At 40.5% G+C, this 107,535-nt stretch overlaps 4 protein-coding genes across 12 annotated transcripts; 3 read left to right on the forward strand and 1 right to left on the reverse strand.

Moving 5' to 3' along the window:
* The first annotated feature begins 1,359 nt into the window (after nt 1-1,359).
* LOC119721304 (40S ribosomal protein S2) lies at nt 1,360-4,670 on the forward strand. Its single transcript, XM_038191316.1, has 5 exons — nt 1,360-1,620; nt 1,769-1,876; nt 2,253-2,426; nt 2,642-2,801; nt 3,269-4,670. The coding sequence occupies exons 1-5, from the start codon at nt 1,396-1,398 to the stop codon at nt 3,430-3,432; spliced, it is 831 nt and encodes a 276-aa protein (XP_038047244.1). The 5' UTR covers nt 1,360-1,395; the 3' UTR covers nt 3,433-4,670.
* A 797-nt stretch (nt 4,671-5,467) lies between these two features.
* Nucleotides 5,468-39,057, forward strand: LOC119721303 (protein HID1-like). 3 transcript variants are annotated; one of them, XM_038191313.1, is made up of 20 exons: nt 5,468-5,821; nt 8,554-8,703; nt 10,971-11,132; nt 12,668-12,694; nt 16,089-16,130; nt 18,104-18,211; nt 19,975-20,143; nt 20,987-21,044; nt 22,334-22,544; nt 23,589-23,702; nt 24,560-24,734; nt 25,261-25,412; nt 25,979-26,057; nt 27,493-27,657; nt 32,577-32,804; nt 34,724-34,839; nt 35,254-35,493; nt 36,991-37,082; nt 37,887-38,045; nt 38,875-39,057. In XM_038191313.1, exons 1-20 carry the CDS (start codon nt 5,756-5,758, stop codon nt 38,945-38,947), a joined length of 2,586 nt encoding a protein of 861 aa, XP_038047241.1. In that variant the 5' UTR covers nt 5,468-5,755; the 3' UTR covers nt 38,948-39,057. The 3 variants fall into 3 exon arrangements, with proteins under 3 accessions (XP_038047241.1, XP_038047242.1, XP_038047243.1); XM_038191314.1 differs by lacking the exon at nt 16,089-16,130 and having other exon boundaries at nt 5,471-5,821; XM_038191315.1 differs by lacking the exons at nt 12,668-12,694; nt 16,089-16,130 and having other exon boundaries at nt 5,471-5,821.
* A 10,100-nt stretch (nt 39,058-49,157) lies between these two features.
* LOC119721305 (centrosomal protein of 131 kDa-like) lies at nt 49,158-70,279 on the reverse strand. Of its 3 annotated transcripts, none has more exons than XM_038191319.1 (21): nt 70,093-70,279; nt 68,524-68,781; nt 67,783-67,843; nt 66,209-66,296; nt 64,674-64,782; nt 63,466-64,170; nt 62,062-62,349; nt 61,288-61,456; nt 60,594-60,807; nt 59,936-60,005; nt 58,520-58,696; nt 58,160-58,285; nt 57,114-57,220; nt 56,895-56,991; nt 55,930-56,147; nt 54,132-54,357; nt 53,076-53,150; nt 52,285-52,433; nt 51,256-51,427; nt 50,437-50,633; nt 49,158-49,549 (listed from the first exon to the last, which is right to left on the reverse strand). In XM_038191319.1, exons 2-21 carry the CDS (start codon nt 68,773-68,775, stop codon nt 49,417-49,419), a joined length of 3,633 nt encoding a protein of 1,210 aa, XP_038047247.1. In that variant the 5' UTR covers nt 68,776-68,781; nt 70,093-70,279; the 3' UTR covers nt 49,158-49,416. The 3 variants fall into 3 exon arrangements, with proteins under 3 accessions (XP_038047247.1, XP_038047248.1, XP_038047246.1); XM_038191320.1 differs by having other exon boundaries at nt 64,674-64,779; nt 68,524-68,786; XM_038191318.1 differs by having other exon boundaries at nt 68,524-68,786; nt 70,093-70,278.
* A 463-nt stretch (nt 70,280-70,742) lies between these two features.
* LOC119721306 (CCR4-NOT transcription complex subunit 3-like) lies at nt 70,743-103,033 on the forward strand. Of its 5 annotated transcripts, none has more exons than XM_038191321.1 (18): nt 70,743-70,925; nt 77,008-77,087; nt 77,457-77,531; nt 77,988-78,077; nt 79,211-79,435; nt 80,330-80,443; nt 80,803-80,908; nt 81,639-81,808; nt 84,110-84,291; nt 84,415-84,518; nt 86,608-86,736; nt 87,436-87,989; nt 89,368-89,448; nt 90,046-90,106; nt 91,400-91,586; nt 92,309-92,441; nt 93,913-94,038; nt 97,018-103,033. In XM_038191321.1, exons 1-18 carry the CDS (start codon nt 70,901-70,903, stop codon nt 97,111-97,113), a joined length of 2,538 nt encoding a protein of 845 aa, XP_038047249.1. In that variant the 5' UTR covers nt 70,743-70,900; the 3' UTR covers nt 97,114-103,033. The 5 variants fall into 5 exon arrangements, with proteins under 5 accessions (XP_038047249.1, XP_038047250.1, XP_038047252.1 ...); XM_038191322.1 differs by having other exon boundaries at nt 86,608-86,733; XM_038191324.1 differs by having other exon boundaries at nt 81,672-81,808.
* Nucleotides 103,034-107,535: the final 4,502 nt, after the last annotated feature.

Genomic DNA, 107,535 nt, shown 5'->3' on the forward strand with positions numbered 1-107,535 from the left:
GTCGGTCGCACCTTGAAGTGACATATTCATCATGTTCCTTATGTTCAAGACCGCAGTGGTAGATGATACGTCACTTCGTGGTGCACCTGACGGAAAGATTTCCATATACGAAGTTCACTCAACACCCTGTGTACAAACCCTATGAGATTGGACTGAAAAATTCTAAGTGTTTTCTAAGAAAATGCTTGTATTTTCTCATTGCTCAAATTGACTTAGATGACATGAAATTGCTATCTGGGGGCTTGTTAGTCAATACAGACATGACAGAGGAAAATTAGTGAACTTCGTATATGGAAATCTTTCCCACCTGACAATTGTAGTTTGTACAGACATAAAACTGTTCCTCAGATCTGTAATTTCCTCGTTTTTTACTTTTTTACGAATGCCATTACAAATTGAAAAACACTGTACAAAGTCTTGTGCGGGGGGCGCTTTTTTTCCCCGTTCGTTATTTCTTTTCATATTTCAGTTTTCACAAATCCATTGCTTGTGGGAAAAGGGTAGCCTATGACAGTATGAGTACCCCTAGAACTATAGATGAATCACCAACGGCTTTGTTGACTACTACGAAATAACAACTAGGCTAATAAGTACAAAAATGTACATCAAAATGTAAGAATGAGGAGTTGGCGCTCCAGTTATTTTATAGGCAGTGTATATTTTGCCGGAGACGGCAAACCTTTAGTAAACGTTAGTTTGCCGGATATGCACTGAACATGCGCAGTTACTGTTTTTTTGTACTTAAAACATTTTCCATGACAAGTTTTAGTCTGGCTCCATGCCAAAATTATCGTTGTTACCTCTATTCACAAGATGGGATTCAGACCATAGTAATTTCGGACTTTATTTCCCTTTTAAAAAAATCCTCCAGAGCCACAAATCTGAAAAAGAAAATGTAATACTCTGCAGAAAATGTTTGAGACATGTTAAAATAATAAAAGAAGAATATTCTTATTTATTTGGGGATGAGAAGAAAAAACTTAAAAATGTGCTGCAGTAGGAATCGAACCCGAGTCATCCCGCTTACTAGAGCCTTTGCTTAACCACTACACCAAACGTGCTACACAACTTTTGGTGGGAATTTAACACATCTTATAATTCAGCCCTATTTTAAAGAGTACAGCGCCCTCTGTTGATATGGATTGCCGCCGGCAAACCTTTAGTAATCGTTAGTTTGCCGTCATTACCTCCGGCAAAATATCCACTATCTATTTTATATACATGTAGCTCTATTTACTTAAGCTCTATGCTATAAGTACACTTTCCTAGTTTAATTGTTGAATTTTTTGGGGGGGGGGGGTGGGTAAACGTGCCCCCCCCCCCCCCCCCTTTGCTCGGGAGCATGTTGAAACCATGTTGACAATTCCGCTTTTTTTTCCTTTTGACCCTGCAGCAATGGCGGACCCAGCACCAGCCGGTGATCGCGGTGGCTTTCGTGGCGGTTTCGGGTCAGGAGGGCGTGGCAGGGGCCGCGGCCGTGGACGCGGTCGTGGGCGAGGTAGGGGCCGTGGCAAGCCCGAGGACAAGGACTGGGTGCCAGTGACAAAACTGGGCCGTCTTGTCAAGGACCTCAAGATCAAGTCGCTTGAGGAGATCTACCTGTTCTCCCTGCCGATAAAGGTAGGATTGAGCAAGATATCTTCATTGTGATTTATTTTATCTGTAGGCTCAAAGCATTTCATTTCTGAAAAGGTACTAGTCCCCCCCCCCCCCCCCAAAAAAAAAAGATTTAAAAAACAAGGTATTTTCATCATTTTCATCCAAACAGGAAGCTGAAATTATAGATTTCTTCCTTGGCACTGCCTTAAAAGATGAGGTATTGAAGATTATGCCCGTCCAGAAACAAACCCGAGCCGGCCAGCGAACCCGATTTAAGGTGAGTTGTCAAGAGCCTGAAGAAAAACACTGTTTTGCTTGCAAATTTTCATTGTAGCAGCTGATTTCCTCTTTTTTCACTGCGCACTTGTGTCATCAACATTTGAAAAACATAGTTCATGTACAAAGTCTTGTAGAGCTTGGAATATCTTCTTTTGTTTTGGTTACTGCCCAGTTGCATGCCAGGTTTTGAGATTCAGTTGATTGATTGGATTGATCTACTTTTTTTAATATCAGTTTTTCTGCATGAAAGCTGCTGTGACTTTCTTAATCAGTGGTTTCCAATCATTGGAATAGTAAAGGGCAAAATCTTGCTTAATGCATATTTAGAGCTGGTTGTCAAATTAGTAAAGATTTTTTTTTGTTTTTATTCACAGGCCTTCGTTGCAATCGGAGACCACAATGGTCATGTAGGTCTTGGCGTAAAGTGTTCTAAAGAGGTGGCTACGGCCATCCGAGGGGCCATCATATTGGCCAAACTGTCGGTCATCCCAGTCAGACGTGGCTACTGGGGCAACAAGATCGGCAAGCCCCACACCGTGCCCTGCAAAGTGAGTGACCACTTCATGCAAAGTGCTCCAATGTCAGTGTTGGAATAATAAATTAAAAATAAGTCTTCTGGCAGTTGGTCATTAGTGCACCCGACCGTGAGGTGTATTTTCAGATGTGTAGCTGTACCACGTTTTAAGATTCAATGAAAAATCTGCAAATAACTTTTGCAACTGCACATGAAACCAAAAGAGTTACTTTGCTTTTTCTGCATCAGGTGACAGGAAAGTGTGGGAGCGTTCTGGTGCGGCTCATCCCCGCACCGCGCGGGACCGGTATCGTCAGTGCACCGGTGCCCAAGAAACTGCTGCAGATGGCAGGAATAGAGGATTGCTACACAAGCGCATGTGGCTCAACGAGTACCCTGGGCAACTTTGGTAAAGAAAACAATTGGAAATGGTCCACCCCTTAATCCTAACCTCAATCAGGTATTCTTCAGGTGCCCTGCTAAATGCAACAGTATCCAACTCAACTTGTATGAGAACCCTGTTAAATGCAGCAAACTGCAACAGTGGATTCTGTTGCATTGTGCACTGAATCCAGTGCACACTAACCTTGACACCAAGCAGTTACCCTGCTAAATTCAGCAAACTGCAACAGTGGATACTCTTGTGTTGCTTTGGCACTTATGCAGTTATGAGCACGAGCACAGTAATTTGAGTCGTCTGCTAAATGCAACAGTATGCAACAACATTTTACCTTTGTAGCTATCGGTTTCATTTAGCAGGGTAATGGTTAACCCCAAACAATCAAAACAGATATTAGCCGCATAGAGACAAAGTACTTTTGAAATTAAACAGCCTGTTTCATCCAATTATTTATCCCTCACTTTCTCTCTTTACAGCCAAGGCGACTTTCCAGGCGGTAGCTAAGACGTACAGCTACCTGACTCCAGACATGTGGAAGGAGACGGTTTTCACCAAGTCGCCGTACCAGGAGTTTACTGACCATCTGGCCAAGACCTACAAGACTGCGCAGCCCGCAGCGGCTCCGCAGCCAGCATTCTAAAAACCCAGGAGATTAAGTTTCCTGGTCTAGCGCCCAGAGCGGCCTAGTGATTCGGGACTCTAAAGTGCAGTCCCAGCCTAAAACCCAGGTTACCCTGGTCTAGTGCCCAAAAGCGGCCTAGTGATTCGGGACTCAAAGTGCAGTCCCAGGCCACTATGGGGGCGGTTAGACCAAGGATACCCGTGTGATGTTTTTATTTTACTTGAATTATAACTTGTAGTTCCAAATACGTCAACACATTTCCAAAATATGCAAACTGTAACAGCACTTCTCGGTGGCTGCCAAAGAATTCTTAGTTATGTCCAGGGGAGATGGCAAAGAGTGTTGAATGTGGCCAACCAGAGTTGGTGTGGGCGCGGTACAGCTGCTATATGCGCAATGCAGGTTGGGGCGGCACAACATAGGGGTCGTCGCAAGCACAACACACAGGTTGGAGCGCAACGCAACAGGTTGGGGCACGCTTACCACAGAGGATGGGGCTGCACAACACAGAGTTGTAGGGACGCGCGCAACAAGAGGTTGGGGCTTGTGCAACGAGATGGTTGTGGCTAGCGCAACGCAGAGGCTGTGGCACAGACCACGAGAGGTTGGGGCACGCTTACCACAGAGGATGGGGCTGCACAACACAAGGTTGGCACGTGCACAGCAGACGTTGTGGCTAGCGCAACAGAGGTTGAGGCAGCACAACACAGATTGTTGCATGTGCAGTTGTATCGGAGCTCCACAACTTTCGTTGGCCATATTCAACACTGTTAGTTTCATCTCTCAATCAATTTGATCATGGGTCGCCCAACAAAACTTTCAACACCAGTAGGTAAATGCAAAAAAAAATCCTAAGTTTTTGAATAAAGTCACAATAAATTTCAGTTCAAATTGTATCACATTATGTCTAGCATTACATAAGCTCCTCTAAACCCTAATCCCCACATCACGTGTCTTGAATTATTTCAGAACGTTGCTTCTAGATCATCAAAACCTTCACAAAAGTTATCAATTCTGTCATCATCTTCGTCGTAAAAGTAACACTTGCATTTAGGAATACAACTTTGAACTGAACTTTGTCACGGAAGAGAAGGAACTCTAGTTGTAATTTTAACTTGGTTCTGCTAAAAAAATGTGTAAGTTAATAAGAGTGAAATCCAAACAGCATATGGGGTCTGACGTTTAATTGCTTCCAAAGAGATAGTGGTTGCCTCATGAAGGCGTGCATTGAAAAAGTAAACAAAAAGAAAATGAAATTCTCTGTGTATGGTTGTCATTCTTTCAGCGTGTGCATGTATTGTCTTTCTGTTAAATTAACAAAGTTTAAGCTTGATTCCAAAAAAAAAATAAACAAACAGTTTGGGGGGGGGGGGTGGACTAGATATTATTGCAATAACGCCAATTAAAAGTACAATGTACATTTACATGTACATGTTTCAAATAAAGCTGTCTTCTACATGTGTGTGAAAAGCAAAATGTAACCCTCCACGCAACCATTACAAAAATGGGGTTTTTTTTGTAATTTTTGCGAGAACCATGCCAGAACAAATATAGGGGGCGACACTTTAGTCCCGAAAAATGGAGCTGTTCGGCGCTACTTGTGATTGCAGCCTTACAGTGGTTTTGTGTATTTGTGCTGTGTGTACATGTAATTTGACACACGATGTTTAATCATACATTCATTGAATGAAATAAACCCTCCTACTATTTAAGAGGTCACAAACGGTTAAAATGTTTCTATCTCACGCGGCATACTGTGTACAAACCAATGGGGATCTTGACCAATATTTGACCCAAGTAAATCGGGGTGATTTCGTTTTCGATGTAAACAAAAGGTTTTTTTCTGGGTCATATCTCGGGAATGTAAAAAGACCTTAGGTCAATTTCCTTTCAACTAGACTTTTAAAATAGTATAAGTAAACAAATAACATGAAATTGTCGTGGATTTTAGGCCGTAATGCCCCTTTAATCCCCTCCCCGCACTTCACATTTCAAAAAGAACGAACCCCGCAAAACTTTTTGCGGACCGCGCGGATCAATAATCATTCGACGACTGATGACTGAGCCGGGCAAATAACTTAAATAAACACACACCAAACAGCCGTCCATATTACGTCAAAATAGTCTGATAAACGCACCATAGAAATATGTTGTAAATGTCGGCAATCACCAGACTTCGATGAATTATATGACGTCAAATTAGATTCGTCGAGCAAAAAGCATAAGGAGAGCTGCTGTTGATTTTGTGAGGACGTGTAACTGAACTCGTGGGTAAAAAACGTCATTTTACCGTTGTTTAACTGGCGATTGGTGAAATTGATGTCGTAACCGATATCGCAGAATGGGTGGAACAGATTCAAAGCTGAATTTCAGGAAGGCCGTGGTACAGCTGACCACAAAAACACAGGTAAATTTGTGTGTCATGATTCGAATGATTTTTTTGGATTACTGTCATGACTGTACTGTGTACAATGCTGTAGGCTACTTTCAAAATCAAATGCTATATACACGCACTAGAGTAGAAGAAATGTTTCCAATTTTGTTCAGAAATACCTAAAAATATACTCTCCATAGACTTTGTACACATCTGCTTTTTCTTCGTAAATCATCTCAATGAAGGTCATTCATTGCAAAAAATAATGATGATAAGACTAAGAATAACTTACTAGACACATGCTAGAAAAGTAGAAGAGAGTAAGACATGAATCTGGGACTTAATTTTAGTGAGAACATGGAGAAACAATTCCAATTTTGTTAGAAAATACTTTATCACTTACTTACTTTATTCCACCTCTACATGAAGATGTATGTAGGCCTAATGCAAAAATATAAATATAGGGCCTAATTCTTCAAAATAAATTAGGTACATGTTAAAACAAATAAGATAAGAAATAATGTAGCCTATTAGAAAACAAGACTGAGATGCAGAGGACCACAAAAAGCAAGCGTGTCGAGTGCAAGTCCCCTGACATGTGCCTGAACAACAAAAACAATAACACAATTAACAAGGTACATAATAACAACAAATAAGACTCCGTGTAAACAAAGACAATACAAGAATGTAAATGACAGGGACAGTGAGTGTGAATTAATGGAAAGAAGCATTAAAAAAATTAATTTAATTTAATTTAATATGGAATAAGTCTTGTCTCTCCATAGACTCTGAAGTACAATGTAGCATCAGATTGCAACATTCTTTCCAAAGCCTTGTCCATAAAAAAATATCTGGTGGAAAGATTTCCATATACGAAGTTCACTCAACACCCTGTGTACAAACCCTATGAGATTGGACTGCAAAATTCTAAGTGTTTTCTAAGAAAATGCTTGTATTTTCTCACTGCTCAAATTGACTTTGATGACATGAAATTGCTATCTGGGGGCTTGTTAGTCAATACACAGGGTGTTGAGTGAACTTCTTAAGTTATATGGAAATCTTTCCTTATCTGGTTCCCAATCTACAGCTGCAAAATCAAAACAAAGACAGCGCGTCAAAAAAAACAAAATGTCACACTGTATAAAGTAAATGGTGCCCCCAATCATCAATCAGTAGACACAGTGTACTTCTCCAACTTTGAAAATTAAAGGTCAGTGCGCCATCAAGAAGGGGAGGGGAGGGGGGCGCTATAATTATGTTTGGGGCGCTATTTGCAGTTTGCAGATGAACATGTAATTTATGTACGGATTTTAGCTTTTAGGCCACTTCTAAGTTTCTAACACAGTAATACTAACAATTAAGTACAATACTGGCTCAGCATCATCTTTTTTATCACATCAGTGACCAGGGACTCTGAGGCAGTTTGGCCTTGAGACTTTTGACCTGATTGATTGCTACAATGGGCCTGCTTGTCAGTTTGACAAGTGTTGCATGTTACTGCTTTTGGCAGAGTTTCTGGCCAAAATATACCCTGGAGGGTAAGGGTAGTCCCACTTGTTTGTCTTTTTTATTATTTTCCCTTTTTTTTTAAAGCATGGTGGACAACTTTTTAAGCTTGGTGGCAGCTTTTGAAACCTGGCGGGTGCCTCAGAAAGCTTGGCGGGGCACCAAGTTATTTTTACAGGTTGGAGAACACTGGTAGACATGCTTCAGTGAATTTTGGTTCCCTTTCCGATTTTGTTTCCCTTTCAGGGGGCCAGAGTGTTTAAGAAATCACCCTGCTGGCCTATAGTCTTAATCAACTTGAACTTAACAGGGAAAAAATTAGCTTGAGAAGTTCTAGCTCCAATGCTCATCAGGAATTCGACATGTAGAGCTGGATGTCAATGTACGTTGTAGCCAGCGGTCTAAAAATGGCGGAGCCCGTATTTTTTTTCTCAACACAGCCGCAGAAAACATATATATGTTATGCGCCTATCAAATGTTTCCCCCACCCCTCCCACCCTGTGCTGCCCCAGGTCCGATGTCGGGATGTGGTCACGTTTTTCATGCCCCAGGGTGGGGATTTTGGTCTCTCAAATTACAGTTAACATTGGCGTACTAATGGAAAGGCAATCACTAGTGCGCCCCACGTATGTAAGTCGGGGCATGGTCGGGGATTGTCACTTAAATTTTGCCCGAGGGGTAGGGATTTTGTCACTTCAAAAGTGACAATCCCCACGTCTTGGGTGGGGCAGCCCGGGAGGGGAGGGGAGGGGAGGGGTGGGGGAAACAATTGATAGGCGCATTAGTCACTTTTGTTCTAATTTAAGTCAATCCTTTGCTTCATGATGTGATGGATTTTTTTCCTCAAAAATGTTGAAATAATCATGAATATTGGAGAGGGATCATTTCTTGTAAGGAAATACTTGAAAGATATATGAATTCCTTTTGAGTGATCAAGTGGCATCATGGTCAGATGATTAGGATATGTATTGCATTCCAGCACATCAGCAATTCAGTGGTAAATTATTTGCATTCACTTTAACTTGACTACCCATTGTTTTCCCAAAAGTTGAAAACACAGATATTAGATAGACTGCTGTTCATGCATACATGTACATTGTACATGCAGTGAATACATAAATGTACTCTGGTTTCACACATACATGAAATAAGATAACTACCGCTATACTCAACGAATATCTTCAATCTGACTCACTTTCTGAGGAGCAGTAATAATATATTCTTAATATGTGACTTATGGATTTTGTTGCACATCACAGCCTGTGGAGGCCGGGGATGACGCATTCTGGGACCAGTTCTGGGCCGACACGGTGACCAGCGTCAGTGATGTATTTGCCCTCATTCCGGCCGCAGAGATCCGGGCACTCAGAGAGGAGTCGCCGTCAAATCTAGCCACCTTGTGCTACAAGGTAAAGACGCCCTTTTTAAAAACTTGCCAAATTTTATTTAAGATTTGGAAAGTATGCTGTAACCTGAAAAATTGGAGACCCAGGGCTGATTTTAAAAATGCAAACTTCGTCGAGCTACCTCTGGCTTTAGGCATACAGGGTTGAGCTGAAAGCTCAGCCGGGGTTTGAAAAACAGCTTCCATGTTTTCCCAACAAACATTGTACTTATTAGGCCAAACAAAAAATATGTCGGTCTCTGGTCAGCGTGCGCGTCGATTTTAATCATGCGCGTCGATCTTTTTTTTTTTCAAAATGTTCTGCGGTAGCTCCAACAGCGCCCTCTATTTCCGCACCTCCTCAATTTTTTTTCCAAAGATCACCAAGGAATGGGAAATTGCACCAAGGCAAATGATCGAAAGCACCGAGGCAAATTATGGAGGACACCAATGTACATGAGGACACCAAAAAAGCAAAATAGTACCTACCTTGTCTGTACAATCCGAGCTTGAAGAAAAAAGAAAAAAAAGCCGAAAAAAAAAAGCCGCGTGGCCGCGTCAATTCCGGAACTTTGGTCTGACCAGAGACCGAATATTTTTTTTTTTTTGGCCTTATAGATGAATCCGGGCATGTGATCAATGTACACACAAGAGGTCTCCTTCAATGGTAAAAGTATTCTGCAAGCTAATGTGAGAAGTAGCTGCTACCACATGACAGATTATCTGAACAATAGCTAGCACCATGCTTAAGCCATTGAAAGGGCCTTCATGATAGAATTGATGGTCGGCCTGGATTGGTGTATATGTACACACATACCGGTAAGGCCAAACAAAATTAATAATCGGTCTCTGGTCAGACTGAAGTTCCGGAATTGATGCGGCGACGCGTTTTTGTTGTTGTTTTTTGGGGTTTTTTTCAAGCTTGAATTGTACAGACAAGGTGGGTACTATTTTGCTTTTTTGTGCCCTCATTATACATTGGTGTTCTCCATAATTTGCCTTGGTGCCCTTTATCATTTGCCTTGGTGCAATTTCCCCATTCCTTGGTGCTCCTTGGTACAAAAATTTGAGTAGGTGCGGCAATAGAGGGCGCTGTTGTAGCTTCCGTGTTAATTTGAAGAAAAAAAAGAAGGTTGACGCGCATGGTTAAAATCGACGCGCGCGCTGACCAGAGACCGGAGTATTTTTTTTTTGGCCTAACATGCTCATATAATTTTGGGCATGGGGGACATTTACAAAAAATGTATGGCTCTAGTTCGACCATCCACTAGAGCTCGTTCAAACAGGTTGGAAACTCTGGTTCATGAACTTATGCACCGAAGAAGACACTTGTTATTTTTTATCTGAATGACCTGAAAAACCAGAGTGTCTTTGCCTAGATGAGTCGGGCACATGGTTACAATGTTCAGAGTTAAAAGGACATTACGGCCTGGAATGCACCCAATGGGAGACTTTTGAGACGTTGGTGGCAGCAAACATACCGGTCCTTTTTCCATCGTTTGCGGCATATTGAGCATGCGCGCTTTGGCTTCAACATGACGCAAACAATTGAAAAAGTGCAGGTATGTTTGCTGCCACCAACATCTCAAAAGTCTTCCATTGGGGTATAAAATGCATTTTGACCGAGTTACGGGTTCTTGATGAAGTCTCCATGATAACTGTCACATTGATTTTTCAGCATACTCTATGCTTTGTGCATAAATGGCCAAAACTAGTTCATTGTTTTCATTAAAGGGAATGTACATCATTGGCTTATGCTTTAATTTTCAGAAATGAACTATTTGAGGGGTTAGTATAATAGATCAAATTATTGTTACATTGACATGTTTGAAGTTTTGTTGTCGAAAATGCTGGAAAAACCAAGAAAAACAAAAATGTTCAAGTAGTCTGGTTCCCTGACTCCACTGAAGATGAAATGGATCAATTTACAGATGCCGGAAAATTGTACGCTAAGGGAACCAGTCTAGCTGACCTGCACCCATTCATGAACATAAAACCAATTAGCAAACAAAATTGGACTAAAAAATGGTAAATTTGGAGCAGTAGTGAAAAATAGTTAGGTTTTTCCTACGGTGGTCGGCCGACCACCGTTGGAAATGTAAACAAAAGTACAATTTTCTTGAAAAATGACTTCACACCAGGTGCCATAATTTTACAGGATGCTTTAGACTGTCATTTACCAACATCCTGTAAGGTATTTCGTAAAAACTTGGTCATTTTATTTTTCGATGTTTGCAAATGTTGTATTTTCCCTTTAAGCTAATTGTTAAAAAAAATGACATTTTTCCTCAGGCGGTTGAGAAGCTAGTATCAGCATCAGAGAGTGGCTGTGCAGCTGCCAAAGACCAGCAGATGGTGCTGAACTCCGTCCGTCTCCTGACCCGTATCCTACCTTACATCTTTGAGGACCCTGACTGGCGCGGATTCTTTTGGTCCACGCTTCCTGGACAGTCCGTAAGTTGGAAAAAAATCAATCTTCTCCAAAATATTCTAGAATTACGCATACATGTCTTTGTCTTTCTTGGATACTTTATCCAAACATGCACAACCTTTCTGCGCTTATGTTGGGCTGAGCAATTCCAGATTATTCAATTTCCAAATTTTGATGGAATTTATTCAAGTGTTACAGCAACTGGAAGCACTATTTGGGATATGAACAAATCTTAAAGCAGTGATACTGGAGGGCAATTGCAGCCTTATGAAAGGAAGTGTTACATCCTATGTATGTCCACGACAGAGCCAATTACAGGGGTGTAAATCTGGGGTGGCGAGGGGGTTTATCCTCCCATTTTTAGAACAAGGGGGGTGGGCTATTGAATCCCCCCCCCCACTTTTTTGTGATGAGAAAAACAAAATGCGGGTTTTGAGGTATTTTTTTTTAACATCCCAACAACCCAAATGTATTCAATACCACTAAAAAGAGGAGAAACAAAGTGCATAAGCTTTTAAAATGCGATGTTTTGATGTAAGCGCGAGTATACATGCTATCCTAAAGAACGACTCCTAGTGTAATGTGGTGTCCAGCCAACCCCCCCCCCCCCCCCAATTTCCACGGCCGGGCAATTTTTGGATTTTGGTCATCCCCCATCCCCCCACTCACCGGCTCAGATTTACGCCACTGGCCAATTAACCTTGATATCCCATCTTATTGACGATTCAGAGAAATGATCCAAAAACTCCTAGTCCGTAATCTCCTTGACCATTACTACATGTAGATGATGATGTGAAAAAAATACATCTGATTTTGTTTTTAAAACTTGCGAAAAATAAACCTGAAATATACATTTTCAAGTTTATTCACTGAGCTCTTAAAAGCTCCGTCATGGACATATTGCATAATGCTGCAACTGCCCAGCAGTTATAGTAATGCACAAAACTGCATATATGGGCCTTATGCACACAAGTTGGCCATTTTTGTCGTGTTCCCTGAATGTATTTCATAAATTGTGAACTGTTGAATGGCATGGTACCAGACTACTTATTCACTATAGCCTCACTTTCAGGTTTTTTTTAAATGTGGCTTTAAACATTAGAGCATGTTTAATCACAAATTTTAAATTATTCATCAGAGCAGACTGGTATTAATTTGTAACGTCATTGCTTTAATTTTTCTCCACAAGTTCCAAAAGATGAAGATTTTACCTCACTCTAAATCCATATGGCCAACTCGTGAATAAGGCCCATTATCCTCATGGTCTTCGCTTCACACTTTAAAGGGAAAAAAGAAACTTCAGTCCTGTTCTGATTGAAAAACAAGCTTTATCTAAAAACTTCTCCCATGTTTTCATTCTTTACGAATATTTATGAACTTTCCTGTATGTGGTGGAGGGTCAGTATAGATGCATTGCATGATGACACCAATTTGTTTCAATATTCATCATCTACATGTATGATATGACGTTTGTTTTCCGCTGCATGCTTCAATTCTAATATTTTTGGGGCTTTCTTCTTTTCTTTCTCTATTTTCCAATTTCTTTTCATCTTTGCAGTATGGTATCGAGGGAATGGATGACATTGTGAGTTTAATGTTTATTATTCATATAATACAATCTTTGTACTGCAAACCGTCAGAAGTCTTTACATGATGGAAATATGTTATTTAAATTTGTTTTACCATATTTTATGTCAATACACATGAGTACTTTTCACCACTGGTTATATTTTTGAAAATTGCAAAAAGAAAATTGAAAATAAGGTTAAATGGGACACAAAGGTGCATTTTCAAGGTTCGCATTAAAAAAAATCACATCCCCATGGGCGGGGCCCCTTAGGCCTAATAAGCACTTTCAGTCTTTCACGGCAATATGCACCATCTTGTTCACGGGGCAAAAAGAACACGCGTTGCTAGACACGGGCGCATTTTGGAACGAACGCATGATGACTTGGAAGCGCAAAAGTTTTTGATTGACAATGCGTACACAGCAACGCGTGTAAGTTTGCCCCGTTAGCAAGATGGCGCATATTACCGTTAAGGTGCTTATTATTTATTTGGAAAAGATTATACATGTAAGTCTCATGGATGTTTTGATCATTCTGATTGTGTATACACCCATTCCCCTTTTTCATGTTCAACCATTTGTTAATATTCAATCGTTCAAGTACCGGTGTGGTATCATAAGCACATAATCAAAGAAACTTCATAGATATTTTTGCAAGTTGCAACAGTATCCAGTTCTCAGCCATTGTACACGTCAGCTAATTATTCAACATCCCAGATCATTTCAAATCTAACAGAAGGTTTTGTAGGATTTTGTAGGATTAAGGAATTGTGCAATCAAACCACTGTGATTCTACAATGGGCAGTAAGCCTACAACTTGAAAGTTTGAGAACAAAGAATATCATTGGGTACAGAGAGATGGATTTTCAAGGATTTGGAAATTTGAGCCAATTAGGGCCGTGCATTTTTGAACAATTAAATATTCGATAATAACTTGGACTTGATAAAATAACAAAGAACAAGTTGCAGAAAGACTAATATTTGAATAAAGAAATTGGAGCTAATATCCCTCACCGAAGCTCACAACTCATGTACGATAATGGCTTGCAACAGAAGAGTGGCATTTAACAAACAAAACCTCACAACCTTAACCCTAAGCTCCATAGAGCAGAATGCCTTGGGACTTAATTAAGGTTTAAATGTCGTATTTTTGTATTTCAAAAAGTTGTATAAAGAATGATTGAGAATAAGTTTTTGGTTTTTGTTTTTCATTTCACATGGGATATAAAATGTACACGTACATGTTTAAAAAAATATATACACAGAAATGCAATATTCTTACAAAATGTAGATCCCATGTATACAGTTTTTATTTTTAAGGCCAAAAAAGAAATTCTGTTTCCGATAACATGGCATTCCAAAATAGGGTACAATGTAGGTACATGTAGGTAGGGAATTTTTTGGGTTGTTTGGCCAATTTTATTGCGTACGATCATGTATACGTACATGTATGGAGGCGTCTGCGTGTATTCAAGGGTAAAAGGTAGAAATTGATGGTTTTGGGTGTTTTTTTTCTTCTCACTTTTCCCATAAAAAAATTAGGGTAGGGGCTGTCAGAATAGGGTAGGTAGGGAAACGGGAAGCAGAACTATTTTTTTTTGGCTTAAGTAATAATAACATACTGGGTTTTTTTTTTACAATGATCATCACACCATGAAACAAGAAAAATACGTGTACATGTACTGACCACATGCACTACATGTATACATGTACATGTATAAATTCATTCAAATGACATTTGGAGTGCAGTCCCATGCATATTTAAGTATCATATTTTGGTTCATTTTGTTTTTAAACACAGGCAGTGCCAGGGGCATGTCCATCTGTGCAGACATGATTAATTCATTTAAGTGCAAGCCCCATGTTAGCCTCAGGAATTGTTTTTCTTGTACCAGTACCACTGCCTTCTGTGTCACAATTTACAAAATGCAAATGTTACTTAAGGTACATGTATCTGTACGGTTATGGTGCCAAAACAGTACTTACGGTACATGTTCTTTTAATAAGTGTGGTAGTTTTACCTCCAAAAAATATTAAAAATACAGTCTCCTGGTAAAGTGATATGTAAGATGTTTCAAATGGCAATATGAAACGGAACTGGGCACAGGCCGAAGTGGAGAGAAATGAAAAAAAAAAAAATGAACGAGTGTGATTTTTTTGATTTTCAAATCTATTGATAATTTGTAACCTTTATATGCACTGCACATATTTTTTAAGAAATAGTACAACAATTATGCAGTGAAAGTGTTTTTAAGGTAAAACTATTGGCATCTTTCATTTGATTTTCACAAATAAACAAAATTTGAAACTTGAATGGTATTTTTCTCAGGATTCGACTTGTTTGACATTTTGATGAATGCAAACTTTAAAAGCCATAACTTGTCAACAGAATGTTCAATACATGTAGATGTGCTACAAACAGTATTGTAAGGAGAATTTTATTAGTTTTCCTAATACCCGCAAATCCTCATTTTGACCTTTGCCCAGTTCTGTCGCATTTTGCAAGAACGCCTCACATATTTTACGTTTGTTGAAGAAACATAATAATTCAAAATAGAAAAATAAAAAGGGAAAAAATGACTGAATGTATGTATGTATTAAAAAAAATGCTGATAGCTTTTGTAGTAATTTTTTTCAAATCATAACATCATTTAGCACATCTACATTTTTTGCATACTGATTACATTTACATTGTTAAATTCTGCGTGCCATTTATTCATGGCCCAACGATTCCATATGGTGTGTAGTTCATTACGTCCCATATACTGTGCCATAACAAAGTAATAGCATGTATTGTGTACTACGTGTAATATACACAATACGTACACGAAGGTTTATGACCTGATTGGTCATAAACATAATTATTAACCCTAACTCCCTCTAGAGGCCTCTTTGCTAGGATGTAGCCTCAATCCTGCAAAATCCTCCAATTGGCCTCATGGAAAAATAGCATAAAGCTTCAATCCTGCAAATTCCTCCGTTATATCTTGAATATGGTTCGTGGAGGGATGACCACTGCCTGAATCCTGCAAAATCCTCCGGCTATGTCTGTCAATATGCTGAGGCAGAGGCAGTGACATTCTGGAGCAGTGCGGAGGATGTCAAGTATAATCAAGGACTAAATTTATGCACGGCTGAGCATAAACAACACAAGGTCCGGCCCAAGACCTTGACACAGTGCGTACTCCGAAATCAGCAACGCACTTTTGCCATGTAACCTCAATCCTGCAAATTCCTCCAATTTGCAAAAAGGATTTTGGAGGATTCAGGGCGGTTAGGGTTAATAGAAAAGATATATTTGTGAAGGAAAGATATCATTATCAGACAGTGTATTAATACCGTTTTATGTTGTTATAATGCAACCATGCATGATCGTTGTTTTGTTTTCCACTGGCTTTTGTTTCAACGATAGCTAATTCCTATTGAGGATCTGCCCCGTCTCCATGGTTACGAGGTTGCATGCTTGATTTTTAAAATTTTGTTGATGTGGTTTGCCATTGTTGAAAAAATGGTCTAACAAATGTTTGTGTGTAATACATTGTATGATAACCATAAATTTCAATTTTCACATTGTCAGTCTTTTGTTGATGTGAATAATGTTGCTTTGATGTTCTGTGTTTCTTGTGATAGATAAATGCTTGGCAACTGCCCCTTCCTTCTCTTAGAAAGTAGACCGGATTACATGAATTTGTCTCCTTATTATGATTTCCCTGAAAAAAAAAAAAAATTCCAAAAGATATGAAATGTACCGGGTATGCCTAAAGCTGGCCTCAGGTCGACCCACGATTTGCTTGAGCCACACGGAACTGACGGCATCAAGCACAATAATTATGCTCGGGTCACAAAACAGAGAAATCGTGTTATGGTCACGGAACACGTCGCAGAAGTTGAAATTTTTCTACTCAGATTGCGACTGCTGATTTTTTTTTTTTTGCGCCAACTGATGCCGATCGTTTGAATATCGTCGCAGTTACACTCAGGTCGCACAAAATCAGCGACTGAGTTGTTCCCGATGGTCGTAGCTCAGACACAGCTTGATCCTGAAAAGTCAGTCGCCAACTGATCTGTGTCGTCGCAAGGTCGACCTGAGGCTGGCTTTTCACTCTAGCACGAATAAATTGAAACGCTGCAAAGAAACAGCATCCTTAGGCCAAACAGTACAAAAATATAGAATGTTTTTTATGAATTCATGTATTACAATGCACCAGTTTGAAATATTTTTTCCCAAGATTATTAAAATAAGTAAAAAGTCAGGACAGCTTCTGCATATAAAATCCAGTGTATGCATTCAAACTGTCATGCCCTAGAATCCACTGTATTTTCTGTCTGATGACATGGATGAACATGTATTCTTATGTGAACTGCGCATATGCATGAGTATTCTATTTTTTAAAATTACATGCATGTAAATAGTGTCAGCTGTTTTGCCCATATTTCTCCCAATTGACGGCTGGTTCTATTTAGTTTGTTCCCAGCTAGTCCTGAACTATATTTGCATTTGTTGGCCATATGTGTTTGTTTATTAATGGAATAACTGTGCTGTGGGTGTACTTCACTGCACATTTTCCTGTTGAAATGGACTTTGCTGTGCTTCACAAATCGATGTTTCTAAAATCAAAATTGCACATGACGTAAACAGTGCAGAAGTGATTTGTTGATATTGTTTAACCCTAACCCCTTGAGCACTTTTACTAGAAAGTATCCTGAATCCGCCAAACTAACCAATTTTGTCTTGCAAAAAAATGTTGGTGTCAGTTGAGTCCATCAGAATCCACCAGTGTAGTACATATACCTTGTACATGTACATGTACATACCAAGCATTTAGCCAAGGAGTTAAACTGTTGAGATCCTGAATCCATCCAAGTCCCCCAACTGCTCAATATGGAGGCATCCTGAATCCATCCAAATCCTGCAGTACCGCTAGGCTTACTGTCCCAAATTTATCGAAAGCCCCCAACTTTTTCAACATGGCGTGGAGGTTTCCTGAATCAGCCAAAATCCTCCAAACAGGGGTGTGGATTTTGATGGATTCAGGTATGTAAGGGTTAATAACTTTGTCTATGTCCAAAATATATGTACATGTACTTGTACTTATCATTCACACTATACCACTTGCAAATATTTTATTAATTTTATTGTAGGTTTTGGTTTTAGTTTTAGTGTTAGATTTGGGCTTACATTTCTTATAAGTACTGTGAAATTTTAATAAAAAACTTCCCATCTTGTTCTTACCACATCTCATTCCATCAACAATGATATTGTTTTCCAGTTAAAAAAATTCACTTTGTTAACTAACAAATGTAACCATTACTAAAGTCACTAACCATCAACAGCAAATCTTTGAAGTACTTGTTTCATTTACACGGTGCTCCTATATTTTTTTTCAGAACACATTTTAATTTTGGACTGTGTTTTTCTCTTTGTAGAGTGATGAGGAATCACTACCTTTGGCCCAGTCTCTTCTCAATGCCGTCGCCGACCTTTTATTCTGTCCAGACTTCACTGTGGCTCCAAACTCAAAAAAATCTGGACCAGTAAGATATCCTCTCTTTTTCCTCCTTTTTCCACAGAATCCATATTCTTAATTGATGCCCGCTAATTGATTCAGGTGCTTCATATTATGTGTATACCGGTGGGTGGTCCAAAATACTGGGGCCAAGAAAAACAAAGTTACATTTGCTTTCGATTACATGCTGTTTCAAAATAGGGTTGGTATTGGGTAGGTCAGGATTGTCTTTCTTTTTTTTTAATTACTTTTTCTTTATGCTGACCCAGTGGGTAAGACAGAATTGATAAAATGAAAGTTTTTTACAACAACTTTTTTTTCACAACCTTGCCGATAAATTTGCAGGGGTGGGCCATAAAAATAGGGTCGGTCAAGTAACCGTATGCTAGACTGTTTCCTGGCCCCCCTAAAAATATGGAGACCGGTAACTAGCTCCCATAAAGCCATTGATTGGATCACCTCTGCGTGCGCGCAGCATGATTGTTTATTTTGAATCAATAGCCAGCTTTGTGCATGGACCACACTTGAACACATGGTTATCAAGAAGTTCACTCTTTTACCACAAAAAGTAGGCAAAATCGCCAGTGTTTAGTTAATCCGTATTTTGTTTGCAATCGATTACACACCTACATGTACGTGTATGAATGGGTACAAGCCAGCAGACTGGCGCCCTGACCTTACAATTCCCTGACGTCTATAAATTGCTCTGTTTCATCATAAGTGGGTTCAGGAAACCAGACCACAGGAACAAGATTGTTTTCTAGGTTGTTCCAGCATCTACAAACACAAAACTTCAAACAAGTCAGTGTAACAATATTTGCTATAAAATACCAGCCCCCTAAATCCATCCATTTCTGAAAATTCCAGCAAAGCAAATGTTGTATATTCCCTTTTAAACAAGTCTCAATCAAAATTGACGGTCAATCACGGATCCTACACACAAGGATCAACGACTCGGCCAAACTCCTGGTTAGACGCGTGATAACGGCCCGTACTGGTGGCAAATACCATGAATACTTGTCAACAAAGACCACTGCGCGCGGCGGCTTTCAGATTTGCAGGGCTCTGCGCCCGATCTGGTGTCGAAGTCTGTCAAGCCAGCTAATTATATTTTTAAATATTCATGAGTCTACGTTTTTGGTCTTAATTATTGAATTCTGATAACCATGTTAATACCGAGCACAATATCTTAAGCTTTAAAATGAACAGTGAAATGTTGCTTTTGTTTCATCGGTTCGGGATCACATCTGTCTAAAACTTCTTAATGGAAGCCTATTAAATTGAAAACGAAATTTGGGTAAACGGTGTTTTCCATGAAAGTTGACGTTTATTTTCCGGGTAAATATTTCATCTACAACGACAAAAGTGCACAATACCATCTGTTATATCCTGAAGTATTTATTTTTCAACAATTTTGGAAGAATAATGTCCTACATAAGGAGTAGATTTGCATACAGTTTTATGAATATTTCCGTTTAAGATTTCATGCCAAAAAAAACGACACAATGGCACACCTGGAAAATTCGCGATTGCAAGCCAACGGGTATTAATGCCCGTTATCACACGTCTAACCAATTAAGGCAAGTCCGCTCAGTGCATTTTGTACTGGAGCTCAGAACAGTCGTTTATACTTGTGTGTAGGATCCGTGAGTCAATCAAGGAGTCAGTTCAGTAAGATCGGTGCAAAGTGGACGCTGAGCTGGCCCTTGGGATCAGCAGTGATTGTTCACTATAAGCTGAATCGTGCAGAGTCTCAAATCTTCCTCTCAAACTTTGTTTGCATCTTAACAGGACAACCATGAGGACCTCCAATCCATCGATAGCTGTGAGTACATCTGGGAGGCCGGGGTGGGCTTTGCTAACTCCCCGCCCCAGTCAGCCCTCCTGGACCAGAATCGGACCGAGCTGCTCAAGCTGCTTCTGACCTGCTTCTCAGAGACCATGTATCTGCCTCCAGTCAGTAAGTCCTGAAGAAAATCAATTTATACCAGTGTTATAGTACTCGTACTTAGTACTCGTACTCGAGTACTACTCAAGTACTCGAATGTCAAAGTACTTGTACTCCAAATGGCGATACTCGTACTCGAGCAGCAAAGTACTCGTACTCTACATGTTGAAATTGTACTCGATCATCAAAGTACTCGTACTCGAATAGCAGTACTTGAAAAACAAAATGGTAAAAAGCCTCACTTACCACGGCCTTATTTTATCGCTACTTTCAGTTTGAAATGGTTGATTGGCTTGTGGAGAAATCAAAGTTTCCTGATTTTCCACTGTGCATGTCCGGACAAACACATTTAACAGCTAGCCGTGAGTGGGTCTGTATATCGGTCTGACTGGGCCTGGGCCAATTAAGCACAATGAACCATTTGCCGTATGGCCGTATTGGGAAATAGAAGTAGTCGCACTCGGGAGTACAAGTACTCGTACTCAGAAACCTGTACCGGTACTTGTACTTGGAAGTACTTGGAAGTACAAGTTTGGAAGTACAAGTACTCATACTCCGCAACCTCAGTACTCGGCAGTACTCGGTATTCCGAAAAAAGTACTTGACCAACTCATGTTAGCACCCCCTGCTCAGCCGTTGCATCCTTCACACGCTTCACTGCTTCCAGTCACACTACATACCCTCCCTTCACCGTTGAAACCCCTTCAGTCTCCTGACGACAGGGCAGAGCATACTGTCCGAAGCGTTGAATTTCCCCCCGGTTCTTTTCAGAAACTCACAAACTCAAAAAAGAGATTTAAGATACTGTAAATCTTTATCTTTTTTTTGTTTTCTATCTTTTTTTTCTGTCTGCAGGCGATGCCCACTCCCAGCCAAACCAATGGATCAGCTACTTTTGCTCATCAGAGAACAGGTATTGTGTCAAGAGCATTTGGTAGACGTAGAAAGTCTTAATGAACATCAGAATAGTTGATGATGTGAAGAGATGATTTGAAATGCCGTGGCCTCATGGTCTAGAGCATTGAACTCGTGGTCTTCAAGTAATTTTGCAGGTTGTGGGTTCAAGTTCAGCCTGAGGTTACGGTGCTTGTGCCCTTGGGCAAGACACTTTGTCACTCATTGCTTATCCCCACCCCTCCCCCCCCCCCAACCTAGGAGTAAATGGCAACCTGTGCGGGCAGAGATGGTTATTGTGGTAAATTTGCGCCAAATGGCAGCATCAAGCTGTATACTCCCCAGAAAGCTGAGATTGTCTTTGGAATATTTCATTGCTCCATTGAGCTGGGGTAATAATGTTGTAGCGCCTTCAGCACCAACAATGGTAGATACATGCGCTTTATAAGTACACATCATTAACCCTGACAGAACTCAACCCCATCAAACCCCAACGGCATGTTTTGTTGGAATCTCTCAGGATGGGTACACCACCCCTCAACTGAAAGTCTTTTACATTGGGTTGGCACACCTCCAGAAACAAAGTCAGAAATGTGTGTGTGCAGTTTCGCATATGGTGTTGGAATATGCCAGAATGGGTATAGTCCTAGTAAATCATGCTAGGGAGTTAGGGTTAAATAATTAAATGTTGTTCCCTTAAAGCTATAGTCCATCATTTGCAGCCATCCGAAAAGTAACTGGCGTAATTATTGTTGAAAAACATACTGAGTTGAAAGATAGTAAGGGAACTAAACTCCCTGTGAAATTATTCTTTCTGGGAAGCTGTCATTTTGAAGTAATCAACGAAAGAAGGCATTTCCAACGGTGATTCTTAAGAAGCACCGTAGGAAAATTTAAATTGGTAGTTCGTTTTGTTATTCAGCGCAGCGCGCGCAAGTATTGGAACGACGCACACGCGCACCCGGTTGTTATAATTCGTCGGATCAGTGCGCGACGTCACGTATAGCTGCAATTCAAAATATGATTCAGTAACTTTTGATTTGAAATTGAGATCTTAGAATGCTGGTTTTTCTCGGAATGTACAGCTGAAGCTTAGCTGAAACTTTATCAGGTTAGTTGCTTAGTATCCTTTATTAGATTTTAAACTCTTTTGTTGCTTCAAACGAACAAAATGCACAAATTACAAATGATGGACTATAGCTTTAAGTGGACATTGTTCTCTGAAGTTGAATGGGATATTAGAAAAAATACGTTACGGAATTTGGACGGAGTATTAAATATAAGCAAGATTTCCCCTGTACCCTCCAGGCATGCTCTGCCACTCTTCACTTCCCTCCTGAACTTGGTCTGTGCCTACGATCCCGTGGGCTACGGTGTTCCCTACAACCACCTCCTCTTTGCTGACCATCGGGAGCCGGTCGTGGAAGTGGCATCTCAGATTCTGGTGGTGACGCTGGATCACGACAATGCGCACAGTCAGGTGCCTCCCACTGTGGATGCAGCTGACGAGGGGAATGAGGTGAGGAAATAGACTGAATGTTGATCCTGTTGTGGCATTGGTTGAAAAGTCCTTATGTGATGTATTGTCTGCTGTAATTCTTCGTGACATTACGTCAAAGAAATCTCAACTCAAGAAGGACTTGAATCCCAAAATGTCTAGATGTTCAAATGCTACACGAATATGGAGTTGCATTATCTCTCGGGGAAAAAAACAACCTATTTCTCAAAAAACAAGACATGGTCAGTTTTATATTCCCTTTGAATCATCTCAAAGTCAGAATATCTTGATTTACTTGCACAGCCTGTGTCATATTTGAGTAAATCATGACAATGTTTCAGATATCAGAGAAAAAAACATCCACTGTTAATTCCACTGGTACATTTATTCAGATGGAAATACAACATCAGAACGATAGTGTAAAAAGGCCTTATTCACGAGTCGGCCATATTGAATTAAAAGTGAGGTCAAATCTTCATTTTTGGAACTTGCGAAGAGAAATGAAAGCAAGTAAATTACTAATTCAAGTCTGCTTCAATGAATAATTTAAAATTTGTAATTAAACGTTCCCTAATGTTTTAAGCCAGATTAAAAAAAAAAATGACAATAAAATAAGACTGCATTAATAGTCTGGCGCCATCCCATTCAAAAGTTAACAATTTATGAAATACATTCAGGGAACTCGACAAAAATGGCCAACTCATGCATAAGGCCCATTCTGGTACACCTTCACATTGTACTAGCACGTCTGATTATGGTGTAAATCGTGGATTTTCTTTTGTTCCTCTCCCTTTTCCTTTGTTTGTACTCTAACTTTTTCGCAACAGCTCTCATTGGTTTTGTACACGTTTTCTAATCGAGGTCGTCCTCGATTTGGTTCCTGTCCTCGATTCACCGATGATGTTGCACGTGTTTGTCCTCGATTTACACCATAAACAGACCCTACGGCATATGTGTGGCACAGCATCCATGACCAATTTGTACACACTTCTCATTGAAAATTTGGTCAAGTACTTTTAAGTAAATCGTGCCAAATTTATTTTATGTAGTTATTGTTAATTTCAGGGTGGCGTAGTGGAGAACTTATTTGTGAATTACCTGTCTCGCATCCATCGCGAAGAGGACTTCCACTTCATCCTGAAGGGCCTGACCAGGCTGCTCAACAACCCTCTCATCCAGGTAACAATGTAACTGAACTACCGACCCATGTCATTATGCATATTTGTATAACCGACATGCAGATCCTTGTCATTTGATTGGTGGAACTCGCATCACGTGACATTCGTTATTGCTCCCATTCACGCCGGGGCTCAAAAAGTCCCATTCGCCCATGGGGAATGGGAATTAATATTGAACAGTTAGGATCGATGCTTGTTCCATGACGCGGTATTTGTGTGCAAATGCATGCTGGTGTGCGCGTTCAGCGTTGTGCGTAGCGCGTGTTGTTCCAAAGAGCCAGCACTACAGAGTTGGGTTCAAACATTTTTGTGAAGGGATGGTTTGGAAGAGAGAAATACATTTTCCACCAATTTTGTATTGAAAGTTCAAATATATCAAATGACAAGGATCTATATGCAACATGTCAGTTATATGAAACAAATATTGAGTGGCTGTAAATTGTGAAATGGGAGGAATATTATCGCTCGGTAAAATCGTGACTTTTCCAGTTCACTCGGCTTCGCCTCGTGAAATGGAAAAGTCCAGATTTTACCTTGCAATAATATTCCTCCCATTCCACGCTGAGCTTTAGGAAAAGTATCATTTTGGCCCTTTTTTTGGGGGGGGGGGGCAACAATGGAGAACGCCCTGTCACCAGCCTGTTTAGGTGACTTGGGGATGACATAGGACGCTCGTGCAGAAGAATGAAGGGAGTAAGGACAGTTCTGGATTGTGAGAAGAGAGGAGAGATAATCTGCTGCAGAGTGTTTCAGTAACATGCCAACTAGATGGCAGCGCTGATAAAATGATTGCCACTAGTTCACAGATTTTTATTGTGGACAGCTTTGACATGCCCACTAAATTATCTTGCAACACAGACTTATCTGCCAGGGTCGACGAAAAAAATCGCCTTCCACCAGGAGCTGTTTGTCATGTTCTGGAAGATGTGCGATCACAACAAGAAGTTCCTGTTCTACGTCCTGAAGAGCAGCGACGTCCTGGAAGTCCTGGTTCCAATCCTCTACCACTTGAACGATGCCAGAGCAGACCAATGTGAGCTTTTGGTTTGCAAATTGGTTCGAAACATTCCATAGACAATTGAACCATGGATTTTTTTTTATTGCCATAATCTTGACTGTTGTGGCTTAACCTTCAAATTAACGGTTGACTGTACGTGTACTTCACTTTACCTCGGTAAAGTTGACTTGTGATGGAACTTTTTGGCATTAGGAAAAGTATCATTTTGGCCCTTTTTAGATGCAGTGTTTAAAGAAATTATATTAATGACTTCAGGTCAACCCTTAATAATAGAATTACTTGATAAAGTTGTTAACTTATCAAAAATGAAGTGGTCGTCTATTGCCCAAATTTGCTGTTATTTTACAGAGCACTGCTTGGGTTTAGGGTGTGACTCAGTATTGCAAAATTAAAGTGTAATTCCACACTTCTGACTATCCATAACTGCCGGTACTTTTTGCCCACCTCTACTCTAACCTTGCCAAAATTTAAGAAGGATCCTTGGAAAAATCTCCAAGGAGTTAGAGTTTATGTCTTGTTTATAAACTCTCCTGTACTGCAGCTCGAGTTGGCTTGATGCACATAGGAGTCTTCATTCTCCTACTGTTGAGTGGAGAGCGTAACTTTGGCGTACGGCTCAACAAGCCGTACAGTGTGCGAGTGCCCATGGACATTCCTGTCTTCACTGGAACACATGCCGACTTCCTCATCATAGTAAGCCTCAACGTTTTTTTTCCATGTCCGACTTCCAAATTATTGGTGCCTGACAGATTCCCTTGGATATTTATAAGTGCCACAGTTTTCTGAACTTGAATTGAACTTGAATTTGTCAGTATTAAAATTGTATCATTTGTAACTTTCTTTATGTCACATGTCCTACATTTGTAACTTAACCGTTTTTAAAAAAAAATCGTCTTTGCCAATCTGAGATTTGTTTATACAAGTAAGCACTGTTCTTTCTTTCATTCCTGCCTCCATAATGTATGTCGAAGTTGTTAAACCTCATTGTTTCTCGATAAAGTTATAGCTACCGGTATTACCTCCACCAAGGAGGTTATGTTTTCATCGGCGTTGGTTTGTTGTTTGGTTTGTCTGTTAATAAGATAACTCAAAAAGTTAGGAAGGATTCTCATGAAAATTGTTTAAGGCATGTTAGGGGTGGTCCTTGGTATACAAGTACAAATCAATTAGATTTTGGAAGTGATCTGGATCTGGGTGTGCATCAATTAGATTTTCCTGTTTCCTGTTGAATACATCCTTTTGTTTGCTATGATTTCAAGGTTTTTCATAAGATCATCACCTCCGGTCATCAAAGACTTGCTCCACTGTATGACTGCCTGCTCACCATTGTCGTCAATGGTAAGATTTGTTTTCTTATTCACGTTGTAACCCTACAAAAGGGAGGGGCAGACACCACCAACCTGTTTATGAGACCCCCCCCCCCCTTTTGTTTTAACTGCGGGATAACAGCTTAACAAATCATCATGTCTCCCCGTTAGTGCGTTAGTTAGTCGGTAACAAACGTTGACGTTTTCTATTGCTCCTACATATTTGACCCATTTCAACCAAACTTTGTCAAAAGTATCAGTAGCCCAGCTCCAACATGTCACATGACCAAACTGGTGTCAAAGGTCATCGTGGGGTCACCGGGGTCAAAAAGCTGATTTTCGACTCCTTCCAGAAATTACATTGCACAATCACGTGACTTATGCATGAATGCATGAACACGAACTTGTTGGCCCGCAGCTTCCGAGATCCGATAGAGCTTGTTTTATTTTGGGGAAGAGGGGGATTGAGGAGACCTACAATGTACTTTTAAGTCGTAAGGCCGAAGAGATGCACATTTTGACCGAATCAAATTCAGATGTACTGTTCTAGCAAATTTTTGAACATAAAGGATAGGGAAGTATGCTCATTAATGTATATTAGCATTTATATTTTTCACCAACTTACATTCCTCGTCGATATCTAAGTCATCGCAGATGAACTCGTTCTCCTCAAAATCTGGCTCCTGCGATGAGTCGATGTAATACTCAACATCATCCTTGATTTTTTTGATCTGCGCGATACCAAACGATTTAAGATATTAAAAAAGCCTAGCCGGAACAGATTGTGAGCATCATGGACATTTGAATGACTTAACCCCCGGCTGTTTAAAAGGTCACAAACAGTTAAAGTTTTCTTCCACTTCCCCAGGTATACTTTTAACACACCAATGGTCACTTGACCAATTAAGACCCAAGTAACAGCATGGCTCAGAATGCATGTTTGCATAGGAGGGTTTAAAGGACCAAAGTATGAAGAACTAATGATATCAATTTCAAAATGCTTGACCTAATTTTGCTAAAATTGTGCAGTTGTACATGTACTAAGCATGGATGTCATGAAAGGCGAAGATCCGAGTTGCAAAAGTGGCCTCAAATTAGTGTTCCCTTAAAACATCAGTTGTCTCAGCGTACAGGTTGTTAACCTTCTTGAACTCTTCTATGACCTTGATTTGTGATGCCATCAAGCTAAATGAGTTGTTTGTCGACGCGACCCTGGTCTTTTTTTTTACAGATTTGAAAAGAGCACAATCCCAGCATTACTGATGTGAAAACCGCATGCTGATACCATCTTTAGTTCAAAAATTATGGAAGTCGGAACGCCAAGCGATGTGATGGAGTGATGTGATGAAGTGGCCCTATTTTGGCCTGAATCTCAAATGAAAGTTCCAGAACAATGACTCATTTAGCTTGATTGCATCACATTTGTTACTTTCCATCTTTGACATTTGGATATTCTTGTCCCACAGTGTCCCCATACTTGAAGAGCCTGTCCATGGTCTCGGCCAACAAGCTCCTGCACCTGCTGGAAGCCTTCTCCACCCCTTGGTTTCTCTTCTCTAATCCTGCCAACCATCACCTGGTGTTCTTCCTCCTTGAGGTCTTCAACAACATCATCCAGTATCAGTTTGATGGTAAGTTTGATTGTTTAAAGTTGCACTCCCCGTCCTATTTTTTTCTTCAAGTTTCCTCCCCAAAAAATAGATTCCTTTTTTAATTTGCTATTTTTCTTCCAGTACAAAATTTATTCACATTTGAATGAGACATCAACTTAAAAAAATCGACCCATTATATTGAAGTAGTGCTTCACAATTTCGAATGATTGGCTGCTTTTCTGAATTTAGTGATTTATTTCTTCCTGTTCTTTCATCTTTGCCGTAGCCCAATAATTTTGACTCACCAGCCGGGCTACTTAAGGAATAGTTTGACTAGCCCGCTGCTGTTTTGACTAGCATTTGGCTAGCGGGCTACCACTAAAGTTGAACCCTGTATATGGTAATATTGTGATATGTATCCATTTTCTTCCCCAAAAATTGGACACTTTCTACTTTTAACTGGGTGTCTGTTAGCAGGGGTTGATCTAGACATTGCAAAAAAAATTTTACAAACTATCAATTAGTGCGCATAGCCCTTAATTTAATGAAGTTTTCCAAGAATACTTCAGATTTATTTTGTCAATAAAACTGACCATCAGTGACAAGACAAGTTGCAAAAGACAACATCGTACGGGATGTCCATCATAAAATAGACACAGTCGTCAGGGATTATAATTTCCACATGGTACAACGCAATTTGAAATAGGCACCGTCAATTTTATATTTAAAAAACATACCGTAATTGTAGTTGACGATGTTTGTGAATGGAGGTCTACCTATCTCAAACTAGGAATCTTACATCACAGAAATCTCCCGCATGCTCTTCACTTGAGAAATCAACACACCGCTTGTTCTGTCTTGTCTGGCAATGTTTGGAGTACTGCAAGACCTTGTGGCAACAGCTGCTGATTGTTTTTGTCCTTAGTGCAAAATAGTGGGGCAGATACAATGTAGGGGAATTTTTAAGGGGGAATTGTGCCTTTGATGATACAAGCATGGAATTTGGCACACAGTCAGAGCATGTCATGAGAAACATAATTATTTGGCTCATAGGGCCATCGCAGATTTATCCTTTGAAAAAATATGGGTAGAATAACAAACACTTTTCAAAATTTTCAAAATGGCGGCCATTGCTTGTTATTCTACCTATTCCAAGGGCAAATCTGCGATGGCCCTATAGTGGAATCCGGCGACCAGAACTAGAAACTTTTACTGCGGTGGTGTCACGCTCACGCGCATGCTGCACGCATTCTTAAAGACGAGCATTTTGGAATTCCTAGGGTCGAAGGAGCCTAGAGTGCCTGTGTACTACCTGAGCGCGACTCGTGCGAGCCTTGCGCAACCACAGAAAATGGCTGCCGCCAGATTTGTCTGTAGCATAATAACTTTTTCAATTGCCATGCTTGTATCATTACAGACACAATCCCATCACCTATCTGCCATACTACATGTAATAGGGTCCCTTTTTAGTGCCAAACATCTCAGATTTCTATTTTCAGTAACGAGTTGTAAACGTCTACAACCAATTTGTGTTTAATTTTTGGATTGCGATTTTCCTGCATTCCTTCTCTCTCTCCCCTCCCGTACTCTTCTTGCTCTTTCTTTTGACAAAATTTACCGAGGGCACATTCACCTGCAGCCTCCCTCCCCCCCCCCCCCATCCGTGCCTGACATCATTTCCTGTAGATTCCAGTGTAATCCCATTATTAGTTAAACATTAGCCGTGCGTGATCCCGCCATACAACCAAATTATCAGTGCACATACTGTCTCACGTAGTATTTTGTTTGTCCCTTATTGCATTACTTTGGTTGTATGTTTGTCCATAGGTGAGGGCACAAAAGGGTCTGCTTAACCGTATACCTAAATGTTGTCATTTAATCTCACACTTTGTTATTAATCACTGTGTACATATCTATCATATATATTACTACTGACCTTTTTAAATTTATACATGATTGTACATAATTGTAATGAATGGCATCATTAAAATAAATGTTACTACTTACAAAATATATCATTCCGTGAAGCTTGTTACTAAAACTCAAAAACAACATCTGTACAAACTTTCATGCTCGATATGTGATGCGATCAAGCTAAATGAGTCGTTTGTCGAGAATTTTCATTTGGAGATTCATCAGGCCAAAATAGGGCCACTTCATCACATCACTTCATCACATCTCTTGGTGTTCCCACTTCCATAATTTTTGAACTAAAGATGGTATCAGCATGCAGTTTTCACAGCAGTAAAGCTGAGATTGTGCTCTTTTCAAATCTGTTAAAAAAATTGACCAGGGTTGACAAACGACTCATTGAGCTTGATCGCATCACATACATGTACATGTAGTTCCCTGCACAGAATTTAGAAAGATGCCTAACTGAGCAATCATATTGGTTACATGATATCAAAAGTCTACTTGACGCTTTTTTGAGGGCTTGCTTTTCAGTCATGCAAAGACATATATCATAAATTCTCTTCACTGTTGTTTTTCCAATCCATGTACTTCAAAAAGAAACAAAACTTGTTCAATATTGAACATCGTTCTCGATTTACAGTCTGGTTTCACAAGTTTCAGTGTTCTCATCCGTGACTGATGTCGCTGCTGTTGCGTTACTCTGGTCTGGTGCTTTTGTTGCTAGAGGACTACTGGTGGCTTTCCGTTGGGGCTGTTTTTTGCAGCAAAATGCCTCTCTGAACGCAGCACGGTACGCTGTGGTCATGGCAGCATAGATTAAGGGATTAATACTGGCATTGATGTACAGGGGAACCCTATCTATCCCTATGCCATGTCTTCCCAGCAAAGGATTCGGGATCTGAGCCCAGAAACAGATCCGATCAGCGAGTTTCACGATACAATATGGCGTCTGACACAAGAAGGACACCGTTCCATTTGTGATCAGCATCTTGGCCACTTGGTTTCGGATTTTCAATGCGTTAGGATCCTTGTTGCCTATGCTGCCACTACCGCTGCGTGCGTTGAGGGTTTTAAAGATCCGCACGTACATGTACATGTTGGCTACCACTGAAAAAAGCCAGGGGACGATGCCCAGTGGTGGAGTGTAGTTTACCCACGGTGCTATTATATCACAGCTGCCCACCTTTGATGGATAGTCTCGATACACTTCGTCATCGGGCCAATTCAGACATAGCTCTTTATGTTTAGATGTCAACGCCGTGGCTGCAATAGCAAACAGTAAGCCTACCAGCCAGCAGATTGCAATCAATCTGTAGGTTCGTCTTCGTCCACGGATTTTGAGATGTTTGATGGGATGGCACAGGGCAAGGTATCTCTCCAAAGACACCGCAGTAACAAGTTCGAAGGAGGCAAAGTAGCCGGTGTCGCTGACAACATGAACACCGATGCACTGGGCAGAATTCACAAAGGGCTCAAGGAATACAACTCGAGATAAAGTGTATCTCCAAATGTTTACCGCGAATGCCAGATTCAAATAGAGAAGGTCCGCTAGCGCCAAGTGTGCAAGGTATATGTAAGTGTCTGTTCTCAGTTTGGGAACACGGAGCATGACAAACAGGAAAGTCACATTACTGATGACACCAAGACACCAGATGATCGGCATGATAATGGATATGACGACAGTGTCCGTTGGAGTATAAAGCCAGTCAGACACCTCCTCCTGGCTGACATTGACAGTATCTTGTTCACTGCACTCAGCTGACGTTACACTGGCTCCCATGCTGGATATTTCTGTCACTACTGCTTCCTTGAACATTCACCACTCTTCAAAAGCTCCTCCCAAGCCAACTGTAGGCCAGTGCATGCACTGTTCCAGAGAATCCCGGAATAGTTCAAGCCGTGCACTATTTCCAAACATCGGTTCATGTACAGAAGAAATGAAAATCCCACTGTTGAGAGAGTGTTATGATCAGCTATCTTTTGATCCCCTGCCTGACTGAAATAATTGTGGCCCGCATGCTCCACAGTTGTTAGCTAGCCTCGTGTTCTTTGACTGTGCATGGCAACGTGATTCCCTTAATTGTTAGAGCAAATATTGACTGTGACCCTTTCGCCAACTTAATCAATTTTGTCTTTCAAAAATGGGGTGACCACTCTCCCGTTAATCTAGTCACCACTTCAGACCATTGAGCAAGACGGCCTGTTCTGTTCTGTTGGTTTGTTTCATTTGTGTCTCGTGTCCTATAGTTGCTAATGTCTCTTCTGTTTCGTGGGTTTGTTTAATTTGTGTCTTGGGTATTTAATTAAATGAACCGTCACAAACTGTCAACAACAAAAAAACCACGACCTCTTCCATAGTTTTTGTACAGGCTGGTCACCAACTGCCAGAATCCCTAGATGGAATAAATCCATAGAAGCTATAGTGCTAACTCATGTACAAATTTATGCCTGCTGGGCACATCCATGTTTGTACATAAACCTATGGAAAACTAGACATTTTGTATGTAATTTGTACGTCTTTGTGCATATCTACATTTGTATTCCATACCGGTGCATCATTGAAGCAGATACGCAAAAAAAACGGAACACACGATCAGCAAATGAGCGTGTCATTTTCCTCTACACAAACAACGCAACGCGTGTGCGTATCCGCTGCAGCCTTTATTAACTGTGTTTTCTTTTTACCGTAAAACATGTAAGAAGTTTGCGTACATTCTACTTGCGCATTGCATTTAGAGCACGCTTTCAAAATTCAATCAATCTAATTTCATTATGTTCTTCAAACATGCGCATGAATTCAAAATGACCTTTTGTGCCTTCATTGTTACGGAATTAAATCAATCATTGCCAGGCACTAAGCCGTGCTTATACCAACTGTGACTGGCACGCCTAAAAAATCTCGTGCTTCTTGAATTAAGATTAGGCCTTAAGACCTGTGATTACAACGGTGCTGCACAGTTGCGAATTGCGTGATGTACATTCAATCGTTCACTCGTTTTTGTCTCCAGTGACATTAGAAATATTTTCCTATCTTTTGCATCCAGGCAACTCCAATCTGGTCTACACCATCATCCGCAAGCGCAATGTATTCCACCAGCTGGCCAACCTGCCCTGCGACCAGGCCTCCATCACCAAGGCCCTGGCCAAGCGAGGGCGTAAGACCAATCCCACACCGCCGACAGACGACGCCGTGCCCACCACCATGGAAGGAGCACTGCCCCCCGTGGATGCAGAGCCGGGCACCCTCAAGGCGTCACTTCTGGCCACACCAGGTATAAAAAATTTAAGCCCCAGCCTCGACTCAATGGGCGCGTATGCGTTCCTTAACTAACCCCTGGCTGTGAGGAATATGTAAATGACACTGACTGGCTATTCAGAGCGTGCTGCGCGCGTATTTCGAAGACTGCACGCCCTCTATGCACTCGCGTAACGTATGAACCTTCTTCTTTTTTTTTCAAAACTGCGCGATGCCTGTACGATATGGATTATGGAAGCCTTGTTTTTCGCTCCCGAAAACCTGTATCTTGTGTTGTAAAGGGGACGACATTTAATATAAACCCTTGCTAAATAACGCAATGTGGAAATCTCATGTTTAGAAGGATTGATCCCAAAATTTTTTTTAATTATTGTAATGACTGCATCGTGCGTTAGATACATCGACTGCAGTCCTAATTTAAATGTGCTGCTATTTGGCATATTTTAATTGCACAATTCCAGGGGTTAAGATCGCACAAAGCAAGATGGGAAACCACATGGCGCAGAAAGATTGTACCCATTGATACAAGGTTGGATAGCCCCTTTTGTGAATTTCAGAGTTGTGTTCCCCATGCTAATTTTCGAGTTTCATCCCAAAAGATATTTTTCTTGTCAAAATTGCTATTTGTCGAGCAATACAAAAGCTATTCATTTTTGAATGGGACATCATAACTTTATAATTTCAAATTATTGACTGCCAGACAATAATTCCCAGCCAGTCTACTCACGAAGTGGATTGTTTTGTACCCAAAACAAAAATATATTTTTCTTAGAGGGTTGCAGACGTCTAAGAATTTGTTGGAAGAGAATTGGGAACACAACTTTAGTGTCAGATTTTGCCCTAACTACCATGTCCCAGCACACCGCTTGTTGCCAGCTGGGAAAAAAATTCACCATCGCATCAGTTAAAAGTAGGATTAGATACTTGCCATTTTCCAACATTAACTGTAATTGTCCGGGTTTCCTTGTTCAAATTAAGTATTGTAGGCTTAAAGGGAATATACAACATTTGCTTTTGCTGTAATTTTCAGAAATGGATGGATTTGGGGGGCTAGTATTTTATGGCAAATATTGTTACACTGAATTGGTTAAAGTTTTGTGTTCATAGATGTTGGAAAAACCAAGAAATGGATGGATTTGGGGGGGCTAGTATTTTATGGCTAGTATTTTATGGCAAATATTGTTACACTGAATTGTTTAAAGTTTTGTGTTCATAGATGTTGGAAAAACCAAGAACTGGCTCCCTGACCCCACTTAAGATCAAACAGAGCAATTTATAGACATCAGGGAATTGTAAGGTCAGTGAACCAGTCTAGCTGGCTTGTACCCATTCATAGGTGTGTAATCAATTGCAAACAAAATGGGAACTAACTAAAATATGGTAAATTGGGGGCAGTATTTGAAAAAAATGCAGTTTTTTCCCCAATAATTCATACAAAAATACCACTTTTCTTGACAATGTCAGCACACCAGGTGCCATGATTTTACAGGATGCTTTAGACTGTCATTCACTTACAGTCCAGTAAGGTATTTCATAATAATTGGATAGTTTTGTTTTTTGATGTTTGCAAATGTTGTACCGTCCGTGTACCTGTTTTCGAGGCATCATGTTTTCGAGGTTTGACCTTGTAGTGACGCACACCCGCAGATTCGTACCACACAACCAGTTGATTTGTTGTGTTGCGGTACCTGTTCCACCGGCAGCCCAAAAAATTTGGAAACCAAAGGCTATGTCGGTGTGTTTCTCCTGCTTGAAATAAATACTTACACCCTCAAAAACCGGTACATGGAGGATTTATTCCTTTAGGTGCATTTCAGGTTTGGTCAAGGAATTTGGCGCTCTGCATGTACAAGCTCAAATTTGTTTATGTTGCTTGAGTCAGTTTTGCGTCTAAGTTTCACCCTCCACCTTCCGTCAATTCATTGCCTTTTTCAGGTCTGGGTACCATGACAGAGACGTCCAAAGTCACTCCTTCTGGTGAGGTCTTGAGCACCGCGGTGACCACCCAAAACGGAGGTTCTGTCAAGGGGGACGGTGCCTCCAGTGCTGGGGTAAGTTACACAGTCACCAGTGCTATTTATCATAACCAGGAACTAACCCTCCTATGCAAAGATATATTCTGTGCCAAGTAGTCCTTTTAGTCAAAATCAAACAAGTCACTGTTTTCACCAGTTAAGAATTCCCAGCCCACATAAAGCACTGGCTAGGACTGTTTAAGTAACTTGATATATGCTTTGACTCTGGGTGAGTGATAAAACAGCTGTGACCACAACATGCCTGCATTGTCTGTTGACCCAGTTTGACTATGTCTACCAATATAAAACAGCTTACTCATATCCTACTGCTGTTGCTATGTAATTGACCAATCAGCTTGAATTTGAAACTATTTCAACTGTCAATTGGACCAGTGGGTGTAGTATATCAAACTATCCTTTTCATTTCATCTTTTATATTGTGTCCTTCAGGCAGCATCGCAAGGAGCCAGCGACACAGAAAGCATCGTGACCGATGACAAGAAGGCCGCAGGTGGCGGCGGTAGCCCCATCGGGTCTCCGACAGGACCCATCGGTTCCCAGGCCGTCCCCATCGGTTCCCAGCCCGAGGCGGTGGAGCACAGGGCCCTGGCCATGCAGAGGACTTCATCGGTATCCAGCAGCACGGCTACCGGCAGTACCAGCGGGGACTGGAGGCCCTCACCGGATTGGGTAAGTTTGCCGTGAAGACATTATTATTAATTTATTCCACCTTCAGCTATTTCAATAAGCCATTTGCGAGTGACCTATACCCTTTGAGATTTAAATTTCAAAAAAACATCAGTTACACTGACTTGCTCAGAATGCTTGGCACATTTTAACTTTGAATTCTCCTGACCAAAGACACTGTTGCTAGTCACTTGTTCGGGGCAAGCTCTTGCATAGTTAAGTATGAGACGCTCAGCACCAATACATTGTTCACAATGGGTGAGAATGGCACAAAGACACCAGACCATGCCGGAGCTGGGGGTTGCTAGCATAAGGCTTGCCCCGAATAACTTGATATAGTAACAGTCTCTTTGGTTGGGAGAATGCAAAGTTAAATGTACAAAGCATTGGATTAAGTCAGTGTTCCAGATTTTATTCAAATTTAACCCTACAAATGGCTTATTGAAGACAATTGGTTGTTAACTAGTACAGTTGAACGTCGCTATACCGAACACCGCTATACCGAACATTCGGCTATACCGAACATCGTCCTTGGCTCCCGATTTTTGTGTGTGAAACATACCAAACATTGTTGTTGAAAAATGTCAACAGAAGAGCGACAAGTGGCTATTATTCCCCAAGGAATAGAAGGGGAAAGCCACCCATCGATATAGGTAGTAAGCTCAAAACTGTGTAATTACATAATTCAATAGTGGGCACGTGTTCAAAGTCGTCTTTCAGTAACTACCAGGGCATGCAGGGTGAAGTTATGAAGGGCAATATTTGTTGAAAAGTGAGTACCAGAGCACCTGCAGTTTAAAATCACTATTACGATCGCTATTACGAACAATTTGTGTGGATCCCGTGATGTTTGTTATAGCGGCTTCCACTGTAGTTGAACGGTGACATATGTTGCACCTGCACGATAGTTTTGAAATTTGAAGACCTCTAGAGCAATATTAGATGGTCCAAGTATCCGCTCCGTTCACAAGTACCCCCTCACCAGCAAGGAAATTACAGTTGGGGGTGACCGACTCTGCCATCTTGCCTGACTCCAATTTTGCCACGACGCGCAGCCGTACTATGTACCCTGCGTGTACATATGATAATACAAATCCCCTGGTGTACGTGCATCACGCACAAGGTACACGTCAACCAGCTAAATGTGCCGCCCATGGGACGTCGTTGCTAGGTAAAAGGGCGCCCTCTTTCATTGGCGCACAGAGCCCGTAGTCCAGAAACTCCTTAGTACCGGATTCTAGCTGTGCAATTTGATCCATGAGGTTATCGATACCAACCTCAGTAGGTTAGTATCTATTAGTCTAGTAGTAGTCCAGCTCTAGTGAAATTAGTTGAACCGTGGTTAGCCATAATTCTTGCTCAACCATCTCCCTGAATGAACCAAACAACCACACTAGTAAACAACACTAATAATAAGCGATTTTTCTTGTTTGATTGTGCAAATTAGCAGGAAAAGTCATGTTAATCTAAAATTTCACAAACAAATTCTTGATTTTGTAGGTTCAATCTTGGAAGCAGAAGCTGCCGCTACAGACCATCATGCGTCTACTTCAGGTCCTGGTGCCTCAAGTGGAGAAGATCTGCATCGACAAGTAAGATCACTCATAAAAATGACAATCATGGAACTGGTAAATGTTCCCAACTGTCCATTAGATTTGGTCGAATGACTTCTAGGGTACTGCTACTCATCGGTCGTGAATGGTTAAAAAGGCCGGTTAGTGCTGGATAAGAATGTGAACTCAAATGCATGATATCCTGGCAAGTTTTACGCTGCAAATGAGCAGAGGTTGAAACATTTCTACCTAGGTAAAGTATCAAATATCACTTTGCATTTGCATTCATATTCAGCATGGAATGCCCTTAAATTTGTGTTCATAAGTTTCTAAGTGTGACTGCTTGTACCCAGACGTAGCTTGTACCATTTTATACAATTTTTCAATCTCAAGTTGATAATAAGCAGGACAAGTTCTTCTCAGAATTAAATATCTACTGAGCGAGCAGTAGTTATTACCCCATGGTGTTACCGCAAACCAAAACAGTACTGATTCGATACTCCACCATGCAAACCCTAAAATCTTAAATCTCATCTTACATATTAATTGTTCATTGTCATTAAACCATAAAAAACAACATAGTCTGTACATTTTTGCAACCTGGTCATGCAGAGTTTTACAAACAAGTATGCAATTTTGATATCAACATTCCAGGTAGGGTCACAAGTAACACAGGATGAACAAAGACAAAGGAATGCCGATGTCATAGTTAAGCTGAAAAGCTTGCGATTTGTCTTTGGATTGGATGACTTGTGATGGACTTGTGAGGACTTACGATGACTTGTGATTGACTCGAGTACAGCCGATGCGATATTGAATCCTTTCACATGTTATCATTCACAGGGGCTTGACAGATGAGACAGAGATCCTCAAGTTCCTCCAGCACGGTACCCTGGTGGGTCTGCTGCCTGTACCCCATCCCATCCTGATCCGCAAGTACCAGGCCAACAGCGGGACCACGCTCTGGTTCCGCACCTACATGTGGGGTGTCATCTACCTCAGGTATGTCTTGAAATACGTGAATTTCTATCTTTTTAGAGGTGAATTCAGATGTATTCCAAGTAAGCCACCTTTCCACAAGTGGCATGGGTGGTGCAGTACTTGGTTGGTTCTTCTCCTAAGGACTTCCACAAGGGAGTATAACTAGGAGGCCAGAAACACCGGGGCAAACCCCTTCTCTTAGCAATAGGTGTTACTGGGTTCTTTTACGTGCGTTAGGCCTTATACAACACACAGGACCACCGGCTTAACGTCCCATCCGAAGGATGAAGCAATAATGGTTAAGTGCCTTGCTTAAGGGCACAAGTGTCCGGACCCGGGTTTGAACCCACTGCACTGTTGCCTCTGAAACACCAGCACATGAGTCCGGTGCTCTTAACCGCTACTCCATGACACTCTACGTAAAGCGCTCGACGTGAAGTACGTAAAGCGCTCGACTCTCACCGCTGTGGCCCGGGTTTGATTCCCGTCTCCGTCACATGTGAGTAGAGTTGTTAGTTTGTTCTCGTCTGTGCCACGATGGTTTTTCTGCAGGTTCTCTGGTTTTCCTCCCTCCGCAACGCTTTCGATCTGGCTGTGCTCCGTGGTAAGACATGGGTCGTATGGCGGTTGCTTAAGGCGCCGTTACATGCCTTTTTGGCTCGACCACGTTGCAGCTGGTGCATTTTCAGTCTGTTGAGCAAGTTAGCTATAAAAGGACTTTTGTTTTTCCGCCGATTGTTGACTCATTTTTTCCCATCCTAGATCAGGTGAGGATAGTTAACCACGCCGAAGCAGTTTGTCAGCTTTCGTTGATTAGTTTTTCAGTGTTTACTTTTGTTTCAATTTTCAGGAATGTTGACCCACCGATTTGGTATGATACAGGCGTCAAGCTCTTCGAGGTTCAACGGATCAAGGACAGCTAGGGGAGATAGACTAGCTAGTCATATGCATTCCATAATGTGTACATTGTAAACAGGGGCAGCTGAGAACCTGAAATTGTTAACCACGGAAAACTTTAGCTGGCGATGTGCACGGAAAACCAAAGCACATGACCCCTGCACACTCAGAAGCATAGCAGAAGTGGCAGATGCGTTGTGCTGGCTGTTGTTCGCAATAGCCATCACAAGGCAGTATCTGAATCTGAATCTGAAATGTATAGTTGGCAAGGCATCCATCAGGAAATGTCGCACTTGTTGGTTAATTTTGGGCGTGAAGCTTGTCATATTTTACACAACAGAAAAAAAAAAATCTATTTGAAACCACTTAACAATTTGAAAAGTTCTACTTTTTGAGTGTGATGTTTTCCCAGTTTCAGGGACTCTGTTCTGATCCTTGATTGTTATGAGGAAGGAACTGTTGTTGAAGGTTCTGGTTCTGGCATACAGTTGAAAGCCGACAATGCTTCAGCTATTTCCAGGATACTTCTGAGTGTACACAGTACAGTGATCGCATGCCCAGATTAGTTCATAGCTAATTATCTCAGTTTTTCAGGGGTAGCGAGTTATTTTCTAAGGCACTTCTTTTTGCTTACAGCAATATGAAATTGCTCGGATCTGCCATAAACCACATTATAACCCTAACCCTCCAGGGTATTTTGGCTAGAAACCCTGCCAAACGCAGCAACATGTAACACTTGTCTAAGTGACAAGCCTGCCCAATGTAGCAAGATCCATCAGGCCAGAAGTCTCAAGGCCAAACTGCCTCAGAGTCTGTGGTCCCCGAATGCATTAGGATACATTTGTGGCATTGTTCAGTGGGACTAGCTCTCGTCTCAGAAGCGTCCGTTTATGCACTGGTGTTGGCAGCTGGATTCATCAAAGTGCACCAGACTTTTCCACCTGATGCACTGTGTTGTGTCTGGCGGGGTTTAGGGTTAAGAGTTCTTTGAAATTTGTTTAAATTATAAGTTAATGGAAGCAATTTTGAGAGCTCAAATCATAAACAAACCAGTTCCTTGTCATTAAAGTGTCCTTATGTTGTGCAATTGTCTTCCACCTGTCATGAATATTAATTGCATGTAAATTTAATTGCTTTAGGGAAGAGGCAGAATCTATAAATTGAGTATGACTAGAAGACAATCACATTAAGTCAGATAAAGATATATTGAATACCATTATAGTTAATAGTATAAGAAAATTAAAGTTAGTGTTGATATTGCTAATATAATTGTGACGTAATCAAGCCAAATGAGTCGTTTGTCGACCCTGGTCACAATTTTTTTTATTACAGATTTGAAAAGAACACAATCTCAGCATTCACAATCTGACCAGCAGCCGATTTCACGAAAACTTACGCAATGGCGCAACTCCGCTTGTGCCACAATTTGTTGCAAAAGTTGCGCAACATTTCACTTATGACACATTTCATGAAAGTCTCATAGTGCGTAAGTCCGCGGCTTGCGCAACAAATTGTGGCGTAACTTGCGCAATCTTTATAGTTGGTGTGAGTTGAACATTTTAAAAGTAAATCGTGATCGTCAGGGAGCCTGTCATTGCACAACTTATCAAGGTTGATACAAAACACTCACAGCTTTGTGTTTTCGGTACATTTATTGCTTTTTTACTCGTGACAGATTTTTTAGAGTTGCTGTATGATTCCGAATAAAGTCGGACAAAATTATTTTCAAAATGGCGGGCTGATCTGATTAAACGACTGATTCATGAACGAACAAATTCATACACAAACAGCCATCGTAAATGCTGTTATTATCCTCGTCCAAGATGTTTAGATTATTTAAAACGTTGCGCAGCTATGCTAAGTTTCGTGAAATTGCGCAACAAATTTGTTGCTTAAGTCCTAAGCATGGCGCAAGCTACGCACTGTTTCGTGAAATCGGCTGCCGTGTTGCCAGTTCATACCGTGTAAAAGCTTTTCTCAACATGTTGGTCAGTTATGTTCATTGGGATCAACAAGTTGCTGGTATTTCTAAAGCATCATGAGCTCTATTTCCATTCAACCATTGTTTTACTTCCATTGGCTAACTCTCCCATACTACTTCTCATCACACTCCAATGCTATCGCTCAAAGGAACCTGGACCCGCCCATCTGGTACGACACCGACGTTCACCTCTTTGAGATCCAACGTGTCTGAACACAAAAAAAACAGTGTTAAGTAGATTATTCTCGCTTCTCAGTGAAGATTTGCCGCCACTTTGTATCGCAGTTGCATGTCAGGTTGTCAAGATTTCATGACTTTGAGTCGTGGACTTACTCATGGAATTTTCATAACCAGCTTTTCGTACTTGTATTGCATGAGCAACCCAATCCCTTACATGTACTGGTACCACTTCAACTGAAGGCCCCCCCCCCAAAAAAAAAACCCAGAACACATTGAAACTCACTGTCTCCCATGCCTCATTGATTTCTATATACACAAGGCAGGATGAGATTTTTCAAGATTTTTTCTGATGTCAGGATTTTTTTGTAAGATTTTTTTTTCTGATTTCAGGATTAAAACAAAAGTCCCATTTGAAATCTTGAATTCTTAAAGTTCTACTGTTAAAGGTGTTTTTACCCATGAAAGTTTATATCGAAGAAACGAAGTGGGTAATTTAAGGGTCATCTTTACGCAGAAACAAACATACACTGCTCTGGGACCCTCGATGACCAGCAAACCCTCTGCTGATTATCTCGGGGGTTTTTAAATTTCATTTTCACCCAATCTCACCCTGACAAGGTTATCAATTCGGTCATGTTTTCTCAATTTTGGACAAGAAAAATCATTGCTATCTTTTGGGTCAAATAGTTTGGCTTCTGAACAGGAATGTTTTGTCCAACTTTGTGGATAAATTGTTTTCTCATCCATCACCATGACCATTGTCAGTACTTGTGTAGTAGTACACAATGCCATTTTTACTTTTTTGGCTGTGAGGTAGTCAGATAATTGAAGACCTCCGTGGTGTATTTATGTGTTGCAGTTTTTCTGATATTGAGATTATTTTTGTGCTACATGTGTCTAGAATTGTAATGTGCAATGCCCAGCTTTTACCTGCTTATATTGTCTTGGTTCAAGACGCGCTTTGATAACAAAACTTCCTATAACACTCTGGCCATTAGCAAAGCCACTGAAGGAAACTAGCTTCAAAAGGCACGTCTTGAACCAAGGTTACACCTTGCCATTGTCCCCTTAACTCTTCTGCACAATGTATGGTCCCCAGTTGACCTTATGGTGTACCCAGCTCATGTTTGACCAATCATGCTACATTAAATCATGTCTTTTGCTGTCCAAGTCAAAATTGGTAACACCAACCCCATGGGCCAAGTTCGCGCAAGGACTATAGTTGACCAATGGTTAACTAACGTTTGCCCGCACTCTGTCTAGTCGACAGTGGTTGACTACGCTAGTCGACTATTTGGAACCAGCCTACTGGGGTTGGTTGTTTCGCTGGTAACCAATAGCCGCGCGCATTCATAACGCTAGCAGAGAGCCAGGATCCAGAAGTTTTGCTATGACATTTTGACCAGTGTTTGACTAGAGACGTTCGCACATTGCTATCAGTGCGCAGGCGTAAGGTACGTCACAAATCAACCACTAGTCGACTAATGGTCCTTGCCTGAACTTGGCCATGTCTGTTTGCTGTCCAAGTCAAATTGGTAACACCAACCTCCATAGATTGAGCATTTTGATTGGCAAGTCAAATTAGTGACACCAGCGCCATAGTAGGAGCATTTTGATTGGCCAGTCAACTTGGTAACACCACCCCTACAGTGCAAGCATTATGATTGGATAGTCGAGTTGGTAACCCCACCTCCATAGTACAAGCATTTTGATTGGCCAGTCAAATTTTTTTAACACCAACCCCCATTGTTTGAACATTTTGGTTGGCTTGTCAAATTGGAAACAGTCCACCCCCATAATAGGATCATTTACATTGGCGTTTCAAATTGGAAACACCACCCCATAGTCTGAGCATTTTGATTGGCTAGTCAAGTTGGCAACCACCTCACCACCTCACACATGATCATTCCAATATAATGCTTGGGGATCATTTTAATGAGTCGCGTGTCAAGACAATCTCTTTTGGTAAGTTGATGCAAAGAACATAATTTTTAGAAGAAATTCTGTTTCATTGGCAAGTTGTACATTTCTTGAAATCCCTAAGAAATGTCCATATTTTCAAAGCAAAATCCCCATTTATGTAATTGTTGAGTTCTGTATGGGAATGTATTTCACTGGCAGTGTGTTTTATGTTGGAAAAAGATGTTTTTTGAGAGCTGTTGCAAAAATTAGATACTGTTATTCTTGGAAAATTAAACAAGTGTACATTCTGTGTTGTTGCCATGTTGCTTTAGTAGCTTTCTGTGAACATATAGACAAATCCGGCGGCAGCCATTTTTTTTATGCGGTGGCATCAGGCTTGCATGAGTCACACTCAGGTAGTACACATCATTGATAGACGTCTTACTAATGGAGCTCAATGGTACACATGCACTCTGGGCTCCTTCGACCAATTAAGGGCGGATCCAGAACACGATTTTTTTGGGGGGGGGTTCAAAAAAATTTGGTCCACAAAGATTTTTGGATTCTAGATGCTCTGTGGTTTGATCTGAGGCAATTTCTGACCAAATTTAACCGATGTTTTTTGAGGAAAAGATGGTGATGTACTCATTGCCTGCCTTTATTGCGAAGTCACTTAAATAAAAAAAAATTGGATTCGTTTTTTTTTGGGGGGGGGGGAGGGGAGGGGGGGTCATGGCCCCCTTTGGCCCCCTTGGATCCGCCCTTGTGACCTATAGGAATACCAAAATTGCACGTGCCCCTGGTCTTTAATAAGAACGCGAGCAGCATGTGCGTGACACCACTGCAGTACTAAAAGCTTCTAATTCTGGTCGCCGCATTCCACTATCTGTTTGTAGTTACCACAAACTAGCCTTTGTCTGCTAGCCTGCAATACTAGTCCAAGTAACTTGGACCCAACTTATCGCCTTTTAACATTCGGACATGGTCTGGCGATAGTACGGTCCAAGCTAAACCACTTCCATCGCTCGACACAATTCTGTTCTTGTCCCAAAAACCCGACAAAAACATAAGATTTCACCCTCAAAACGGCCTCCAAATAACTAGATACGCCACCAGACCATGTCCGAATGTTAAAAAAGGGCGATAAGTTGGGTCCAAGTTACTCAGACTACTGCAATACAGGGTTTCTGTGTCTGTGAGTGAGTGTTATGAATATGAAATAGTTTTATGGAAATTGACGTAGTTTTATCCCAAATTATGAAACATTTCACAAGGTTAAAAAACAAGTTATGATGCTAAGTGCAGTCAATCTCTTGTGCAAAAAAAAAATTGCTTCACAATGTCATCCTGTGATGATGTTGCATTTAAAATTTCAAAGGAATTAAAAAATTCAAATATTGGACAAAGAAATTCAAATCTAAATTTCGTTGAAGGAGAAGTACAAAAATTCTAATAATAATAATAATAATAATAATACATGTATGTTTTTGTTTGCGTACATATGTACATTGTCATGCATACATGTACATGTACATTGTCATGTAAAAAGCAATTCTTCAAAGCCTGTATTGTTTCACATGCACTCATTACATTAGACATGTTTATGTAACTGGCTGTACATAGTAAACAATGTAAACATTTCCAATTGGATATGTAAGGGACCAGTCCGAAAGGGACATTCTTATAATGTACTGCTTTCGTTGTGCACTTAAAACTATACTCTGGGTAGATATAATTGTCAATCAAAATACATTGCTAGATATGTGAGATTTTGGTCATAATGATTCCCAAAGTACATTGAAATGACCTGTCAAAAAAACGAAATGCATTAAAATGAATTGCTTGGTTGCAAATTGAAAAGCTTATGTAATGAAGTTCTAGTTTTCAAAATTATTTTTCTTGTTAGTTACTGGTATAATTGTTTCTCATACTTGATTGCTACAATTATACCTTGTGAATAGTACCTTTCCATTAAAAGTAGACATGTGTATTTGTGACGGATAGATATCATACACTTTACCATACCACTCCAACATTGTCTGAAATATTGAGAATTGATGAACATTTGGGGATTGCGATGGAGTTTATTGATGTTCAAGTCAGTTCTTTTTCCCCCTGAGCTCATGTTTTAATTCCTTGATTTCATACATATTTATTCCATTAATTTTTCCGGTATCCTGGTTGTTTTCCATTTTTTCCCCTGTATCTTTCATGCTTTCCTTTTTTGTAATCACTCATCAGATTTTTCACTGTGGGGTAACCAATTTTAAAAATTCATCCTTCTCTTACTTCAACAATTTTCATATTTACCACTGTTTTGAAAAAAGGTATCTTGAGTTTCATATCATGTTAGTTTATTAGTTGTATGTACAAATTATTTATTTATTTGCTTTGTGATAAGACAAGTAATATAGATTAGTATTTAACAAAGCCTGTTTTTGGAATTTTGTGTGGCTGTACAAAAAAAACTAGATTAACATTGTGGTATTTTAAACTTATATTTAATGACGGGACAAATTCTGAATGGAACTGGAACAATATTAAATATGTTCAGGAAAATTTTAGACCTCGTTCCAATATCACAAAATTTAGAACAGTTCTGTGAATTATACTGATTTAGATCTAGACTGAACATAGTTTTGATTCTTCAGAAATCCTCAGAAATTGTTGTAATTTGCAGGATCATAGAACCAGAACCTAAGTTCATGACTCTGCTTACCACAGAAGTCCGCACTTACAATCACAATTTGCTAACCGTCCTAGCATAAAAATGCTGTGCTAACACTGTCAACCCGTGAAATATGCTTAGCATAAGCACGGAGTTTTCTGCTATGGTAAGCAGGGATTTTTCGCTAACAGTTAGTAGAGCCATGAAAGTGGGCCCAGGTGTAGTGACAACACACGAGCAATACAGGTACATGTACACACATTTCTTGACCACTGAAAAATTATGCGTTAAAAATATTCACCAGCCAAAATATGGGATGTAATATTTTAAAATGTATGATTTGGCTGGTGCTCTTGTTGCCAAGACAAAAAAAAAAGCATGAAGCGTCAATCTCTGGTAGACACATTTGTTAAAGGCCCTGTTTTTGTGGGCTTTCGACCAGAATAGAGTTGCATATTTAGTGAGAATTTGCCCGTAACTGTATCTTGAAAATACATGTATGCATATAGATAGTCCTTCCCTTGCAACAGGTGTGTCAAAAACCTGTAATGGGACATTTTAACATAAACCCAGCTAATTTTCAATATCCAATCAGTATTAAATGTTACCAAATGATATGTGCGACACTAATGTTAGTCTGGGTCCTAGAACAGATTTGAATTTGTATTCCCCTATTTTGCAGCCAGTCCCGTGACAAATGCAGTAAAAGTTCCTGCGGCGGTGGAGGTCTCTACCACCAAGATGAATCAAATCCAATATTGGCAGCACTACCCTGGAAAGTCTGGGCATATACATGTACCTCATGCGCATGCATTAGCTTGAATACAGCACGTGTGAGGTATGCTCGGAATTTCCTGGATAGCGCTGCCAAAATTACCAAGACTAAATTTGATTCATTGTGTTGACAGCGACCTCGCTTGTCACTGACCGGCTGTATAAGGAAAGTAAAATTCAAATCCAGTCTTGCACCAAGACTACACTAATGTCTGCTTTGTTGACCATGTGGATATAGAGTAGCAATTACTAGATGTACATAATGTATTTTGACTGCATTTTTAGTTCAGGTTTTTTTTGGTTCAGTCTTCTTTGGTATTGTTTTGGAGCTGTTAATACTCTTTAGGTTAACTATAGACGAGGGTTTCATCTATGATGTGGAATATGTATATAATATTGTTAGTCCAGAGTAAAATGTACTGCTTCACTTGCAACACGATGACTGGTGTGTTTCTGTTTTTGTTTTGTTGCTTTTTCACTTGTTTGAGAAATGTACAGAAGATATACATGTATACGCCTTTTAGTTATTCGGAAGAAAATGAGGCTATTTCCAAAAGACGATATCCATTTGAAAATGGAACCCATTTAAAAAAAAAAATAGTATAAAACAGCTGTTTCTACCCTTCAGTTTTTCATTTTATTGCTTGTTTAAATTGTGTTTAACTATGTAAAAAACGTCAAAACTGACTTTAGGCAGCCAGGAGAGAGTGGGATTCTAAAAGGTAACAAAATGGGGATTATCACGTTTTGGATATGAACTCTTCATACACTCGACCAAAAAAGAAGGTCCCCCCCCCCCCTTCCAATACTCAAAAACTACTGAGCACATCTCGCTCAAATAACGACCAATTCCTTAGCAATCCAGCCATACTCTTTGTTTGGCCCAAAACAGTGATGTGTTCGAATTTATGCAATTTATGACAAATAATACCGAAAACAGTTGCACTTCTGTATACGTGCAAGTAGCATTCGTCATACATTGCATAATTTGGTACACATTATCACTGTTCTTGGCCAAACAAAGAGTATGGCTGGATTGCTAAAGAATTTCAGTCATAATTTGAGCAGGATGTGTCCAGTAGTTTTTGAGTTAGACAAAAAAGTATTAAGGGGGGACTTTCTTTTTTTTGGTTGAGTGTATAAAGAAGAATATCAAAATTAAGGAAAACACTTCAAGAACTCGTAAAATCCAATCACATTATTTTATAGCAATGCCAACATTGTTTTATTGCCCAACAAACGACAGCCTAAATATGTACATATATAATTTATTTTATCTGCACACTTTCTACAAACATAACTTTCATATTTACAGCAGACAACGACTTAAAAAACAAACAAAATTACAGCAGAATTTCAAGTCGGCCTATATTAATTGGCCTATATCAATATATGAGGGGAAATATTACTTTCGAAGAAAGAAAATGGGTTAAGTCCATTCATGTTTAACAGTTGTCACTGAAAAAAAAAAAGAATTTTTTAATAAAGAAACCACAAAAAAATTCTATACCCTAAAAATATTCGGTCTACATGTAAATCATCACTAGCCAAATTATGTTTCAATCAAAAATATTCATATGTAATTCTTTGAATTTACATGACAACACAAATACTGACTTGTAAGCAAATTCAATGGACGTTATCACGAAAAAAAATAACTTAAATATTGCCTCAAAGTTTGGGCATCGTCCAAACAAAACAGTAAAATGTGAATAACACATTTGTTTCAGTAAAGATAACACAAATGTAAACGTGACAACCCCCCCCCCCCCTCTCTCGCTGACAAATTCAACTCAGCTATCCCAGCAGTCAAAATCAATCAAGACTGGTTTCAACAGTTGAGAGCTCCCAGCCTACATAAAGCAGGATTGACTGGCTGTGACTGTTTATGTAACTTGATACAGCTTTGCCTTGACAGTAGGTGATTGATAAGCTGGCTGTACCTACAGTTACTTGTTTTTGTCTGTTGATGGACTTTGACTAGTCACAGTGTTTGCTCAAAGATATGATCCGACTGTTGGTGACTAGCCGGTGTGTAAAGGCATGGCAGGGGAAGAGGATTGATTTTTTGACTGTTTGTGACTGTTCAGACAGCAGGAGGGTTACACCCACATTCATTAATACCTGGGACTGTTAACCTTTTCCTATTGGTCGAGAGCCTGTCACGTGGGTGTTTTAAAATATCAATGTTTGAAAACAATGGCTAGACCCAGTGTTTCGCTCTGCGTGCGTGCAGTACGCACTGCCGTGCTGGCTACAACCGAGGGCTTGAAAACCACTGATATGGTCTCCATATGAGGACAGATGTTGAGAACACTACGCGTGCTGCACACACTGTAGAAATAGCTGGAACACGGGGCATTAATGAGGGAATAAATGAATGCTTGGACGGTGCTAAACACTATGTTTAAGACTGGTTGGAGTCTGGAATGCTGATAGTGACACTGGAAAAGTGTTAGACAAGCCAGCCATGTCTTTATCATCCGTTTAAGACCGGCCATGTGACGGGCTCTCAACCAATGGGTAAGCTGTAGGTACTTATAAATGGCATCGATTTTCAATTCCGTACTCCCCTGTTACCCCCTTACATCCCCCCCTCCACTGCCAACCTGTCACACATACAACACAAAGCATTCACTTTATAACCCGTATAAACATAAACATAACAGCTTTTGTACTGCACTGAAAGAGGGTGTTTAAAAAAAATCATACTCTTTGCTACTCCAAGTACAAAAAAAGGCACTAAAGCTTCTGAAACTGCTAATGGACGATCTTGAAAAGATTTTGGGGCATTTAAAGTCGTTTTGCCCTTTTGTGTTTTCAACACAAATCTACATTTTGAAGAAGGCACTAAATACTAGACAGCACAGTAGACATCTACTTATTTCACACACCATAAAATCTAGTTGTCCTCAATGTTAAAATGACAGGCACTACTGCAGCATTACACCTGCTGCATGTCAACAGCAATGTATGGGCGGCCCCAGGGGTCATTTCTTGACCAGCTGTTTCCGCTGCTGTTCCAGTAAGGACTCCAGGTGGTCAGCCCTCTTGACCGCCGCTGCGTGCTGCTGTCTCAGCTGGCTGACCGTCTCCTCTTTCTTGACGATGGCCTGCTTGACCCTGGGGGAGTTAAAGAGGAAAAGAGGAAACAAATAATGAGCCTCCTGAATCTCCAGGAATACACACACTGCATGCATGCACCACACCACACAAACCCACCTCATGTAAACAACCTGCATCTTTAATTCCACATCAAACATCCATCAAAACTCCATTGAATCCAACAACCTTTGTAAACCTCACCAACATAAAACTACTTAACCTCATCACGCACACACCTCTTGTGCACCTCCCATACTCATCACACAAACCCACCTCAAATGTTAACTGAATCCTCAACCTCTGTGAACCTCAGCAAACCCACCTTTTGTGCGCCTCCTGCACCTCTTCTTGCACGTGGTACCTCTCGGCTCTCAACCGAATCCATCATGCTCTAGTAAACCTCAGAAACCCACTTCCTGTGCACCTCCTGCACCTCTTCTCCATTGAATCAATAAACCTCACTTGAACCTCATCACTATACGATATTGAGTAACAACAAATCCTCATCCCAAAAACCCACCTCTTGTGCATCTCCTCAACCTCTTTACTGACTCATTGAACCTCAATTGAACCTCACCACCATGAGATCATAAGTACCAACAGAACCTCATCCCAGAAAACCTACCTCTTGTGCACCTCTTCTCCACTGAATCAATCAACCTCACTTGAACCTCATCACCATAAAATATTGAGTAACCTCTTGTGCATCTCCTCAACCTCTTCAGTGACATACTGAGTACCAGTATCAATCAATCTCATTTGAACCTCATTTGAACCTCATCCCAGAAACCCACCTCTTGTGCACCTCCTCAACCTCTGCTTCACTGAATCAATCAATCAACCTCATTTGAACCTCATCACTATAACATATTGAGTAACAGCAAAACCTCGGCCCATAAACCCACCTCTTGTGCACCTCCTCCATCTCCTCCTCCTTGCTCTCCTGGATGCGGCTCAGCTCCAGCTTGTGCCTCGCCCTCATCTCCGACATCTCGTTCTTCAGCCTCTTGTTCTCCTCCTCGGTGGCCACCAGCCGGTCGGCAAACTCCTGCCGGATCACGTCCTGCACGTTGTTGCGCTCGTTGGTCAGCCTGTCGCATATCTAACACAATAAACCAAATGAACAAAGCCAGTTACCCTACCTCATTAAATTCTCGACATAGGTGAATAAACGGAGCATGCAGTTCATATTTAACAATTGTTGACTGCTGTGATATACCACATCACAGCAGTCAACAATGGTTTTGTTATATCGTGCCAACTCATGTAAGTCAAAAAGATAAAGGTCTTTAACTCACTGTCCAAGAAATAAATTTAATCACTGCACAGTAACTTTATGATTAGTGTGAACTGTCTTGCCATACATGAGATTGAGAGTTTGCAGTTCTCTGTTGCGATGCGCGTGGCCCTACGAGGCGTGTGACACATGCACCCTTCACATAATTATCATAATTACAAAAAGCTTTGTCCAATTGAGCAAACATTTTGAACATGTACTTAGCATAAATATCCCTACTAGCATACCAAATTTCAAAATCATCAGTCATTGCATTTCCAAGATATAAAGGGGGGCAGAATCCCCATGAGCCCCGCTTGTACGATGACCATAATAACCAGCTCTTTTAGGGTTACATGAGTACTGCTGTTGCATCGCTTCACCTACCCATGTGTCACCGCATTCGTCCAGTAATCTACTCACTAGTTTATCACTCTATCTCTCTCACCTTCTTGATGTCATCCACTTCTTGTTCTTTTTGTTTCATCAGTCCGTTGATCCTGATGTTCTCCCCTTCGACATCAGCTAGCCGGGCCTTCATGTCATTGTACCTGTCCTGGGTGTTACGCTCCGATAGCTCTATCTCCCTCAACTCCGCCTCGTATTTGTCTCGTATCCTCCTGAGAATTTCAATTTCCGAAAAAAAAGTCTATGAGTTTTGCATGGTCTCCGTGCACAAGTACCCCCTCAATGGTAAAAAAAGGAGAGTTGGGGGAAACCACTGTGAGGGACATTCGAATGCATTGCCGACAACTCCCAACACTCATGTGAAGACACTATGGCTTTGCGCACATTCGAAATAAACACCACATTACACTAGGGGGCGCTCTTCAGAATATAGATGTATATATTAATATGTATACTCGGGCTTACATCAAAGGCCAAGTTCGGGCAAGGACCATTAGTCGACTAGTGGTTGATTTGTGACGTACCTTATGCCTGCGCACTGATAGCAACGTGCGAATGTCTCTAGTCAAACGCTGGTCAAAATGTCATCGCAAATTGTCTGGATCCTGGCTCCCTGCTGTACGTTATGAATGCGCGCGGCTATTGGTTACCAGCGATGCAACCAGCCCCAGTAGGTTGGTTCCAAATAGTCGACTAGCGTAGTCAACCATCGTCGACTAGACAGAGTTCGGGCAAGCGTTAGTCGAACAATGGTTAACTGTAGTCCTTGCGCGAACTTGCCCAAAACTGTGCATTTTAAAAGCTTTTGTACTTTGTTTTTCCACTTTTCAGTGCTATTGAATACATTTTGGCTGTTGGGATGTTCACAAAAATACCTCGAAATCCGCATTTTTTTTCTGATCAAATAAAAGCGGGGGGATGATTCAAAAGCCCATCTCCCCCCCCCCCCCCCCCCGGTCAAAAAGTGGGGGATATCTACCCCCATCACCCCCACGGGATTTACGCCCCTGGCGTGATCAGCATTTTCTAGCTGGTAACCACCGCGGAACCTGCCCCTTGTTTGACTTACTTGACCCTGTTCTCGGCAGCTCTCTCACACTCCTCTCTGGCCGTAGCTGCGTCCTCCTCCAGCCGGGTGAGGACCAGCTCAATCTCCTTGTCTCGATCCTTACGCACCTGGTCCTTCAGCTCACGCTCCTTGGACAGCAGCCAGGTTTCCTAGGTAACCAGGGATAGAAAAAGAGGAGGGAATTTGCATCAATTACAGCTTTGCAAGTTGATTTTTTTATGCATATCACCTTTGTGGAACTTTTAAACACTATATTAGGCAAATACAAGGCCTACAGAAATAAAATACATGTACAATGTTCAATAAGTAAAGTGTCTTAAAGCTTCCCTTCAAAATTTCATACCTTCAGAAATATCCTGATTCAGGTTTATATTAAGAGAACAAGTGCAACTTACAACACTTTCGTGTTGAAGTCACAGTTTTGCTTTTGCAAAATGTTGACTTTTTTCTTAAAGGGCTCTTAAACATGTTTAGCGTCCTGCCTTTTTTGAAAAAAAGGAAGGAGGGGGCCCTTTTTTTTTTTCCTCTCAAAAATGGCCACCCGATCCGACCGGGCTATTTTTCAAGATGGCCGCCAGCTTTTTTTAAATGGCCGTCACTTGGACTCAGGAAATGACATACCAGCTTTATATGGACTAGATGCAACAGACAAAGAGGCCAAAATGATGTCACTGTTTAAAATTTATCATTTTTTTGTTTCTTTTGTTTTTTTTAAAAGAAGGCGGCCTCCAAAAAGGAAGCAGGCGGGGATACTAAACATGTTTGTTTGTTTTTTATTTGGCCTTACGTACCTGTTTCTTCATGTAGTTCTCTTCCCATGCTTCTTTCTCAATCTTTAATCTCTCATCTAAATCTTTCACTTCAGCCTGCATCAATGAAGAATAATAAACGTCAGTGAAGTAAAATAAATAAGTAGTGGGCAATTTATTGCAATGTGATTAACCATTCATCAGCAAAATTTGGTTTATTCTAGGTCAATTTCACTAGCAAAATTTCCACAAGTACAATATGATGATAATAATACAATTTTTAAGCGCAAACAATGGCAGAACAAGATCAAAATTGATCAAAATCTTAAGCGGCGTGCACAACGCCTAACTTGATGAAGTTTCAGCTCAGTGGATACTTTACATTTTCAGGAAACAGAGAAAACGTATGCACAATTTTGGGATTCCGTTGCTAACGCATGTAAAAATCTGGGCTGCAGGGAGCAGTTTCTAAGACCCTCTTCAATGCTTGTTTTCTTCCGCATGATAGCATTTCAGGCAAAAGAATTTCACAGGGTCTTTGGTACCGGTCCTAACTTCCCTTTGAGCAAGGATTTTCTCGTGAAATTGTTCGGTACATTTGCAAATGTCCCTACAGTCCTTTAAAATTTAAAGTTCCAACCAAAATATAACACAAGAAGACATTCAAAACAAGCATCTGAAATGATCTCAGAAGCTGCGGGCCAATGATGTGTGTTCGTACATGTGTACCTTCTGCCTAGTCTGTATGAGATAGATGGCGCTCTTGCAGGTACGTGTCTCTCGCATTGAAATAAAGGATTTCCCATTTGTTGAACGTCACAATGCAAACTTGACCTCGATAATGCAAGTCTGTCTGCCCTCCCATGAGGGCCATAAAACTGCCGCAGGAGCTGGCTAAGGTGAGTTATAGTGCACAGGTGCGTAATCCAACGTTTGTTACTAACTAACTAATGGAGAGACACGAATACTTGTAGAGCTGCTATCCGCAGCTAAAAATCAGACACTTAGAAATAATCAGAGAAAAAAAGAAATCTCAGATGGTATAGCACTGGTACAGTATTCCGTAAATCGAAGGTTCGAAACCCACTCACTACCCACCCTGTGCCTGCGTTCCTGCTCGTCCCTGGCCTGTTCAAACTCCTCCTTCATGGCCGTCAGTGCCTTCCTGCTGTTCTCCTCCATCTGCAGGCTCAGCCGGTCCGCCTCTTGGCGTTGCCTCTTGGCCTGCTCTGCAAGTCGCTCCTTCTCCTCTTGGATGTCAGCGTAGAGGCGCCGTCGCTGCTGCTGGTAGGCCGCCTCCTCTTGCTCCAACTGCTTCTCATATCTTCAAAAAGGTGACCGAATGGTTGACTGATTATTAATGACTTGATGGAATTTTGCATTAAGGTGATGTGATTTGAATACTGGGTTATGACCTTCGCTGATGTTCTGTTGCAAGCACAGAATGCTCAGTGTTTCTCGAGTGCTTGTGAGTAAATATTTCAAAGCAAAGTCAACTGGCATTTGATCCCACAGCCTCCTTCTATCTCATGCAGATGTCCTACCACTCAACTGAGCTTGCCAAAGTTGGCTGGCGAGTTCAACTCATGTAACTGATGAATCCACGAAAGAATGGATTGACGGTTGATACGCTATCTGACAGATCATCCACCAAATTTCGGAATAGCTTTTTGCTAATTCGTACATTTGAGAGAAAAAACTACGCAGTAACACACACGACTGTTATGTTATCTTATTCGTAGAGTTGAGGTGCTCTATTGTCAGATGCCACTATTTGTCGATGGTATCGTTTTTGTCGACGGCGGTTAATTGTTCCCTTCCTTTTAGCAGGTTAAAGCCCTTGACAAAAATACTGCAAAAAAATTCCAGTGGCCCATTATATCGACAGCTGCAAGCAAATTTTAATCAATGTGCTTCGCGTGCAACTTTTGACCGGCGCGGCACACAGTTGCAGCTGGCGTGGAAAAGCTGATTTGAATATTCAAATATTCGGTCAAATGCAGTTTCGAATAATCGAATACTAAACTAATTGAAAATGGACAGCCCAATCAGTCCATTACAGGAATTCATTATCACTCCAGCAATCGGAACCTGACACCAGTTCAACATATGTGATGCGATCAAGCCAAATGAGTCGTTTGTCGGGAACTTTCATTTGGAGATACAGGCCAAAATAGGGCCACTTCATCACATCACTTCATCACATCTCTTGGTGTTCCGACTCCCACAATTGTTTAACTAAAGATGGTACCAACATGCGGTTTTCACAGCAGTAATGCTGAGATTGTGCTCATTTCAAATCTGTAAAAAAAAAAAATTGACCAGGGTCGACAAACGACTTATTCAGCTTGATCGCATCACATATATCAAATCACAAGACCATCACAAAGTATATTACAAGTAAGTTCACAATAACAGCAGATGAACAATGGTCAAAGAATTGCTATTGTCACAGTTCACTTGAACAGCTTGTGACTTTAAAAAAAAAAAAATTTGGTAATGAAACCAAGGATCCCTCAAAAGCACCCTAGGCACTGTAGCTCGAAAGCCTGAAGAAACCTGTGGAGAGAAGACAATGAGAAGAAATTACAGTTTTTCAGAGGTGGGAGGAAAAGCCCAGAGGAATATTCTAAGGAAAACCCACGGAATCAGGTAGGGACTGAAAACCCAATCCACATATTGGCCCAGGCGGGATTCGAACACGGGTCACAGTGGTGGAAGGCGAGGAAAGTACCGCTACACCAACCTGACTCCCCAGAGGCAATGAAACAGATGGCAATGAACGACAGAGGCAATGAAACAGATGAATATTTTTACGATTAAACCAGTAACACTCTGCAACATGTTATAACCATAAAGTCCTTATCTATTACAAGCTGGTACTCAATAAAAGCACCTTGACTTGGCTAGTTCTCGTTCCCTGGAGCAGGCTGCTTCCTTCTCTGCAGCCAGCTGGTCTCTCAGCTCCTCCGTGTGTCGGACGTACTTCCCTCCCGCCCGCTCCTCAGATTGCAGTAGCTCCGCCTCGTGGATGGCTTTCAGCTTTTTGATCTCTGTCTTGTGGCTGGCGATGAGCCGCTGGATCTCGGGCTCCAGGCCTTTGACTGTGATTTCCTGAAAACAAGATTATAAGCAGTGATGTCAGTCCTCACAAAGTTACCATAAGTCAATCACAAGTCAGTCAGAAGTATAAAATTGGGATAAATAAGATTGTTATACGTCTGTCTTAAATCACGTGTTCAGATTATAAAAAGTCATGGCACACTCCCTGTGGGATATCAGGTACGTACGATACGGTACGTACGGTATGGTAACGTACCGTGTGAAACGCTTGTATCGTTGGTACCCACGCTATTTTCACCATGTTTTCACACGAGTGGGCGCAGCAAACTAGCAGACGATCAGCTGTTTCGAGCATGCGACATGCATGTGAGTTGACGTCCAATTTTCATGATTGTTGTGTTTACTGCTATTTGTTTTCGTGATTTTCACATCAAAATCCAAAGAATCCAAGCCAGAGGTATAACAAAACAAATGTTGACTGCTTTGATGTGGGATATGACATTTTGAACGCCCCCTGTGAGTGCTATGCGGCCCTCGGGTGTTAAAAACGTCATCCCAACAATCAACAATTGTTAAATGTTTGGTAAAATGTTCCATAAATATCCGATGTCAGATTGTTATTTCACCCAACTGTAATGATAACAGGGTGGAATCGGAGCAAGAGGCACTCTTGAATTTTTTTACACTTTCTGTAAATCTTAATTTCTCCATGTCTACAATATCAAATTGACTAATCATTATTTTCAAGTTTCGGTGATCAGTTTTGAATCCTGGATATGACTGAGATGGTTCTAATACCTTGATTTTCTTGGTTTTCTCGTCAATCCATTTCTCTCGTCGGATCTTCTCAGCAGCCGCCTGGACGTCCTTCACCTTTTGCAATTCAGTATTGTGCCTTTGGGAGAAAACAGAAATGCCTAACAATAACCAAATGTTCCTCTCTGAAGAACACTGCCTGGACAGCTCAAGCTACTCTGAATTTAAAAATATCTGTGTGATGACAGGAAGAAAGCTTACGTGTCTTCCATGGTTTTCAGCTTAGTCTGGTACTTCTTGTCCACTGACTTCAAATCCTTGACCACGGAGTCGTACTTTTCGCTGAGACTTTTCTTGTCATCAATCAACTGTTGGGTGAAAAAAAAGGACAAACTGAATACAGTGGCTCCTCAAACATGACGCCAAGAGGACACTATGATGAAAATATGAACGAGCCTAATTTTGATTGGACAGAAATCCTCCTCGATATTCAATATTCATAAATACCTCAGACAGTTTAGCTATTCCTATTGGTCGAGAGCCCGTCAAGTGGCCGGTCTTAAACGGATGATAAAGACATGGCTAGCTGGTCTTAAACACTTTTCCAGTGTCACAATAAAATGTGGACTCCTAAAAATCCAGTGCCTCTTACCGTTTCATTGGTTGAACGTTCACAATCCTCACGTAGGCATGCGCAACACTACAAGCGAGTCAGAATTTTATAGTTCTAAATTCAAAACGCAACGCCCCAGGTGCGTTCTGCGTGACATCGCGCAGAACATGTTACGCGCGCGTCAATCTCCATAAAAGGGTTGTTTACATCTTACTCGCCAGCTGAACACTCCATTATTTTGCTAGAGGGATGTTTCAAAAAGCATGAAGTGAAATTGTTGAACAAAATCGGGATTTTTTGAACGAATTATTTGATATTTTTTTACGGATAAGGTATTTATGAATGGGAATAAATATGTGCTCGGTCGGTATTTATCACTCTGTTTAACACCGCTTAGAGTCTGGGTGCTGATAATTACCCTCGCCTCCGGCTCGGGTAATTATCAGCACCCAGACTCTAAGCGGTATTAAACGAGTGATAAAAACCTCCGGAGCACACATTTATTCCCTTATTTACAACAGTGCCCCTTTGGCCTTGTGACATATTGACACAGGCTCTTTACATTCTTCCGTATTCCACTCATTCGTTTGAGATAACTAATAGTCACCGGACTTGACTCTGGAAAACTTTATGACTGGCTTGTGATGACAGGATTTCAACCCAGTGAGGGAGACTGATGGACCGTCTTGAATACCTGGTCAATGAATGACAGGTGTCTCTTGACAGCTGCCTCATAATCCTCCTTCTGTAGACTCAGCCTCTTCTTCATTTCCTTCTCCTGCTCCTTGGCGTGACGGACCGTCAGCTCTCGCTGCTGGTTCTGAAAAAAATCAAACAAAACCCCTTGAAATTATCACATAAATCTGTGAAAAAAAACTCACAAATTGCCACCTATACATATTTTATTTACTTATTTATTTTATTACACCTAACACGTAGTCTACCATAGTAGACTACGGTTCAAAGTTGAATAGTGTATTAAGCTAGCTTAGTATCAGCAGCATAACATATGTTCCAACAAAGCTTCACAGATGCATCAAGTGTCTGGACTCACCAGGGCTTTCTGCAGCATCTTGACAGACCGATCCTTCTCCTCTAGTTGCAGCCGCTGAGACAGGACCGTGTTGGTCACCTCTGAGGCAGCGGCTGAGGCCTGCTCCAGCTTGTGGAGCTCGGCTGCCGAGGGGACCAGGAGGACCGACTGGCTGACTGCAGAGGTCGCATCTTGAGACTGCACAGATTTTGGAGAGCAAATACACAAATTTAGTAGATTACCATGGTACAACGGTTTAACCAGTTCGCGCCGGAGGCCGTGATAACACGCACTGCTTCTTTTTTTCCCCAGGCACGGCTGACGGATTAAGACGTCAAGATTGCCTTGACTCGCCTCCGGGTGACGTCTAAACACACTAATCCCTTGTGCCTTTTTTACACACACACAGTTGGTGTTTTCTGTGGAGGCAGACCGTGTGCTGACTGTTGTGTGGGCCGTTGTGAACGGCCTATTGTTGTACAAATTTATGCTCCAGTGCAGTGCACACCCCAGAGTATTGTAACATATGAGGTTTCGGCAAGAAATATTGTACAAATACTGTTGAAATGACTCTTGCAAATCAGTATTTGTGGCGTTTGGCTGTAAATCAGAAGTTGGCTGGGATATTTTGCCTTTAGAAAATTTCAAAATTTTTGGCAAAAATAAACCCGGCGCGAGGTGGTTGATACAGCTCTGACTACTGCGTGACAGCGTGTGGGTTCAAACCCCAAGTGAACTCATGGTGTTTGTGCTCCTAAGCAAGACACTTTACTGCAAGTGCCTCCTTCCACCCAGGAGAAGAAATAGGTACTGGTTGGGCTAGAAAACAGACTATGCTACTGTTGACTGCTGTATGGCTCTGTTTTCATACAGTGGAACGCTGCTATAACGACCATCGCGGGATCCACAGAAATTGTTCGTAACGGCGATCGTTCAGTATAGCGATTTTAAGCTGCCTGTGCTCCGGTACTCACTTTTCAATAAATAGTGCCCTTCAGAACTTCACCCTGTACACCCTGGAAGTTACTGAAAGACGACTTTGAACACGTGCCAACTATTAAATTATTCCATTGCACAGTTTTTCAGCTTACTACATACAGCAATGGGTGGCTTTCCCCTTCTATTCCTTGGGGAAATAAGGCCACTTGTCGCTCTTTTCTTGACATGTTTTCAACAATAATGTTCGGTACCTATTGTACACAAAAATCGGGAGCCAAGGACGATGTTCGGTTTAGCCAAATGTTCGGTGTAGCGGTGTTCGGTATAGCGACGTTCAACTGTTCTTGTTTTTTTTTTTACCAGTGATTATCCAGTGCTTTTACTTGTGATTTGAATACAATTCTTCTGAGTACAAACTGAGAATTCATCGCATCTGAGGATGTCTGTCTATTACCCAGACTTCCCAAATGGAGATACTGTTGCTATTAAATCACCCACCTGAATGACCTGACTGACAATGTCCTCCTTGTCTGCATGGTCAACCTCATCAAGGAAGGACATGATGCTCCTGAAACAAGAAACATAGTCCAGATAAGAGCTAACAATTATCAAAATAACTTTATTTTGTTTTAGAACCGAGTTATATTTATTTCCAAGACTTGATCATTTTCAGGCTTTTGCTTTTTTTTCATTCTAAAAAGAGACACTGGAAAGGTTTTGAGTGTTTATAACCATTTCCAAGTTGGATGATCATTGAGAGCACCATCAGAAAATTGTGAAAAATCCCCTAGTTGAGTCAATCTAGCTGTTGTGAAATGTTATTAAGTCTGTCCCCAATGATCAAACATTCTAATATTCTTCAAACTTTTCATCTGACATAAATGCTAGGAAAGGAAATGAAGTTTACTGAAAAAAGAGAGAAAAGATACAATCTGTTTTTTTTCACATTTTCAATTGCTTATACCGTTGTTGAATGTTTCCTTGCCACTACCTGTTGTTAACAAAAGCAAAAGTTTTGCTTGTGAATTTGTGCATTATCTACAATTGCAATTGCTCTGTTGATCCAATATCCACTTTTGGTGTACATATATTTGATTTAATGTAAATATTAATACTTGAATATGGAAGTTTTCTTAATAACTCAGCCTTCACTCACTTGAGTTTATCCTCCGTGAGCAAGGTGTGGTGTGATACCATCTTGGGCCCCGCCTCTGAAGGCTTAGGCGCTGCCGGCTTGGTGCTTGCCATCACCTGCTGGAGGTTCTCAGCCGAGAGATACACCTCCTGTCTCTTTGAGGTTCGCTGTCTGGACAATCCAGGAGCATCCTCATCCTCGTCTTCTACTTCTTCTTTGTCGTCCAGGATGTCTACTGTAAGTTTCAATCAAAATCCACCAAGACTTTTGGAAGATTGTGTAGGATTGAGAAAGGTTTGGCAAGTAAAACTGCTTTAACCGTACCCCTCCTGTATTTTTTTAAATGCACCATAGGGTTTTGAAGGAATTTGTAGGACTGAGGAAGGTTTGGAGGGTAAAATGGCTTTAACTGGTCCCCTCTTAAAAAAGCGAGTTGAAGGATTTGAAGGATTGAGGCAGTGGTCACCCCTCCAATGAACAAATTCAAGAAACAACAGGTTGATTTTGGAGGATTGAGGCAGGATCAAGCTTTATGTAAAGGAAGATGGAGGATTTTGTGGGATTGAGGATGCATCTTGGCCAAAAAAAAAAGGTCCAGGGGGTTAGGTAACACTAATTTACAAAGAACAAAAACTCTCAGTTATTTCATGAAAGAAGACTCCCTATCACATGAAAATTAATCAATGTTCAACCAATTTAACACAAGTATTCTTACGCCAGGCGGGTCCTTTTTTCTTCTTCTCCGTGGGGCTAGGGACCCTCACTGGCTCCTCCAGCAGCTTCAAGGTGTCAAGTAGGTCTGTTAGGGTTGTCTTTGTGCCGGCGATGCTTGGTGTTCCTGCTGGCTCTTCCTCTGTTACCTGGGTTCTGTGTGTTGAGGGCTCCTACCAAATTGTAATAATAAAGTCATTTGAATGATTGCCTTTAACCCTATTCTACAATGCAGTAGTGGAGTTTCCTCTGATTTTTCTTTGTTAAGATTGGAAAAGAATATTTCTACGTTCCAAGTTTGCTGAAGTTGAAGGTGTTTTTTAAATATCACAAACAGAGATATATGTTTTATGCCTAAGTACCAGTAAAAGTATGTCAAAGACAGCTTTTAATTGCTGATATCTGTAAAATAATTTCAAGAAAATCAGGCAAAATAAGGAAAGGAATAATACATTTGATAAAAATTTAAAATGTATTACATGTTTGATTTATTAGAAACATTAAACACTAAAGCCCGGTTCATACTTCACGCGAAAGCGAAGCGAAATTCATGACGTCAACAATACGTTCGAAGCGCGTCCACCATTGTTGACGACATGAATTTCGCTTCGCACTTGCTTTCGCGTGAAGTATGAACCGGGCTTTACGATTGGAAATTATAATTTTATCGTTGTAGAAGTATAAATTCTCGCCATTTGCTTTTTCATTATAAAAATTACAGGGCTCCACTTTTAGAATGAACTTTTTGTCGCTCTTCAGTTTTGTTTTTACAACTCACATCGAATATTTCGTCCACCTTCCGACCGAGGCTACTCGCTGTTCCCGGTCGTGGTCCTACCCCTCCCACAGCTCCCACCAGTTCGTCGGGGGTATTGTCACCGTTCTCCACCCCAGGGGAAGGAGGCTTACTATCCTTCTGTTTCTTGCTGGCGTTGCTGGAGCTTCGCTGCCGGGGCTTGGCCGAGGGCTTCTTGGAGACCTTGCCGCTGGTTTGCAGGAAGCGTAGCTCCTCCTCTGCTTTCTCCCGGATGTCTCTGGCCTTCTCCTCCCGCTTCCTCTGAAGTTCCTGTGAGACCCCACCAAAAATCAGAGATGCTATCTTACCGAGTTGTAGTCAGTTCAATCACTGGTCAATAACACATCAAGTCGCAAGTCAATTTCTTGTTAAATTTACAAGTCAGGTCCCAAGTAACAGGGGATGACCAACGACAAGAGAACGTCTTTGTCAGAGCTCATCTCAAGAGCCTGTTGCTTGACTTGAGACGACATAACTTGTGAGGAGCTGTGACTTCATGTCTGGTGGAACATGAAACACAAATATTGTGAATTTCTTTAAGCTATATTAAAATTACTAGAGCGCTGACTCGATGTCTGATGCCTGCTGGGTGCATCAATGTTTGTGCACAAACCTATGGAGTAACGAAGTGTGACGTCATTTAGAACCAGAAAGTGTAGTGCAAACGAATGGAGTACGCGCGCCTGTTGGTTCACGGGCTGAATCACGTGCTAATGTCTTTCACACACATTTTGTGCGCGTGACGTATTCACTTCGGTACTTATGAGAAAATTCAAATTTTTGTACGGTTTTTGTATGGCTATTTGCATATGTATATCTGTGTTTGTAGCCAATAAGCCCAAAGCCGAAATGCAGTCAGTATTGAGCATTTCATTTTGCTCTGCGCAAACAACGCAAACACTTGCACGTATCTGCTGCAGATGATTTTGCCGTAACGCTTTTTACCTGTCATGATGCACTTAAGTTTGTTTGCGTATGTGCATTGCATTTAGAGTACACTTTCAAATTTCAATCCATCTACATTGTACATGTAACTCCATTATGTTACACAAACAAGCACATGAATTCAAAATGTCTGCGCTCAGGACAGCTTAAAATTATTTCCGCGCGTAGGAATGAGGAGTTAGCGCTCTAGTAATTTACATGTAATATAGCTCTGTGGTGAATTCACATCAAGAAGTGATGCACCATGTATAGATGTTGCACTACATGTCGAAAACATATATCTACCATCCATTACTTCATTGTGTATCAAAGTACCCCTGTTTGTCACTTTGTCATGTTAACTGATAATGTAAATAACATGATGTACATGGCACAGGATACACGGTTGATTTGTTTTTTTGGTGACCCTGTCTAATGTGTGGAAACCCGTTTTTCTCTTACCTCAATAGCTGCCTGTCTAGCCTGCCGAGCTTTCTCCTCCCTCGACCTCTTCCTGTCATCTTCCTTTTTGAGCTCGGCCTCCGTCTCCTGTTGTTGTTGCCGTAGCAACTCCTCCCGTTCCCGCCTCTTCTGGTGCAGGATCCTCCTGATCTCCTCCTCCCCTTCCTTCCGCCTCGTACTGGCGTTCTTCCGGTACCACCTCTGGATAGTGCTGGCCGCCTCGTTCACAGACTCAATGTAATTCTCAGCAACGGGATGCGTCGGTGAAGGGGGGACAGGGTCTCTTCTCGGAGTTCGGTGGCCGTTTCGAGAGTCGCTCTCGCGAGGCGAAGGCTGCGTGAAGAGTCTACTGGAGTTGGCGGTCGGTTTCAGGGGACTCGGGGCTCGGAAATTCTTCTCAGAGCTGCTGACCAGCTGGGCATCCCCGGCTCCGGAAGGGGGCGCGGAGTCCAGGTTGGTGTTATTGGTATTCATGGAGTTCTTCAACAGGTGCATTGCATCCACGGGGATCGGGGAGGTCTGGTTCTCCTGTTTTGAGAGGAGGGTGGTGTGGGTGTTGAGTTGCAGGGGGGCCGGGGTGCTGAGGCGGGACGTGTCGCGGGAGGTATCACGGGACGTGTCCTGCCGTCCACTGTTGAGGGTGTAGGAGTCAATGGTACTGCTGCTTCGGGCACTGGAGGGTATTGCAAAGGCTCTGCCCGATGGCTGTGGTTAGAAAAGACATCAACATGTATAGGAATTTACACCTTTCAACTTTTAGCTCACAAAAGTTTGCAGGCATGCAACTGGGAATTTAGAGAAAAAAAACGAGGAAATTCCAAACCACACAAGACTTTGTACAGTGTTTTCAATTTGTACTGGCATTCATGAGAAGAAAAAAAAAACGAGGAAATCAGTGGAACCGAGGAAAAGTTGCATGCCTGAGTTTGGGATTCTCATGAAGACAGAAGTTATGCCAAATTACAACCAATAACATTTTGTCTCAATTATTGCAGAACTATGAACCTCCCAAGTTTCATAACGATCAGATCTTATTGTGCATATATTTCAAAACAGATGATCATTACATATAAAGTACATCTACAGGAAATATGTAAGGCCATGAAGAGATGCAAGACAGTCTGGTGCCTACAGCACAGTAGCCAAGTTACTGCACAATACCTTCCGGGAACATGTCCAAGATGGACGACCATTTCTATGAAACTTACAGGCTCATTCCAGTGGTTGCGGGTGGATGCTTTCTTGGGTTTGCTGGATCGGTTCTTGATGATGGGTTGGTGGCTGCTGTCAAACAGGGCCAGGAAATCTGTGGCACTACTGTGAGCGCAAGAAAAACAATAAAACTTATGTTGGACAACGCTTTCAGTGAATGGACAGAGAGGCCGGTGTGGCCTCTGACTGCATGTTGGGGGTTTCATTATGTTGAAGGACCATGAGAGTCGGTTCTTTAAAGAGGTTGTGGAATGCTCGAAGACATTTCTGTCATTTTTCGGGTATATGTAGCCTAAGGTGTGATGAAATAAAAACAACTATTGTTTCTGTCATGAAATGAGTACAAAAGGTACTTTTGAGAGCTGTTTTTCAGGTCCAGTTTCGACCCGAACGTGTAACTGTGTAAAAGTCGTCGTTGCGGGCAGCAAACAAAACACAGTAAATTGTGACGTAATAAACAGGTCTCCCGATGCACAGTAGCATACACGAGTCCTGTTTATTACGTCACGATTTACTGTGTTTTGTTTGCTGCCCGCAACGACGACTTTTACACAGTTGCACGTTCGGGTCGAAACTGGACCTGAAAAACAGCTCTCAAAAGTACCCTTTGTACTCATTTCATGACAGAAACAATAGTCGTTTTTATTTCATCACACCTTAGGCTACATATACCCGAAAAATGACGGAAATGTCTTGGAGCATTCCACAACCTCTTTAACCAATACTTAATCCACCTATTTAGATACTGTAGGAAATACCTGTGGGTAATATGGGCAGGATACACACTTTGACTATTTGTATTGATTGAGGCAAAAAGGTCCAAAATAAAAGACTTGATGCGGAGATAAGGTAAACACAAAATAGGGACCTCCATACTGTATGGTTGCTGTAAGGTAATAAATAACATTTGCTTTTGCTGTAAATTTTTAGAAATGGATGGATTTGGGGGTTAGCATTTTTTTTTATAGCAAACATTTTTACACTGACCTAAGGTTTTGTGTTTATAGATGCTGGAAAAACCAAGAACAGAATGTTTTTTTTGTAGTCTGGTTCCTTGACACTACTTCAGATGAAACCGAGCAATTTATAGACGTCGGGAAATTGTTTTATCAATAAATTGGGAATTTTTTATCAATAAATTGCACCCATTCATGAATGTGTAACCGATTGCCAACACAATGTGGACTAACTAAATTTGGTAAATTGGAGGCAGTATTTTGAAAAAAAAAAGAAGGTTTTTTCAACATTGGTCTGCTAACCATCAAAAATTCACCTTTAAAAAAAAAAAATCTCAGCACACCAGGTGTCATGATGTCACAGGATGCTTGAGACTATTATTCACTTACAGTCAAGTAAGGTATTTCACAATAATGTGGTAGTTTTGTTTTTGACGTTTGCAAAATGCTGTACATTACCATTAACATAAATTTGCTGACCTTTGTCAAAAACAGATTTTTGACAAAGGTCAAAACTGGAACAGTGTTTTATCAAAAGAAAATAAAAAGATATGAGGTAAGCAATAATTACTGACCTTGGAGCATCTCGGCTGATTCCTGACGCCCCGCTGCTATTCTCACTTGTATTGCTGCGCTGACTCAACTGAGCATTGTGACTCGACGCTAGTCCAAAAATAATCATGAACAACAATGTTAAAAAAATGAAATAAATGATGTCAAGTATACATAATCAGTTCCTACGCTTTTTATTGTTCACTATTACTAGTATGTTAAACATACACTGCACAAAATCATATTAGCTACAGTTTTTTACCCCTTGGGGCGCATAGCACCCACGACTTCCCCTTGTGTGCTAAAAACACCATATCCCACATCAGAGCAGCCGGAAATTGTTAATTAACAGTGGGAACAGTCTGAACAGTCACATTTGTGGGGTGCGTGAGTTTGTTTCTGCATTCCATAGGGAACGTTGAACAATAGAGGACAATAGGGTCTCCAATTCCTGAAGGTCCCCAATTTTGGCGATCGTGTACAAAACATATGGGAGGTCTTCCTAAAAAGTTAGAGTACAAACGAAAAAGGGACAAAAGGGGGTCCCCGATTGCAGGCAAATACACACTCATGTGTGTTTGTAGATGCATATTAAAGCTATAGTCCATCATTTGCAACCATCCGAAAAGTAACTGGCGTAATTATTGTTGAAAAACAAACTTGGTTGAAAGATAGTAAGGGAACTAAACTCCCTGTGAAATTATTCTTTCTGGGAAGCTGTCATTTTGAAGTAATCAACGAAAGAAGGCCTTTCCAACGGTGCGTCCTAAGACGCACCATAGGAAAATTTAAATTAGTAGTTCGTTTTGTTACTCGGCGAAGCACGCGCAAGCATTGGAACGACACACACGCGCGCGCGTTTGCTATAATTCGTCGGATCAGTGCGCGACGTCCCGTATAGCTATAATTCAAAACAATTCAAAACATGATTCAGTAACTTATGATTTGAAATTGAGATCCTAGAATGCTGTTTTTTTGTGTGGAATATACATGTACAGCAGAAGCTTAGCTGAAACTTATCAGGTAAGTTGTTCAGTATCCTTCATTAGATTTTGAACACTTTTGTTGCTTCAAATGAACAAAATGCACAAATTAAAAATGATGGACTATATATCTTTAAAGCTCTGCTCTGGAGTAATCCATACCCATTTCCAACCCACCCCCCAAAACTTACGCATGCCAAAGGGAACAGGATCAATATTCTGAGATTTGTAATGCAGTCCTTATAAATACATTGCCTGAGCCAAAATATACTCAATGTCCGTGAATATCAACTTGTCATAAAAAACACCAATTATTTGAATCAATCAATATCTCCAATCCATTGTTTTATTCTAGCTCTCTTCATAGACCCCCCCCCCTCCCCTTTTGAAAAATGTTTTCTTCTTACTTTTTTAATTTCGAATTCATTGATTAATCTTAACTTTGAACTTAATTTGAATTCTGGAATGCTTCTAAATGTTAATGCTTTGTACAAATTTGTAATTTTTATCGTAAATTTTGTAAATCAAATTATTTAAGTCTTCGACTTTTTATTTGGTGGTGTTTTTTTTAATCCAATAAACAACAACAGAATTGAATTATAACTCAATCTCACCTCTTTTATGCCTTTCATTTGATGAGGGTGTAGAATTCAAAGCAGGCCCATTTGAAATACCCTGCAAAATTAATGGTAAATGAATAAGTTTTAAGGGTTTTTGAGGGTAGAGAACAGCTTGTGCTGATCTCAAGCTGATTAATAAAATTGACTTCATTGTCCGATAAACAGGGGTAGTAACATACAGGGCTCTGGAGTGCTCTGAAGCGTGCAAAACCACATCAGGACAACTTTACTCACACTTTAGCCAGCAAATTTCTCCAAAAATTCCATTGGGCAAAGAAAAGGTCCTCAGTATTTCACCAACCAAGTTTGCAGACACAATTCAATTTTTAAAGGAGACTTTTCTTCAATATTTTGCACATGAGAGGGAAGTCAAGTGATTTCAAAATGAGGCTAAAGACTAGACTGGTACATGTCCAACCATGGTCCAACTAGTTGAAACGACTGATCTCTTCATTCAGTGTCATTAGTCTGGTGGCTGACTACGGAGAAATGTGTAGTAAATTCAGACTAGTTCCCAGTTCATGCCACATGTTTCTTAAATTCTTTTGGCATGGTTGATTGATGCAGTACTGAAGCAGTGTTGGACTGGTTGTTTCAGGTGCCAGTCTATTTTCTTGTATTGCATGTTTTCAATACCTTAAGTTTTGGGACTCTCATACACAGTATTGAGAGTCCCAAATTTTCGGACTAGGGTACTAATTGTGATGCGCTTTGAGGCGTCTGTATAAAACTTACACTAGTAGAGTTAGTCCTTTCGGTTCTGTGTCTGCCAGGGCTAGGTCTCCGTGCCCCAGCCCCCGAACTGCTGTTGCTGCTGCTTGTCCGCACGTGGTTGGATGTCTTCGGAGTGGTGCGACTGCCACTGGTACCCTGTCTGGTCCCACTGCTGGCCGAGGACGGCCGGTTGCTGGCCGAGCTGGGCCTTTTCATAGACGAGATCTGGGAACCGGTGAGACTCAGGTCCATGTCGTTACTCTTGTTCGCCATCACTGGCTATTCTAAAGGAATGAAATAACATTTTACTCCTATGAATATAAAAATGTCTTCAGCCCACCAAAACAATGTTGTGCATTGTCAGTTTGCTGTCAACATCAATGTAAGTTAAGTCATCTGAACACAAAAGAACCGTTTGAATGTGTTACGCCCAAACTATGGCAATGACCCCAACTATTAATGGTTCTAATTATAGTTTCCGCAATCCGAAATATTGTTAGGAAGATGCTATATTTAGGGCACTCCAAATGACTCAAATGTGAAAATTTCACAGCCAGATCACAGGAAAGACAATAATGAAAATTATAAGTCATTATATGTTTATTTCACCATGAAACGCACCATGATGTTTGTCGCTCTTGTACCGACGATCGTGTAGTGTAGGACCCCTCTTTACTTTTGATAAATTAGTGTCAAAATTTTAGTGTCCAAAATGACCTTTTCAACCTAAAACAGGCTTTTCTCAATTCTAATGACACCTTTTTTGTAATTTTTTAACAGTTTCTTGGGGTAGAAATTGCAATTGTGGTGTTCGTTTGGTGTCATGCCATTCAACGCAGTATTGCGCGTTCACATCGATCGCGGTGATCGCCATCTTTATTTCCATGTTGTGTTTTGTTGTCGTCATTGTCATTGTCATCCCCACTAAACATGCACAGTAAATGCTTTTGGGACTTTCGTGCTTCTGGACGTCCCCGCTTACATTGTTGTTGTGACTTCGTATTCAAGAGGCAGGAATCAGACCTAATGCAATTTCAGACTTACGCCCCTTTAAAAAAATCTCAAAAGCCTCCAAAGTGCTTACATTCAAGAATCAATCTATTTTTTCCTCCATGATATAATTAAGACGTCATCATGACATTGATTACATGATCAGATTTTCCTCCAGATTGACACACACAAACGGAAAGAATGTTGCAACCTGACGTTGTTTTTTTCTTCATATATCAATTATCATCTCAATTATTGAATGAAGCCAGATCAGTCATCATTGCAAAAATGAAGACACGAATCTGGGACTGAGTGAGAAACATTTCCAAATTTGTTAGGAAAAATTTACTTAATTTTCTTGACTCTTCATAGACTTTGTACACAACCGATAAAGTCAGGTTGCAACATGCTTTTCCACAGAAACTATGATATACATGTAATTGCTAAATTCCCCCCCCCCCCACCTCACGCCTACCCTTCCCCCGCCCACCCCACCTGATGATAAATGCATTGTTTTGAATTGACATTGGCAAGCGCGACTCGTCATTTGTGACAGAATCAACACTAGTCCTACGGGCGATTATACTTTCCATCTCTTACATTTTAATTCTCCTAGATTAAGTGCCGTCCCTGTAGTTTACATCGTCTGTGTTGACTGGTTGCGATTGACGTAAAAGGGACGTAAACAGGAATATTTTTCACGATGTTTCTGCACCAGTTCAAAGGCATGCGCCCTCCGCGTAAGCAACCATCATCATATCCCATCATGCAGCGCGCTAAAATTAAAACTGGGAAAAAGTTACCCAGCACAGCCGTAAAAACCGAGGCCATTTTATTTCTCCTCTTTTTACAATGCCCCCCAAAAATGAAACAAACTTGAGCTAGTTAGACATGCATTTATTTCATTAGGATGTATATTTTTCGGGGGAAATTGTCTGTGAAAATACTTAATTTCAGTTAACTTGAGATGATATTTTGATCCTGAAAGTACAGTGACCCCTTTGGGAATCACCTTTTCTCTTCTGCATGTACACTTTGTACACACGATCTATGTACTCATTCATTAAGCTCAATATTTATGCGCTTGAGCGCAATTTCGTTTCATTTCATTTCATGCACATTTATTAGGGTAAAAATCATGCATTTCGTAAATATAAGAAATATTGCCTTGTATTTTAGTGTATATGAATAGCGTTTGACGGACAATAAAACATGTGATGAGCAGTTAGGAACTATTTTTTAGGTACGAAAATAAGAGTTATGCGGTCGGCAGCCATCTTGACTGAAATGAACCCCGAAGTAAAAACCAGAGAAAAAGAGACCTCGAAAATTGTTTGAAAGCTCACTTGAACACTCCTAAAATCCCATGTTACTGAGCTAGCCACCTCGCTGAGGCTGGAGTAACAAAATGGGCGATAAAAGGAAACTACAAGGTGAGATATGTGTATGTTTGTCGGGTTTATCGTTGGTCAAAGTAACCAAATTTACAACGTTAACGTTTGCAAAATCTCGTGCGCAAATCAATGGGGGCGCGCTGCAGAATGCCTGCAACTTGTTTTTGTTCATTATTTTTGTGGGTTTGAGCATGGAGCTATAATTTTTATAAGGTTTGAGCCCTTCTTTTGTCTACATGTTATTGTCATTAAAATGGTAAACTTGAAGTTGTTCTACATGTTCACTTCAATAGCAATATTAAATGAATTTTAGGCTCAAGTTTTTTATTTTCAATAAATAAAATTATTTTTTTGCACTTATTCATTGCATGCAGCTTCATCATCATCATCATCATCTTCATGTTCAACATGTTCATCATCAATCATGTCATGATTCATTTTCTGTTCATAATCATCATTCATGATCATATTCATAATCATCATTTATGATCATATTTTTCAATGCGGGGTAAAAGTGTAGTTTAGGACACCTCTAATTTTTTACTAATTTCATTCAAAAATTTACTTGCAAATGGCTTTCAAGTTTCATTTACTCATTATTCCAAAATTACTTTTGCAGCTTCAAAGTAAACAGACTTTTTTGGGAAAAATTCTGCCAACCGGACACCACTTACCTGCCGCCAAACATCCAAATTTTCACCTTACCTTGTGATTTCAACCAAGAGGAATCCAGGAAAGAGTGGACATGCGAAAAAAAAATGGTAAAAATGTGTTTTTGGAGCACATTTTGCATGCACATGTAGTGCAGATCTGAGTTGAAGCAGCCGGTCAAAACTGATTGAAGTGTCTGGAATAGCGGTACGTTATACGCATGACATCGATAACCATGACGTCGCATGAGACGTCGCATGAGCCGGCCAATGATAGTGCAATACGTCATTATGAATATTTATTTTCTCATGAATATTTAGTTTATTTCAATGGATACTTCAAATACGTCCAAAGATTGATCATTGCAACAGCGATCGTGCGCGGCCTAGCGGTTAAGAGACTCGTGTATCAAGCAAGCGTCCGAGGTTCGAATCTCGATAAAGTGAGCGACTGATTGATAAATAGAAATTAAGGAAAGGAGGGGGTGAGAGTAGAGGAGGAAAAGTGGAGGGAATAACCATAAAAGAGGTAACTTTTGGCGCTAGAAAATTAATTGAAAAAAGTGGTGTCCGGTTGGCAGAATTTTTCCCTTTTTTGTTAACCCCAGGTTGTTATAATTTTGATGAGTAATTTAATAATGACTTTCTTTACCTGACATGCCTGATTACCCACAACTCCCTAGGCATGCTAGGCCTTTTTGCGGAGTAATTGCAGAATACCCCGCCACTCAGAAATACACCCCTAAAATCTCTGGCTACGCGGTCATGGCGGTTGGAATCACTGGAAAAGAAACAATTTAAGTCCATTGCCAGCTACGCAGATACTGAGTGGGGGTCCATTATTTGAGAACGAAGCAACACAAAAGGAATGGGAGTTGCCGAAAAAAATTCTAAGTCCAAACCAACCACCCTGTTGCCGGCTACGCAGATACGGAGTGGGAGTCCCCTTGAATATGCTTAAGAACGAAGCAACACAAAAGGAATGGGAGTTGTTGAAAAATTTTTAAGTCCAAACCAACTACCCTGTTGGCGGCTACGCGGATACGGAGTGGGAATGCAGTGGAGCATGACGTATAGTACATACAAGTAGTGCTGAGAAAGTTTATTGAGGGCAATCAACCGTGACTCCATAGCCGGCTACGAGGTGGATAGATTGAGTGGCTGGGTATTCTGCAATTGTGCCCTTTTTGCTAGGATATGGTCCCATAAATGTGACTCAAATACTTGACTACCTCCGTATATTGAGTCACAGTGCCACATACGGCCTGTGCGCGGATGGTCCTGTTGCCAAAAATCAATTAAAGATGGAAATTATTTTGTCTGCAGAAAATCAACCGTGCAATAGTATGACTGCCAAATAACACAAAATCGTCAAATTCGGTACCTTCAGAGGTCTAGATATCCTAAAATCATGGTGATTCGGCAAAGAATTCGGACGGTTTTGAAAGAGCATGGCATCTCTGATATTTACCACCAGACTGTTTAACGGCCACCCTAATAATAGTCAAAAGGCCAATGGGATCAAGGAACCAGACAAGAGCTTTCATCATCTACTGAGCATGCGTCAACTTTGGCAAAGCGCACCGCGGCTGTTGCCTGTCATTCCAAAATGTTTGGAGCCCTCTGCAGTGAAGCACGCCTTCTTGTGTGCGCTCTTCATCTGCGGCCGCGTATTGCATCCGGGTACTTCACAGAGCTCCAAATCTTACAATTTGCTAAGGCTGTGTATCGGAACCGAGTACCAGACTGTTGATGTAAGGAACTGGTTCCAGATAATTGGATCGGGTACCTGTAACAAACTTTACAAAATACTTAGTATCTTCTAAAACAATGAAAAAGAATGCTTTGGAATGTCATTTGTGGGGAATTTGCAAAATGAAAACCAGGCAACATGGGAAAACGAAGCATATTTCATATTTATGACTCTCACGAAAATGGTTTACATTGTAAAGCTGTGCTCACTTTAGGTCTGTATCTGGCTGTATTGACTACTGACGCACCGATATGGTAGTATTACTGTGCGGACTTTTATGAACAATTTGAACAGCAACTTCCGAGATTTGAATTTTGGGTTAGGTTTCTTTACTATTTTTGTCTTTGCAAAACACATCGCGCCATTCAAAATATTTCAATCTGTTAACCCTAACCCTCAAGGGTATTTTGGCTAGAAACCCTGCCCAACGCAGCAACATGTAACACTTGTCCAAGTGACAAGCCTGCCCAGTTTAGCAAGATCCATCATGTCAAAAGTCTCCAAGGCCAAACTGCCTCAGAGTCTGTGGTCACCGAATGCAGCAGGATACAACTGTGGCATTGTTCAATGGGACTAGCTCTCTATTGTTTCAGTACTGGCCATTCATACACTGGTGTTGACAGCTGAATGCATCAAAGTGCACCAGACTTTTTCACCTGATGCACTGTGTTGTGTCTGGAAGGTTTAGGGTAAAATGTATACTCTGCAACGGTGTTCCTCAATTTGACAATATTGCCCCAAAATTGGCGTCTGGATCTATGTATGGCTACATCTATTGTCACTAACCCTTACTCCCTAGGCCTTTTTGCTAGGATGTAGCCTCAATCCTGCAAAATCCTCCAATTGGCCTCATGGAAAAATAGCATATGGCCTCAATCCTGCAAAATTCCTCCATTATTTCTTGAATATGGTCGTTAGAGGGGTGACCACTGCCTAAATCCTGCAAAATCCTGCGGCAGTGACTGTCAATATGTTGAGACTTGGCCAGTGACATCCTGGAGCAGTAGGGAGGATTTCAAACATAATCCAGGCCTATATTTATGCATGGCTGAGCCCAAACAACACAAGGTCCGACCCAAGACCTTGACAAAGTGCATCCTACGAAATCAGTAATGCACTTTTGCCATGTAACCTCAATCCTCCAAATTCCTCCACTTTGGCAAAGAGGATTTTGAAGGACTATGAGCGGTTAAGGCTAATGTCAGTTTGTTCCGATGTCATTGAAATGAACCACATTTTTCTCTTAATTATTTTTATTATGACTAATTTTGACAACATACATGACCAAAATGAAAACAATTTGCCAGTGAGATTTGTCATGTTACATATCCCCCTGTAATCAAAGTCCATTGGCAAAGCCCTAGGAGTAGAAGCTAGAATTCAGCTTCTTACTGCCACTTGTTTTCACTCATGATGGACAGTCTATGAAAATAAGTTGGTGACAAAATAATAAGGACCGAAAATTGTGTTAGTTTTATAAGAGACTACTAATTTGTTATCACTGCAGTCATGTGTGAATTGTTTTCATGCACTGCAAAGAATGATGTATGGCCATGTTTATGTGACGCATTAGCCCATCCTGTCAGGGAAGTGAACCAGGCACCCTGGGGGATTTAGTGTCAGTTGTCTGACACTCCTTATCATCAGCTTAAAGGGACACGAAATGATGTTAATCGGAAAGAACATTTAAAAGTAAGATATGAACATCCACACAACTATCCTCTAAAAATTAGGCATTTTTGTGTTATTCCTGTATTATCCGTGCAAGAACGACTTTCGGGGTCTACTTTTGCGACCTCCAAAAGTCGAGCTATTTGGGTGCTAGTTGTGATTTCATCCGTAAAGTGTTTGCCTTTTGCGGACTTGTAAGAAACCAAAGTTTGTGCATTGGTGATTGGTCGACGCAGTTCGCGAGCAGGGTGCTACATTTGGACATATACACAACGTGTATCGCATTGACTGAAAATGACAGGAAAAGCTTATTCGTACTCCGTCGTGTCCGATGTAAACAACCGGGGTTTTTTTTCCGTCTTTTCTCGGGAATGGCGAGACATTAGGTTGGTTTCCTTTCAACCACATGTTTGATAAGTAAACAATAAAAACATGAAATTTTTGGGGATTTCAGGACCTAGTGCCCCTTTAACCCTGCAACTGGGAAGTCAAAATTCATTGCATTACATGTAAACCCTTTAAAACCCTTTAGGTGAAAGGTTATTTTTTTTATAAAGTGTTAAAGTAACTGTGTCACACAAAGAGCGCTTCAGGAAAACAGCACTGGGGAGAGTAGTGAAGCGTGACAGAATACGCATGCTTGCCCTGAGCCTTAACCATGCAAAAGAAGTGTACATGTAGATTGTTTTGAAATGTTAAATCCATACTGCACAGAAGAATACCTCAACAAGTTTTGAAGTGTGGCTGCTAACTCTATGGGCAAACGTGTTGAGGCAAAATCTGAGGGAAGTTTGAAGTGCCAAAAAATTGCCAGTATCTATGAATTCTATTTACATCAGTTACTAGGGCAAACAATGTACCTGGTGGTAGATGGCACCATCTTTTCACTGTTACATATGTATAATTTCTAGTAAAGGTAATATACAACATTTGCAAACATGAAAAAAAAAACCAAATTATTATGAAATACCTTGCTAGACTGTAAGTGTAAGTGACTATTGACCTATCGTGGTAGAATCGCGTCAACACAGCTTGTGAAATATTGTCCAATTACACAATATACAAATGGACGTGGAACGCGCAACATCTGAGACAAACAAAACTTAGTGTACAAAAACTCCATAGGGTTGTCTAAGGGGCGTGGCTAACTCGCAAATGGGATAGGTCAATTGTCTCAAGCATCCTGTGAAAATCATGGCACCTGGTGTGCTGTCATTTTCAAGAAAAGCGGAATTTTTGTATCAATTTCCATCGTTGGGAAAAAACTATTTTTTTTTTAAATACTGTCCCCACTTAACCAATTTTAGTTACTCCACATTGAACGGGTGCAAGCCAGCTAGTCTGGTTCCTTGACCTGACAATTCCCTGCTGTCTATAAATTGCTCCGTTTCGTCTGAAGGGTCAGGGAGCCAGACATACAAGAACAGCATTTTTTTCTTGTTTTTTTCCCCCAGCATCTGTGCAACACAAAACTTTAAACAGTGTCAGTGTAACAATATAAATGTTATAAAATACTAACCCCCAAATCCATCCATTTCTGAAAATTACAGCAAAAGCAACATGTTGTGTGTTACCTTTAAGTAGGAAACGTTTCAAAACCGCAATGCTGGTTTTAGCATTTCTGAAATCTGAACCTAGCAAAAGTTCACATTGTTTCATATCATTACCCAATGTTTGCAAGAAAGCAGGATTTGAATACAGGAACCACCAACTTTGTGGAGAATGAATGTGGCATCCTGACGCCACTTTTTTTCATCATACACATATATATTATCTCAACAATGGTCAGTCATTGTAATAATGTTGCAAAACACTCGAATCTGGGACTGAGAAAAATTTCCAATTTTGTTATAGAAAATACTTTGAAAATGCACTCGACTCTCCATAGACTTTGTACATGGCCAAAGAAGTAGCGTCTGGATACTACATTCTTTTCCCTTTGTGGTAGCTGCAGGTGCAGGAGATGCTACCACCTCATCCTGCCAATTTTGTACACATTTGATTCATTTGATATTTCTTTTTTTTGTGTGTGTATGTTCATAATTAGGTGAAATAGAAAGGTGCTTGAAGAAGGTACAGGAAGGAGTAGAAACCTTCGAGGACATCTGGCAAAAGGTACATGAACATGTAGGTAGCTGTGGATTGCAAATTCTAGACAAGGAAATTCAACAGTTGATTGAATAGTGAAATGAAGGTTTACTTTGGACTTTGGACCTAAATAAAAGATTGGCATGCACTTCACTGCCCCAATGTCTGAGCAAGAAAGTGAGATTGAAGTAACAGGAAAACAAAGTAATGATGTGACAGAGGCTAGGCAAACACAGTTGTAAAAGTGCTTCCAAACTTGAGACAAATCCCAGTGACCATTAGGAGCTGTGATATACACAATGTAGTACATCATAGTGCACGAACTACCATGGCCAACTGGTCTAGATCACATAATTACGGCATTGTGTTGGAGATTACTGTAGTTGGTACATGTATGATTATCTGCAGGTCCATAATGCAACCAACAGTAACCAGAAGGAAAAGTATGAGGCGGATCTCAAGAAAGAGATCAAGAAACTTCAGGTGAGTTCCTGTGGACTTTTAACATCCATAAGGATCTGCCCAGTGGATCAGGTGCCTTTCCCCCAGTTGCTTTGTCCAAAAGTTGTCTTTTCACACATTTTTGACAAATTTGTATGTCAAGCAAAAAGGATGAATAGGTTTTCCTTTCCATTAACCCCAGCCATCCCCAACCCATCAAAATCCAACTGCAAGTTTTGTTGTTGGAATCTGTTGGAGTGAGTACTGCACTAGTAAACTGATTATGCTTTACCTGGTGTTAGGCGTACCGCCATAATCAGAGTCCAACAGTTAAGGTGTATGAGTTACCATATGGTGTTGGATTTTGCAGGAGTGAGGATGGTTCCTAGTAAATCACTCAAAGGGGTTTAGGGTTATTCATTTTATTACTGTGAAATAACCATTACAAGTTATTGGTGGAACATGGTACTTAATATCATCTTTGTTTTGGGTTCACAGCGGCTGCGAGATCAGATCAAAACGTGGGCTGCCTCCAACGAAATCAAAGACAAGAGGACACTGCTTGAAAACAGGAAACTCATAGAGACGGTAAGAAGTCTTATTTTTAGTTTATTTTGGAATGTCCGTATAAGGAGATGCTCTCTTTATGTTGAATTTGTTATGTTAACCCTAACACGGCTTAACCCTGATGCCCGAAGCTCTCTTGCCCAGAAGCAGCCTGAATCCTCCAATATCCCCAGATGCAGGCATGCAACTTTTCCTCGGATCCACTGATTTCCTCGTTTTTTACTTCTCATGAATGCCATTACAAGTTGAAAATACTAAGTTGTGTGTGGTTTGGAGTTTCCTCGTTTTTTTTTAATTCCCAGTTGCATGTCTGCAGATGGCAAAGAGTTAAAAACCCTAAAGCACGTGAATCCTTCAAAATCAACCACTTTTTGTCGCTGGAGGCCTCTACCTGGATCCTTCGAAATCCTCCACTGGATTTGCTGGCATGTTATCACATAATGGGATTTCAATGCTCTTATGAGTTCATTAGCATGTGTAACTTATTGAACTCCTCCATTGTTATCTTGCGTTGTGGATTGGCAATGCCAAGGCCCTAAACAGTTGGAGTAAAGAGGCTGTACAATAAATAGTGGTATTTTCTGGATGCCTGCCCAAGAATACAGGCATAAAACAAGTAACAGCCTGAATCCTCCAAAAGTCATTTTCGGCACAATCAGCCAGAGCCTCAATCCTCCCAATTCACCTAGCATCAGATTGGACCTGATGACCTGGATCCTCCATTATCCTCCAGAGGCAAAATCCTCTTACGCCCTCAATCCTGCAAAAGTTCTCCGATGCTTCAATTTTTCAAAGGTCCTCAGTCCAAAATCCTTCATTTTGCAAAGAGGATTTTGAAGGATTTAGGAAGGTCAGGGTTAACCAATCAAGAATCTGATATTCAAACTGTAAAGAGGGAGTTGGACATGTACGGGGCAAAATAGACGGTGTTAAAAAGCAAGACACACACATTCTGATTTGAGGTGCTGATGAATAATTACCCATGCAAGTAGATGGATTTGCAATCTGTTCATTTGGTTGGGTAGTCAAACATACCATGATGAAGGCATCTCTTGCGAGCAGCTCTGAAGGGTGCTTACTGGTTATAGCTCGTAAGACAGTCAGACTTGCGCAGAAGGTAATCACTTTCCGTCCATTTTACTCCAACAATGCAGCAAATGGAGAGATTCAAAGTTGTGGAGAGGGAGACGAAAACGAAGGCGTACTCAAAGGAAGGCCTGGGCCTGGCCACCAAGATTGACCCGATCCAGAAGGAGAAGGACGACATCACCATGTGGCTGGCGCACTGCATCGAGTCGCTCAACATCCAGGTGGACCAGTTTGAGAGCGAACTGGAGAACATACTGTCCAGCTCCAAGAAGAGGAAGGTCCCCGCAGATGTAAGTTGGCTTAACTCTTGCCCTTTTGGTGTATTTGGGTGTCATTTTTACTAGCCTTGACCAAGCCTGTCAAGCCAAGCTTTTTCCTTGAACAAACGGTCCGGCAGCCGTTTGACCCGGCGCGTTGTCACGGCACACGGCGCAGCCCCCTGGGTAGGGCCGCTTTGCCTGTGCGATACGCCCAAGACACAAATCCGCACTGTACACACGGACATACAAAACATACAGTAACCATGCCGTGGGAGTCACGCGGAAGACAGCCTTGATGCAACGGTATATTCTCATTATGATAATAAAGTATGCGCTGTGGTAAATAGCCTTCTCTCATTGGATAATGGCTGACAATAAAATGAATATTCATCACTACTGCGCGATGCTGTCGAAGGTCAATAAACTTTGTACACGTGCGTGTGGTTTGTTTTGTTTGGGTTAAAGTGCACAGGCTCTGATTGGTTATCGTGTGAAATATGTGCATCAGAAATTTTCGGCCGATATCAGCTGAGAATTTAAAGAAACACATAAAGAATTGGCCACGGTTGCGTCAAGGCTGTTTTTCGCCTCGACTGCGGCCGCGTAGTGGTTACTGCATGGGGTGTGTGTAGTACGTACGTAGGTAGGTACTGTATATGTACCGGCAGAGAGCGCCGTACATGTACACGTACCGGCAATGTGCGCGGCGTACGTGTGCCGTGACAAGTAGGGCAAAACGGCTGCCGGACGGGCCGTTTGTCAGGGAAAAAGCTTGGCTTGACAGACTTGGTCAAGGCTTCATTTTGACATGCCAATACATTGAAGTTGCATGCTAGCAAAAATGCCTAGGAAGTTAAGGTTAATATAATCTTCAAACACAAGAAGAGTTTTGCATACATTTTTTGATGAATTTTGCATTTTCAGAAGCAAGACAGAGTAGAAGAGCTGCAGAGTTGGGTAGAAAAGAACAGGTTTCACATCAACAAGCTGGAGACGTTAATGAGAATGCTGGACAACAGCACGATAGAGGTTGACCAGGTCAGTGTATCCCCCCCCCCCCCCCCCCGATCAGGCATCCTTATCATTAAACTTTGCATACTGTAGTTAAGGGTAGCACTTACAAGTGTAACTAGAACTTAAATTATGGCATAAACCTTTGTAGCCACAGCCACTTCATCAGATGCAAAGAAGAGATACAACCTAAGTCAGAGTTAATATAATGTCCGCAGGGAGAGTTTGAACCTCTGTCGTCCCTTTACAAAACAAGATACAGGTTTTTGTTTTAGCATCTTCACCACTGAAAGTGTAGTTATGCACTGTGTTGTAGATGGTTCTCACAAATCTGTTCTGGCTAAGCTTTTTTTTTTTGATATCGTAAATCTTTTGGTATTTCACAGATCAAAAAAATCAAGGATGACGTTGAGTATTACATCGACTCATCGCAGGAGCCAGATTTTGAGGAGAACGAGTTCATCTATGATGACTTAGATATCGACGAGGAATGTAAGTTGGTGAAAAAAAAAATCAATATATTCATTGAGTACAGGTCATAAAACTACGAGTGTTTCATGTGGCATTTTCAGATGTTCAAATGTGGCACAGTGAAACCGTGAACTTTAGGATACAAATGGTTTTTTCTATAATAGCAAAGCATTGTATTGGGTTTGTTGATCCTTGATCAATAAATTGGACTTTCACTTTGCTTTTATTTGATTTTTTTTACATACTCCTTTTTATATTTAGTTCTAGATGAGGTTTCGACAAAATCATTTGTTCATGAAGGGTGTTACAGTCGAGTCTCGTTAATACAAACTCGTTCGGACCTAGCCAAATTGTTTGTTATATCAGAATTTTGTATTAAGAGGAACATCAGTCCCATTCCTTGTGCACATAAATGCACAGTCGGGACCAAAGTTTTATGTTTGTTATAACCGGAATTTTCTATTAACAGAGTTTGTACTAACGAGAGTCGACTGTATATCAATTTGTACATCTATTAGAAACACCAATTTTTTTTGTTTTACATAAATACATATCGTTGCAAAGATATTTATGGATAAACACTCTAAACAAAACAACAAACCTGACAAACATACCTTGCACCCTTCCCTAAGTGTAACATGTTGAGCACTTAATTTTATGATGCTGATGAAATAACGAATGAATAATGTTAACCCCCCGATTTGTGTGTTGTTTTGTGATTGACCATTTTCTCTCTCCAACAAACATGCAGCGTTAAGTAATGCTTTACTTACTGAATCACCAGACGACGATGTGATGACCAATACCTCGGGGGATACGCCCATTAGTAGCTCGCCCACGCTACTCCCCAGCCCCAGCTCAAACCATTCCAAAGACAAGAACGACGAGGACAAGAAGAGAACGAGGTCCACGGACAGTGAGGTTAGACTGGCATTTCAGACATTAGGGCCTCTGATTTACCATTTCAACAACAGGCTCGATCGGAAATATCTCGGAAGCTGCGGGCCAACAAATTCATGTTCATGCATGGGTCACGTGATTGTGCCCTGTAATTTCTGGAAGGAGTAGTGTTTTGAGTTTTAAAAAAAAATCAGGTTTTTGACCCCAGTGACCCCATGATGACCTTTGACCCCAGTTTGGTCATGTGACATGTTGGGGCTGGGCTACTGATACGTTTGACAAAGTTTGGTTGAAATCGGTCAAAATATGTAGGAGCAATAGACAATGTCAGCGTTTGTTACTAACTAGCTAACAAACGGAGAGACATGATGATTTGTTGAGCTGCTATCCCGCAGCTAAAAATGTCCATTTGCCATTTCAGGAATTTACACATTCCTTTTTCAATTGTGTGAAAACAATTCCTGTTCTATTTTCTTTTGTTCGTCAAGTATAATAACAATATTAACCCTAACCCCCTAGGCCCTTTTGCTGAGAACTATCCTCAATCCTCCAAAATCTTCCAAAATTTTGCAACAGCACCTAAATTCTTCAAAATTGTCAGTCCTGCCTCAAAATACATTCATCGTCAATCCTCCAAAATCCTCCTCATCCCACAATTTTGCACTGTGTTTAAATGAAGGATAACCAACGCCTAAATCCTTCAAAATCATCAGACAGTCCTGCCTCAGAACAAGGGCGGATCCAGGGGGGGGGGCCAAAGGGGGCCATGGCCCCCCCCCCAAAACGAAACCAAATTTTTTTTTTTTTTTAATGTGACATCGCAATAAAGGCAGGCAATGAGTACACCACCATCTTTTCCTCAAAAAAAATTGGTTAAAGTGGTCAGAAATTGCCTCAGATTGCACCACAGAGCATCTAGAATCCAAAAAATTTTCGGGGCCCTCACGGGCCCCGAACCCCACGCCGTAATTTTTGAGACCCACTTTTTGGGGGGGACCAAATTTTTTTTTGGCCCCCCCCCAAAATTGTGTTCTGGATCCGCCCTTGCCTCAGAATGCATTGATCCTCAATCCTCCAATATCCTCCTATGCTTCAACCACCATTCATCCTCAATCCTCCAAAATCCTCATGTGCTTCAAACACCATTCATCCTCAATCCTCCAAAATCCTCCTATACTTCAATCACCATTCATCCTCAATCCTCCAAAATCCTTATGTGATTCAATCACCATTCATCCTCAATCCTCTAGAATCCTCCAAAACTGCCAGGAGGATTTTGGAGGAGTGAAGAGGGTTTGGGTTAACCAATTAGTAACTGTAGCACCCAAAACCGCCCTGCCTAGTACTCCTTGTAGCGCCTAAAAGCGCCCTAGCACTCTCCACCCAGGAGTATAAATGGGTACCTGTAAGGGTAGAGGACGAAATATGCGCTGATATCAGCTGCCGTGTGGTCTCATGGCCTGATGAACGGGGAAATAATTGTAAAGCACTCTGAGATTGTTGATACAATGGAAAGTGCTATATAAGCATTACATTTTATTTTATTTATTTTTATTGATGTACATAAATATCTCATTTCTTAAAAATTCTGACTTTAAAGGGAATATACAACATTTGCTTTTGCAGCAATTTACAGAAATTAATGGATTTGGAGGATTAGTATGTTATAGCAAATATTGTTATACTGACTTGTTTCACGTTTTGGGTTCGGAAATGCTGGAAATTCCAAGAAAACCAACCATGTTCTTGTAGTCTGGTTCCTTGACCCCACTTAAGATGAGACGTTGCAATTTATAGACTTTGGGGGATTGTTGGGTCAGAGAATCAGTCTAGCAGACTTGTACCCCTTCACAGATGTGTAATCAATTGCAAAGAAAATGCGGAATAACTAAAAATGAAAAATTAGGAGCAATTTTTGAAAAAAAAGCTAGTTTTCTCCAACGATGGTCGTCCGACCGGCGTTGGCAAAATACAAGTTTTCTTGAAAATGTCAGCACACCAGGAGCCACAATTTTACAGAATGCTTTAGAATGTCATTCACTATCAATCCAGTAAAATATTTCGTTATAATTTGATCGTTTTGTTTTTTGATGTTTGCAAATGTTGTATCTTCCCTTTAAGCTCATTTTCTGACGACTGGTCACGTATTGTGGTCAAGTCACATGCTAATCAAAGTCCTCCCAGTTTGATCTGAATTTAATCCTGAGTCTGAATAAACCCAAGTCCATTAAAATAGTGTTCCTTCAAAACAGGTGCTTATGATGCAAAAACAGCAGCTCTTTGTTAATTGTGTTTTTTTTTTTTTTTTTTGTCTTTGTACAGTCATCGTCATCGCCAAGGAAAGCGGGCAAAAGTGCAACGTCATCGTCATCGTCGTCGAATCGGCCGACAATCGTCCGAGCGGCGTCAACGCCCAGCACCACTCTTGTCAACTCGCTGCCGTCGACGGGGATGTCGATAAACCAATCCAACACGAACAAGAGCAGTCTCAGTAAAGCCAACAGGTGGGGGCAGGTCATTTTGAATGTTAGGTTTCACTGCCTGTCACTGACTGAACTTAACAAGTACTGTGCTGGTAGAGATTGTACAAGAGTTTTAATATCAATGACCCTGTTTTCGTCCTTCAGCGTACCGGTGCCCTCAACACAACATGCAATAGCACAACCACCGTCAGGGCCTGCCTATGCGGTAGCAGCAGGGGCACAACACAATTCCAGCAGCAGCTCACAAGGTCAGAATTATTGATCAATTAATCACAAGCAGTTCTTAACAAAACTGTAATGTGGTGTCTGTCATGTCATCGATTGTTAAAGTCAACTACCATGTGGCAGCTAATAAGCAATGAGTAATACAGTAAACTCCGGCTAAGTCGACGCTCTCGGGACCCGAGAATTTGTGACGACTTATGCGAATGCCGACATCTGCTGCAAGTCGTCATTTTGCTGACTTACATGAATGGCCTTTTTGCACACATGATTCATTGCACTAATTGGCTTCGATTTACCTTGGTTTATCTTCTTAATGCTTGAGTTGAATCCAGCAAATTAATCCTCCAATTTTATCATCGTTTTGGATATTGATAGTGGAGACCACGTGTACAAAATAGTAATACATGTACGTGCACAGTTATCGTATACCACGCACACATTGGCTGCATCATTGACGGCATCATTCAATAAGACGACCCTCAAAATGGACAGAGCACATATGTATAGACTAGAGGGGGTACTGGTATTGATATGCTCATGATGCATATGCAGTTGGAAACCCTTTGGCTTGGCTGTGCAGCGATCACGGGCCATGCCAAACAATTTTCACTTGACACTTCTTGCCAACTGCAGTACAGGAAGTCAGGCGATGTCAATGCCCGATTTTTTTAATGCTGACTTACACAAAGGATTTTGTTACGCTTTCTATGGAAGGGGGACCGAGAGTAACACAACTTCTTGAGCGAAATGGCGACTTATAAAAGCCAACTTAGAAATAAAAAATTCAATGGAAATGCATTACAGACAATCGGGACTTTAGTCAGATGGCCGACTTGAGCGATTTGACGAGTTGTACGATGTCCACCTGGCCGGAGTTTACTGTATGTCTGTAGCTTTCTTGTTTACCTAATGTTTTCTGCAAAAATATTGCAGCCCACTTATTCCCAATCACTATTATTCATTAAATATAAACACCGCAAAAAGAGAAAGTCCACACTCATTGGAGGGGTCATAATTTTGAATCTGATCGTCTTATGATGACATCATTTGTATAGACTTTTGGGGAATGTTGTTAGCTACATTTTGATACCCCGTTTATTACCAAAGACTGAAAATCGTCCAAGATTAACAACGGTTTATGAAAAATGAGGAAAGGAGAAATTGCTAAGCCTAACCACAGATACCTGTAATTTGCCCCTATCAAACTGCACAGTGCCCGAGCAAAGTGCGGGTAATTCATTTCACGTGCTCCCATACATACAAGCACTGTGCGATCGGTATTCCCTGCCGTTCGTTTCGGGCAGTGTGACATTGTCAGGCAGCAATTTCCACTCGCGTACTCTTTAAATTTGCAACTTTTCAAACTGGATCATTTTTCATAAACAGTTGTCAATGTTGGCAAACAGTGGTCGTTGTTAGCAATGTGACGACATACCCCGTGATGTTATCATAAGATGATCAGATTCAAAAAGTGTGACCCCTCCAATGAGTGTGGACTTTCTTTTTTTTTTGGCGGTGTTTAGATTAAATGTGCATAATGATTGCTAATGAAATACAGGGCGAGTCAAAAAAATGAAACCTAAGTGTTGGGGCCATTGTTTTAGGGAAGTTCTGCATGTAGCATTTTCAAAATCTGGGATATGAAAGCCCAATTCATCAGCTTTCTTTTAGTACAAGAATCATTCAAATCACTCATGTACTTTTCAAGTTACGGAATTTTAAACACAACCACCGTTTTAAGGTTCTGTCCACGGATCGCAAAAAACTTCAGTGTTCTTTCAGCAAAACGAAAACAAATCACATAGGGATTCGTTTGAATTGTTTTCGTGTTGCTAAAAGAACGTACACCTTTTTGGTGATCCGTGGACAGAACCTTAAAACGGTGGTTGTGTTTAAAATTCCGTAACTTAAACAGTACATAAGTGATTTGAATGATTCTTGTACTAAAAGAAAGCTTATGAATTGGGCTTTCATATCCTAGAATTTGAAAGTGCTACATGCAGAATTTCCCTAAAACAATTGTCCCAACATTTGGGTTTCGATTTTTTTTTTACTCGCCCTGTACACATCCTTTTTTCACAATGTCGTGGGTGTTCTATTTGCATACCTCAGGTTCAACAGGGCAAGTAAGAGTTATTCAGCCGCAGATCGGCCGACTAGTCCACTCACCGCCGCCCACGCAGGTACACATCGACAACACGCAGCAGCCAAGACCGGACCTCAACGGGCCCCATACAGGTAGTCAGTACCTCTCTCAGTCTAAGACTTTATGCCATAAACCCTAACCTCCCCGACTCCATCAAAATCCATCCCCCCAATTTGGTGGATTTTGGGGGATTTGGTCCTGCGGGCCTGGTTTGACTAAATTTGATGGAGTATGATGGACTTGGACCTGAAGGCCTAAAGCAAAGCTGCATTGGAAGCAGTGTGATTGATGGTTTTTGGCGGACTTGGTCCAGTACTTAGTAAAAGACAGTAGGGAGTTAGGCGCATCAAGCCAGCTCAACAGAAATAGAAGAAGGCAAACATATTTTTCTGAAACAGTGGTGAATTGTTAGTGTTTCAGTAACTTATTGTGACAAAAACCTGTCCTTGTGCCCCTGCATTTCCAAAATCTGCATTTTCAGAGTCATTGGCAAAATGACTCACAGTTTGCCTTACCTGATGGTAAGAGCCGTGTATAAAACTCATTGTGTTTGTGTCTGAAGGCACAGGGTGGATCTTGGAAGATGTAGAAGCAGAAGAATGGAGAAATGGGGAAAGATTTCAGTGTTGTTAATAGAAATAAGCAAGATAAACACATGGACACGGGTGTGCACAAATGTTCCTATTTATTTTCCATCCGTTTCATAGATTGTGCGTGTCGCAATGTAACACTTACCTTGTATGTTACAGTCATAAGAATAAATGCTTTTACGTTTGTTTCTACTCTACCAACAGCATTCAACTTGTCAAGTATGGAAAACTCCATCGACCACATATCCAAAACCGTCGTCTCCAAGAACAGTATCCCAAGCCAACCCACTCCAGCGCCGGCGCCCACCACCACGCCACCATCAACGGCGCCCACGCCTGCCCAAGTCACACAACAGCAGCAGCAACAACGACAACAACAACAACAACAACAACAACAACAACAACAACAGCAACAACAACAGCAGCAGCAGCAGCAGCAGCAACAACAGCAGCAGCAGCAGCAACAACAACAACAGCAGCAACAACAACAACAACAACAGCAACAACAACAACAACAACAACAACAACAGCAGCAACAACAACAACAACAACAACAACAACAACAACAGCAGCAACAGCAGCAGCAACAACAACAACAACAACAACAACAGCAGCAGCAGCAACAGAAGACATTGCCAACACCAGTCCCCGAGCCAGTGGAGAGAGTGCCGACGTCGCAACCAGCACCAGTCATGCCAACTCCGAAGCCATCAGAACCGGTCATGACAAACGGGCCCATCAGTCCAAAAACGAAAGAGGTAGGAATCTAAGCATGCCCTTTAATACTAAACACTCTGTAACAGAAACCAAAGACAACTATTGTGCGTATACGTAGGTCGAACCAGCTATTCTCCATTTTTGTTATTCCATTTCACATATCCTGCCCTTCACGATTTCCAGTTTTTGTCATGTCAACTAAAAATGGCAGAGCAAGTCATTCTTTCAAACATTCTTTTGACAAAATTTAAATTTTCAATACCAGTAAAAACTGAGTAACACGCTTTGCATTGATCGATTTTGTTTCCATTTTTGCATTAGCCTTTTTGAGATATGGTAGACACAATAAGGGGGCAATGTCTGAAGTGGATTTAAACTCTCTCGTATTTACCCAGAGTTATCAACATCCAAATAATGCCCTACTATTGTATCGATATCCAAACAGGCTAGTTGCTGCAGCTGTGCTGTCTTAGTTTTTGGTGCCACAAAGCTGATACCTTGTAATGGAAATATTGCAAGTAGTTATCAAGCATCCGTCTTTTCAAAGTATTGAGCAGTAATGCACCATCTCTCAGGATTATTCTGAGTTTGCTTGTCAGAGGCAAACCACAATATAATAATCAGCAAGGGCTTGTTTTTTTTTTAAAAACCTTTTTGCTAATGGGTAAATATTTTTCAGTTGTGCTAGTGGAATTAGTTTTGCACGTGAATGTATAATCTTCAAAGACTATTACCTTGTAGCTTGCAGTGATCTGATGATTGGTCTTTGTGCGAAAAAGCTTTTGTTTGGTTTTGAATGCATGAGCACGTGCTTATTCTCTAAAATTGTGACAATTTTAGTGATAACAAGTGATATGCTTACTTGACAAAAATCAGGACAGGAGCTAATTTTGTTTGTCTGTTTTGTGTTTTATGTGTTTGTTTTGTTTGTTTGTTTGTTTGTTTTTGTATTTTTGTCTGCAAATTACAAAATTGTTGGGCGGGTGTGTGTTTGGTGTCAGTTTCATGCTTTAGCTGGGCACAAAAATTCGGAACAAAGAGTGGAACCATTTTATGGAGTTCAAAAGCAGTATGCACAACAAAGAGCACGCAAAGAGCTTTTCTTTCAAAAGAGAGCATTTCCTTCAAAACATGGGTGCAGTCATAAACTACACATGCATGTTAAAATGCATTCTCAGGAAGTAAAATCGCTTTAAGATTCTCAGCGCAGCCTTCTGCTGAATTAACATGAAGCGGAGAACTACTGCCAACTAGTATCCAACAACCTTCATTTGGTCTACAGTTATCCATAAATGCTTGAATAACATTTGGGGGACCCTGTTGTATTTATATATGTGTGTCTCGTCGATTGTGTTAATGACTTTTTCCTGTGTATTACTGACTCTCTTTGTTGTATGATCTATCGTTTTGTCCCCCCAGGTGTCTCAGTGTGAACTAGTCACCATGTCTCACTATTCCTCAATGGCCCCACGGCTCTTACCTTCGGCCGGGGTCTCTCATGTACGTACTCACTCTCTCTTCCGCTCACCGTCTACTGCACTCGTTTTTTTTTAGATTCCCGTAGTTAACACCGTAGCCTCGTCTCTATCAAAGTGAAGCCCTAATTCTAACTCTAATCTGCATTTTAATTCTGATAATTTATCAATTGACATAATTTCATTCTTTATTTGTCCTTTTTTTGAAATGATGTCTGTTTTTAATCAAGGAATTACAATTTTTCATTTAAAAAAAATGGTTTTACTCCTTATAAAATAAAAGAAGAAACTTCCTTCTTCACTAATTGACATTTCTCGAAGGTGTTATGTAAAGTACTCTTCAATTTTTTTGGGATGAAAGCATTTCTAAAATGTTGAGGCCGGATAGAACAAATAAAAATTCCCAAAGACGGGCACTGACATGAACTGATGTGTATCAAAAATCTATTGCAGATTAGATCCAGAACAAATTGCATTTCAAAAAGTTGAGGCCTAGTGTATCCTAGTGGACCAGTTTGCTTAGACTCGGTCAAAGTTCAATAAAAGAGGAGATTTCAGACCGTTGGTGTCTTGAGACAAGAGTTGATGGATTCTTCTTTGTTCTTATCCCGTCTTTGAGCAGGAAACGAATGATGTCACGGAAGTAGAGAAGGAGTTCAAGGATTACACGGTGGAAAACAGAGGTGAGACTGAAACATTCAGGGTAAAATATCAAGTGTCAGCTCTTTCCTCTTCTGCCCTTGACCTCAAAACATCTTGCTTATAAATTTTAATTTGAGGCATTATTTATTCCTAGATTCGCAGTATTGTGGGTTAAGGCCCCCCCCCCCCAAAAAAGTCTTCGGTTTCTGGTATGGAGCTTGCCCAAAAAGTGGTGTGGCGACGCGGCTTTTTTTGTTTTTTCTTCAAATGTCAGCTGATGTCTGCAAATGGTGCCCGACTAAATTTAGTGCAAAATATATGGGAGCCCAGAGAGGCCACATAAAGCTTATACTTGATCGTAACCCCATCTAAAAGCATGTTAAAATTGTGCAGCAGCAGGATTCCAGTCAAACCAGTGAGTTTGGCGATTTTGAGACATCATCTTACATTGAAAAATTTTTTTTTTAAATTTTGCCGATGCGCTTGGCTACGGCGACACAAGCACATACCAGAAACCGGAGACTGTTTTTTTTTTGGGGGGGGGGGTCTAAGTCACCATATTTTTTTTCTCGCTGATACTTTCCATGACTTAACCACAACCTTCCATTTTGTTTAACAAGTGGTTTGCTGATCTGTTGATCAAAGTTTGTTGATCATTGTGTTACTCCTTACTAGATCAGTCATAATCCATATCCAGGAGCTTTACAGAAATTTGACCTTTGGAGAAGTTGGCTTTAATTTGAAGATGGCTTAAATAGAACCCTGCCAAAGATCAAAGATGAAGCCATAAATATCTGAGTAAAATCTTTCACAGGCGAAACTGCAGATGGCTCATTATAAAATCCCTAACCCTCCAGAGTGTTTTGGCTAGAAATCCTGCCAAACGCAGCAACATGCAACACTTGTCTAAGTGACAAGCCTGCCCAGTGCAGCAAGATCCATCAGGCCAGAAGTCTCAAGGCCAAACTGCCTCAGAGTCTGTGGTCCCCGAACACAACAGGATACAACTGTGGCATTGTTCTATGGGACTACCTCTCATTGCCTCAGAAGCGGCCGTTTATGCACTGGTGTTGGTAGCTGAATGCATTAAAGTGCACCAGACTTTTCCACCTGATGCACTGTGTTGTGTCTGGCAGGATTAGGGTTAAACAACCAGTTATGGTTCCTTGGAGCACATTCTGTATGCTTGTCGCACTATTACTTACGTTGAGCTGGCTTGATGCCCCTGAAAAGTTTCCCTGTACATGTACAGGTAAATAGCAATTGGTTTCCTGCAAAGAAGTAAATTTAGATAATGCCTGAAAGTTACTTACAATTTATGTTTTTCTTTTTAGCAATATACGAAAGTACTTCTCAGACGGACACCAGCTCACCCCCAATGCAAGAGGCCATCATCCCGCCGTCGCTGGGCGTAGCGCCCTTGGGCCCGGCAATCATGTCCAAGGATCAGCTGTACCAACAGACCATGATGGAAGCCGCGTTTCACCATCTGCCTCACCCGTCAGACTCGGAAAGATTACGGTAATCATTTTCCAGGAAGTGGCTTGGTCCCCCAGTTTGGTATTACAACTGTGCGCGTGCACCTCGAAGATATGACTACATGTATTTTCACGTCACATAAGAGGTCACGCTTTTGAAAAGTTAAAAAGTGACAACCCAGGTTTTGGGGCTACATCAGCTTAAAATAGCACCCACTGCACCCCGACAGCAAGCTGATACTCCAGCTCGCACATTGTACATTTTTTGGGTTTTTTTGTTCGGACTATAAGATACTTATTCCATACTAGAATTTGAAGACATTTTGCTTTGCATTCCCTATTTTGGTCAGGCAGATGACCTATTTTCGCCTTAAAACTGTATTCATATGCAGGCATGATATGTTTGAGACTTAAGTCTGAAATCAGACCTTTTGAATCTGAGAGAAAGACATTATCAGTACAGAAAGAAATGCATCTTTCTGACCTTTTATCAAATTTTCAAACTTTTAAAAAAATTGACAATATCACTGCGTATGGTCATCCCTTTTATTAAAGTTACAGGGTTTTTTTCAATTAAAGATTTTATTTTGGCCTGTTGACTTGTTTGAAGAGATATTTCAAGTAAACTAATTAAGTTGAAGGCAGAAAAAGAAGCCCACATTTTCTGAAAATCAGGTCCCACTATCCTTAATGATTTTCTTGTGCTATCCAAACCCAGTCATGACAAGACAATTCTAAATGCCAGCTTCTCCCTCTTGTGTTCAGGAACTACCTTCCACGGAACCAGTGTCCTACACCCCTGTATCACTGTCAGGTCATGCCTGCCCAGATGGACTCGTTAGATTTCTTCCAGAGGTTGTCAACGGAGTCGCTCTTCTTCATCTTCTATTACCAAGAGGTAGGCAGCAGCGCCGCATCCTTAAACAGTCCTTAGGACTACCCTGCTAAATCCAACAGAGTCCAACCGTAGTTTCCTGCTCAATCCACTGTGCCTTATGCTCAGTTGTCTGCTAGATCCAACAGAGTCCAACTTGGCGTTATAATGCGGTTCAGTTGTCTGCTGAATCCAACATTTTGCATCAGGAATGTACACCAGGGGTTTACTGCTCAATCCAAGAGGCTCCATCAAGTATATGATATAGTTGGATCCTGTTGGATTCAGCAGGGTTAGGGTTAACATTGGAGGCTACTTTGAGAATAAAAAAATTGTCTTGTAGGTGGTGGAGTTTTTAATGCTACAGACTTATTCTTGAAGCTGTATATTCCCGAAGCTGTATATTTCCGGGGAGGGAATTCAGAATTGGAGATATTTTTCATCAATTAAGAATGTAGGTGGTGGAGTTTTAAGAACTACGGACTCATTTTTGAAGCTGTATTTTCCTGGGGATTGAATTCAGAATTGGACATATTTTTCATCAATGAAGGGGAAATGACACCATTTTCTAAGTACTGGAAGTAGAAATATCACATTTATTAAACTTTAAAAAAAATTACCTTTTGCAAATTTTGAATTATTACAACATTAACTGATGTTAATAACTGATGTTGTCATTGCGACACCTTCATTCCCTAAAAAATATTGCTTTTTTACATTTTTCATAAATAAATTCTGACATGAAGTGCCAACACGTATTTCTGCTCACCACAATACTTTGAAGTTATACAGATAGCTATATCAATGCCAACTATAAAAAAGAAAGGGCCATTACTTCAACCCAACAAAAATCCAGTAAATCCTACAAATGGTGCAATACTGAATCCATTAGAATCCATAACACACCAAGAAGATTTTATAATGTCTTTTTAATTTATGGCTTAGATCAAATGCTTGGTTAAAATTTCACCGATGAATAATAATATAATAATAATAATAACTTTATTTATTGATGGTAGCCATGTCACCTCGGGAATGATTTTCAATGGGCCATCATTAAAAAATTACTATAAAAATACATTGAAAAATGACAGGTAAATTTCATGAGATCCTGGTAAGATTAAAATACAGTATAAATAATAGTAATAAATAATTATAGAGGAGGCTTGTAATACAATTCTGCAATTAAGGATACAATAAAATACAAGGCTAAAATTCAACACTCAAGGAGACCCAGACCAGTCCAGACTCCCAGAACATACAGACCGGAGAGACGGAGAGACAAAAGGACAGGACACAAGAATCACTGACTATCAAAGACTGCCTAAATAATGACATCCAAGACCTTGAAAAATTGAGGACTATACAAACCATGAATATCATAAAGCCCTAAAGACTCAATAAAAAATACATTAAGCAGTTACCCAGTGCTTGAAGAAATACCAGAGTACGCTGGATGAAGATGTAGTTGGTTCTCTCGTTGTTTTTTTTTCAGGGAACTAAAGCCCAGTACCTTGCTGCAAAAGCTCTGAAGAGGCAATCGTGGAGATTCCACACCAAGTACATGATGTGGTTCCAACGGCACGAGGAACCCAAGACAATCACGGATGAGTACGAACTGGTAAGCATACAGAACTTCTTGGGGGATTCGCTTATCAAATCAGTTTTGGTTTTGTGATGAAGGTTCATCGCATACAGTTAAGTTCTGTTCAGCCTAAAAGGAATGTTCAAGAGCATTTATTATTTTTAAAGTTAATTTATTTCAATTTTAATATGTTTCTATTCCCTAGATAATGAGTGCTAGTTAGACTCATATTCCTCTCGAACAGTTTTTTTTTTTTCCTTCGTTTTTTCCAAACCTTTGCCTGTGCAGGCATATTTGTAAAACTATTACTAACACTACACAGCAATCGTTGGAGCAATATCATTCGAAATATCTTTGTTATTGTGCGATTCGAAACTGTTGCCACTGAAACAGTGACAATTACAGTTACTGTGACAATCCTTTATAAGTATGTTCTTAATATGGACTGAACTTCCTCACAATTGTCAACACAAATAGACTCTATTGCACGACCAAATTAAAAATGGTGTATGCTGTCAGTGAGAAACCCTTACGATTCCCCATAAATCATGTTGAGAGAAAAAGCTAATCAAGGATATTCTCTATAATCTTCAGCCTTCAAAAGACTTAAGTTGTTATGGGCCGATTGTTGTGAGTCATGAAGTTATTGGCAGCAGTGGCACTTTACTACCCAGAACAATCCAGTGGACAGACAATGGCTTATCCATAAACTATGACCTCTAACACTGTGTCTATATCTGACGGTGGAAATGTCAGTCTTTGTATTTAAGCCAAAAAGAAAAGAAAAAAATTGTGTGTTTTGTGGTACACTGACCTACGTGTATCTAGATTTTTGGGGGACAAATTGTTGATGTCAAACTTTTATTCCCACAATTGGCAAAAACTTTAAATCGAAGTATATTTTGAAAATAAATAAGTCTTCCCTTTGCAATTTTTTTGTTATTCGTTTATAGTAAACAAAGTAAGTATAAAAGCCCAACAAACAAGCGTAAAAAAGTGACAAAATAAAATTATTTTCCTACCTACGTACCTGGATAATATTAAGGGAACATGTGTTACCGTAAACACACTATTTTTTTGGCCTTGGAGGTCATCATCTTCCGTTGACCTCTTTTCTTATCACTGCAAATAATGCAGAAATCCAGAAGTCTATTTTACTACTGTTGATATTATGATAACCCCCAAAATCTCAAGGGTAATTAATAATAAAATGCAGCTGTGCTGTCGCCACTGATTTTGTTTGCTGTCTTGGTCACGACTGATGGTTTTATAAAGTCCACATATTATGATTTTTAGTAATTTAAAACCAGGTTTTTAGGACTGGACGTAGTTTACCTCAATTTGAAGATCTTTTGGGGTTCATTTAAGTTGAACAAAGAAATTGTCTGCGATCTCTGGATTGCTGTTCAGATGCTTTACCAAAAGAGCTATACATCCATTCATGTATGTTGATGGTTCCGCATTATGTCAATGTCTGCGTTCAAGGGGCTGGATAGCTCCGTTGGTTGAGCACCAGAACGGAAATGCGGAGGTTGCAGGTTCAAACCCCCTCCAAGCAATTTCTGTTTTAAACTTTTAAAAAAAAATTTAGTGCACCTAGTCAAGTTACTTTTGTGGCTTATTTGTCAATTTGAAGATGTCATAAATTGGATACAATTTGGATTTTGTAAGAATATCTCATGTTGAAATGTAATGGATTGTCCCTTTTTTTTTGGGGGGGGGGAATGTTATTGTTATTAACCCTAACCACCCCAACTCCATCAAAATCTATCCCCCCATTTTGGTGGATTTTTGGGGACTTGGTCCAGAAGGCCTGGCGTGACTAAATATTTATGGAGTTTGATGGACTTGGGCCTTATGGCCTGAAGCAGTGCTAGGGGTATCCATTTGATTTTGCCTAGCTTCCTGTACTGCTACTGTGATAAAAGCCATGTGTAGCAAGTCCATGAATGTCAACCAGTGCGTCAGTAGTGGATACCGTACCTTTACAAAAATGTATGCCATGTACAGTTTTGTATTGGACGCACAGTGATTGATGGTTTTGATGGACGTGGTCCAGTTCCTAGTAAAAGACGCTAGGGAGTTAGGGTTTAGGCGGGGCTGAAGCAATATCACTTCAGAATATATTATTGCTGCGTTGGATTGCTTTCAAAGAGTGAACCTTCTGATCCCAATTGTTCAGCATTCCTTGAACAGACTTGTGAGCAAGCTGACCTACTTTTAACCTGGCTTATCTGATTTTAATCGTCTTCTTTTATATGAAATCTCTCTGCATCAAAAGGAAACAATGATTGAAAAATTGTTCTTTAACCCATTTTGATAAGCAAACAATCGCACCCCAGTCCAGTCACATGTGTGTCCAGTGTGTTTTTTATCGTGGGAAAAAGTTCTCCAATTGTTTTTTTTTTCTCCAAGAATTGTAAAGAAAAAGTTGGGTCATTTGATCAATGCATTTGTTAACGGGTAATATCATTCAGTTATCAACAATCTGGTAAGAAAATTCTCAGAAAGGGAAAACATGACTGAAAAGTTAGGATAATGTTTGCATAAGCTCGGAAGGTTCACTTATTTGGGCGATTAACAATGCAGTGCGCCACCAAGAGTTTGCCATGGAGAGTCCATTTTGCAAGTTAACGGTCGACAAAACATGGCCCTTTGAATGTAGTTGTCAGTAGACGACTTGAGCTAATATGTTATAGATTGGGGCATATTGGTCTGCCACCTTACTAAAAACACCATATTGATAACAAGAAAAGAAAAGTGCAAACAGATCCTCGAATCATACGCTAACGAAACTAACAATTGCAAATGTCCCGCGCTGCAAATTTGCCGACCATTTCCCACAATGCACTGGGGAAAACTGAACTCTCTGTGGCAAACTCTTGGTGGCGCACTGCATTGTGAATCGCCCGATTTGCCTGAACCCAGATTTGCTCGAGGGATCCAAGTGTTACACGAATGTGCAGAGTTTTGATTTGACAGTAAAAAGGGTTTGCTTTCTGCTCTTTCTCAAAGGGAACATACATCTACTTTGATTATGAAAAGTGGAGCCAACGGAAGAAGGAGGGATTCACGTTTGAGTACCGATACTTAGAAGACAGGGAGTTATAGCAGGGCAAGAGTCCCACAACACACCCCAGGACAAACACCCTTACACAGCGGTGACCGATGGGTCATCATGTGACTATGTACAGTAAGCGATCAGATCTCCGAATGTAGGTACATTTTATCTTGGCATAATTTTACAAAAAAAAACTTACCAGTTTTTTTTTTCTAAGAAAAAAACGAAAATTTAAATAACAAAAAAGTTTTAAGCAGGAAGGTGTTTTTTGCCCGATACCGTTGTAAAAAAATTAAAAGACAGAAGGAGAGAAGAACTAATGAGGTCAATCATGGCGATGATCATAATTGTTACTGATAAACAAAAGAAATTTACACGAGAAAGAAGTTCATTTTAAATTATAATTGACCATAGAGTTTTGTTAACGTTCTACACTGTTGCCTTTTGTTTTTGCAAAAAAAAAATTGATAAAAAATCTGAGAAATGAGTGAGTCTACTTCTGCTTACACTTGACGGACAAATGGTCAAAGACCAGTTTGGCAATGGGTTGGACTTCAAGATACTGGCTATTTCCTATGTCTCCCATCGCATCAAATCTTTAATTATCGACACCACTGTTTAACCATTCTTATAGCTGATCTGTGCCAAGTACATCTCATGTTGGAAACATTGCTGAACTTTTATATTCAGAAGGCAGGTGCAACAAATTTCAATCCTAGTTTGTCCTCTTCCAAGAACTCAAAAGGAAGTCAGTGACATCTTTAAACCCTAACCTTCCCCAACCCATCAAACTCCAACAGTTTTGTTGGAATCTGTCAGGATGGGTACAGAAACTGACAGTCTTTTACATTGGGTTGGGCACACCTCCAGAATCAAAAGTCGAAAATATGTGTGCGCAGTTTCCCATATGGTGTTGGAATTCGCCAGGATGGGTATGGTTTCTAGTAAATTATGGGTTAATTTGTGCTCGGCTGATACCACAATTCCCAGAGATTGGAAAAGATCTGAGTGGGGTTCAATTAAAAAAGTTGTCATACATGTCCTTGGAAATTCAGGCTTCCACTGTAGTATGCCCTCTGTTGACGGAATTTATCGCAATCTGTGTGTGAGTCCGCCATTGAAAAGGGCCCGACTAATAAAAAAAAAAAAGTAGTTACTCAGTGCTGCAATCATTCAACTTCGGATCAGTATTCATTCATACATTTTTGGTCTTTTTTTTTTAGGTCAGAAGTTCCCAAATACTGTATCTTTTAACATTATATTTCTATGGTTTGTAAATTATTGTTGATAAGATTTTTTGCCCTATTTGTCAAACTGTGTATAGTCTGTACAGCAGTTCGGTTTTGTTCTTTTTGTTAAATACTTTTTATGATGAATGTAATGTTTCCACATAAAGTCAGGGGACAACTTTTTTTTTTGGTTTAATTTCTATTTTTTGAAAGCATGGTCTGAAATTTGTTTGGGAACTTCACTATTGAAATATGCAGTCAAGCTTAATTTCTTAAATGAACAGCAACCACAGTTATTAGTTTGATATCATTGTGTGAAAGATAATACCTGTAGCGCATCAGTCCAAATGGCAAAGGTTATTCCTGTACTCCTACCGTAATCCCATGGTTTGACTACATTCCAGATAAAGAACATTAAATGTACCATGGCTTGGGTCCATTCAGCAATATCGTACAGCATAATGAAAGTAAACGTTCTGAAACTAATGTAAATGTTAGTTTCATTTCTCTTGGTTCTGCATAGTTTCTGGGGGGAGGGGAGGCAGGCCTGAAAGAATTCAATAACACTAAGATTTAGTCCTCAGTGTTTCACCAGCCAAGCCTGAGGTCTCAATTCAAACGTTTAAAGGTACATAGGATCATTTGCTTTTCTTGTGTTTTTTGTTTTATTTGAAGTCACAAAAAATTAAGAAGAGTCCATAACAACTAACCTGTTGAACCTTGTGCTCCGTGGATATTTTAGATTTTGAGAAAGCAGAAAACCTATGGACTATTTTTGGGTGTGTCGTTACTGGATTCGGTTGCAACCACACATTGAGACCACATTCAATGATAGTTTTCTTCCATACGATACCATTTTAGGCAGAGTAATTTCGCAGGTTAATTTATACCAGTCCCGTCTTCACATTTAGAAAGTTGTGTTTATAAAATCGACAGTTACTTCTCCGTGTAATTGCAAATGATCCTACATGCCGTTAAAGTAGAGACTTTCTCCAACATTCTGCACAGGAGAGCGAAACCAAGCGATTTAATGTTAAGCCTAACACCAAATTGGTCCCACTTAAAACCCCCAAAATGGATTACATTTAGTAGTCTGGTGGCATGAGTGTGGGCAGATTGTGCTGAAAGAGAGTCCAGCTACCAAATGTTTGCTCTCGATACCCTTTGCTCATGCATGTCTGTGAAAGTATTGGACTCATGACCGTGAAAGTATTGGACTGGTCGTGTTAGTGCATGTTTCACTTTCATTAAGTTCTAAGACTCTCGGTACACTGTTGAGAGTTCTAAATTTTAAGACAAATGTACATTTTCTGCTTTGGACAGACACCAGTAATTCCCAATAGACCTGCGGGTGTCTCAAAGGTTGGTCTTCATTATTTAATCTAATCTAATAACAATACATGTACACGTACAAAAGGTCTAGAGTTACCCATGCCTATCTGAGCGATACAAAACCATTTTGACTCTACCTTTACGCTTAAGGTCCATACAACTTTGGTACTGAAGCATTCCACACACACCCAGCAGAGTGCAGGCTTTCTTATACTAACTTTATTATCTGACATGCCCTAAATTTATAGTGCAAAGAGTTTGTACTTGCCAGTAAATTACCAAACGGAGACCTGTAATTTTATATGGTGCTATGTGTTTATGCAAGTGTACATGTTCTTGGCTGCCACTAACATAAGCAGTCCTACCAGGATTGTGTTGATGATCTTTGGCAAAAATTGGATTCCAGTAACACGAATATGTACTGCGTAATTTCCTAACCAGATTTTTTTTTTTAATTTGAAAACCCTCATACCCAAAGAAGTATAAGTCTGAATTATGGTTTTTGTATTAAGAAGGGTAATGTGACGCAGTCTTACAACATAAACACAGTTTTGGGATTGAGTTTTCACTGGGCTGATTTTTTTCAGCTGTGGAGGTGAATAAGGACTCTGTGAAAAGTACATGTAAACTACCTAATCAAAACATGACATTTTAAGATTCGTTGGACACTGCACAGTGCCTTGCAACAGAGCACGTTGGGAAGTCATCGGGGCCCACCTGTACCTTATGGTAACTCACTGAATTTTGCGATAGGGTAATTTTGAGAAGTTTTAGGGGAATGGATTTCCCCGATAGTGCTCACTTTTTTGCAATAGTTACCAAACACATTAAGGCCTCTTGACTGACCTGAAACAGCAGTGGAACCAAAAAGGCCAGTGTCGGTAACGTAAATGTGCTGCTTCTCCTCTGAATAATGTGGACTTTTGTTGTGGAATGTTGTGGAATGAGCCAGTTAGTTCACATTCCTCATTCAATTTTTTTTTTATCTTTGCGATAACTGTGACTTCCAAAGCAATGGGGAAAAGAAAATCTAAACTACTTAATGTAAATGCATTTCCCTGTAATAACTCTAATTTTGATAAGTACATTTTTATGCTTCAATTTAATTTGTAAAAAAAAAGACTTCTTCTCACCTCACTGCATATGTCAAGGGCATCACTTAAAAGTGAAATCTTGAATGGGTCATATAATTTTATTTTATCATTTTTTTTTATTTTACGGCTGACACATTTGTTGACATTCACTCACCAAGGTTCATATGTATAAGTTGTTCACATGTTGGTCTCTATTGATTATTTATTGTACGCCATTGTCTTTGAATGATTGCAGCACTCTGAAGTTATACAACTTGAGAACACTAGCATTCTTAAGGGAATCTCAGATAAGAGCTGGGACCAATTTTAAATGTTGTATTGACAGGACCGTTTGGAAAGTCTGTTGACGGGTTTGTCATCGTAACACACTTCACTTCGTCTCCTTGCAAGGAAAACATTGAGTTGGTTGTTTGTATAAATGTTTTCTATTCTTTGTGATTCAGGGAGACCCAAACATCATGAAAAAAAGCCGTGGATTTCTAATAGAGCTATAAAAACCAGAACATATCCCCGGTACATTGTAAAAGTTCTATGAAATTTGGTATGAACAGAAACTCCCCCGGAATGTGGAATTTGCAAATTTAGCGAATTGAAAGTCCTGGACCACTTCCTTTCGCAATCTGTTTGTCAGTAATTAAATATATATCTATAACATGCAGGCCACACTGCATTCAGCAATCCATGGCCTTTTGAATCTATTATGCAAGATTCTTTTCCAACTTTAATCAAACTCGCCATCTCCAATACTCTTTGCTGATAGCCCATGGTCTGACTTCGGATTGATGACCATGCCATCTACCCCAAATCCCCCTCAAAATCTCTCGATTGGAAGCCAATGATAATTCTGAAGGAATTAATTCACTTTTTAAACTTCTTATGGAAAGTGAAATATTATTTACTTCAAATACAGACAATCTTTCACAGCAGAATTTGCAAATGGCCATTACATAATGCAGGGAGCTTAGGTTATAGTAAGTGAACACATGCCAATATTACATGTATGTTTAATTTTTGAAAAGTGCCTGGGATCCAGACAACTCACCCGCCTTGCTTTTGTTATTAAAAAAAGCATGGAGCCAAACTCTCTGATTTCTTAACAGAGGCTGCTTGAACTGTAACTTGGTTAATAAACATGAACCTCTTTTATTCTATGATCCGATGTTCCAATTCTGCTCTGTAAGCTTCAAGAGTCAGAATATACAATGTTCTTGGTTGAGAGTTTAACTCGGAAGTTGCAGAAACACCAATGTGAAGTGGGATATCTCTGATAGAGAGGTGGTTTACATCCCGATGATGGTCTGAGTCTACTAGAGCAGATTTGAGCGAGGACTGTGGTTAACCATAGATGGACTAGCTACACTCGAACGCAGGATGGTTGGACTACCTTAGTCGACTATTTGGAACCAGAGCCCAGAGTCACTTTCCTGGATGAAGTGTTGAGTTGACATCTGTTGAGTAAACATCTGTGGTTCATCTCAGTACCACCTCTCTTTTCAGGGATAAGCATTTCAGATGGTGTAGCTCTTGACAGCAGACAATCCCTGGAGATGCAAACCCTTCAGTCTGGCGCAAGTAGAGTTTTGATAACTTGTAACACACTTACACAGGCTTGATGAGAGCAGCTGCCAGTGTCCTTAGTTTGCATTTTTCTGGCTTAGATTGCAAGCAGCAGCAGAGTTGGAGCATCTTTGCTTTAGGATGGTTGTTGGTACTTTTCTCATTCTCATAGACGGGTCGTCATTATTCTCACTGGTTGCAGATACATGTAGTGCTGCCAAGACATTTACTCAGTTACACAAAGATCTGGTAAACACGTTACAGAACCTGTGTGTTAAGTACATTTGCTTTCTTCTTCCACGTCTTACCCTAGCCAAATCTGATTGAAGCACCTCACGCATTGAAACTTAGTTCGTTAGACAGGTGCACTGTTTCCTATCTTCATATTGACTGATAGCACAGGACACATGGTACTAGTCTCAAGTCCTAGCCAGAAGCAGCAACCATTTGAAATGGCTTCAGTTTTGACTCTGGCTTCGACTTGGGACTGGCACCCAGACAATGTTATGTTCTCATGGAATGAGACATTGCAATTACTAGGCACCTGCCTGAGAAACCGAGCCATAGCCTGAGCTGCTTCTTTCAGAATGGTCCCACATTATGAAGAAGGTGTCTGCATTCAGCGGTGCGAAGGGTTTTTAAAATGCATCTCTGACTGCCAACTTTTTTGTTTAATATATTGGTAACTTGTGCAAATGGAGGACTGTTGGTTCCCCCTAGAGGATATTAAAACAGTCACTGATATTCGCAGAAAAAAAGTCCAGTCGAGTCTTGTGTTTATTGTGTGTTTTGTAACAGTCTCGTAGTAGTTTGCATTGACTTCAACAGAGGTCCATCCCTTCCCTTCTTGACTTTTATTCAGATTTGTTCTTGAATAGTAAGAAACCTGGTCTCAAGAATTACTTAACAATGAGGGATACAATGTACTACATGTACAACAAAATCGTGACATTGAGTGTGCCTGTACAACTTAGTCAATTTGTGGTGTTTGAATGCTATCACTGACCTACCAACAGTCAGTATATGAAAAGGAAACACAGATAGGCCTACCAGATATTCAGCATGCTTTTTTATGAAGCGTGCCTTTTTTTTCTCGTCCCGGTAAGTGATAACAGAAATGTTGCAGCAAATGTGTTAAAAGCTTTTTGATTTACTGTGGCATGTGAAGTGTCGAGGTTACCTCTAAGCCTTGCCATGCTGTGGCTTCAAGACTTTCCATTCATCTTTGAGATTCATGTTAATGATTAGCATGGAAAACAGTGCCTACAACTATTATCTGTGGAGCTCAAAAGGTGAGTACATGTAGACATATTGCTGATATAAATAGCATACATGTACATTTTGTGTGTACATACTATTTCTAAAATAACTACTTGTTAACAAAGGTCTTCATGCTGTGTACAAGTCCATGTTCCAGATCTTGATCATTGATATAACCATTGCTTGATTGCCCTGGAGCCATTTTGATCGCGGGCAGTGATCCAGCAGATCATTGGTTTCAAGATCTAGATTGTTTGTATGAAGATGTAGATCACTGGTATCTAGGAATAGATCACTAGTGTCAAGATAAAGATCATTTGTTTCAAGATACAAATCAAGATACAAATCACTGGTATCATGATACACATCACTGGTATTAAAGGTATAGATCGCTTGTATCAAGGCATGGATCATTTTTATTTATAGATCACTACTGGTGCCAAGATAAAGATTATAGTATCAAGATACAAACCGCTGGTATCAAGATATACATGTAGATCATTGGTATCGTGATATAGATCACTGGTATCAAGATATAGATCACTGGTATCAAGATATTGATCACTGGTATCAAAATATAGATATTTGATATCAAGGTATAGATATTTGATATCAAGGTACAGATCATAGTTTCCCTTTCCCGTACTGCACTGGTAGACAGTTTCATTTCCCATGATTGGTTCAACAGGTTAGAGGAGCACTGCTGATCCATGACTCTTTCAAAGGATGGAGATGCTCCATGAAGGCAAGGCAGGTAAGGTATATCCAAAGTGTAAATATTTGTGGAATTTTGGGAAATGGAAAAGTTTGAACGTGAATTCTTGCTCTGCCATATTTTGTACATGTACATGTACATTGGTTTCGTTTGGTTCGTTTAGGGCTATTTAGTGATACCAATTTAAACAGAAAACAAGTGGAGTGAACCATTTGCGTTTAGGGGCCATCTTTGAGGCTGAGTGGGCTAACGTCACACATACTGGAATTTGTATCCTTGTGGAGACATTTCTTTGTTCTCGTGTAGTAAAGTTTTCGAGTTTGAAAGTGCAGTTTCAAAATGCTCTTATTTTAACCAGAATTAATGTCCTTGGCTGAAATTCGGACTTGATATCCCTTTTTTAAAACCCTTCCATTTGCGACACATCAACATACCTTGGAAATTCCTAGTTTTTGAGTAAAGTCCATATACATGTATCTCTTTCGTGATAACCTTGTGGAGACGTATTCATCTATGGAAATTGCCCTGTGGAGACATATACAATCTTTTGTTTCCTATTGTGTGCATGTCTCCAGAGGGTACGGTGTATCAGATCAAAGGCACAAGAGTTCTGCTCGTGTGTATGTGGCACAAAAGCACACACCTTAAATATAGCTGCAATGCAAAGGATCTTGGTTAAAGATTCAACTCATTTCATTGAATCTTTAACTGCACTTTCAAACTCGAAAACTGTAATAAGTTGCCTTTGGTACTCTAGTGACAAGTTAGGGTCAGTTAGGTCACATCATTATGTAGCTCAGTCACTAAGTGGTTTAACTAACCTGAAGAGTCTGACAGATACGGAACTTGTATTCATGAAGGATAGATCCAATAAGTATCCCAGCAGCTTCTGCGAACTGATGACCCAAGCATCAGCCTTTTGAAGGATGAGGAGAGGGAATCTGCTTTTTAGTGGGGCAGATAGGGGACATATTATTTGGGGGAATTGTGCCTTTGATGAAACAAGCATGGCATTTGGCACACAGCCTGAGGGCACGTCCCCCCCCCCCCCCACTAATTCCAAGTGCCCCCGCCCCACGTGCCCGCCCCACCCAAAAGTTTGCCGCTTGCCAAGGAAGTGTCGATTTAAAGAACTTTTGTGAGTTATTTAATCGAAGAGGAACCTAGATTACTATTTTTGACTTTTTAACCGAACAACTTTATCATGAAATGTTAATACATTATCACGAGCGCCCTCTAGCGTTAAAAGAGATCCTTTCCCCCCCCCCCTCCAGAAATTTGGGGAAACGGTTGTTGGGTCCACCCTTGGTGTCCCCTCCTAAAATAATGGTGCCCTCTACCACCCCCCCCCCCCCCACTACTGGAAAAAACTGGCTACGCCACTGCCCTCCACTCTCTTCTTTCTAATATTGCTGTAATCTTGGAATCCATTGTTGCAACAAAACACGGGCACCAGTATTTCTGTATATTGGACGGATGGAACACTCAAAATCCACCTGTGTCCACCCAAAAAGCGTTTAAAATCTCATTAATTCTATCGGACCTCATGAACACAACGAAAACAATCGACCCATTTCCCCACATGGTTTACCCAAGACCCATTGTATCTTGTAGATGGCTTGTATGTCGTTGCCTAAATCTCTCTTTAAAAAAAAAAAGTCCGGGGGACACATCACATCAAACATACAGTTGGATAAATCGTATACCCAACCAAATTGAACAAAAAATCAGAACACAACTCCAGAAATCACAGATGACTTATTTATTTCAAGATTGACTCCACAAAAGCTACCAACGCAGAAAAAAAACAATCCAGTATTGACTTTGCTTATAAAATGGGTCAGTTTTGGTAACACAAATAAGTTTACATTTCCTAAGTCAACTATACAGAAGTCACACTCATTATCTCTCGATGGGTTGCAGTGTATCTCTCTGTTCAGGGGCAAAGTACCGATTATTGGCGTTTACCTTACACTGGTTAGTCTGTTTGCAAGGCACTTGAACTCGTTGGTGCAAACAGAACAATTGTCAACATGGCCTGTCAGGGACTTGCAGCTTGCCATGCACTTTTAAGCTGTGAACTTTAGCATTCATTCATTCTTGTTAGCAGTTTTGTATGTCCAATTGGCTATGCAGGGTGATTACAAAAACCGAAACCCAAATGTCGGGACTTTTGTTTTAGTGAAGTTCTGCAAGTAGCACTTTCAAAATCTAGGATATGAAAGCCCAATTCATAAGCTTTCTTTTAGTACAAGAATTATTGAAATCACTCACGTACTTTTCAAGTTACGGAATTTTAAACACAACCATCGTTTTAAAGTTCTGTCCACGAATCACAAAAAGGTTAGTGTTCTTTCAGCAAAACGAAAAAAAGGATGTGTGTGAAGTATTTTCGTTTTGCTGAAAGAACACACACTTTTTTTGTGATTCGTGGACAGAACTTTAAAACGGTGATTGTTTTTAAAATTCCGTAACTTAAAAAGAACATGAGTGATTGAGTGATTCTTGTACGAAACGAAAGCTTATGAATTGGGCTTTCATATCCTAGATTTTGAAATTGCTACATACAGAATTCCACTGAAGCAATAGTCCTGACATTTGGGTTTCGTTTTTTTTTTTTTACTCACCCTGTAGATTCGACTTGAATCTGACTCAAACAAGTTCAATGCCACATGTATATGAATGCAAGAAAATGTTGCAATTGTTCTCTTTCCTGAATTAAAACACTCAGGAAAGTGATGGGATGTTTTTTTATCATGATTTTTTTTTTCAACTTTAAAGGTTGAGGCTGCCTCGTTTTCCTCATATACATTTGTCAAAAGGAAAAGGCTGTCATTTGAAGGAATATGTAAATGAAGGTTATTAATTTTAAGCGTAACGCAGATAAAATGAAAAGTAAAAAGTAGGCCCTCTGAGTAAAAAGTTGGTGCAACTAATAAAAGAAAAGGATAAAATGAAACTGTACAAAATACTGGAATATCACCTCGTTTGTTGGAGTATCCTAACTTACTAGCAATATACTTGGTAAATTTGTTGGAACTGATTAATTCTTTCCTTTCATTTGGTGTAAGCTTCACAGTGACTGTTATGCGTTAAACAAAAGATGGCACAATTGAAATTTCCAAAAGCACTTATTTCACCAAGTGAAGTAAAACGTAAATCATATGAAATTTTACAAATACTGTATATATGCTTGACAAATTAACTCCCACCCCAAATGATCTCCCATCACAACCCCCACCCCCCCCCAAAAAAAATACGTGTTTAATTATTACGTTTATTAAT

This window comes from Patiria miniata, unplaced genomic scaffold (genome assembly GCF_015706575.1).
Source record: "Patiria miniata isolate m_02_andy unplaced genomic scaffold, ASM1570657v1 HiC_scaffold_13, whole genome shotgun sequence".
Lineage (NCBI taxonomy): Eukaryota > Metazoa > Echinodermata > Asteroidea > Valvatida > Asterinidae > Patiria > Patiria miniata.

Bases quoted from the DNA above. Each gene is read 5' to 3' on its own strand.
- LOC119721305 (XM_038191319.1), bottom strand. From the start codon at position 68,775: ATGGCGAACAAGAGTAACGACATGGACCTGAGTCTCACCGGTTCCCAG. The intron at 66,297-67,782 runs GTGAGATTGAGT...TTTTTGGACTAG, and splicing joins AAATGAAAGGCATAAAAGAG to CGTCGAGTCACAATGCTCAG. The intron at 60,808-61,287 runs GTAAGAATACTT...TGAAACTTACAG, and splicing joins GAAAAAAGGACCCGCCTGGC to TAGACATCCTGGACGACAAA.
- LOC119721306 (XM_038191321.1), top strand. From the start codon at position 70,901: ATGGGCGATAAAAGGAAACTACAAG. The intron at 70,926-77,007 runs GTGAGATATGTG...GTTCATAATTAG, and splicing joins CGATAAAAGGAAACTACAAG to GTGAAATAGAAAGGTGCTTG. The intron at 90,107-91,399 runs GTGAGACTGAAA...TTTTCTTTTTAG, and splicing joins TTACACGGTGGAAAACAGAG to CAATATACGAAAGTACTTCT.
- LOC119721304 (XM_038191316.1), top strand. From the start codon at position 1,396: ATGGCGGACCCAGCACCAGCCGGTGATCGCGGTGGCTTTCGTGGCGGT. The intron at 1,621-1,768 runs GTAGGATTGAGC...TCATCCAAACAG, and splicing joins TGTTCTCCCTGCCGATAAAG to GAAGCTGAAATTATAGATTT. The intron at 1,877-2,252 runs GTGAGTTGTCAA...TTTTATTCACAG, and splicing joins GCCAGCGAACCCGATTTAAG to GCCTTCGTTGCAATCGGAGA.
- LOC119721303 (XM_038191313.1), top strand. From the start codon at position 5,756: ATGGGTGGAACAGATTCAAAGCTGAATTTCAGGAAGGCCGTGGTACAG. The intron at 18,212-19,974 runs GTAAGATATCCT...GCATCTTAACAG, and splicing joins ACTCAAAAAAATCTGGACCA to GACAACCATGAGGACCTCCA. The intron at 21,045-22,333 runs GTATTGTGTCAA...TGTACCCTCCAG, and splicing joins TTTTGCTCATCAGAGAACAG to GCATGCTCTGCCACTCTTCA.